At 44.0% G+C, this 144,179-nt stretch overlaps 7 protein-coding genes, 1 long non-coding RNA gene and 1 pseudogene across 12 annotated transcripts; 4 read left to right on the top strand and 5 right to left on the bottom strand.

The window, feature by feature from the left end:
• The first annotated feature begins 25,736 nt into the window (after window positions 1-25,736).
• On the top strand, window positions 25,737-31,048 carry LOC123484747 (annotated as a pseudogene).
• A 653-nt stretch (window positions 31,049-31,701) lies between these two features.
• Window positions 31,702-40,922, top strand: LOC121579002 (tyrosine 3-monooxygenase). The gene is given in 22 exon segments (XM_045215406.1): window positions 31,702-31,708; window positions 34,458-34,522; window positions 34,524-34,584; window positions 34,587-34,657; window positions 34,659-34,679; window positions 34,823-34,891; window positions 34,894-34,965; window positions 34,967-35,000; window positions 35,137-35,225; window positions 35,376-35,398; window positions 35,400-35,441; window positions 35,609-35,659; window positions 35,806-35,951; window positions 36,290-36,315; window positions 36,318-36,430; window positions 36,617-36,686; window positions 36,808-36,864; window positions 37,090-37,185; window positions 37,340-37,473; window positions 40,320-40,359; window positions 40,362-40,433; window positions 40,435-40,922. Coding segments are annotated over 22 exon segments (1,407 nt in total). The 3' UTR covers window positions 40,483-40,922.
• An 8,279-nt stretch (window positions 40,923-49,201) lies between these two features.
• On the bottom strand, window positions 49,202-60,679 carry LOC121579001 (nucleoporin Nup37). Its single transcript, XM_041893284.2, is given in 11 exon segments — window positions 49,202-49,239; window positions 49,242-49,314; window positions 49,476-49,569; window positions 49,867-49,917; window positions 50,100-50,281; window positions 50,766-50,856; window positions 54,715-54,809; window positions 55,091-55,163; window positions 57,629-57,753; window positions 57,977-58,191; window positions 60,587-60,679. Coding segments are annotated over 10 exon segments (975 nt in total). The 5' UTR covers window positions 58,130-58,191; window positions 60,587-60,679.
• Window positions 60,680-60,964: 285 nt separating this feature from the next.
• Window positions 60,965-73,663, top strand: LOC121578999 (PCNA-interacting partner). 3 transcript variants are annotated; one of them, XM_041893280.2, is made up of 11 exons: window positions 60,965-61,075; window positions 61,299-61,453; window positions 62,002-62,238; window positions 62,373-62,483; window positions 64,611-64,781; window positions 64,917-65,071; window positions 66,311-66,491; window positions 66,622-66,803; window positions 66,936-67,017; window positions 72,545-72,725; window positions 73,312-73,663. In XM_041893280.2, the coding sequence occupies exons 2-11, from the start codon at window positions 61,304-61,306 to the stop codon at window positions 73,656-73,658; spliced, it is 1,797 nt and encodes a 598-aa protein (XP_041749214.1). In that variant the 5' UTR covers window positions 60,965-61,075; window positions 61,299-61,303; the 3' UTR covers window positions 73,659-73,663. The 3 variants fall into 3 exon arrangements, with proteins under 3 accessions (XP_041749214.1, XP_045071327.1, XP_041749215.1); XM_045215392.1 differs by lacking the exon at window positions 60,965-61,075 and having other exon boundaries at window positions 61,214-61,453; XM_041893281.2 differs by lacking the exons at window positions 60,965-61,075; window positions 61,299-61,453 and adding an exon at window positions 61,560-61,633.
• Window positions 73,664-74,318: 655 nt separating this feature from the next.
• Window positions 74,319-75,974, bottom strand: pmch (pro-melanin-concentrating hormone). Its single transcript, XM_041893283.2, has 3 exons — window positions 75,652-75,974; window positions 74,749-74,890; window positions 74,319-74,410 (listed from the first exon to the last, which is right to left on the bottom strand). The coding sequence occupies exons 1-3, from the start codon at window positions 75,901-75,903 to the stop codon at window positions 74,361-74,363; spliced, it is 444 nt and encodes a 147-aa protein (XP_041749217.1). The 5' UTR covers window positions 75,904-75,974; the 3' UTR covers window positions 74,319-74,360.
• Window positions 75,975-83,382: 7,408 nt separating this feature from the next.
• On the bottom strand, window positions 83,383-105,817 carry LOC121578998 (insulin-like growth factor I). Of its 3 annotated transcripts, XM_045215393.1 has the most exons (5): window positions 105,545-105,817; window positions 103,893-104,052; window positions 86,956-87,218; window positions 86,616-86,651; window positions 83,383-84,485 (listed from the first exon to the last, which is right to left on the bottom strand). In XM_045215393.1, exons 1-5 carry the CDS (start codon window positions 105,590-105,592, stop codon window positions 84,426-84,428), a joined length of 567 nt encoding a protein of 188 aa, XP_045071328.1. In that variant the 5' UTR covers window positions 105,593-105,817; the 3' UTR covers window positions 83,383-84,425. The 3 variants fall into 3 exon arrangements, with proteins under 3 accessions (XP_045071328.1, XP_045071329.1, XP_045071330.1); XM_045215394.1 differs by lacking the exon at window positions 86,616-86,651; XM_045215395.1 differs by lacking the exon at window positions 86,616-86,651 and having other exon boundaries at window positions 87,037-87,218.
• A 4,674-nt stretch (window positions 105,818-110,491) lies between these two features.
• Window positions 110,492-114,352, top strand: LOC123484744 (WASH complex subunit 3-like). Its single transcript, XM_045215389.1, has 6 exons — window positions 110,492-110,679; window positions 110,893-111,057; window positions 111,204-111,344; window positions 113,238-113,345; window positions 113,432-113,496; window positions 113,640-114,352. Exons 1-6 carry the CDS (start codon window positions 110,629-110,631, stop codon window positions 113,734-113,736), a joined length of 627 nt encoding a protein of 208 aa, XP_045071324.1. The 5' UTR covers window positions 110,492-110,628; the 3' UTR covers window positions 113,737-114,352.
• Window positions 114,353-120,448: 6,096 nt separating this feature from the next.
• LOC121580026 (DNA damage-regulated autophagy modulator protein 1) lies at window positions 120,449-123,552 on the bottom strand. Its single transcript, XM_041895106.2, has 7 exons — window positions 123,434-123,552; window positions 121,714-121,781; window positions 121,214-121,353; window positions 120,957-121,134; window positions 120,819-120,856; window positions 120,586-120,675; window positions 120,449-120,487 (listed from the first exon to the last, which is right to left on the bottom strand). Exons 1-7 carry the CDS (start codon window positions 123,550-123,552, stop codon window positions 120,449-120,451), a joined length of 672 nt encoding a protein of 223 aa, XP_041751040.2.
• Window positions 123,553-124,510: 958 nt separating this feature from the next.
• Window positions 124,511-137,950, bottom strand: LOC123484746. Its single transcript, XR_006658673.1, has 3 exons — window positions 137,904-137,950; window positions 137,745-137,803; window positions 124,511-124,543 (listed from the first exon to the last, which is right to left on the bottom strand). It is a non-coding gene; the product is annotated as an uncharacterized LOC123484746 (long non-coding RNA).
• Between the last annotated feature and the right edge of the window lie 6,229 nt (window positions 137,951-144,179).

Raw genomic sequence — 144,179 nt, 5'->3', positions numbered from 1 at the left:
AAAGTGGGCCGAGGGAGGGATTAAGGACTAACGAAGGCCCAGGGTGGTTACCTCCACCGCTCTAACACTGAGACCTACTGTAGTTCCCTTAATGAGCAACGGTGTGGGGTCAAAAGCAACAATGCCCTATAAGATACCACAAGGTAATCTGTCTCTGAAGATAAGATAATCAAATAAATACTTTTTATTAATCACTGAGGGGGAATTCTGGGATTAATAACCTATGTCTTATCTTATCTTGTATGTTGTTGTTGTGCCAGTATATTGTATTGTCCAAGCAGCAGGAAGGCTTTTGGCTGTGGCTCACCTGCACATGAATGAGTCTTTAGTAAGCGCTCAAGGGCCTGGTCTTTGTTGTGTCTGTTCCTGGCGAGGGAGGCCGGGCCTGGGTGTTACTGGATAGGAAACGCGGGTGTCTGAGGTCTGCAGGACAGGCCTTCATGTGAACCAGGAAACGAGGACACAGAGAAGGACGTCCATCACGGACAGTGTGGTCCTGAAAGAGACATGAAAAACATTGTGTGGGGCAGGGAGAGAGGGAAAGAAAAATGTAACCTGTTTTTGATCAATCAAATAAATTCCCAGTTTCTAAATACTGTAAATAAATCAACATAAAGTCATTCTCCACATGCAACATGAAGGATTAATTAAATGGGATCTCCAACGTACAGAGAATTCAAATAATGCATCTCAGCTTCAGTGCCCTTGTTGGAAAAACAGATTCCCAGTACAATCTCAACACAGCAGGAGAAAGCTTCAACCTCTCCTGGCCTTTTTTTTATTACACACACACACACACACACACACACACACACACACACACACACACACACACACACACACACACACACACACACACACACTTCTGTGAGGATGATAAAGATTCTTTGAGCACACAGGACATGGTCCTATTGCTATTTAAACAAGGGTCGTGCTGAGATAAAAGCAGGCGGGACGGTCAATATTAAACTCTGTGGAGGGGTGGGGCTGCACACGCCACGCTACCCGCTGCCAGACGCCAGCCAGGGGAAATTACTCAGCCCACAGACTCAGTGCCAGGGACCACCTCACTCCCTCTCTGGCCTTTAGAGAACAAATACCCAAATGTAATAAAATACCCACTGACACACACACACACACACACACACGGAGAGGACATGTATTTGCCTTGGATTTAGACTACATCTGAGACACCTAAACAAAGTTCACCTCGTCTTTCACTTTCGCTAGTTCTATCCCTTAACACTAAACACATATGCACATAAACAGGCAACCACAGATGCAGGCATGACTACACACACACACACACACACACACACACACACACACACACACACACACACAAGCACACAGCATGCCAGACAGTGTGTGGAGATGAGCCCTCAGCATTGAGCCCTCAGTACCCTCAGACACAGAGAGAGAGGGCTGGACTGTCTTGTGACTGGCTGCTACTGGGAGTATCAGCCTTAAATCCCTCCACCATCTACACTGATTCCCCTCTCCTCTGATCTGAGGCTTTACAGATTTGCATTCTTGTAGAAGAAAATAAGAATAAGTGAGTTAGGAAGACAAGAGAACAAAGGTCCAGGAGCACGCTCTCCTCCTCACTCCTCTTCCCTCACTCCTTCCATCACCCCCCTACATTACCTGTCACTCGCCCACTGAAGAGTTTCAGAGGCGTAAGAAGGGTGTCATCCAGCCCACAACCCGTCAGCAGGGCAGGTCTCAACATGCCCTTTACGGCAGGACCGTCCCAATTACAACCCCCACAAACACACACATGCCTCACCTTCTAAGTCCCGCCTGAACTACCTCCCTAGTAAACATGGTATTTTTTTTTGGGGGAGACCAGGTCGTTTGTCCTGGTCTTTTATGGGTAACAGGTACACAGAACTGTCCAAACAAATTACCACTTCTCACACACCTGTACAACTAGAATGGTTTTACGCAACCATGGTTCACTCTGGGTATTGGTATTTGCCAGCCTCACTCTCTGGGACACACCCTGACGGCCCACTCCATTCTGGCTGACCGCCCTAGAGCAACAGAGTATAGCCCATGACTACAACTAGAAGTTCTCTGGGCTCCTGCAGGGTCTCCAGGAAACGGCCCGCCCTCCTGGCGGCCAGGCAGCCCACACGCTCGGCCCCACACAGCACAGCCAACCCAAAGCCAGCCCTGGCTAATGTCATTACAGGCCTGTTTGTGGTCAACAGCTCCTGGATGGGGATACAAGCACTGGAAGATGAATGTAGGAGTCTATTAGTCTGAGTCCCAGATGGCCTGCTAGAGGAGAGGCCGCCATGCGCCTCGACCTCCAAACAAACACATGCTACCACACACGCACACACACACACAGGGTCACACACACACACACACTTAATTGCACTGCCTCTGAGTGAACTCCACTGGACAGGGAGATTCGACTTGTAGGCTAAACAGAAGCGTGTTTCTGTCCTGTGTGTGTCTGTCTAGAGGAGGAACAGAGAATTCCTCACAAAGATCCTGGCTTATAAGAAAGCCAGGCTTATAGGCTCTAACAAGGTTAAACCCATGAAAAAGAGTGACTTTTTTAAATCATGGAGATTTGTGTTTCTGTGGGGTGTAATTAGCTTAGCTCTGGCAGAGGAGCAGTTTGGGGGTTGGGGGTGGTTTGTGGGGGTAGAGGGGGGATGACATGGAGCGCATTGTGGAGTCCAGCCGGATTCAGGGGAGGTAAATCTGATTATCAGCTCGCAGAAGTCAGAAGCCAGGCTCAGATGCAGCTTAGCATTCAGAGCAACTGTCTACTTTCACCGAGAGACAATGACCCTGCTTTGCTTTTCAGGCCCCTTCACCAGTCCCAGTGGCCCCGCCTAACTCATCCTCCTAACCCCACATCCACCATCCATGCCCAACACAACATGCCCACTACTCCCAACACAACATGCCCACTACCCCAACAACAACACAACATGCCCTCTACCCCAACACACAACATGCCCACCACCCCAAACACAACATGCCCACTACACCCAACACAACATGCCCACTACCCCAACACAACATGCCCACTACCCCACTACCCCAACACAACATGCCCACTACCCCAACACAACATGCCCACTACCCCACTACCCCAACACAACAGCCCACTACCCCCAACACAACATGCCGACTTACCCCAACACTACATGCCCACTACCCCAACACTACATGCCCACTCACCCCAGCCACCCCAAACACAACATGCCCACTACCCCAACACAACATGCCCTCTACCCTCCCACTACCCCAAACACAACATGCCCACTACCCCAACACAACATGCCGACCACCCCAACACTACATGCCCACTACCCCAACACTACATGCCCACTCACCCCACTCACCCCAACACAACATGCCCACTATCCCAACACAACATGCCCACTCACGCCACCACCCCAACACAACATGCCCACTACCCCCAACACAACATGCCCACTACCCCAACACAACATGCCCACTACCCCAAACACAACATGCCCACTACCCCCAACACAACATGCCCACTACCCCGAACACAACATGGCCACTACCCCAACACAACATGCCCATTACCCCAACACAACATGCCCACTACACCAACACAACATGCCCACTACCCCAACACAACATGCCCATTACCCCAACACAACATGCCCACTACCCCAACACAACATGTCCATTACCCCAACACAACATGCCCATTACCCCAACCCAACAACACAACAGTACAAAGCGGGCATGGGGGGGTACGACAGTGTTTAATAGATCTGGTAGAACAGAACAATAAAGAACAATGGCCATGCCAGCTTTGGCATTACGTCTTGGCATAATGATCAGTGTTAGTCCAACGGTGAGATTCAGCAGCACCAGGCCCTGGTATGCAGACAGGGCAATACTACCGCAACCACTGGCAGAGCCTGAGACAACAGAACACTATACAAGACAGATACTGGAACAGTTAAACTGACAGCTAACTCCTTCTGTAAACACCCATGTGTATAAATAACCTCTCCTAGAACCACTGCTCTTGTTTGAGCACCTGTTGTTGGTTTGTGTCCCTGTGCATTCTGCAGCCTACTGTCTCGGTGCTCCCCGTGTCCTGGGTGACAGTAGTGGGAGCTCGGAAGCATCGGCGGAGTGGCAGACCACTGGTTCAACAGCCTCTCATCTGCTTGGCCTATCCAATGGGCCTGTTTGGATTGGGACGGCCCATAAAGTTCAGCGTGGAGTTGAATTGTCACCGTCAGACAGGAGCTGTTTACCGTTACTCGTTACACCCTGATGATTTATCGGGCATTTCCAGTGCAAGTAGAGAATGAGAGCAGTGTGATACCGGGCTGATAAACTTGGTGAATACAGAAGTGCTGAAGGCAGTTGAAGATGTAAATGAGGCTGTAAGGACCAGCGAACGTCTTTGTCCCCATTTTCACTTGTTTGTTTAACCAGAGGCCAAGACAGGAAGCCAGCCCACACAACTCTGCTGTCCCCATGGCAACCCCACTGTTAATTGTGGCACAACTACTCACAGAGCTCTTTAGAGAGAAGGGGAGAGGTGGGGACAAGCATGTGTGTGTGTGTGTGCGTGCGTGTGTGTGTGTGTGTGTGTGTGTGTGTGTGTGTGTGTGTGCGTGTGTGTGTGTTTGTTTGCGGGTGTGTTTTATGCATGCCTGTGTGTATTTGTGAATTTTTTGCAGTCTTTTGTGTGTAATGTAACAGTGTTTGTTTACCTTATACATATTGTTGGTGTATTACTCTACATAGCTGTACATAGTTGGAGTTGTATTATGGCACTCACTGTGTAGTGGTAGAGTCCTCTGTCCCACAAGATGGCCTTACTGACAAAGGACAGATAACAAGGTGGCTGGGAAACAGACATCAGTGAACACAACACACAAACATACACAACAAGGCATACCTAATCATTTCAGGCCATTCTTAAACCTGACAAAAAGGAACATTCAACATTGTAAAGGTGTCTGGGAAACAGACAGAATAGACATCAATGAACACAAACAGACACAGCATACATGGCATGTCGAATCATTTCAGGTCATTTCTAAATTGGCACCAGTAAATTGTAAAGAGTGCAGAAAAAGTACAGAAACACTATTGTAGACCAACACAAATGTATCAACTTTAGATGAACTAATGCTGATGGAGTATTGAGATGAACTGCTTTCAAAGGAAGACTATCTCTACCACTCAGTGGGGCCTGGCCAATAACAATGACTAGAGCAAACAAAACCAATGAGAGAGAGAGAGAGAGAGAGAGAGAGAGAGAGAGAGAGAGAGAGAGAGAGAGAGAGAGAGAGAGAGAGAGAGAGAGAGAGAGAGAGAGAGAGAGAGAGAGAGAGAGAGAGAGAGAGAGAGAGAGAGAGAGAGAGAGAGAGAGAGAGAGAGAGAGAGAGAGAGAGAGAGAGAGAGAGAGAGAGAGAGAGAGAGAGAGAGAGAGAGAGAGAGAGAGAGAGAGAGAGAGAGAGAGAGAGAGAGAGAGAGAGAGAGAGAGAGAGAGAGAGAGAGAGAGAGAGAGAGCAGAGAGAGAGAGAGAGAGAGAGAGAGAGAGAGAGAGAGAGAGAGAGAGAGAGAGAGAGAGAGAGAGAGAGAGAGAGAGAGAGAGAGAGAGATCAGTTATCAGACTGCTTTTGGTTTTGACACTTTTTGGTCCATGTGTGACTTAACACCCCTTCCTTTACCAGCTCGGCTCTATGGGATGGACAGCACAGTGTCTGGGTGTGTCCATCAGTCTGACCCATGGTGCATGGGGCACTATGTTAAGCTCATCAATCATCAAGGGACGTGCACACATCCCTATCGGAAACCCAACCGCAGTCACCAGTGGAGCTCATCCATCTCTCTTTGCAGCGGGTGGCAGCTCCCAGAGCCCCTGAGTCAGCTCCAGGCCTGGGCCACTCCAGGGTGTGAGAGGAGAGATCCTCCCAGGGGCTCACCCTCATTCATGGGCCGTAACCCGCACCGGAGTGGGTGACAGGGGGCAGAAGGGCCTCCCAGAAGGAGGGAGTTGTACAATGGAGCTTACCTTGTGAGAGGACTGCTGTGACCCCCAGCCCCCCTTTGAGAGCTGTGTGGTGGACCTTCCTGACCTGTGCCAGCTTGTGCCAGTCTGCTCTCAAGATGGGAATTAAATGCTAAATTAACCAATCCATGCTTTGATGCAGCAAGTGGCTACAGGGCAGTATCGGGTCTGCCCATCTCCAAGACCTGGAGTTACAGAGCAGCATCGGGTCTGCCTATCTCCAAGACCTGGAGTTACAGAGCAGCATCGGGTCTGCACATCTCCAAGACCTGGAGTTACAGGGCAGCATCGGGTCTGCCCATCTCCAAGACCTGGAGTTACAGAGCAGCATCGGGTCTGCCCATCTCCAAGACATGGAGTTACAGAGCAGCATCGGGTCTGCCCATCTCCAAGACCTGGAGTTACAGAGCAGCATCGGGTCTACCCATCTCCAAGACCTGGAGTTACAAGTTGCCTTTGTATGTATGGGCCTCTCCTGCTCTGTGCAACTATAAACATCAGATGATTACAGACATTATGTCGGATAATATAAAGTCCACTTATTAAAAAAACACACCACAATATGTTCAGCCTTAATGGCAGCCCATCTGAATAATTGCCAGGAGATGGACAATGACCAATTTCCCCATAAATTGTGAGTGCCTTAGTTAGGACACATTGACCTTGTTGTCAGTCATTACACATTGAATGTGAAATCAAGTACATTTAGACACCAGAGGGTGGTGTGGCTGGGGGTAGCTGGGGATGAGGGAATTACGAGTTGATGTTAATTGCAAATCTCACTGGGAATAGAGAAAAGAGAGGACGAGAGGAGGAAAGGAAGAGGGGATGTATAGTGTTTTTCCTAGACTCATTTTGCACAACCACCAAATATGTCCTATTTCACCAGACTGCTAGACCAGTGCTGTGATGAATAAGGACCAGAGCTCATTCCCAGTCATGGCCTGTGCTGCTGGGAGAGGCCCTGAGCCCTGAGCCTGTTACTAAACATGAGAGTTGGGCACACAGACGGTAATTACATGTCATATTAATGGTGTAAAACTACACCCCAGTGAACATGGCAGGGAAGTGGGGTCATTCCAATCTGATCAATCTATCCTCTTCATAATTTACTTTTATATTATTTATTTATTTATTTTATTTTTGATCTTACGGCAACTGGTATTCTCAGGCGGTCTCCCGTCCCAGTACTAACCACCCTGAACAGGTGTGTTCAGGGTGGTATGGCCACAAGCCATTAGGTCCCTTGGCTCATCTCTGCAACTCCTCAATGGGCTCGGGAGAGGCGGTGCGTCCTGCGAAACATGACCCGCCTGGCCGCCTACTTCTTATCACACCGCTCGCTTGACCCGGATGTCAGCCGCACCAATGTGTCGGAGGAAACACTGTTCGACTGACGACCAGAGTCAGCGTGCAGGCGCTTGGCCCTGTCACAAGGAGTCGCTACGATGAGCCAAGAAAAGCCCCACCGGTCAAACCTTCCCATACCCCGGACGGCGCCGTCCTATGGGGCTCCCGGTCACGGCCGGTTGTGACACAGCCTTGGCTCGTACCCCAGGCTGTAGTGGCGCCTCAGCACTGTGGTGCAGTGCTTTTGACCGCTGCGCCACCCAGCACCCCCTCCTAATTTCCTTTTTGATGACCCGTCATCATTGACCCGTCATCACAATACACATTATCCCGGTGAGGGTTGCCTAAAGTGATTGGCGTTCCCATTTTCCTTGTCCAATTCAGATGATGAGATTAGGTAGATTCCTGGCAGATGGAGTTTCCACTAGCTTGTGTCTCCCACCCCACCCATCTTCTCCTCTCCACCGACCTCAGGCACTTCCTGCCAGGGGGGGCGCTGTTTACCGTTGCATGGCCGCAGTGTGGGCTGCCAGGCTCCTGTCATCAGAGGGCAGGAAATGCAGAGCTGCTGGTCCAGGGGCAGTGACAGGGGAAATATGTTGGGAGCTTATCAATAACGAGTAGGTGGAAAAAGGAAGATCAAATTACCAATTAAGGGCTAATCGCCAAAGTGGTGGCTGGTCTCGCTCCCTCTACCCTCTCTTTCTCCTCTCCCACTCTCCCTTATCCTCTCTCAGATTTTCGTGGCCATCTGCCTGTGTTTCTCAGGGGACCCCTTTCTCCTCTCCTGAGTACTAGACGGGATGTTTTATTAATTCACTTTCACCTGATTACACCCTCTCTGTGAGCCAGCGTACATTAATAGGCATTTAATCAACGTTTAATCAAGGCTGCAGCACAGCGAACAGAGAACCAGGGATCAGAGCATCCTGATCAGAGCATCCTGTTGAGGTCAGCAATAAAGGGCCAATACAGGGACATATGATTGCATGAGGGAGCACGCACACACACACACACACACACACACACAACAAGCCTCATGACAACAGATACTACAGACAGAAACGCAAAATAATATTGTAAATACACGCCGCAGAAATTCAGCAACGTCGCACACTCAATTCAGCAATGTCGCACACTCCAACAAAGGACTCCCATAGCAACACAAAGAACAAGAACAACATACTAAGCGCACACCAGAGGAACCACAGGTGTCGGAAAACAATGAGAGCATTATCCGACACAAGATGGCACCGCGGACGAGGAGATCGGGTTCAGAAGACAATCATGCACACGGCAAACCTATTACGGCCACACAAAAGAGCGGGGTTAGCTCCCCAGCATGGACCGGACCAGGTTAAAATTTGAGACAAAACCAGAGAGCAGCCAGATCCAAAGCGAAAGCCCAGGGTCAGCTATAATGAGAGCTGAATGTGAGCATCCAACCGGTCTTGTTTAATGGGGTTCATCCCTGCAAGGTCTGTGTCCTGCCCCTGGTGTGTGTACACGTTTGGTTGTGGGTCAGGGGGCTGCAAGGGCTCCGTGACCCCGAAATGACCTCTGGGAGTCAGAGGGGACCCCCACTGGCAGGACAGAGCTCTCTTTATACTTTAATCTGGTAGCACAGAGGATCAATATGGCTACCATCGGCGCTGGTGATTGTGTGAGCAGGAGTTAGCGTTCCAGCCATTTTCGGCCCCTCACCGGGTGGCTGGCGCACGGACACAAAGCCATCATCCCTCTGCCACCCCGGTCACAATGACCTCTGGGACGGTGGCACACCACCGGCTAACCTACTTAACATTCATTAGTGTCAAAGAGGTGAACAGATGCTCAGGTCTTACGGCTCTTCTCTCTCATGTTCTCACCATGGGGCTCATTGAACGGAGTTTGACGCGTTTTTCATTTGGGATATGGGAGAGGTCTGGCTTCAGTCCATTCTGCTGTGGATTAAGAGGAGGGCTGGGTGGCCGGACTCACCCTGTCCTGGTGGAGTGCTGAGCAGGAGCCATGTTGCCAGGTGGTGGTGTTGACTGGACGTCTGGTTCGGGCAAGGAGCCTGGTAGGATGGTTATTCTGGTCCTGCTGTTCTCTCTCCAGTCTGTTCCCCCAGCAAGGCTCTGGCCCTCGTCCATTCTCAATGACCCACATGTCCCCTGAACTAATCTCTCCGACCTCTCTCTCTACTAAACTGTAGCCAATATTCACTCTCTGTCACCCCACTGAGTGAGAGGACAATCTGACATCTACAGGTCAATCCATATGGCTCACAAACTCCATACTATAAAATATGCTCTTTCTCCATGATAATATAGCTATCTCCTCTTGCAGCGCAACTGAGTCAGGTGGAGAGACATGAGGAAGAGAAATGAAATTCCTTCCTTTGGGGGACTGATACTGTGTTTCTGTATGTGGATTATTGCTGTTAATAATTACCACCTTGTTAAACCAGTCTAAGTCACTGGTGCATGCTATTTCCTGGGTAAACATAGATGAATACACTATAATAATAACAAACACAGAGTTCCTTTTCATCATAACTTTGAGGCACATTTACACACATTTACACATTTCATGTTCCCTTATATGTCCCTCACATTTGGATCAGGTGGGCCCCGTGATCCTCCAAAGCCATGAATGAAGATCGTCCCCGACCAAACCACACACACAGAGGTCAGACCAGAAAACACAAACAGCTGGACAGAGGGCTTTTCAGCCCAACTACAGAGAATAGACATGGATCACGTTCTGGGCTGCAAACGCTCAGAGCATCAATCTCCTAGCCATAATTACATTACAGGGGATATAGAGACCAAGTTCTGTGGAAACAATGGACTCTATCAATTCCCCAAATCAGACCTCATTAGTGTGAATGTGTCCATGTGTGTTCTTAACCGAGACCTATCTGTAACGCCAATCAAAGCTTATTATCTAGAGTGTGTCTGTCTTCAGTTGGATGTCTTTTAACTTAGAATTTGTTTTGAAGGGACATTTTGTAAAAAACACTAGTGGCATATTAACAAACCCCAAACCAGAGAGTAACAGTAACCGTTGCCCCTAGTGACAAGAGGAGACACTTAAACACACACTGACACATACAAGCTTTCTTTTAGGTAGTTTGACATCTTTGACAGCCTGTCTGAATGTTATGTCTAGTAGCAGTTCTTTTCAAGCTCATGAAAAGCAGAAAAATGTAACACAAGTTCTTGTAAATCTGTTTTTCTTTCATGAGCACAGTCCATTAACTTTGTAAAAGTTTACATTTTAGCCAAAAGTCTTTGCCTATATGAACTCCATAAGGAAATGAGTTGTTTTGGACACACTAAAGCTTCATGGGTGTATCTGAACTCCTGACCTCTTCCTATACATGTCTCTTCCTAAAGCATACTCTCCCCTTGGCTCCCTCCGTTCTGCCAACAGGGGTCTCTGCAATGCACCTTGGGTAATCCAGATGTTACAATGCCAGTTGCTAAGACACTGCTTGGAAATGCATTGTAAAAGGGAAGCACATCCTGGGATAAGTCACTGGCAGTCTGTTTTGTGCTGTGATGTCTCAACACTTCTTTACAATAATGGGTCATTTTCTTTGATATAGCTTATATCATTATTATAGTTATATTACCCTTATATTATGCTTGTCTGAACGCCCCGAATTGAACTGGTGTTTTTTTCTTCTAAATGACACACCTCAACTGATCTGACGTCTGATCCATACCAAGATTGATACTCCATTGCAATCCACATCCACAAGTGTTAAACTAATAGGGTAACACTTTATTTGAGGGTCTGCCTGTATACTGGATAAACCATTAATAACCCTATACCAGTTGTTACACCATTATTATCACTCTGTCATGCACTTTTCTGTTCCTAAACCCCTTATTATAAGAACCTGAAAGCATATAGAAATGCTAAACAACACGCCTTATGAATTGACTTAATGTAATGTTTTTCTTTTATGAGGTAATTAAGCAATAAGGCCCGAAGGGGTGGGGTATATGGCAAATATACCACGGCTAAGGGCTGTTCTGGATACAGAACTTAGCCGTGGTATATTGGCTATATACCACAAACCCCCAAGGTGCCTTATTGCTATTATAAACTGGTTACCAACGTAATTAGAGCAGTAAAACTAAATGTTTTGTCATACCCGTGGTATACGGTCTGATATACCATGGCTTTCAGCCAATCAGAATCCAGGGCTCAAAACAGCCAGTTTATAATAATGTTTATAACCTGTTTATAATCAAACCGTGAAATAATGAGTTGCTAAGGCAATAGCCTCCCAAAACATATGCATATACACACATTAATTACATGCTCAAATAGACAAAGCTGACAAAGGCCCATAAAAATACCAATACAAGCACATTCACGCTGTTCTAAGGGAGCGAGGCCTGCCCACTCTGTGCTGCCCATTGTTGACAGCAAGGCTGTGAATCAAATGGGGGCTGTGACCTGGGCTGGCTCTGCCCAGCAGGACTGAGGGGGACCCTGCTCCCTGGGCTCACTCCAGCCCCTGGTCCCCGCTGAGCCTGGGGCACCACACTGGGCCGCCCCCCTGGTACTGACGTTTTTTCCTCATCTCATCAATCTGTCAGCTTAGCACTGTGACACACTGCACAATATGGTCCCCGTATTCCTCCATTAGTGCCCTCTCTCTCAATAGGGCCCCAGTATTTCTATATTAATCACCTCTCTCCCACTGGGCAAGGCCCCCTGTTCTGCCTAGTAACAACCATCAATACTATCCACAGCCCTGCCCATCCTCCTCACAGACTGGGTCACTATTCACTAGAGTCTATATTCATCAATACACAAAGCTGCATGCATTAACACCCATATTGTTCTGGGTCAAAATGACATATTCAAAACTATTCTGTGAGGGTCCCTACCACGGAAACAGCTGGTGCATGCACGTGCACTACTGGCACACTGGTACAAAGTAGGCCTATAAGAAAGAGTGGTATTCAAGAAACCCAAACTTCTGGTCAACAGGCCCTCACCTCTATTCAGTACAAGTTGGACACATGTGTATGGGGGTAACAATCAGGAAGAGAGGGAGATAAAAAGAAAGAAAGAAAGAAAGAGGGAGAGAGAGAGAGAGAGAGAGAGAGAGAGAAGAGAGAGAGAGAGAGAGAGAGAGAGAGAGAGAGAGAGAGAGAGAGAGAGAGAGAGAGAGAGTCTCTCTTTGGAGAACCATGCCACTCGATTGGACTCACTTTAGAAACAGACTATTCAATTCATTTCCAAGTAAGAAAAGGAGACTCCAAATTATACATGGAATCTCTTCAATGGTGATTGTCTTAAATAGCAAAAAGGAATAAAAAGAGATGGGGTCGGCTGGGGGCTGTATACATTTGACATATACAAGGTAGCAGGGCATAGTGATTGTTGCTTGCCCAAAACTTTTTTTTCTTTCAGAAAACCCTTTCCTTGCTGAATAGGCACCTATTAGTGACTCCATTTTAGGCACAGGGCTCTTCAATGGCTCCTCACTGTGCGTCTTTATCATAGTCAGGCCCTGAATGCAGGCAGCCCCCTCCTCTTCACCCCGGGCCCAGCTCCTCAGACTGTATAGATAGGTGCTGGAAGTGTGGTGATGGCTGAGGTGGGGGTGAGGTGGAGCGAGGTGGGGGTGAAGTGGGTTGTGCTGGGGTACTCGCACCCTGTTTTGAGCTCCAGGTGTGGTGGGCTAAGCACAGCGCTCTGAAGCCACTAAAGAGGGCCCCATTGTACAACCGCACACTTTCTTCGACTGTGTTCTACATGTATTAGCTGATCTCCATAATGCTACCCCCCGCCTCCCGCGCCTCAAAATAAGTCAGGCCTCCGGCGAATCGCCACACCGCCTTGAAGCCCCCCTTATTGTTGCTGGATTATTCTGGAGTTAGACGAAAGAAGAGATGGAGGGAGGGGGATGTCTGCACTATCTCCAGGGGAGACAGAGAGTAACGAAGGAGCTTCTTTAGAAAAGTGAGTTACTGCGGCGAAGGCCCCACAAACACCTGCAAGAAGACAGGCACGCGTAGTGGCCAGGGCAAGGAGGCCCCGTTGTTCATTAAACTGTGCTGCTGCCCCTCTTCCAAAATCTCAGTATACCCCAACCTCATCTCAATCCCTCAATATATTGTAGCCCCCACCCCCACAACAATACTGTAATATTCTACTGTACATCACAATCCCTATACATTCTTCAGTCCTCTAAAAATACTATCCAGGACTACTCCATCAGAATGTCCCCTGGGCCAAGATACTAACATTCTTTGAAAGGTTTGATAATTGTTACTGTTTGTGTGTGAAAAAAACATCAGGTCTGTAAAATGAATATCAGAGGGTGAAAGAGCCTTTCAAGAGGAGGGGAGTTACAGAGTTTATGCTGATGTGTGTGTGTATGAGTGTGTGTGTATGTGGTTGAGAATATAGAGAGTGAAGTTGAGAGAGAGGGGCTGTATGATGAATATGGAGGCATTGTTCAGCCATGCTTACCTCCACGGGCAACCATCTGCTCCCTGTCAATGCGTCACCTGCTCGTCTGAGCCGTCTCCACGGAAACCGGGGGAGGGGGATTAGGAGAGGTTATGCCTTTGAAGGGAGGGGCCACAGCGACAGGCGAAGAGGAGGAGGAGGTTGCCTGGGGAGACCAGAGGAAGGGTTACTCAGAGAATGGCGTCCTCTAGTGGCGAATACTGTACGTCAGCGCATCACAATGTTGAATATAGGGCGAAAAGTTTTCCTGGGCAGGTCATCTGGTCAGGAAAACTCTTGGCCCTATAAATAACTGAGCTATTCTCGTGGAATGCTAATGCCAAAATGTAAACTCGCCAAAGTTTGTTTGGAGCTCATTTTAAGGCTTTCATTGACGTCACGCAACAGCCAGGAAAGCCGACCAGGTAAAGCAATGTAGTGAACATGACTGTAGTGGGTGATTAGCTGCTGTGAAGTGATGTCCTGTCTGTGTGGGCAGCACAGCGAGACTGGTATATTGTGTGACAGAGAGCAGGAGGGTGTCGGTCCATCACAGGGATCTAATTAAGGCTCGCAGGTACAAACGCTGTGCAGTCTGCCTATGATCGCCACCATGTAAATACAGGCCTCAGCGCAGCTTGAAAGGTGTGTGTGGGAGTTCACAATGGACCTGATGAATGCATCAGCCAGCGGCTGGAGGCCGGAAGTATTGAAACCATCAATGAACACAGGAGCAAACAACACCGGGTTATGAGTTAAACGCTATCGCCACATCAGCTTCACTGGTACGTTACCACGCATTAAGTTAAGTTAATAGGTTCACATCATGAAAATGATCGGAGATGTTGAGAGTAGAAGAAGTTCAGGAGCAAAAAATATATAAAATATGTATATATATATATATATATATATATATATAATATAATTATTGTAAAATTAACTGTGTCCATAAGGTGTAGATAGTAAGTATAGACCGGAAGTAGAGGCCTGGGCATTGTTGTTCACTAATTTACTCCAAGTAGGGAAAGGATGGTGGGGTTGAAAAGTAATAAAGGGGAATATATATATATAAAAAACATGGGGGATTGGAAGTGATGCAGACAATTACATTGATAGAAGATACAATCTATCTGCAATATTAAGCTGATCCATTCCCCCCCCCCCAAAAAAATAGGTTAATAGGTTCTCTCATTAACTTAGGATGAAATAACATGCTATTTAGCAGATGAAGAACAATGAACAAACCAAAGACACTCAGTCTCCTGGCTGGGTTGTTCACCTACACAGACAGACACACCTTGAGACAAACAAACATGGGTGATCCTTATACTTTCATGTCTCTGGTGATATCATGGAGCTCAGTTTGGAGGGATATTTCTGTAAATAATACTATGTATATAAAGGCAGAGAGTGGATGGGTGGTGATACTGAGAGGGGTACAGAACAGAGGGGCTGGGGGGAGGGGAGTGAGAGAGGGGGATCTGGCTGTACAGTGCACACACTCACTGCTGAGGAGGAGCAGCCTGCCACACATGGACGCTCACCTGGAGCCGTTCTCCTCAGACCCACAGAGAGACAGGAACACAACCCTGGGGGACAAGAGAAAGTCTGAGTGACAGGTGAAAGTGACCAGGCTGTGGGGAGGAAACACCTATTGTGTTTGGTCAAGAGGGCAGAGAGCCAGAGCAGAGGGATAGGGCCTGCTCAGCCGCCCGCATCCCTCCTAAAGACGAGATCGTCAGCCAGCCTCCACACCCAGGAGCCTTTAATGGACTGAGGGGTCGGTTTAACTCACTCTCTTTACCACATCGTTAACCCCCCCCCCTCTCACACACACACACACACACACACCCGCGCACACACCCTTGGGTCACCAACTGCCAGGTTAGAGACCTAACCAAACCACTCTCCCCCAGTATCCTTTTATGTTGTGGAAACAGACCCTAAGGCTAAAACTTATCTTATCAGTTAGGTCAGTTCTATTTTAGGTCAGTTCTATTTGGACTGGTGACAGACGGAATTCCTCTTTCAGCCTAAATAAAATCTCCACTATTGACAGCTATATCTGCCTCTCTTCCTGTGACTCCAACAACGTTCAATGGTATCATGGTAGTTTCCTAATACAAACACTGCACCAAAATTCTACAGTAATTCTACAGTAAATTCTACAGTAAAGTAGACCTTGGTCTCCCACTTGTATCACATGGAGTAATTATTACTCTCTATGAACCTACCTACATTGGGCCTACCTACATTGGGCCTGTGTCCTCCCTGTGCTGGCCTGGGTGAGATGTGCTGTGATCCTGGGAGAGTTGCTGTCAGGGACACGTGTAGCAGGGAGGTGGCCGGGGGTGACTTTCCTGGGTGTAAAATTCAATTATGCAGCGGGTGAGCGTGTCTGAGCGTGTCTGTTGAGAAGCGGTGGGCGCACGGCTGCCCGTTCCCAGCGTGCGGCGAGGGGGTTAAGTGCCACAGAAAGACCTCCATTATCTGAGTGAGAACAGCCCATGTGGCTGGCCGCACGGCCTCCATTCCCCTTTCACACTCTTTACAACAGCCCTGCTGAAAGCCTCAATGTTTAATCCCCCCCCCCTCCTCTTTTGCCCTCCACCCCCTTCAATCTCTCTCTCTCTCTCCCTCTCTCACTCAGTTCAAAAAGAGTTTTGCACAATGCCAGTGGAAACCCAGAGTAGATTCTTCAGCACCCCTGTGGACACTGGACTGAGGCTGGGAGACAGTGCACATGTGGACCCGATTCACAGGACTGCCGTCAATCAGGCCATAAATCAACAACATCTCTCATTCTCTCATGAAGACACAATTAAGCCTCACAACTCTATAATGCCCCCCTCTCATCTGACTTCTCCCAACCCAGCTTTCTAGTCTAGTCTCTACAATCACACAGACTCTGCAGTCTGCAGTTATTCAGATGAACACCACAACAACATCATTAAATCATAGGTCTGTGTTGCATAATGATAGGGCAGATAATAACTCAGTAAAGGTCTAAGAAACTCACAACAGCAGGAATAAATGTGGGAAACATTCAGGGAATGGGTCCTGAGACAAGCTAAATGTTCATTCCTCACTATTATTCACATGAAGCACCCAACTGACAAATGTCCCAGCCAGACCAGAACACATTTGGCCCAAGGAGTACTTAGTGGGAACAGATGCTCTGTGTGAGACTGAGAGAGAAGAGGACTGAGGCTCTATGGAGTAGGCCGTTGTCCACACACACTCAGCCACTTCACATGAAGAACGAGCAATTGTCTCCATCACCGTTAATGACGCAATGAGTCCCCGATCTGATGTGCAGTGTGAAGAACACATTGAGGAAGCAGACAGGCAAATTAATGAGGTTTAATGACACCGTTATTACAGCATTGATGATCTGTGCAGCTACGCAATGGAATCCAACAGCAGTCATTGGCATGTAATGAGACAAGTGTGTAGTCACTGATATACAGTGAGATGACATATGTGCAGTCTGAAAAAAGGAATGCTCTTATACAGAGGTCCAGTAGAGGTCAGACCCTCTCCTTGCATACATTTATCATCATGTCACTATCCATAATGACCATGAGTGGGTTGGAGGTATTCTCATTGTTAATACCACATTGTTGAATTGTGAGGAGTTGCCCTACGCTATCAAATTATTGTTTGTGGTCCTCTTTTAACAAGGAGAGGTAGGTAACGTTACGCCTACCGTCATTGTTGTAGAGGAGAATTCTGTGGTATATTATTGATAGGCCTACATATCTAGGCCCATTGCCCTACCGTGTTCGTTGAACACCAGCAGAAAGGATGGGGCAGTATGACATTTTCTTTAAATAGCTGTTTTGACGTTTTAAATTAGAGTAATGCGAAATGTAAAATACTTACTGCTGATTCACCTGTTGACAGACACGTTGCCCTGGCACGCGACACAAAAAAATACAGTATTCCTATACTGCTTAGTCCTAAGACACTCAGGGTCAAACCGTTTTTATTTATTTAGTATCTTTTGAAAAGTAATTTAAAACTCTCCGTTTGTTTTTATAGAGGGACGTCACTTAGCATGCCTCTGAAGTGGCGCTGTATTGAACATCAGCTACAACCTTTTTTAACCGGTTGTTCGGCGCCACCTTGTGGCTTTTAGTAGCGCCATCACATCACTGGACGCTGATAACAGGAGCCAAGCAAGCAAAACCGACCCCAAAACATTCATAACACAAAATACCTAAAATACTGCAACGAACTTTTGATCGATACAAGTTGCATCACCTACTGTCATAACATAGCCTTATATGAGTAGCAGCTATACGACTTTATTGATTTTAGGGCATGCGTCACAGTATAGGCGTGCATTGACCATCCTCTTCATCAATATACCTAAGACATAGTCATCTGTTATATCACAGTGACGGCCTACTGAGTGGGTGGAGGCTTGGCAGGTAGTGATGGTTATGAAACGTTGATTCTGAACATATACCCAGCCACCTCTACCCCAGCACTAGACAATAAGAACCAGATGTGCCAATATAGCAGTTTCATAACAACTTCATAGCTCCATAGGCCTACTCGTCGCGTAACAGTGATACAGACCGTAACGGGGTGTGGTGTCACGTGGGCCAACATGAATGGCTGAAGTTTAACTTGCGTTGCTCAAACAAATTCGACCAAAGCACACACACACATTCAGCAACAATAGTTTCATACCTGTGCAACGAGAAGACTGGAGGATGGACGCAGCATACAAAAAAATTAACAGGAACTATCCCACACTGGACAATGGCAAAGAGGTAAGCCTTTTTTAAACATAACATCTATTGTACACAATAATATGAAATGTATAAGGAATAATATACATTTATGAACTTGTTTATCGCTAATAATAATATAATAGTGATGGTAACTGATGTTATCATGTTGAATGTATAAACCTGTTATTGGCTTATAGTACTAGAATGATGATAACTGATGGTTTTCTGATTATATTTATTTAATATAGCCATATCATTATTATTGTGCAGTAAATTCCATGTCAGGAGATAGGGAAGGTAACAGGTATACTTGGCAATGGACAGACCTTTTAGCACCTGTGAAACTTGCTATTGTATAAAGTCACAGTGTCATTTGGAGAAAGGGCTATTAGAATGGCAGCTATATTGTTCACTGTGGCTGGAATAGTCTAGTCAGCGGAATGGCAACACAGACTAGACTATTGTAAACGTCTCATGGTCATTGTGAATAATGTTAAAGGTCAGTGACTATGAATCCATGCAGGATGCGCGTAATAAATACCTGTACTTAAAAAAAAATTCTGATCTAGAAAAGGTGTGCACAGTTTAACATAATCTATTGCTTGAGAAGTAATGATAAAACCTTTACTGTTTGTTAATTCATCACAATAATGGACTGGAGAAATTATAAAGGGATAGTTAGGCATAGAATTCCAGTCCTATGGGTTTGAATAAACAGCGAAGTACAGTTCAAGGAATTGTGGATGTCGATGTATTTGTGCAGAGTAGAGATACATGGTAGATTTGGATGGGATGGTGTCAGAGGTCATTACTACAAAAGGTCAGACCGTAAAGGTTAAAGGTGTGAAAGCTTTGCGCTTTGAGAGGTAAGTCCTTTGGAATGCAAAATAACCTGGGTTCTATAACTACAGCCCACACACAAACACATGCACAAAACATTATTTTTTTATTGTGAGTGATACTTTCATTCATGGAATAAATTAACACAATCCTATAATGCAGATCTGTTCAACTGTTTGATTTACCTGGGTTCGTATAAGGTTTGTGGGTCAGATTGTGGAGCCTCAGTCATTAGGGAGTGGGCGACATGTGTTTGCAGTTCAGCTAATCAGAGTGAAAGAGTGAGAGGGCATAAAGCGAGAGAAATAGCGGTGTAGTTGAGGTGATGCCAAGGGTCACCACGCTACAGAAGGTTCACTTTAGGAGAGCATTGCCATGTCAATCACTCCACTCAGCTTCATAAACAATCCGTTGCTACAGCATATTAGTTCTTCCCAACACAACCCCCCAGGCCAGTGATATATCCACTGTACATAGCTATCTAGATGAGAATGTAATCCACAGCCCACCAAATTCAATGCCCCCTGGAATGTGTGCAGTGGTAAGGTCTAGCCCTGGGGGTCATAGGTCAAATTGCTGTGAATCTTGTCTTGTAGCAGAGGACAGGCTCCATGTACCTGGAGGAAGAGACCAGCACCAAGGCGGGGGTGCTGTCCTGCTTCTTCTCCCTGAAGGAGGAGGTTGGGGCGCTGGCCAAAGCCCTCAGACTGTTTGAGGTAAACCACTCAACATAACTGTGAATATGAATGTACACAGTACAAACAATCTTACATGTGCAGTAATGTACTGGAGTCACACATGCAAAGTAATGTTCAATCTTTATTCTGAAATGCTCTGATGTGTTTTTCCAATGAGCCATTGGTCAAGGACAAATAAGAAGTCAGCCTGTTAGGAGTGACAAAAACCTGTAAAGCTGAAATAGCTGGAAAGCTGAAAGCAGTAATACCTGAAATAGCTGTAAAATGTGAAATAGCTGTGAAAACTAAGAGGTGTAGTGAAAACTAAGAGGTGTAGTAGCTTTCATAGCTTTAAAAGCTGAAATAGTTTCTGTAGGTGAGAAAAAGAGAGGGTGGGTATGAGGCTATTCTACAAGCACAATAACAGGCTATAAGCAAACAAAGTAAACAATGTGTTTTTATCCATTTCATACCATGTGTACCAAATATGAATAAAACAGATGGAAAAAGACAAATCCAAATGATGTACAGTATTTTCAGAGCCAACTCCACAGCTGTGTTCTGGACCAGGAAAACTGCTTAGTCACTCCTTCAGGAGGACATTCATTTTTACATTTTAGTAATTCAGCAGACGCTGTTATCCAGAGCAATTTACAGCAGCGAGAGCATACATTTTCATATTTTTTTTCATGAACCCACAAGCCTGGCATTGCAAGCACCATGCTCTACCAACTGAGCTAAACAGGACCATTTATCACTAGCAACTTTACGGCGGTAATGATCAGAAGACGCAGAGAGGCACTAGAAGATCAGACAGAAGTTTACTAGCTGCCATTTGTCAGTCCAAGGGACCAATTTTAAAGAGACAGCCAGGGCTTCACACAGAGTTAGCCAGACTGAGTTAGCCAGACTGAGTTAGCCAGACTGAGTTAGCCACACTGAGTTAGCCACACTGAGTTAGCCACACTGAGTTAGCCACACTGAGTTAGCCAGACCTTTCCTTTCTTCCCCTCTTTTCCTCCATGGAAGAATTTACATGGTACATAACCAAACACATTTCATAAGACAGCATGTTACCAGTTAGCTCCAGATGTTCGAGGTTACTGACCATCCTCCTGCATCCTGGTACCTGCCTCAGTGAAGGACATGAGCCTGGCTGGCTACAGTCCATAAGTCCCCCCAGTAGGGGTATAACATACCCTAGGGCCTGCTGAATTGGAATGTGTACAGCTCTGTGTCTGATTTGAACAGGCTCTCTCATACATATAGAACAGTTTGTTCAATCTCTAGGCAGGCTCCTGCAACAGAGGACAAGGTAATGGGAAATAATGCTCCACCATTGGATACTACCAGTAAAGGTACTGTAGGGTAACTACTACAACCCCAAGTATGAATTATGGACATTTCCCTGGGGCTCCTAAGATACTTTTTTGAGAATTGACAGAATTGACATTAACATTTAACTAGCCAAACGTTAGTGGAGAGTTTCCAGCAGGGTGTGAAGGTGTTGGAGGCCTACCGCAGGGTTTTACATAATGTATAATTAAAGTCCTAGGCTTGAGGTTGGTACGGTATGTTCCCTCTACCTCTGGGCAAGAATGGCGTTTGTCAATATTGTTTCCATGTTATTTCAGCATCAAAGTAATCACATTGCATCATTGTGGATAGCTGTCATAACACATACATGTTGAACATTTTTGAGTCATTTTAATCCAAGACCTTTCAACCAGGGTTCAAGGTTTGGTTTATTTTAAATATTTTGAGTTTGTTGACAACTCAATCAAATATTAACCAAAATGTGGTTGTTGATCTGACGTCTTTGTCCAATGTGTTGGTTGCCCAATGTATTAGTAGCCAACGTTATTAATATAGGTTACTGAATTTAGAGTTGAGTGGATGTAAGCCCTATTCTTTCAACTGTGTAGATTTATGGCTCTATGGTAACTGTTAGAGTGTGATGACATCTTTATCTTAGATATCTACGGGAGCAGTTGTGTACACAGTCTTTCAAGGCCGCTCTTTGATCCACAATGCAGGCTAAGGTTTCTGCTTTTGAAATAGTCAAACATTGGACTGGAAGACACCCATCAGGCCCCAATATGGTCACCAGTTACGGCTACAGCATTAATTTAACCATGTTGTGTTGTGCCACCAGCAAAAGTTGACCACGTATAAAGGTACATCCTTTTTTAATTTTGTGTTGACTTAAGTGACTATGTACTTCACGGCATGCAGTCAGGGCTGTTTGGCAGCACATTCATTGTTTAACCTTCGACGATGAAGTGCTATCAAAGTTTGATGTCCTAGTAGTCAAAACAGAATTTGATTTTCTTGTGCCTCACTTGTAGGGAAGAGTGGGGTAAGTTGAGTCAAAGGGTTAGTTGAGCCACCCCTTGTTTCTAAGAAACCATACACAAAATTAATCATGTGACCAAATATTTAGGAAGAGGTCATCATTTCATGGAGTCTGTGAAGGAAGAAACCACATGGAAAAAGTGGTAAGCAAGTTAGGTCCAAAAAACAGATTTTCACAAATTAATTTAGTGTGTTATATGTTTCATGATGCTTGTATCTAAACCAAAGTAGATGGTTCTATACATCAGTTGGGGTCTCTATAAGCTTCAATATGAGGTTATAAATCTAGCATGAAAGTTCATCCTTGTAGCTGTGTTGGCTAATATAGTCAAAATGTTTGCCTTGGAGTAAGTTGAGCCAATGGGCACCATACTCCATACACATTATGATTACATTTGGTCAGTTTTATGCATAATATGCATAGTATGTCTGCAATGTGTCATGCATATTAACTCAAGATATTGCATTTTTATTGTTACAGAGCAGACATTATCATGCCCCATGTATACAAATGTAAAACAAGCAGGGGTCTAGCCCCCTTGAGTTTCTTGAGAGAGCAGCCAAGGAAGTGCGAGAGGGGAAGAAGTCCATTTGATCAGCAGCAATGGATGAAAAAATAGACAGAATGACACTGAAGAGATACATTGGCAAAAACTGTGCGAAAGAGAGGCAATGACAGAGTAGCAGAGGCACACAAGGTCTTATCTGATGACATGGAGGCATAGCTTGCTAAACATATCAATAATTTTTCAGACCAGTTTCATGGGCTTAGTAGCCTCAAAATAACTTGCCTACAAATTGGCACATCGAAACAACATCCCTGTCCCAGACAATTGGTCAAGAAATGGAAGGGTTAGTGATATTGAACAGATAGATCTAAAGTGCCTTCTGAATGTATTCGGACCCCTTGACTTTTTCCACATTTTGTTACATTACAGCCTTATTCTAAAATGGATTAAATACATGTCCTCAGCAATCTACACACAATACACTATAATGACAAAGTGAAAACAGGTTTTTAGAAATACAGGTTTAAAAAAAACAGAAATACCTTATTTACATAAGTATTCAGACCCTTTGCTATGAGACTCGATATTGAGCTCAAGTGCATCCTGTTTCCATTGATCATCCTTGAGATGTTTCTACAACTTGATTGGAGACCACCTGTGGTAAATTCAATTGATTGGACATGATTTGGAAAGGCACACACCTGTCTATATAAGGTCCCACAGTTGACAGTGCATGTCAGAGCAAAAACCAAGCCATGAGGTCGAAGAAATTGTCCGTAGCGCTCCGAGACAGGATTGTGTCGAGGCACAGATCTGGGGAAGGGTACCAAAAAATTTCTGCAGTATTGTAGGTCCCCAAGAACACAGTGGACTCAATCATTCTTAAATGGAAGACGTTTGGAACCACCAAGACTCTTCCTAGAGCAGGCTGCCCGGCAAAACTGAGCAATCGGGGGAGAAGGGCCTTGGTCAGGGAGGTGACCAAGAACCCGATGGACACTCTGACAGAGCTCTAGAGTTCCTCTGTGGAGATGGGAGAACCTTTCAGAAGGACAACCATCTCTGCAGCACTCCACCAATCAGGCCTTTATGTTAAAGTGGCCAGACGGAAGCCACTCCTCAATAAAAGGCACATGAAAGCCCGCTTGGAGTTTGCCAAAAGGCACATAAAGACTGTCAGAATATGAGAAACAAGATTCTCTGGTCTGATGAAACCAAGATTGAACTCTTTGGCCTGAATGCCAAGCGTCACGTCTGGAGGAAACCTTGCACCATCCCTACGGTGAAGCATGGTGGTGGAAGCATCATGCTGTGGGGATGTTTTTCAGCGGCAGGGACTGGGAGACTAGTCAGGATCGAGGCAAAGATGAACGGAGCAAAGTATAGCGAGATCCTTGATGAAAACCTGCTCCAGAGCGTTCAGGACCTCAGACTGGGGTGAAGGTACACCTTCTAACACACAACGACCTGGGGTAAATTTGGCCCAAGATAAGCCTGTCCAGGCTCCCTGTAAGATTAATGTTAGAATACCAATGCATACCATCTCCTGTCAACAACAAAGTTTACACTAAACTATCTGTCTAAACTAAACAGACAGAACTAACAAACAGGGCAAACAAACTCTCTGACACCACAAAGATCTAATGGCACATCATTAGATGGAGGAGTATGCAGAGCCATGGGGGGGGGGGTGTGGAGCGTTTTTTGTAACTAAGTGCTGTTGGATGCTTAAAACAGCAGCAGTCCATTGTCTCCATAGAGGCCCCAGTCTGGAGAATGGGATCCAGATGGAGAGAGGGACGGTGAGGAGAGGTGGGGGGAAGCGTCGAGGGGGAATGGACTGTGTGCTTCCGGCCCCACCTCTCTACTGGGCCTATGGCAGTAAGAGATTGTTCTACTCCCTCTCCCTCCCCACATTACAAAACCAAAACCACATTTATAATTAACATTAGATTTGCGTTTCCCGATGCCAAAATGTACAATTGATATTCAGATTATTATTTGAAAGCATAATATTATATGCACGCATCAATCCCATCCAAAATTAACAAAATCTGGAAAGTATTCTCTGGTGTTAAGTGGCTATTTTAGAAAATGCAAAAAAGTTGACAGAATGATTTCAAAGATGTGATAGCATTGAAAAAAATGCATCATGTTGTTGTTGCTGGGGCGGCAGGTAGCTTAGTGGTTAAGAGCATTGTGCCAGTAACCCAAGGTCGCTGGTTCTAATCCCCAGCCGACTAGGTGAAAAAATCTGTCGATGTCCCTGAGCAAGGCACTTAACCCTAATGTGCTCCTGTAAGTCGCTCTGGATAAGCGTCTCCTAAATACAAAAATATAATGTAAATGTTTACACCCTTTCAATGCTACCACAGCCCACGTCCTGGCTCTAGTCGGTTCTATAACATCATCCCACAGTTAATTAGCTGGGTGATTGTTTTAGTGCTGTACTGTTCTGTCCTAAGGGCATGGTTACTCCACAAAGTCTGTCAAATACCACTGTTTGACTCAGTTGGCGCCCTCTGCGTATGCTAAGTCCACATACATATTTCCAGGCTGGATTATCATGAGTTGAATCCGGTTTTTAAATAGTTTAAAAAAAAATATAACCTAACTTTCATTGTCAATTATAATAAAATAATACTTTTACAGTAAAGAAGATACAAAAACACACACCAAAGCTGAAGTACAAAGATCTAATAGCAGGATTGAACCACTCCGGTGTCACACACCTGGATTTACCAGCTACATGGCCCTCTCCTCTGTCTCTGACTCCAGCAGGAGAGGGCATCAACCTGATGCACATAAGTCTCGCGCCGTCGCGACTGAACAACCGGAGTTTGAGTTCTTCATCAGCGTGACACCACTTCTCCAAGGCCTTGGCCCCATCATCGCCCTCGCACCAATCGTGCCACGTCCTCTCGCCAACAAACAGGGCCAGGTGTGTGTTTTGGGAGTTAATTCCAATTCCAATTCTCGTCAACACTTTTTAATTAGGAAAATGTGGAATTGGAATTCAGAATTACTTTCTGAATTGACTAGAGTTTAAATGGAATTCACCCTAATCCTGGTGTGTATGTATGAGTGTGTGTATATAGAAAAATATGATCAATGGATAATCAATCTAGATATGCATATAAGAACATATTACAAACCATGACTGATTAATATTTTAAGTATACTTAACAATAATTATATGATGATATATTTGTGTCTAGGAGGGAGAAGGAGGAAGTAGAAAAACAGTGTGTGTGTCACATGATCTGAGCTCTGGGTGGCGCTTTAGGAGGCCACCAGCCAGACTGTCTAATGAGGCGATGAGCGTCGCCACGGAGACGGATGGCCTGTCCTCACATCCAGCCTCCTTTATTAGTTGTTTCCACAATGACATTTTAGTTTAGTTACTGGGCACCAACTGGCCTGGCTGCAAACAGAGGAGCCCACTGTCACAGAACAGACTGTCTCTATCACAGACCCAAAGGAGGGAAACCCTAACAGGGTCATCGCTCATCCCGGACAGACAGACAGGCAGAGATAGACAGGGCCATCACCAAGCCAGCCGCCCTTGTCCTCAGCCCCCTCTGCCTAGCTACTGGACAGGGCGACAGGTTAATGTGTCATTGGAGGATATTAGAGATATTTATGGTCTGAGATGGAGACAGGCTGTTTTGAGAGGAGCCTGGTGGGGTCCCATTGTTCCCCTAGCCTCAGGCTGGACCACACAGCATCGATTTAGATTAATGGTCGACGTCCAGTACTTCTAACTGTCATCAATGAGCCAATGGGTGACCTCCTCTGGTGCTCTGTTCACTGTCAACATAGTTACTGAGTAGTGTTCTAGCCCAAAAGCACCCTGCAGGCAAAACCCCGACAAAACCATCCCCATCAATACTCATTTGGGCTACACTTGTTTCAATCAATTTACATTTTGGAATTGGACACTGAACACAAGGCAGATGTACAGACAATTGTAAATATTACTAAATTGTAGTTTTCTACATCTCAAGACGTTATGCACCACTGTTTCGACTGGTTTTACTCTGCCCTCTACTGGTCTGTTTTGGCCATGTATATACTGTATATCTACAGTATTTGTCACATTCATCTGAACTGGGTAATGAGATCCCCCCTCCCCCCTCCCCTACAGTTCCATGGTTCCCCAATGACATCCAGGACTTGGACCGCTTTGCCAACCAGATTCTGAGCTACGGATCTGAGCTGGATTCTGATCACCCTGTAAGGATCAACCATTCATTACTGTCTGTTTACAACCTACACACTTTGTGGGGGTGTCACCCTGTGTACTAAGGTGTCTGCTTTGTGTTGTATGTGTGTCTGCATTGTTGGGAAGGGCCCGTAAGTAAACATTTCACTGTTAGTCCACAGCTGTTGTTATACGAAGCATGTGACGAATACAATTTGATTTATGTGTGTGCATACGTATGTACCTGTGTGTATGCATGTGCACCCACACATGTGTTTTATGAAAGACTCAAATCGTGATGACAGTCCCCACTCTGCTATCTATTCTAATGGAAACTCTCTAGGGCCCCAAATTAATGTCATTGCTTTAATTGAGCCCCTATAATTATAGATAATTGCTCCCTTTTGCCACCACCTTTAAAGTGAAATGTATTCCTCATGAGCAGCATACATTCTACAAAGGCCTCATTTGAATATGTGTGTCCAGCCAGGGCTCTCAGGAGAGTGGGAGAGTATAATGCTGTCAAAGGGTCCAAGTAGTCCTAGCTGAGGATTTCCCCACTATATACAGGGCCAGGCAGTGATCATAAATAAGATCTAACATTGATTACTTTGGTCATTCACTCCAGGGCTTCACAGACCCAGTGTACAGAACCAGGAGGAAGGAGTTTGCTGACATCGCCTACAACTACAGACAGTAACTATCCATCTGGACTAGAACACTTGTTTCTCTTGGGTCCCTCTCTTTTACACAACAGCAGAGGTGAAGAAAGCTTCTAGAACCTACTAGAAGTGATCTATGGCTCTCTCCTCCAGCCTAATTTCAGTCCCCGCTTTGCCTTTTATTGAAAATACCACAAACAAAAGGGACAAATTACAGAGGGGCAGTGGTGGGATTTGAAGCCTCTGGCTTTGTTCGCATAATTGAGACTTCATTATTCCCAGGAACTACAAAGGCGCCAGCCCCAATGAAAACACCCTCACAGGAAGCTCACATTTACATAGCAGTGGGACCTTGGTAGAATAATGAAGTGAATCCACTCACTGATCTCCCCCACCCATCCATCCTCCTAGTCCTCCCTCACCAAATAGGGACTGTGTGTGTCTGTGTATATACAGGACCAGTCAAATGTTTGGACACCAACTAATTCAAGGGTTTTTCTTAATTTTTACTATTTTCTACACTGTAGAATAATAGTTAAGACATCAAAACTATGAAATAACACATATGGAATCATGTAGTAACCAAAAAAGTGTTAAACCAATCTAAATATATTTTAGATTTTAGATTCTTCAAAGTAGCCACCCTTTGCCTTGATGACAGCTTTGAACACTCTTGGCATTCTCTCAACCAGCTTCATGAGGAATGCTTTTCCAACAGTATTGAAGGAGTTCCCATATATGCTGAGCATATGCTGAGCACTTGTTGGCTGCTTTTCCTTCACTCTGCGGTCCAACTCATCCCAAACCATCTCAATTGGGTTGAGGTCGGATGATTGTGGAGCCCAGGTCATCTGATGCAGCACTCCATCACTCTCCTTGGTCAAATAGCTCTTACACAGCCTGGAGGTGTGTTTTGGGTCATTGTCCTGTTGAAAAACTAATGATAGTCTCACTAAGCGCAAACCAGATGGTATGGTGTATTGCTGCAGAATGCTGTGGTAGCCATGCTGGTTAAGTATTCTTTGAATTCTAAATAAATCACAGACAGTGTCACCAGCGAAGCACACCCACACCATCACACCTCCTCCTCCTCCATGCTTCACGGTGGGAACCACACATGCAGAGATCATCCGTTCACCTACTCAGCTCTCACAAAGACACGGCGGTTGGAACCAAAAGACTGAAATGTAGTCTCATCAGACCAAAGGACAGATTGCCACCGGTCTAATGTCCATTGCTCTTGTTTCTTGGCCCAAGCAAGTCTCTTCTTCTTATTGGTGTCCTTTAGTAGTAGTTTCTTTGCAGCAATTCGACCATGAAGGCCTGATTCATGCAGTCTCCTCTGAACAGTTGATGTTGAGATGTGTCTGTTACTTGAACTCTGTGAAGCATTTATTTGGGCTGCAATTTCTGAGGCTGGTAACTCTAATGAACTTATCCTCTGCAGCAGAGGTAACTCTGGGTCTTCCTTTCCTGTGGCGGTCCTCATGAGAGCCAGTTTCATCATAGCGCTTGATGGTGTTTGCGACTGTACTTGACAAAACTTTCCAAAGTTCTTGAAATGTTCTGGATTGACTGACCTTCATGTCTTAAAGTAATGATGGACTGTCATTTCTATTTGCTTATTTGAGCTGTTCTTGCCATAATATGGACTTGGTCTTTTACCAAATAGGGCTATCTTCTGTATACCATCCCTACCTTGTCACAACACAACCGATTGGCTCAAACGCATTAAGAAGGAAAGAAATTCCACAACTTAACAAGGCACACCTGTTAATTGAAATGCATTCCAGGTGACTACCTCATGAAGCTGGTTGAGAGAATGCTAAGTGTGGGCAAAGCTGTCATCAAGGCAAATGGTATATTTGAAGAATCTCAAATATATTTTGATTTGTTTAACACTTTTTTGGTTACTACATATTTCCATATGTGTTATACCATGTGTTATGTCATTGTAGAAAATATTAAAAATAAAGAAAAACACTGGAATGAGTAGGTGTGTCCAAACTTTTGACTGGTACTGTATATAAGAACATATTATACACAAGTGTGTGTTAACAACAGTGTCTCTGTCTCAGTGGCCAGGTCATTCCCAAGGTGGAGTACACAGCGGAGGAGAAGGCCACATGGAACACAGTGTTCAATGAGCTGAAGACTCTATACCCCACGCACGCCTGCCGTGAGCACAACCGTGTGTTCCCCCTGCTGGAGCAGTACTGCGGCTACAGGCAGGACAACATCCCCCAGCTGGAGGACATCTCACGCTACCTGCAGTGTACGACAACAGATCGTGCCTAAGTGCCCCATTTCCTATGCTTCTTTAAGCGTCCCACACACATGACATGATACCCTCCTCCTCTCTGTTTTAGCATGCACAGGTTTCGGTTGCGCCCAGTGGCTGGCCTGCTCTCCTCTCGGGATTTCCTGGCTGGTCTGGCCTTCCGAGTCTTCCACTCTACACAGTACATCCGTCACCAATCCAAGCCCATGTACACACCTGAGCCGTGAGTGTCACCCTCATATAATTTTAAGGAGAAAACACACCGCGCTGAATGACAGTCTGAAATTCGTCTGACGTTTGTTCAACATTCGTTTGGCAAGGTGTGTTTTAGGGACCATCTGATTTCCGTCATTTTCGCCCGTTTCCACATGTAGAATCGGCACCCTGTTAAGTACTCTCGGCCGGCAAATGCTGCCGGTGTATCCGTGCCTTTATACAGGTGTCACATCCTACCTTGGGACCAGTTGTACATAGTTGATTATGTTCTATAGTCATTGACCTAAATCTCTCCACAGGGATATCTGCCATGAACTCCTGGGGCATGTTCCTCTGTTTGCTGACCCCACCTTTGCCCAATTCTCACAGGTAAAGAACACAAGAGGACATGAACGTTCTTTAACCACTGCTGGTATCATAACTTAAGAGAACTATCCATTGTTGGCGTGAAAAAAGGCACCATTGTAAAGATCAGCTTCAAACACAGTCATGCTAGTCATAATGTTCTTGATTGAGGAGAATGCCATGTAACTGTACTGCATGTGCCAGTCTTTCTCTAATATTGGTTTTGCTCCTGTAGAAGGATTTCAACTGTGTTACATCACAATATCCTGAAGCAGATATAGTCAATAACATGATTTATTTGACACTCTTTTGAACAGGAAATCGGTCTGGCTTCCTGGGTGCCCCCCCGATGAGTACATTGAGAGGCTTTGCTACTGTAAGTATCTCAGACGTCTCACAACATCAACTTCAGCCGACTCCTGATACCAGAAGAAGACAAAACAATATTGAATATGTGATGAGCCCTTGTGTCTGTCTGTCTGTCCACAGGTCTATTGTGTTCACAGTGGAGTTTGGCCTCTGCAAGTTGGGGCTCTGAGATCAAGGCCTATGGAGCTGGCCTTCTCTCATCATTTGGAGAGCTGCAGGTATTTACCTTACATGTACACTTTCCAGAGTGACTTACAATGAGAAATACATGCTAGAAGCAGCCACAGTGGTCACATGTTGGGCATTCTTCACAACAGAACAATTCATTTAGCCATGTGGCTATTTTTGCAAGGGTGTCTTTCATTACCTGTTTTTATGCCCACGTGTCAGGCCTCCTTCCTGCAGTTCTAGTAGACCCAAAGCCCTATGAGGTAGCCCAGTGGGCTGTCAGTCAGCAGCATCGCATTAGTGGAAACCAAGACTGTTCTCAGGGCAGACATGGTTGTAGCTAGATGTGTTCAAGTCGCATCTGGGACAATTTTAGCATTTTAGCTAACCCTTTTTCTAACCTTAACCTAACTCTCCTAACCTGCCACGTTAATTCTCCTAACTGCTGTGTAAGTTCTCCTAACCTGCTATGAAAAGTAACTTCTGCTATAGTCAAAACCGGCAGACCTGCCCTGATACCACTAATGCAATACAGCTGTCAATCAGTTTGTTAGTGGTCCACCCAGGGCTCAGGCTAAATGTATCACTAGGGGAAACTAGTGAGGAGTGGGTTAGTGGTTCACTGGAGAAGTAGGAGGCAGAGACAGAATTCATATCTTAAGTCACCAGTTACATCACAGTGTCAGCAGAGGATGTGCAGTTAACTGAGTCATATCACAGCAGGACCAACTCACGCTGAGACGCGATTCACACTGCACTTCCTGTTTACTGCTGCCGAGGCTCATGGGGCACAGAATTTCATTGAGGGTGGGACACTGCTTGTGATCTGTGACCTCAAAACACCAAATGAGGGCTTGTAACCTGGATTCTGCTCAATGTACATTGATTCACGACAGTGTTACATCTCCCATAAATGGGATTAGTTGGAGTCAAACTCTGGACTAACATTTTACTGTTTTAGAATTGTTTTACAGTACTGTTTGACAGACAAGCCCAAGACTCAACCATTTGACCCTGCGAAGACCAGCCTCCAGAAAGTACCCAATCACTGAGTACCAGCCCATTTACTTTGTGCTCCGAGAGCTTTGATGACGCCAAAGAGAGTCAGGTAGAATTTAACATCTGTACAATATTAACCATTTAGGATTTCACATATTCATTCACTGTATTCGCTTCGGAACTCTCTGGATCTTTATATCATAGAATATATATCTTCACATTTCCAATGGAATGTCCTGTGTTATGACTCTCTATACAGGAAATTTGCCGACACCATCCCCAGGCCTTTCTCAGTGCGCTACAATGCATACACCCAGAGTATTGAAGTCTTGGATAACACCCAGCAGCTGAGAAACCTGGCTGACAACATCAGTGGTGTGTGACACATTTCTATAGTGTCCTCATAAAACAAACTCCTCAATAGCCCCTTATGCAAATACCAACATCAAGTACTATTAGAAATGGATTCAAACAAGATTTTCTACCAATTGTAATTGATATACACTGTATGTAATAAATGCCATTTAGCATACTACTTTTATCCAAAGCGGCTTACAGTCACGCATGAATACATTTACATAAGACTGGTCCAGGGAATCGAACCCACAACCTTGGCATTGCAAGCACCATGCTCTACCAACTGAGCTACAGAAGACCACACTAGGATTTATTTTTGTCTTGCCTTTTAGAAATCTAAAACATAGTTTAATTGAATTAAAGACAATATCTGTATAAATTTCAACTCTTACTGGTATTTAATGTTTATTCATCTTCTACAGATGGAACTACCTAATTTAATTGTATTGCTTTTATTTTAGGGAAATTGGGATCTTGTGCAATGCCCTGCGGAAGATGGAGTAAGGAGAACACTTTGGAGACATCCTTCAAAACTGATGTGCACAATGATAGAATCTCAATGTATCTCATCAATCTTGTAGATTTCCATTATACTCTTTGTACTTATAATCTGTGTGCTTGTTCATTATAACATTTACTGCATTCTGCTTCATCTTTAAATAAATTATTCATAAATACCTACTGCAACCCATGCACTAGTCATTTTAAGTAGAACATTTTAATATTAGTAGTCATATTATTAGAGTAGCACTCTCTCAATGAATCACATAGACAGGCATACTACTAGCCAATGAAAATGGCACATCGGGAAAATTAGTCTTTCATTGTAAATATTAAGCGACATAAAACAAGTATTAACTTTCTCTAAATGAATTATTCGATAAGTGAGTGAGGTTTTCGTTAGATTTTTGTTAACTCCAACAAGGAGAAGTATTATTTTATCATACCTTTGTCAGCATGTTCTAGAAATCCAACACCCGCCATTACATTATTGATAGGTTAACCGACGTAATTTTCCGTAACCAGCTGTGACAGATTAAATTAGAAGAGTGCTATTCCAAAACTATTAGCTCAGGCTTTGAAGATGATCTAATTCGCACTTGAGTATTCTATCTACAGTGGTTAAATCGCAAATAACAAAAATGTATCCTTGCATTATGCTATAAAAGCTAAGCCTATATAACAATAACGAAATACAATGTGTATGTCCAGAATGTTATTAGAGAATGTGTTTGATTTTCCTGATTCTGATTAATCCAAATGATTGACTGTTTTTTCCATTCTATTTCTATCACCATCATATTTGTTTTGTATAATATTCATGAAAATATATTATTATTATCCAAATAAATGTATTTATATCCTGAAAAGGTTTCTTTCAAATAAATGATCTCAAAATAATTATTATGTTTTGATTATTTTTATTATTAGGCTATAATTGGTTGTGAGAACACATGTTGTATTAGAGTCTGTCAAAAATGCGTTTCAGCCCCTTGGAAAGCTCTCAAGTCGGGGAAAATAAATGTTTGCACAATAACCTGTTGCACCTTGTAGACTACAAAACGCAGTTTTTTTCAATATATTAGGCCTATAAGTGCTTTCCATAAACTATTTTATTCATTAAAAAGGAGATTGGATGTTATGACCTGCATCCTAGCAAATCAGACGTGTGCATTTTTGCGTAACTCATTTCCATAAAGAATTATGTAGCATTGGTTATACACCTGTCTCCCTGCTGATGGCAAAGATTTAGCCGCTTCCTCAGTCTCAGTATCCGAGAATAGGCCTATATAACCATGGATCCAAATCTGCGACTCTGCGTATTCTTTTTAAACAGTCTACGACAAATCGCCAGTAAGTTCAATGAAGCGGAGAGTGTGGTGCAAAACATTCCGTTCGTCGGCAGAAGCGAAATCCTGATCGAAGATGCCCGGAAAAGAGCGCGCCAGCGGTTCATCGTCCCCTGGCCCATCGCGGTGCGGTGAAAACTTTGTGTTTGAGAAAAGGAAGGAACCGTGACACTGAACATTCTTTTCGCACTCAGCCATGAGAAGAATGCAGGGTTCTTGTAAAACTGGCAAAGTCTTTGAGGTAGGCGGAAAGCATGTTTCATCCTTATATATGAGTTGCAGATGGAGAGCTTCAATAAATCAGGTCTACGGCATCGAATCAATGTGATAAAATATAAATGTGTTTGCTTAAATATGATATTTATGTCTTTACCATGCATTCAGACGTTTGAAGCAAAGCTTCTGCATATTGAGAGCCGACCAGGGAGGAAGTCTAAGAACAGTGGCTGTGATGATCTGAGTTCTTTATGAGGTGTGAAGTGCACAGCTCCGACACAAACATCTTCATCAACTCACTCAAGAGAGTCTGCCGACGATGTACGCGACCATCCCAGAGGAAAAGGTTATTAATCATAAGTGTCTAATAATAGTAATGTTTTTATTGGTTTTATTATCGTTTAGAATACAATAACACCTAATCATTTAAAATTGTGTGAAATAATTATGCTCTGCATATTTTTCCTGTTTCCTTGTTTTAGTTCCCTGGTTCCCCAGAAAGATCAGAGATCTGGATAAATGCAACCTGTTGATAACGAAATATGATCCAGATATGGACCAAGATCATCCAGTAATTGTTTATTTTTACCTTAGGCTACCATTTATATGACATTGATACAATATTTGTAAAATTCACTTGATTGTTAGAAATAATACTCAACTATCAAAAATGATAAAAAACCAAAAAAAATCATGGCTAACTAAATTACTCATTTTTCAGGGATTCAGTGATCCAGAATACAGAAAGAAAGTGCTTCATCGCTGAACTTGCAGCGAATTACAAACAAGTAAGTAAATTGATCCCATAATTTTCCCCTTTCAAAAAAGTGATTCCCATGTTGTCAGTCGCTCTTGGATGCCAGCACTGCATCATTGGACCAAAGGCATTACATTGTAGTAATGCATTAGTAAAGGAATGATTGATGCATTGATGTATTGATCTCTGTTCCACAGGGGGGAACCATTACCCAGAGTGGAGTACACACCAGAGGAGGTGGCCACATGGTGAGAATAACAGCTCATGTATAGTATACTGGAGATGGACATCGACCACTAGTCTTCTTTCATAATGATAATAGTCTACAGTCAATATACCTGTGGAGTTCGAATGACAGTGTTCTAATGACTCTGCTGCTGCTGTCATTTAACAGGAGAGAGGTATACCGGACCCTGAGGACCATCTACCCTGACCTGGCGTGCAGACAGTTTCATGGATGGGCTGCAGCAGCTGGAGAGGAGTGTGGCTACGGAGAGGACAGTGTCCCCCAGCTCCGGGAGGTCTCTGCCTTCCTCAAAGGTGAGGCGCAGCAGTCTATCTCTGCCTGAAGGACAGAGCAATGGCAGCACTATGACCAGCTTCAAGGAATAAAACAGACACCGACAGAGGCAAATCCGGCATGCCCATGACTTTTCCATTGACTGGAGTAATTCTGGTCAATGACTGTGCGCCCACCTTATAGATTGATTGTGTCTCGGTTACTTTCATGTAGATTGGTTACAACAGTAACAATAACATTAGGGAGTTGTTCTCGTATTGCAGAAACAGTCCCGTGTATGAACATCAGCATGTATGCCACTGGTGAATATGTGTATGGTCTGACAGTGGCACCTTGCTATGTGTTCTTGTTTGTCCAGAGAAGTCAGGCTTCCAGCTGCGTCCGTGGCAGGGGGCTACTCTCCGCCAGGAGACTTCCTAGCTAGCCTGGCCTTCAGACTGTTCCAGTGTACCCAGTACATCCGCCACGCCTCCGCACCCATGCACTCCCCGAGCCGTAAGTCAATTGGTGTTATTGTCATGGTAGGATCACTTGAAATAATAAATGTGCGTCATGATAATCAGTTTACTAACTGATCATAAATAATAACATCTGTATGATTAATGTGTATCATGATAATGAGTCTAATCAATGGACATATTCACGTGCATCATGTATTCACTGCTTTTGCGCTTCCTTCCCTCAGAGATTGTTGTCACGAGTTACTCGGCCATATTCCTATGCTTGCAGACAAAGAATTTGCCCAGTTTTCCCAGGTAAAACATTTAGACTTATAATATGGTTCATATAATGTTTGGGAGTAATAATACATCAATTATAATAATACATTAAATGTCATATCATGGCGCAACACTCACAATTGTTTGTCATTTGCAGGAAATCGGCCTAGCCTCACTGGGCGCATCAGACGAGGATATTGAGAGACTCTCAACCGTAAGAGCTGACCTTTGAGCTTTCATTTCAAAATAAGCACTTACCAATCAAATTTAAAACATTAGATACTGCACTGTTGGGTGTTGGACTGCAAATAATGGCCCTTTGCTGCCATCTAGTGGAAAATATAAAATACTGACCAATCTGATAATTTGACTGATGTGTTGTCAGGCGTGAAATGAAGCCTTATCATTTCCTCATCACTTGTTGTCATTCCTCCGACAGCTGTACTGGTTCACGGTGGAGTTTGGACTTTGTAAGCAGAATGGAACTGTAAAGGCATACGGTGCCGGCCTCCTGTCCTCCTATGGAGAACTCATTGTGAGTAGGATTTTACATTGGTACTCTGTAGCTTTGTACTGATAGAGGGGACTAATTTCTAATTTCTTATCTCTGTTTCATATAACATGCCGCTAAACATTTCTGAAGGAGTCTAAAACGATAACTAATCACTTTTCTTATTTCCATCTTTCAGTATGCTCTCTCTAACGAACCTGAGTACAAGCCATTCAACCCTGAGGAGACTGCAATCCAGCCTTACCAGGACCAGACTTTCCAACCTGTCTACTTTGTCTCAGAAAGCTTTGAGGATGCCAAGATTAAGATGAGGTACATCAATGCCTACAAGTGGTGTATGTCTATATGTGAGCACTTCAGTAAATGTGTAAGATGTGGTGTATACCGTTTGAGTTGATCTTGTCGCTCCTGGATGCAGTGCAGCACTGGTTTTGGAGAGGAGACAGTGGGAACCTCAGGGGATCTGAGTGAGGACACAGAAGTAAATCAGACTGAAGGCAGCTGTTTAGGAGTTAGGGGTTAGAGGTTGCAAACCTGTACTCATAATTAGCATAATATGTTTTGTAATATATTAATGTCATCTGAATGAGCTGAGTAATGGATGGACATAGAGAAGGGATGGGCAACTCCCGTCCTCTGGGGCCGGATTGGTGTCACACTTTTACCCCGTCCCTAGCACAAACAGCTGAATAAACTAATTGCATTCTAAACTGAAGATCATGGTTAGTTGATTATTGGAGTCAGGTATGTTAGCTGGGGCTGGGGCAAAAGTGTGACACCAATCAGGCCCCTGAGGACTGGAGTTGCCCATCCCTGACAGAGTAAAACACATACAATTCAAAAGGCACTATGTGTGTGTAAGTGTGTGTAACCCATCATTATGAGAGAGATGAGATGACTTGAGGAGACAGTCGGGGTCATACTTACATTTAACCCATAAGAGTCTAAGCCCTGTCTAAGCCGATTTTTAGCTCTGTCACCTTTTACCGCAAATGCGGAAGTGTTACATAGGGCGGATGCAGTGCATTGAGACACATCTAATGCAAAAACAGATATCTCTAGCTAAACTGACAGATTTTTTTTTTATGCTAATTAGGGAGTTTTAAACAGGTTCTCCGGCACAAAATGCATATTTCAGCCAATTAAAATCGTCTATTTACTTGTACTTGACAGAACACTAAATTGTAGCTGGTCCCATCCGATAACATGGCACACGTTAGCCCTATGCTAACCTCACCAGGTGGCACTGATTATATCCTGGCACAAGTTCTGCATCAGCCAATTAAAATTGTCAACGTGGTTGGACGTGTTCCAACACTTGTTCATGGAAGCTTCCTTACCATACCTCAGTCTAACAGCACGTTCTGATCATCAAAGCAACTATCATGTGTATTTGACTGACTGGTCAAATTGCTCTCTGTGTGCAGAGTCCACGTAATTGTCGCAGATTGTGGCAAGGGTTCGAATTTCACATGAGTTTCCCTCCCCCTTTGAAATGTAGATATACATGTACTGTATTAGTGTGTTGAAAAGGGACACCTACAGCCAACAGCCTAGCAGACAAACATACTGCTATGGCCTAGTAATCATATTGCATAGGCTATTTACATGGACGTGTACACTTACATTTAGGCCTACAATGTTTTATATGCATTTTTATAATCATCAACTTTGTCACATATAAGTTATTTGAGCATTACAAAGTGTACAGTAGGATTGCAGTTTGCAATCTCGTTATCATCCTAAAGATGGCAGTATTACAGTTATTTTAAAGAAGTTTATCACACTTGGCTATCATTAGGATTCTAATGTAGGCTACACATACATGCAGGCCTACAACAGTTTGTAGGCTATGCATTATTATGCATTATTATAATCATCCACTTGGTTAAATGCGTTTTGAATTGAGCATCAAGGACCGGCCGTGAACAGTTTTTCCTCAACAAAAAAGCTTGATAGGAGGGGGACTCAAACCCATGGTGAACTATCGATTTCAAGTCAACCGCTTTGGCAGTGTATGCCACCTAGAGGCTATGATGACAATGATAGTCTACATGCTATTTGACAAATCCATAAGGCTCTTCATTATTTTATACGATGTACGATAAACTTAAAATGTTGTAAGGATCTCATATAATTTTTCCATAAAGGCACATGGATGTGTGTGAAACAGATAAACAAAAATGTGTGATTTTGTTATAAATGCGAAAACGTGAAAATGTTGTCTAACGTTAGTAGTAGCTAGTAGTGTAGTCAAGGATGCATCAATGCAATATTGGCACACAACATTTTGTTACAGACCAACAGAACAGCAAAGATTATGGATATACTGACAAGATACATGTCTCTCCGCCCTAAAAACGGGAGTCGTTGTCTACAAAGCGGCACGGCGGGCTGTCTAGCTCCCGCCTATCCTTTCTTTGGATTGGTGGATACATCTCATTATTGTAATCCTTATCTGAATATTCGATGAGGGTTATTGACATCAACCGCCTGTATTCAATTGAGAGAAATACTATGCTACAAGTCTCATGTCATGAATATCCATAGCCATTTTCGAGACAACTCCAATATAAAGTGTTTTTTTCTCAAAGTTGCCAGGATGTCACGTGTCCTACTTATATTAGTACACTCATAACAACTTAAACATTACATAATTTTATTCTATCAAATAAACCTCACGTAGCAAGTAAGCCATTCATTTATTTGTTGACCAAATTCGACACTCATTGACCTCCAAACCAAAAAAAACGCACCTGCTGGAGGGAGACAGATTTTCCACAGAGTTGGGTCTCTTGCTTACTCTCTGACAAAAGTCAACCTTGAATTTGTAGGTTTAAAATATCCCTCTAGTGGCCAGGGTTGACCTATTTTAAGAAATGCCATTGGTTGGTGGATATAAAGTCTCATATATTTGATAGGCTGATGAAGAATTTGTGGCAGGATATAATCAGTGCCACCTGTTGAGGTTAGCATAGGGCTAATGTGTTCCATGTTATCTGATGGCACCAGCAACAATTTAGCTGTCGTGTGCAAGTAAATCAACGATTTTAATTGACCGATACGCATTTTGTGCCAGAGAACATGTTTAAAATTAAATGGTTGCTTATTCGCAAGTATGGACGCAATGTATTAAAACCTTATTGTTCTACCTGCAGGCGGTACTCTTCGTCCATCCAACGGCCCTTCTCTGTCCGGGGTACGACCCATTCACCTGCAGCCTGGAGGTTCTGGACCAGCCCAGTAAGATCCAGCATGCCCTGGGCCAGATGGAGAGACGACCTGAAGATACTACACAGTGCCCTGGAGAAACTGGGCTGAGGGCCTCAACACTGAGCCAGAGACTCAGGGAGTGAAACTGATACATACCCCTGGAGGGGTGGGAAGGGGAAGAGATTTTGGGTCTTTAAAGGTGCAATCTGTAATTACTCTGTGTGGCCATGGAGCCAAATGCACAAACAATCAATGCTCAAAATGCACAAAATACAGTAGTTCCATTTAAGTCAATCAGTTGAATATCCACCTCTTCAATTCTGCTGGGCCAATACTTGCATTATTATTATTATTATTGTATTTTGTTAGAGACTAAACTAGATTTCACCTTTAAATGGATGCATATGAAATACTGAATATATTTATTCATCTGAAAAATACCATTTATATATTTATGTGCAAGATTCATTAATATACAAAGAAACTCAAAAGGGGTGATGATATTAATAGTGATTTCGATCCGAATGTGCAAATTGTCCAAATAGATACGCAAGGTAGATGGATTATTTTAAATATGTTATTGGACCATAAACAGATATGGCTCATTAACCTTTACAGACCAAATAATGATGATCCAGACTTCTTTGACAATATATATAATAAATGATCAACCCTGCAAGCAATTCAAGACAATATTATTATGGTGGGAGATTATAATACTGTTTTAAATAGCTCAATGGACCGTAAAGGAAATCACACCACAATCAATCACCCTCATGCTCTTAAGGAAATCGTGAATGTCATGGATACATTAGAACTAGTAGATATATGGAGGCTTAGATATCCTGATCAAGTGAGATACATGGCGGAGACTCAGTCAAGCTAGTCGTCTTGACTTCTTTTCTTATGTCATTCCGTTGTACGAAAAGTTTAAAAAAGTGTTGATGGGGGACAGAATGCGGTCGGACCATCATATAATTGGCATATACATTACTCTTACTGAATTTCCACGTGGGCGAGGATATTGGAAATGTAATCAAAGCCTATTGGATGATAATTTATTTTTAACTAGGACAAAGGAATTTATAACTGATCAAAAATGTTATAAATTGATTTGCATTTTAATGAGGGAAATAAGTATTTGACCCCCTCTCAATCAGAAAGATTTCTGGCTCCCAGGTGTCTTTTATACAGGTAACGAGCTGAGATTAGGAGCACACTTTTAAAGGGAGTGCTCCTAATCTCATTTTGTTACCTCTATAAAAGACACCTGTCCACAGAAGCAATCAATCAATCAATCTTGGGTGAGAACCTCCTTCCCTCAGCCAGGGCATTGAAAATGGGTCGTGGATGGGTATTCCAGCATGACAATGACCCAAAACACAAGGCCAAGGCAACAAAGGAGTGGCTCAAGAAGAAGCACATTAAGGTCCTGGGTGGCCTAGCCAGTCTCCAGACCTTAATCCCATGAAAATCTGTGGAGGGAGCTGAAGGTTCGAGTTGCCAAACATCAGCCTCGAAACCTTAATGACTTGGAGAAGATCTGCAAAGAGGAGTGGGACAAAATCCCTCCTGAGATGTGTGCAAACCTGGTGGCCAACTAAAATAAACGTCTGACCTCTGTGATTGCCAACAAGGGTTTTGCCACCAAGTACTAAGTCATGTTTTGCAGAGGGGTCAAATACTTATTTCCCTCATTAAAATGCAAATAAATTTATAACATTTTTGACATGCATTTTTATGGATTTTTGTTGTTGTTATTCTGTCTCTTACTGTTCAAAGAAACCTACCATTAAAATTATAGACTGATCATGTCTGTCAGTGGGCAAACGTACAAAATCAGCAGGGGATCAAATACTTTTTTCCCTCACTGTATGTGTATGTATGTATTAATATATATATATATATATATATATATATAACATGTGGGATTGGAAGTGATGCAGACAATTACATTGATGGAAGTTACAATCTGCAATATTAAGCTGATCTACCCCCTAAAAAAAAAAATATCATATCAATACATACAGTGGGGAAAAAAGTATTTAGTCAGCCACCAATTGTGCAAGTTCTCCCACTTAAAAAGATGAGAGGCCTGTAATTTTCATCATAGGTACACGTCAACTATGACAGACAAAATGAGAAAAGAAAATCCTGAAAATCACATTGTAGGATTTTATGAATTTATTTGCAAATTATGGTGGAAAATAAGTATTTGGTCACCTACAAACAAGCAAGATTTCTGGCTCTCACAGACCTGTAACTTCTTCTTTAAGAGGCTCCTCTGTCCTCCACTCGTTACCTGTATTAATTGCACATGTTTGAACTTGTTATCAGTATAAAAGACACCCTGTCCACAACCTCAAACAGTCACACTCCAAACTCCACTATGGCCAAGACCAAGAGCTGTCAAAGGACACCAGAAACAAAATTGTAGACCTGCACCAGCCTGGGAAGACTTAATCTGCAATAGGTAAGCAGCTTGGTTTGAAGAAATCAACTGTGGGAGCAATTATTAGGAAATGGAAGACATACAAGACCACTGATAATCTCCCCCTCGATCTGGGGCTCCACGCAAGATCTCACCCTGTGGGGTCAAAATGATCACAAGAACGGTGAGCAAGAATCCCAGAACCACAGGGGGGACCTAGTGAATGACCGCCTGCAGAGAGCTGGGACCAAAGTAACAAAGCCTACCATCAGTAACACACTACGGCGCCAGGGACTCAAATCCTGCAGTGCCAGACGTGTCCCCCTGCTTCAAGCCAGTACATGTCCAGGCCCGTCTGAAGTTTGCTAGAGTGCATTTGGATGATCCAGAAGAGGATTGGGAGAATGTCATATGGTCAGATGAAACCTAAAATATAACTTTTTGGTAAAAACTAAACTCCGTGTTTGGAGGACAAAAGAATGCTGAGTTGCATCCAAAGAACACCATACCTACTGTGAAGCATGGGGGTGGAAACATCATTGGAAACATTGTTGGCAATGACAGGTCAAACGTTTTCTGTAAGTCTTCACAAGGTTTTACACACACTGTTGCCGGTATTTTGGCCCATTCTCCATGCAGATCTCTCTAGAGCAGTGATGTTTTGGGGGCTACCGCTAGGCAACACGGACTTTCAACTCCCTCCAAAGATTTTCTATGGGGCTGAGATCTGAGACTGGCTAGGCCACTCCAGGGGACCTTGAAATGCTTCTTGCGAAGCCACTCCTTCGTTGCCCGGGCGGTGTGTTTGGGATCATTGTCATGCTGAAAGACCCAGCCACGTTTCATCTTCAATGCCCTTGCTGATTGAAGGAGGTTTTCACTCAAAATCTCCCGATACATGGCCCCATTCATTCTTTCCTTTTACACGGATCAGTCGTCCTGGTCCCTTTGCAGAAAAACAGCCCCAAAGCAATGATGTTTCCACCCCCCATGCTTCACAGTAGGTATGGTGTTCTTTGGATGCAACTCAGCATTCTTTGTCCTCCAAAACACGACGATTTTAGTTTTTACCAAAAAGTTCTATTTTGGTTTCATCTGACCATATGACATTGCTCCCAATCCTCTTCTGGATCATCCAAATGCACTCTAGCAAACTTCAGACGGGCCTGGACATGTACTGGCTTGAAGCAGGGACGTCTGGCACCCGGGATTTGAGCCCTGGCTAGCGTGTTACTGATGGTAGGCTTTGTTACTTGGTCCCAGCTCTCTGCAGGTCATTCACTGGGTCCCCGTGTGGTTCTGGGATTTTTGCTCACCGTTCTTGTGATCATTTTGACCCCACGGGGTGAGATCTTGCGTGGAGCCCCAGATCGAGGGAGATTATCAGTGGTCTTGTATGTCTTCCATTTCCTAATAATTGCTCCCACAGTTGATTTCTTCAAACCAAGCTGCTTACCTATTGCAGATTCAGTCTTCCCAGCCTGGTGCAGGTCTCACAATTTTGTTTCTGTGTCCTTTGACAGTTCTTTTGGTCTTGGCCATAGTGGAGTTTGGGAGGCTGACTGTTTGAGGTTGTGGACAGGTGTCTTTATACTGATAAGTTCAAACAGGTGCCATTAATACAGGTAACAAGTGGAGGACAGAGGGAGCCTCTTAAAGAAGAAGTTACAGGTCTGTGAGAGCCAGAAATCTAGCTTGTTTTAGGTGACCAAATACTTATTTTCCACCATAATTTGCAAATAAATTCATAAAAATCCTACAATGTGATTTTCTGGATTTTTTTTCCTCAATTTGTCTGTCATAGTTGATTAATCCTATGATGAAAATACAGGCCTCTCTCATCTTTTTAAGTGGGAGAACTGCACAATTGGTGGCTGACTAAATACTCTTTTTTCCCCCCACTGTATGTATTGATATGATATGTATTGATATGTACAGTGATGTTATACATGTATTGTGAGGAGAATGTACAAAGTAATACATATTTTAATTTTTTCGGTCCAATCAAAGGGCATAGAAGAGAGAGGTGGGCGTAGGAAATGTAGACGGTAAATATCTCCAAGAATGTTTATCTAAGTAGAGAGATTACAGAGAAAAACTTTAAAATGCATGTGTAAAATAGTGAAAAGAAAGAATGTGAAAAAAAGCCCAATATGGAGGGAGCTCAAGGAGGGAGACAAGAAAGGATCCGATGTCTGTGTATTTGTGCTTTGAGGAGGCGAGAAAGAGACAGAGAGCAAAAGAGAGCGAGAAGGAACATGAGCGAGAACGTCAAAGAGGGTGGAAGTACTACAATATAAGCCCATGTGCCTCTGCCTCCCATTCCAAACCAACTGTTTCCATTTAGAAAATTCTTGAACCCATTTGTCTTCACGTGTTATTAAGTAAAGGGAAGGAGCTAATTATGAATGATTTAACTATCATGTTTCCTCAGCTGGCTACTGTCAGAGCCAGCATTGAGGCCCAGTGGATCTAGAGCTGGACCCGGTCACAGAGACCTCACAGTAGAGCACTACACGTCAGTAGGGCTTCACAACTGGCATGATAAACTCTCTCCATCTCTCTCTACCTGTGACATGATTCTGCCTTTAGGGCTCAAGGGTGATATATGCCTTCTTTCTGTATCAGTGACAATGTGTCTGCACCAGAGTTCACCCATATTCATTTTCAAAGCCAGAATGCAAATCAGTCCGTAGATCTACTCAGACTGTAAAACATCATGATGTACACAGTGGCTGTGAAAGCCTCCGACCACCTTGAGTGGGAGGTCTTCCTGTTCAATTATTCCAGTGTAAATCAAACATGGTTCACCCTACTCACAGAGAAACTTAACCTCTCCAGTGCAGAATATTGATCTACTATACCTCTTGACTTGAGTGCAGCAGTGCACACATCCACTTCCTTAACCCAAATTCGAACACTTAATAATTTCTCGTATCTCAGCTTACATCCAGCACAGCTCGAATCCAAAAATCCCCCCCGAAAACCGACCACTGGTATCCAAATCTGCTGAGGCCCCCAAACACAAAATGGGTTGCCATGACGATAAGATAACCACTACTGGTTCCAAACAAAATTATTGTGCCTCACATACTAACCACAAATCCCCAATGATGCACAGTATCATCCTGCCTTCAGAACTTAAGTGTTTCCTAATGTCATGAACCATCGTTACCTTGGCACGCGCTAGCCTTCCCCAGACTCAAAAGGATGGGTCATTGGGTTCACAGTCCTCACTGAAGACCTATATGAAGCACAGATCATGGACTGTCTTTTTGCCGCATTCATAAACAAAAAATGCTAAATCCAATGATTAGTGCAGAGACACTTAAAATTAAACGATTACCATAATTATCCAATTTACATTTTGTGTACTGAGTGTTCTAATGTATTATCGTAGTCACATTTAGTCTGTATTGTAATGTTTTGTAGACTTTTCTCTCAACTGCCCTCATCCAGATCAACATATTTCCACTTCAGGCTGGTTTTACATCATGTAGGCCTAAGAAAATCCCCAGATGAAAGGAAAGTATTTTTTACCTCAAAGAAAACCTCTAATCTCTTCCTTTGTTTTCTCTCATCTAATACTGCTCATTATTAGCATTTGTTCTCTTTTTCTTGAGCCCCTGGCTTCGCATGTGTGGGTTGGGGTGGAATTAGCTGAAGGCCTCATCTTGTCTGAAGTGGTGGAGGGGATTACAGAGAGAGAGGTGGAGAGTTCACACCTGTCTGATCTCTCTTTGATTCCTCTCTGCGTTTGTTATTACATTACAACTGGAGATTAAGATGGAAGCCAAGTCGGCCTACTAACCAGGAAAGCCTTCCTGGCCTATGAGAAATAGCTCTGTCATGGTTATCTTACTGTTCAACTTCAAACCAAGGATCTCCTTGTTCAAACAAAAACAAAAAAAGATTAAGGGTCATTAGAATGACCTAATATGGATACTTTAATACTGCAAAGTTGTTGAAGGGTTCAAGCTCAGTTTACACTTGATTTAACTTGCCAAAAATTACATGGTATGTCAAAGAAGGTAACAAAGCAGTCTCGGAAATCCAAGACCTAGGGCAGCAACAGTACTAGGTCTGGGATGAATGACAGATTCTCTTGGTTGTTCCGGGAGGGTGCTCTTCAGACAGACAACTCTCCCAACAAATCACGAGGCAGACACGTCGCGATTCGAAACCAACGTTTGCAGGCAAAACCTTTGCTGTGGTTTTAGTGAAGGAAGTTGATGCAAACTAGCCACTAGCAAAAATGCACTCATTAAAAATAACCTCTGATCTCCATCTTGCCAGCTACTATTTTGTGTCCAGGGGATGTTTACGATAGGGCAAGAAGCGTATAAGGCAGTGATTTAAAAAAGCTGGATGTACCAACGCCACCCTTTCCTCTATGCCAATCTGACGTTGTATACGTACAGGTATGTTAAGATGGATCATTGGTACATTGTGGGAGGCAAGCCGTCTGTCTAGAGTAGGTATGGGTAACTCCAGTCCTCGGGGGCCTGATTGGTCTCACCTTTGCCCCAGCCCCAGCTAACACACCTGACTCCAATAAATCAACTAATCGTGATTTTCAGTTTAGAATGCAATTAGTTTAATCACCTGTGTTTTCTTGGGATGGGGAAAAAGTGTGACACCACTCCGGCCCCGAGGACTGGAGTTGCCCATCCCTGGACTAGAAACTAGTAACAGACCACCAGGTGGGGTCTTGAGTCACTTTGATTCTGGGAGACACTATTGATCGAGAGATTCATGACTCACATTTCTCACCAAAAATCTCCTTGCACTTTGCAATTCTAATTCACCCTAAGAGGATATTATAGCCTTTGGAAAATGTTCAGTGGTGTGTGCATAGAGAGAGGTGGCGGTGTCTTGCTCGCCGACATTGATTTCTCTGTGTTTCACGCAGCTCTTCCAGCACCACTTGCGTCCAACACTGCAAACGTACGGCACCAACCACATTGGACTTGTTCAAACAAAGAGAGTGGACCAGGAGAGCGGTAGCATGTTATGATTGCGGATGGTGGTCAGTGCGTACGCTCCAAGAAACATACGGGCCTGTCTAGCGGGATTGAAAGAGTGGTCTCTCCTCCCCTATACCTGCCTCACTCTGTCGTGCAGAAACACCGCTGTACAATAAAACCCACTGTTTCAGCCCTTACACATACATTCATGGAGTAAAATAAACTGTTCTGTGTTATTCCCTGTAGACACACACACACACACACACACAACTCCATCCAAAGGGCTGCACCCTCAGACAAACAAAACGTCCATCTGTGGAAACAAGTGATTAGCTGTCACGAAAAATTATTCATTATCAAATTTAATGCGTGCCCTCTTGTAGTTATAATGCAGTAAGTAAGTGCTATTCTCACACATGGACCATCCAATAGGATACAATGAGCCCTTGTTTCTAATAGAGAACTCTGCTTCTGTTGGCATATGGTCCAATGTCTCCCATGCTCCATCTCAGCATCACTGATCGTCCCCACCCACTACGACTATGAGATGTGTGGCTCTTGTGTTTTCTCCCTTTTCTCTGGAGAGACAAATCACTCATCCCCTCTGCCAGCTAGTAGTATCTGACCTGAAAAGACCGCTACTCCCAGTTTCCTGCGCATCTCTTCCAAAACAACTTTTCAAAACCTTTTTCCTCTCTCTTTAGTTTCCTCCCCTTGTCTTAATCTCAGGGTTTACCCAATAGCAGGAGCAGGGCCTGGCTGCCTGCGTTAGGCCTTCCCAGGCCTCACTCTGCAGGTGGAATAGGACCTATGAGGGTGGGGACGGATGTGTGTGTGTGCGTGAGACAGAGAGAATGTGTATGGGTGAGTGTGTATGTCTGTTTTACAGAGAGAGAGTGAGCACCTGTAGAGGGATTGTGGTGTTGATCGGTAGAGTAGAGTGCTGGCAGCACTGAGCTCACACATTCCTGTGACCTGCAGCTCACCCTGAGGCGCTTGGCAGAACATCATAACAGACTAGGCACTGATACGCTTCTGAGAAAGACAAAACCAGCACCGCTTTTCACAGAAGCCAGTTCGACCCTTCTGTTTGTCTGGGTATGACCTGAAGGGGCGGTCAGTTGTCGGACTCTAAAATAAAGATCAAAAGTCCAGGATGTGTCTAAACTTTCAATTCAGAACTCAAAGCAAACAAAAACATGGAAAATGAAATACTTTATTGAAAAATTATGAAAATAGAGAATATCCGACCACACCTCCCGGTCAAACAGTTTCAATTTACAGTTGCATTGCCTCCCATACATTCATTTACATTTTACATTTTAGTATTGCGCTTTTATACTGTCCGCCTTCTCTTGCCGCATTCCCTCCCCTACCCTGCTGGGTCGCCATTGGATCTCCGTCCCAATGTGTCCATAGGGAGCACTCATTACATTTCTGTCATCCAAAAAGAGAGCTTTCGGTCACGCCAATGACACAGAGTGGGAGGGACCTGTGCCAGCTTAGACCCGCCCCCACCGTGGCTGATCCAATCATCACGGGCTGCAACAACACCACCATATAAACATAAGAAACCCGGTCCAGGAAGCATGTCACATTATCCCCATTCCCAACACTCTTACTGAACATTATTCCCACACTTTTATTACTCAGAAACTGACACACTGTGCCAATGCAAACAGCCAAACACACAGCTCACTGACCTGCGGGTGACCCAAGTGATGCACTAGTAACTGACTGCTGATCTTGCCTGGACATCCTGTTGTGGAGAAGAGATTCTCATTGGCCCGAGACCACCTGGAAGACCATGAGACCCGTGGTTACAGTAATTGCTATCACCATTATCATCATCACCACAGCCATTATCATTGACGTCGTCGGCAGCAGTGGTATCAGCAGGACTACCGCAAAATGCATCACAATACTCTGAAGGACAGAGGAATTGGAAGCATTCGGGATCCTTGGGACGTCCCTACCCTAAACCCTAACCTCTACCCTAACCTTAACCATTTCAAAATGTTAACTTCAATGGGGTAGGGACATCCCAAGGATACCAGATAGCAAGGACCTTGGAAGCAAGGACAAAGCAGTTACCTGAAGTTTCCTGCTCGTTCTACATGGGCAGGCCTCTTCTCTTGTGGGTAACTACACACAGACAAATAACCATTAACAAATCCCATTGTTATACAGCATGTAACTGAGGTGATGGGTAACCTTGTCTGTGACATAAAGACTTGTGTTAGCTCTTGGGGCTAACAAAGTCTTGTGGCGTGCTAGAGACCCGGGTTCGAACCCAGTTGGTCACAAGCATCTGTCCTGCCACTCACCTGGAGCGGGTGATATCCCAGATGACCCAGTCGCTGCCCGTCACCGCACCCACCTTGATGGTGTTGGTGAGGCACCAGTCGGCCGACATGAGCGGCGACTGGCCACAATCCAGAGAAAGAATGGCCTGCTGGGTAACAAGGTCATAGAAGCGGATCGTCCCCTTCTTCTCGGCCACCATCAGCTGGACGGAGGACAGAGGTTTAGTATCACTACATCTTTTAACTCTCACACTACATCTTTTTTAACTCTCACACTACATCTTTTTTAACTCTCACACTACATCTTTTAACTCTCACACTACATCTTTTAACTCTCAAACTAGATATTTTTTAACTCTCACACTAGATCTTTTTTAACTCTCACACTAGATCTTTTTTAACTCTCACACTAGATCTTTTTTAACTCTCACACTAGATCTTTTTTAACTCTCACACTAGATCTTTTTTAACTCTCACACTAGATCTTTTTTTAACTCTCACACTAGATCTTTTTTAACTCTCACACTAGATCTTTTTTAACTCTCACACTAGATATTTTTTAACTCTCACACTAGATCTTTTTTTAAACTCTCACACTAGATCTTTTCACTCTCACTAGGTCGTATAACTCTCACAAATTATTTAAACTCTCATTATGAAACTGGAGAGCACTGTTACTGTACGCACTTTGAAGACATCTTCAGGATGCCAGCACACAGTGACGCCAGGGGAGCGTAGTCTGAATGTAGTGGTTTCATTGCCCTCCAGGTCCCACACCCTGTGGGGACAAGAGAGGCCATCAGGCATGAATGGGAAAGGGCACTAGCTGGACACTACAGGATGGTCGGAGAGGGGGTGTGCTCAGGGGAAATAAACATTTTAAGGATTGTAAGAAAATTCCCATTTAGAAAACAACCTCAGACAGGATGTCTGGGATTCAAAGAAACAACCGGGTCTGAAGCTTCAGATAAAACAGGTCCTGTCAAAAATGACAAATTATCAAGTCCAAAAAACAAGATTAATAAGCACTCAATTAGCTGTACTGGAGCGGGACGCGCAGCAGTGCTAAAAACAGCTTCTCGAGTCCAGCTACCCGTGTGTGGAGAGAAATGACGCGCAGCACAGTGCAGGCCTTGGTGCTGACAGCACACAAAACAAAGGGATTACACGCACGTTAATGGCAGCTAAAAATACCAAACAGAACAAAAGACATCATGGCTGGCTGGCTGTTTTTGTCAAAAAGCTAGGGTTACAAGCTTCCATCCAATGCACCTTTCCCCAGGCGTTTGTGTGACTCTCTTCAGAATATACTCTAATGAGTGAACAGCACACAACAGGTCTGTAATGGTGACAGTGTTTTTGTGAAAGCACGTAATGCCTGCGTGTAATTTTATCTAACTTCTGCCAGTTGTCCAAGAGATGTGCACACAGAGCCTCACTAGTACCGCCCTTCTTTCATGGAAAAAGGGATCTTGGTTGATAATCTGCCCCGAGCTGTGAAGACAGACGGCTGGGGCCCTGCGCTGACGGCGAAAGACCGAGGATACAAGGCAAACATGCGTGCAGATGTAATAAATCACTTGGAGAGGACAGGCTGCTCCCGAGACCACGATCTACTCTTTAACCACATCTGAAAGCCCTCCTCAGCGAACACAAGGCCTCATATCTAACAGAACATTCCCTGAACCAGGAGGGAATAAACTTGCAAAGCGGTTTTTAAAAAACAAGGACCGTGAGATTGGGAGGCGATGTGAAGGCGCTGACTGATGAGGTCATGCAGAAGACATCATCTAATAAAGCCCCAAAGTCCTTCTAAATGTCAATCATGTTGGAGAGATGTCTTCAGTGGAGAGGATATGATTATGCCCCATCCCAGATGAACACCTCAGTAAACAAACATTCAACTTTTCCTGTGTCTTCCTGCAGGGGATAAAACACCCTCATATTTCTCCATGAGAGCTTTTGCTTCTTTACTCGACACAGAAGTCAGAATGGCCCTGTGTAGAGCGCAGTGCAGACCCTCCTCCTTAGAGCATGAGTGAGGTTGGAAGCCTCAGACCACAGCAGACAAACAAGCATAAACCCTCTCTTCTCAGACCACTTTTCGCCAAGCAGAGTTTAATCGCACGCCTACGCCGCATCCGGCCAAGTTGTGGTCAACCACCTTGCCCTTCAAATGGGGAAAGATTATTATTTTTTTAAACATAACCCTTGCTGAACAAGGTGAAAGGCATGAAAGGGGGCAAGAAACAAGACTGAAACCGCCACTGACAAAGCACTGTGTAATTGCATAACACTACAACTGACATGACATCAAGCAATAACACTGGGCTTCATGTACAATAGAGTTGAAAGGCAAGACAGCATTTGAAGTCTGTGTGTAGATGTGAGTGAGAAAACAGCAGCTGCAGGTGTTTCATTTTGGTCAATGTTTTCCAAATGAGCGTAGGGAAATGGGAAAGCGTAGTGTGCAGTGTGAACTAAATGATTGGAGAGTGCAGGGTAAATAACCTTGGCGACTCTCAGGGGAACGAGGGTTGAGAAAGACTAACAGTAATCCCACCTCAGAGCCTCACAAGGGAGTCCAGGCGGAGGTGCACAGCACACCATCTCCACCTCCCCAAAACCACATCAGCATCCATCTTGATCGGATCTGCTCAAGTGTCTTGAACAATAACATGATCTTTAACAGACATTTGGACTGTTGAAATAATTATCTCAGCCATTAGTCATTTTTATTGGATCAGTTTGCTCCTCTCGCTAGAGTTGATGATGGGATCTCCTAGCACGGAGCAAAAAAAAAAAGCGTGAGAACAGGAGAAGAAAAGGTTAAAGGAAAAGAGGAGATGAAAGATTGGGATTTTGTCGAGTGGACAGCCTAACTGACAGAAAGCTTGACTGGCGGGTTCGAGTGGGGAGAAAGTCTCAAACTATTGTGATAACGCCTCAGAAATACTTTCCAAAAGGATGACACAGAGAGATCATACACAAAATAATTTCTTAAGACATAAAATAAATATTTGAGATCCCACACATCAAATAGTTGCAGCAGGTGTCTCTGTTCAAGCCCCTTAAGTAAGCTGTATTCTGCTGACCCATCTGAACACGAAACCAGAGCGGGCTGAACTGAGGAATCCATCCAGAAACATACCTACTGCAAATACAATTGTAAGCTAACAGACACAATGGGACCCCAGCCCAGAGAGGTTGGGACCTCTGGCAGACACTCTGACCTCAGTGGGAGGCTGTGACCTTCTTCTAGCTGCTACAGGTGGCTACTCCGGCTGGAGTAGAGTTCCCACGCAGGAAAGGACAGTGTTGACAAAGAGCACAGCAGAGTTATGGTAGGACAACCTGCCAAGTGTACGAACACACACACTCAGTAGAGAAGCAGGTCCACTGTTCTTTTCTCTCACCCTATCAGGGGTCTCAGTTTGTGTGGGCTGCCTGGAAGGCCCCTCTCCTGTTAACTTGATCTTTCCCTTGTTCCACCTCACTCTTCCTCCTGCGTCCCATATTTTCTCAACGTGACAGAATTTAAATCTTTCTGCAGATGGAGCCGAGCAAGCGTACCCCTGTTTTCTCTGGCCAGGCCATTATAGAGGAGGCTGAGGGAGAACTGAGCACTGATGTTTCTCCAGTAGCAGAGCTCCAGCCCCAGCTCCCTCTCTCTCTCCCCACATCCCTCATCCTAACCAACACTTTAGAGCATTTAGGCAGGGCGGAAGGAGATTGAGGAGATAATTCAACCATGGCCTGTATTTGATGACTGGAAGTGTAACCGCGAGCTCCAGGCTCCTGAAATGATGAGTTTATGAATAGAAAGCAGATGTTTCAGGTGTGTTTCTCATCCAGGGAGCGTTGGGTTTAAAGATGGCGATGAGAGACATGCTCTTTCAGGCTCTAGCGGAGAGAAAAGTAGGGGCCAGTCATTCATTTCTAAGCTGCTAACTTTATTAAATGTACTCACCCATCAATCACAGATAAAACAATACGAGCTCACATTGAGGGGGAAGGGGTAAGAGGGAGTAGGATTGGTGCCAGGCTTTCACCCTAGCAACAACCCTAATTACTAATGTAACAGGAGGTCCCTCAGGTTCAGTGGAGGCTGCTCAGGGGAGAACGGCTCATAATAATGGCCGAAACGGAGCAAATGAAATAGCAAACACGTGGAAACCATGTGTTTGATACCATTCCACTGATTCCTCTCCAGCCATTACCACGAGCCCGTTCTCCCCAATTAATGTGCCACCAACCTCCTGTGCTCAGGTTACACCATGGTTACCCCATGGTTACCCCATGGTTACTCCTGGCTACCGACATACTCTTTCCTTCTACTTCTACTGATTGATAGGCCACATTGGGGGACCTTGTTAAGTGTCAACCCTAAGGAGAGGAAAAACCTTCAGCAGTACTGAAGCTAATTGGATTTCCATATTTAACCAATTACTTCGAAAAGCTGGAGAAGCGGGGTGGTGTGCTTACGCACGGCAACACCGGGGTGTGTTGTGATAAGCATTGGGTTTCATTGTGGAAACACAGTCAGGACTTTCTGCACCATTAACAGAGAACAGAACACAGAACCAAGAGCTGGGGGAAGACACTCATATTCTTCTTGCTGAATGAGAAGACTGACCTGCATGTATGGTCGTCGCTGACCGAAGCGATTTGTTTCCCCTCTGTGGGTTCGAACACTAAGTGGTTGATGTAGCTGGTGTGACCCTCCATCACCTAGACAACCACACAGACATCACCACAGAAACACAGAATATACAATTAACAAACGCTGCATTTGGTGCGAGTGTACCATAGACTGTAGGACAGTGCCCTGGCTCCTTGTGTGTGCTAGGTTCTTGAATAGGCTAATATAAAAGCCATTCACTAAGTACCTACTGCCAGTGTGCTACATACAAATGGCTTGATTTAAAGAAACCAGATGCCAACTAAACTGACAGGTGCAGTGGTAGTTCCAGTGTGATCTAGTCGTGAGGGCGGGAGTTCCAGTACTCTACCTTGACTTCATGTTTATTCTGAAGATCAGAAGTCAACAGCCTCACTTTTCTGTCTGCTGCTGCAGTGCAAAATCTGGAGAGAGAGAGAGACAGAGACAGACAGAGAGAGAGAGACAGACATAAACAAAGAAAGAGAACATCAAAACAGCCCATCCTCCTCAAAGACACGCGTACGTACACACACCCAGGCACACGTACATGTCTATGCGTGTCTGACTGCACTGCAGCGCGGGTTGACACCTTTGGATGTTTGCGTCCGTGTGGTAAAGACTTGGACATGGTTCAATGGAAACACTGCCAGGGAGATTCTAACTGCGAAGATAAACATGGAGAAAAACAAGATTCCTCACCGACCTCATGCCATTTCAGCATTTCTGTTTCAGAGACTAACTAACGCCTGGAAGAGGACTTTGCCTCTAATCAGTCGTAGTATATACCAGCGCCTGCAATTACTTACACAATTACACTAACTCACTTATGACAAGAAAAACACACATATCGCAAGAAAAACAGACGCATTTTCACGCATTTGCAGTCGCAGGAACAGACGGATTTGGCATGATGTCGCGATACACAGCCAGAATATTCTCCCAAGCAACTGGTACAGGTGATTATACCAACAACTGATACATAGCCTAGTAGTCAGCGAATTGTGGAGGGCATTTCACCCTTCTTTCAACTCAATTGCTGGGCATTGCCAAAGATCTATCATCAAACCTCTAATTCAATACATAACTCAGTCTTGCGATACAAATGTTTCTAACTAGATTTAGCCTATGCTGCAGGAATATTGTCAATGAAAGAACAGGTGCCAAGTGGGAGAACATTTCTTCATGAGGCAATCTTCAAAGAGTTGTCAATGTCACAGGGTTGACTAATGATTGGGTCTGTTTTGGCCCTGAGCTGATGCTGGGGAAGTGTTCCTGACAGTTCACCAGAATCTACCAGGAGGTTGCTGACTGGACCTCACATGGCTGGCCTGGTAGAATCTGGAAGCCTCCCAGCATAAGCCCCCTGCCCCTCCTCCTCCTCCTCCTCCTCCTCCTAGCCGGCCCCTGCCTCAGGCACGCCCGTGAGAACACTGTACTTTTCCTGGAAGGCATAACTACGTGCAAAACTAGGGGAGGGACGGAACTTGAGCGGAGGAGCCATCAGCGCAATAACATGTGCGCACGTCACACGCCGGCCCCCAGGGCCCTGCAGACTTAACCACAGAAGGCCAGGAAGTATCGCTGCCTTTCCCTTTCAATTAAAGCAACTTGGAAACATCTCCCGCAGGATTACAGCATTCCCATCCACAATTCCAATTAAGAGGAAACCCTTGCTTTCTATGTAATAACGTTCAACTTCCTTTTTTATCAAACCACACCTGAAATAACTGGGTTGGTATTCTTGCAGTGGGCCACTGAGAATAGTAGGATGACTGGGCTTCATACGGTAGGTGAATGTGGAATGCAGCTGGGCCAAGACTACTGAGGGTTTTATACCACTGACTGTCACAGAGGTGGTGTAGATGGATGATCCAGAGATATATTTAGATAAATATATGGCTCTGGGATAAGCAGGTGACAGGTGGTCCTGCCGTACATACCTACACGTACTCTACGGTCACAAGACACAAGCCTCATTGTTCCAAGAATTTCTTAGCAAACAGCTGGAGGCAGGGCTTTCTCCTATAGAGCTCCACTTTTATGAAATGGTTTGCCGATTCATATGAGAGATGCAGAATCGGCCTCAACTAAATCTTTACTGAAGACTCATCTCTTCAGTAGGTCCTATGATTGAGTGTAGTCTGGAACCAGGGGAGCTTTTCACTATACTCATCTTGAGTGGGTTGAGTCACTGATGTTATTTTCCTGTCTGGTCTTGCGCCCCCTCGGGCTCGTGCGGTGGGGAAGATCTTTGTGGGCTATACTCTACCTTGTCTCAGGGTAGTAAGTTGCTGGTCTGTTGATATCCCTCTAGTGGTGTGGGGTCTGTGCTTTGGCAAAGTGGGTAGGGTTATATCCTGCCTGGTTGGCCCTGTATCGTCAGACAGGGCCACAGTGTCCCCCGTCTCAGTCCCCAATATCTATGCTGCAATAGTCTATCTGCCGGGGAGCTAGGGTCAGTCTGTCCTATCTGATGTTTTTCTCCTGTCTTATTTGGAGTCCTGTGTGATCTTAAGTATATCATCTCCCTCTCCTGTATTGCTCGCATGCTCGCTCTTTGAGGTTTTAGGCTGGGTTTCTGTATAAGCACTTTGTCTCATCTGCTGGTGTAAAAAGGGCTTTATACATTTGATTGATTGACTGAGGTAGGAGCTGATGATGAAGAGAGAGAAAAAAACAGTAGTGCAGGTTCAACCCACAGTGGTGGCTGGTCCAAATAACCAACTAACCACGTCTTCAGTCTGCACCATGTTGAGCTGAATCAGTTGTTACTTATTGCAGGGCTGGAATGAAAGCCTGCACACCAAGCAGCACTCCAGGACCAGAGTTGAAGACACCCTGATGTAAAGACAGAAGACAGCTGCAAGAACTAAAAGGAGTGAGGTACCTGATGAGTTGGGGCAGCTTGTCCAGCCGAGACTCAGGGCTCCATGCAAGGCAATCCACACGTAACGCATGATGGAAAACACGCAGTGTGGTGAATTCAACCCCCTCTACCTCCATGTCCTCCTCCTGCACAAACAGTGGTTCACATCACACATGGCACCAAAACACTGACGGTTTCTCAATTCCTCATGTCCCCTATCCATGCCTCCTCAGAGGGGAGGAACCTTGGGAGGATCTTCCTTTCGATGCATTTTGAGAATGGAGGCGAAAGAGAGGACATGAGGAAGAGGAAAAATGAAGAAAGAACCAGTGGCTACTGAGAATGTGGATCTGGCAGGCTACCACTCACCTGGAAGCGGCAGGTGCCTACCACCACATACTGGTTTCCTCCATAGGCCAGGAGGGACGCAGCTGAGCCACTGTCAAAGGGGCTGAACTCCACCACATGGACGTAGTCGTCACAGGGTACTGTGTAGCTGGCTCCCCGACCTGAGTCCTCCATGCTAAATGTATTTTGGTGATGCTTATGTCCGGTGTATTTACTGTTTGGTTTGACTTTACCACCTGCATCAGGGTTGAAGAGGGGTTAATCTTTCAAAAGAGAGGATATTAGATTATTAGAACTTCCTTATACAGAAACAGCACATCTGTATTGAAAGCCAAAAATAATACTTCCGTATGCACACTCAAGCGAGCCAAAGCTTATATACTCCAGTAGTGGGCTAACTTGTTTGGGGGGATTCATATAGCTTAAAGCCTGAGCATTAATGTGCCTGTTTAATTTCTGTGGTAGTCACTGAGAAAATTATTGTAGGGAGTGACAATAAGATAATCAAGAGATCATCAGAACAGCCCTAAATGCAAAACCCATCAGTCATATAGATCCCTTGCTACAGTTTCACTAGGAGAGACATACCAGACAAACACAGACTTGTCTGGTTTTTCCAGGAAGGGTGGGGTGAAACACCCTTCTCCTGGGCAATGTGGGTCGGGGGGTTGTTTAGATGGAAGCTTTTTAAATGTGTGAAAGGTCATAGGTGACAGCTGTCACAGTGATCACATAATGGGACACCATTCTTGCTGTTTTACTGACATCATGTAAGCTGTAGGTTCCCAAACCTTTTCACTCAGGCCCCGCTTCCAGCATTGGGGAACATCCCGCGCCCCACGTCTATTTCTATGGGCACAAACACTGTTCATGACACAAACTGTTCACACCCATCTTGTTGGCAGAGAGAAAATGTTGCAGGTTTTAAAGCTTATTTCCTGCAATCTTACACATTTTGTCATGGGGTGCAGAGAAAATGTTGCCATTTTAAAGGTAATTTTCTTGCAGCTCTATACACTTTGCCATTTCTAATGTGTATACATGTGATATGAGTGACCAAAACATTACAACAAAATATATGTGCTAAAAAACCTTAGCTGACATGGGCTAGTTGATCTGGACATTTCTGACAAGTTATAAATAGGTATTCAATGACTGACATGACGAGGAAACTGATGACGCACTACCCAATTTCGAAATTGCATTCTACTATTCCAACTTTCAAGACTACGTTTAAAGCCGGACTGAGTTCCTAAAATAAATTATGATAATAATTGTATGTTTTTATTTTGGGGGTGGGGGGCTCAGGGGGTGCACCCCACAGTTTGGGGACCATTGGGCTATTGGACTCCAAAGGTTAACATCAAGAGGGGGATCCACTAAGTGAGGGCAACAGAACACCATTTCACTACACTGGATCATTCAGTCTCAAGTGTTATTGTTTGCTGATTGCAGTCTTAAAGGGGCAATGTGCAGCACAAACAATTACAAAGCGGGCCACCCCACCACTGATTTGGTAAACAGCTGCAGGATGGGGCTTGAGAAATGTAACCACTCAAATTCATGGACAGAGCTATGGATACAAGTACTGACCATCTATGACAGGGGTAGGCAACCCTGGTCCTGGAGTGCCATAGGCACTTCATGTTTTTGATTTAACTGACCTGGAAGACCAGGTGTGTTGAATTTAGGCAATCACTGAACTGATCAATTAACTCAGTGTGGTGCCTAGTTGTGACAAAATCCTGCAGTACCTGTGGCACTCCAGGAACAGGGTTACCTACCCCTGATCTATAACAAAATTATAGCATTCATCATGTTTTGAAGCTATACAGTGTTTTTCAAAAAAATTAATAAAAACAAGCTTATATTTTGGGTTCTGATGAGGGTACGACAGTTGAACTAAGCTCATGAGGCATCTATGAGTTATATTATTCAATAATCAATGAGTATGCTATTTATATATAATTAATTTAAAATGTCTAAAATGATTGTAGCAACTTCAGATTGCTCCTTTAAGTAGGCTAGCTAATTACTCTAGTTAGCGTACTGGCGACTTAGTTTGCTCCGAAATACTTTAGATAGACCCTAATCTCAGGAGTTACATTAGGTTTGGCTAGGCATGAACAATTTAAGGGTATGTTAAACATAGAAGCCATCTAGTTAGTAGGTTAGTTGTCAAGGAGGCATGTGCTGGCTATTGGTAGCTTAACAGTGCACAAACGGTCAGTACTGTAACTAGCTAGAATACTTAGCTAGCGGCTAGCAGTTAGTTAGACTATTTATCTTCCTTGTAACCATCAGAAAAGGTGGTAGCCTTGGCTTCAGGACATGCTCTGGTAATGTTACATTGTGAAATGCTAAGTAACTAGCAGTCCCCCACCCCACCCACTGTTGTACAAGTTAGCTTGCAATATAGCAGAGCTTGCTAACTACTAACGTGTAAACATGAAACCAGTTGGCTAACTAGCTGTTAATAACAGACAGCTAATGTCTAGCAAACGCTAGCAGCCTACAACACAATACAGCGATTAAAAGTGATGACAGCCTTTGGCAATATAATACAAAATATTTCAACAAATAACGCGGCTTTTTAACTAGCATAGATAGCTAGCTAATTCATAACCATACCTATGCGCGCCTTTCAGCATGTTCGCTACAACTTCTGCCCCCCCCCCCAAAAAACTGCATTGGTGTCCGTGTTGGAACGTACCATGCCGTTTTATTCTTAAATTCTAGGGGGACCGCGCTGAGATTAAAACGCAATTGTGCACCACTTTGACACATTACACACTATTGCTATATTAAAAACACTTTATAAAAAATAATAAACGTTCTCACACGAAACATAGTCAGGTATGCTAAAAACAATATTTGGTTCTGTGATAAAGAACCACAGATAGCCATCGTAGCAACCTAGGCGTGGTTAGATGATGAAGCAGAATCTGATTGGTCAGAGTAGTTATTTAGCAGTTATTTAGCAGGAGTTTTAAAAAAGCGTCAGCTGGTTGTGCATTGGTTACGTGGGTGGTGAATGTATTTTGGCGATACTTTGACTATATCCCTAAAATATTCGAGATATCGAAATAGGTGGTGTTTGAGGCTGTAACATTTGTTTAGGTAAGTATGTGTTTAATGGTGTTTTATTTTTTCACTAGCTACCAGCAATCTACATCGGTATTGTTGTAACTAAGTTTTGTATCCACTTTAATTAACATTAACCATTTTAACTAATACATTGTTACATGCCGTCATACACTACTTTGTTTGCATTAGTTACATTGCAGTTTTGAAGGTTTCAGTACATATAACTAAACATTGTCTTTGTTTGTCACCTTCACAGGGACAATGGCGACTTTAGAGGACAGTCTGAAGACAATAGTGAGAACCTTCAGGCGAGAATGCCACCGGGTTCTTGAGTCAGAGAGGACTACCATCCATGGGGCAGATGGAATGTTGATGGTTCTACAGCTGGCCATTGCAGAGGTCAATAAACAGGTAAAACTGGTAACATTTATAAGCTATGAATCCCTCACTGTGGGCAGTGGCCTACAGCAGATTTGCGAGGCCCCTACAAGACTGAGACACCATCACAGCACTGGCAATCCATGGTGGACCAACTCCCTGGCCAAAATGGCTGATCTTTATCCCATCAGAAGAAGCTTCATGTCCATTCTGGTATTTTAATTCCTAATTCTTTTGGGTTGGGGCCTCCCAAGCCTGTGTGGTACGCCAGTGACTGTGGTCCTAACAGACATTGATACTGCAATCAAAGCCATAACATTTAATGTCATAACTCCAAACGTGTTGTCACTAAGGCAATGAGTTTATCTACACCCCTATTATAGCCATTTGGGCCTGGTTTCTCCTGATCACATGGTCAGAAAAGACTCCTGACCCTATAAAGTAATAATCACACCATTTGTCCCACCCTTTGTCCCACCAGACTGTTTGGGAGGATAATTCTCCATGATCTATGCATTATGATTCCCATCACAGGCAGCAGTCATGGCTATAAGCCATCTGCTTTTGCTCTCTTCTGACAGGAGAGTGGAGAGTTCAGTGTTGCCCTGAGCGACGTCCTGATGGCCTGGAAACACTTACTGTTAGACAAACTTCACCTGCCCCTTCACGTTGACTCTCCCCGACCAGAGAACTATGACATCATCAGGAAAGAATACGACTCCTTTCTGAAGCGCACCAACACTATGGACCTGATTGATATCCACTCTATGTACAAACAGCTGAGGGTTGATCCGGACCCTGAGGAGCCTCTGAACTCAGTGAGTATTAGGCCTGATTGAAACTAGGATGATGGACCATGATTGGACATTTTAGTCAACTGTTTGATATAGTCTCAAAGGCCAGCTCAGCCAGTTAGGCTAACTGCCAAATCTGTGTTCATGTTGTTGCCAAGGTCCAGCTGTTTCAGTTTCTGTCCAGTAACATGGAGACCTATGAGGTGAGGGATTCCCTGTCCCAGGTCCCCTCGAGCCCATCAAGCAAGTCAAAGCCATGCAGCACACAGGTAAACATACAGTACCAGTCAAAAGTTTGGACACACCTACTCATTCAAAGCTTTTTCTTTATTTTTACTGTTTTTTACATTGTAGAATAATAGTGAAGATATCAAAACTATGTAATAACAAATATGGAATCATGTAGTAACCAAAAAAGTGTTAAACAACTCAAAATATATTTGAGATTTTTCAAATAGCCACCCTTTGCCTTGATGACAGCTTTGAACACTCTTGGCATTCTCTCAACCAGCTTCACCTGGAATGCTTTTCCAACAGTCTTGAAGGAGTTCCCACATATGCTGAGCACTTGTTGGCTGCTTTTCCTTCACTGCTGTCCGACTCATCCCAAACCATCTCAATTGGGTTGAGGTCGGGTGATTGTGGAGGCCAGGTCATCTGATGCAGCACTCCATCACTCTCATTCTTGGTAAAATAGCCCTTACACAGCCTGGAGGTGTGTTGGGTCATTGTCCTGTTGAAAAATAGTCCCACTAAGCCCAAACCAGATGGGATGGCGTATCGCTGCAGAATGCTGTGGTAGCCATACTGGTTAAGTGTGCTTTGAATTCTAAATAAATCACAGACCGTGTTACCAGCTAAGCACCCCCACACCATGACACCACTTCCTCCATGCTTTACGGTGGGAAAAACACATGAGGAGATAATCCGTTCACAAAGACACAGCGGTTTGAACCATAAATCTCCAATTTGGACTCCAGACCAAAGGACACATTTCCACCAGTCTATTGTCCATTGCTCGTGTTTCTTGGCCCAAGCAGGTCTCTTCTTCTTATTGGTGTCCTTTAGTAGTGTTTTTTTTGCAGCAATTTGACAATGAAGTCCTGATTCACAGTCCCCTCTGAACAGTTGATGTTGAGATGTGTCTGTTACTTGAACTCTGAAGCATTTAATTGGGCTGCAATTTCTGAGGCTGGTAACTCTAATGACTTATCCCGAGTATCTCTGGGTCTTCCATTCCTGTGGCGGTCCTCACGAGAGCCAGTTTCATCATAGCGCTTCATGGTTTTGCGACTGTACTTTAAGAAACTTTCAAAGTTCTTGACATTTATCGTATTGACTGACCTTCATGTCTTAAAGTAATGGACTGTCGTTACTCTTTACTAATTTTGGTTGTTCTTGCCATAATATGGACTTGGTCTTTTACCAAATAGGGCTATCTTCTGTAACCCCCCCCCTACCTTGTCACGACACAACTGATTGGCTCAAACGCATTAAGAAGGAAAGAAATTCCACAAATTAACTTATAAGAATGCCCACCTGTTAATGGAAATGCATTCCAGGGGACTACCCATGAAGCTGGTTGAGAGAATGCCAACAGTGTGCAAAGCTGTCATCAAGGCAAAGGGTGGCTATTTGACAAATCTCAAATATATTTTGATTTTTTTAACACTTTTTTGGGTTACTACATGATTCCATGTGTTATTTCATATATTTGATGTCTTCACTATTATTCTACAATGTAAAAAAATTTAAAAATAAAGAAAAACCCTTGAATGAGTAGGTGTGTCCAAACTCTTGACTGGTATTGTATGTTCATACATGCTTATGACATATCAGCATTATACTGGTCAGCATAATGTAAGCAAACTGACTCTCCATTCTCTCCACTCACATAAGAGAAGGTGGTTTAGCCAGAATATTAAATGTTACATTGGCTCATATCATTGTGCAACCGAGGTACTTTCTTTCACTGTTCGCTCTCGTGTTCCCAGTCAGTCTGGCAAGCCTTTCATTCTCGTTGAGCTTTTCCAGTCTTTCTCAGGCACTGGAATCTGTCTCGCTCTTATTAACAGGAACTTTAAATCATATCACTCAGATTTAAGAGCGAAATGTGAATTAAATTACCAGGCAGATGTTTTAAAACACAACAGACATTGTGGGCTAGGACATGCGCTGCTGCAGCCCAATCTCTCTCCTCCAGGCTGCTGCCCTGTCAACTGTCTGATTTATGAGTGGGTAGAATACAGGTTGCTACTGTAGTACTGCTTGGGGTTGACAAGGTTTATGAAATGTTGGTTTGGGTTGAAGATGGTGTTCTGACTTTTAAATGGGGCCGTGTGTGTTGTTTGTGGCATCGGCTGGTGTTTTAAAGGCTGTTGGTAAATCTCCAATAGGTAGAAAAGGTGGTGAGGAGGGTCTTCTGCTCCTATCTGGATCAGCTGGTCAACTCTAAGAACGACATGGCCCTAGCGCACACCCTTGACACCCCCAATAGGTCGCTCGGACGTAAAGCTTTTACTGACCTGAAGCGTGAAGCACGAAGCAAGAACATGTCACTCTTCTTGGTAAGAATGACAAATTGGCCTCTACTCTTTCCATGTCTGTTTCTTATCATTACACTGACCTATGGGTTTAGCCAATGAATGTTGATGACATGACAATCATATGGTCTCATAATGTTAATCATCTATATATTGCAGGCTGTGACATCCTTTGTTAGAGCAGTCCAGCTGGGAGGAAAGGGCTATGCCCCTGCTGAGTCTGACCCCCTGAGGAAACATGTCAAAGGCCTGTCAGACTTTGTCCATTTCACAGACAATCTGGAGGAGATACTGGGAGACAACCCTAACCCAAGGTACACAAGAAGCCGAGTACACAACAAGCTGGGTTGTATTCATTAGTGCACATCGTAGCAAAATGTTTTGCATTGGAAGGTAAAAATCAACCTTTCTTGTTGGATATGTTCATGTACTGTAGTCCCTCCTGGTTTCAGTCTGTTTTCTTCTGTTTGGTGCCTAATGAATACCACACTGACCTGGCAGACTCCCACTCCGCTTACCCTTGTCATCAAATCCCACCTGCCCATTGCTGTGTACAGAACTGATTTCCCCCCTAATGACTTCTGCCCCAGGTTCTCATGATAGCATGTGAATTATTAAAATGTTTTTAAAAATCGGCTACATCAAAGTACAATTGACTAAAAGTCAAAAGATAATTAGTTCCTTCCTTGGTTTGATTACTTAGTTAAATTATCATAAAACTTTAAGATTTCCTTGATCATTCATGGCCTGTGTATAATTGCAGATTTTCTTCATCAAGCGTTTGGCAGTGCCACAAACGTGGAGATTGTTTGGTCATTCGATGAAAATGTGTGGACTGAACTTTGAGGTAAAGCAATGGGAGAAGTCATGTTGTGTCACAACAAGGCCTTATTTCCCCTGAATTCCAGTAGAAACTACAGAGCTACATGATTGACACCTCTTGGCACTCCGATATATAGCTATAGAGTCCATGATATTGGATGGATTGTCCCAGTTCCCCCATAGCAGGGGCCTTCTGGGTGTTTATGACTGAGGGTTTTCTCCCTGCTTTGCTGTGGTGCCTCTGATGGGACACTGGACTGATCTGATGCCAGAATGGCTCTTTCAACAGCCTGCACCCCTACCTCCCCTTTCACACCCTCAGTTGAGTACTGTATTACCACACACACAAACACCTTCTCTGAAAGGTTCAGGGCCTCTTGTTCAGCCAACATCTGTTTTCCCAGATTATTCTGTTCCGGAGGCTCACTCCCCTCTCATAATATCTGGGTCAGGGATCCTAGCCTGCTCCTTCTCCACCCCACCTTGCTTCAGTGTTTACACTTGCTGATCTTTTCAAACACCCCAATAATGTTGCAGTCACTTCATGGTCAGTGATAAGAGTGACCCCTAGAAAAAGGGAGTGTCATTATCCATTTGGTAATTACCAAATTCCAATCTCTGTAGTGCATCTTTCTACTCGAGGCCTATAAGTAGAGGGCTGCTTGACTTTTCTTCCTAGTGGATTAGATAATTACAAGCATTTTATATTTTATTTACACTGTTTTTCTCAGTATTGCTGGCGTTCGTCTGGTGACCAGTATCAGGGCGGCTCTGTTGAAGGGGCGGGCCAGTGGCGACGTTGTGTACGCTGCAGCTGACGAGACCGCCAAGGACCTCAAAGAGAGGATCTCTCAGATCCACCTGTCCCACAGACTGCAGTCGGCTAGTCGGACAGGGATCAGCCCAGCCAGGGTATGATACCTTTCTGGGCCAACAGATCCAACCTCTCTCAGCCTACATGTTCATGTCAAGGCCCTTTTCGTTTGATCCCCATCAACGCCATCATCTTAACACTATAGTGTTTTGTGTATATCCCCTTCAGCCCAGATACCATGCTATTAACCACGCCACTGCATATGGAGGTCGGGAGACTGTGAAGGTCCTGATAATGTTGCTGGATGAAGATGCTTTGGCACCGCCCTGCAGGAACAAGGCAGACCTACTCTCTGCGGATCAGGCTGTCCTCAGTGGGGAGGAGGTGACCTGCATGCTCACGCTGTTCCGGTGAGCCTCATCTCGCGCACACACATGCTAATCAAAACTTAATATGCTAATAATGGATATGTTTTCACAGCCTCTCTAACCCCTAAATCATAAACATCTGCTTTCAATCTCTGATTGCTTATGTGTCCTCAGATCCCCAGAGGTTCCCACTGGCTCCTCTCCAAAACCCCTGCAGCACCGCGTCCAGGAGCGACAAGATCAACTCAAACCCAAGGTACACACACACAGCTCGCCTACCTCCCACCCTCCAAGTAGGACCAGGAGACCAGAATACGAAACATCAAATAAACCAAATCAAATGTCCAAACATTGAAAAATAATGTCTTTACGTCCTGTAATATCTCCCCGGTATTATTTATTTGCTCAGTTGACGCCCCTCATCTTATAACTGGCTTCTACACGTTCACATTTGTACAGCTGTGTTTTTGCTCCCAGCCTTTGTCCAGTGTATTGCTCTGAGTGACTCTGGGGTATAAAACTACTCCTCAACAATCGGGGGATTCAAACCGGCAACCTCCCAGTGACACGTTTTGTTATGCTTCTCAACAGGGCTCCACCCTCTTGGTTTGACAAGTAGTCAGTCAAAAGATGCTCTGCTCTTCCGTTTTGTCAATCCCTCTGAGGGTTTGCATGTTTACTGTGGTCTTTGTATAGGTCCCTAGATGTTTTCTCTTTTCATTCATTATCAGTAGGGCTGGGATGATACCAGTATCGCAATATTTTTTCCCATGGCAAAAATGAAAACACGAAGCAGACAACTCTTTGGGCCTTTAAAAATACAGGTTGCCTGCTATAGCTTGGAAAATAAATAAATGTGACTGGATGACATAATGTTTGTTTCCAACATTAGGGCCGTTTTCCTAAAATGAAATCCGCTTCATGTTTTGTTTCCTTGCCGCGATACTAACGAGTACCGCGATACTGGTATCATCCCGGCCCTAATTATCAGGATGTGTAAACCGATTGATATAACCAACGGATGTGGAGGGATTCTCAGTCAGTCGTGTGGTGTTTGCAGCCTGGAAGGCTCTGGGCTTATAGACAACTATAGAATGGAGTCCTGGTGCTAACTCACTGTGCTCGTCATTAACAAGTATACCATTCCTCAAAAGCACCCAGTGCAAAAGCAAATACAACCTAGATGTAGAAACTGCTTCCACTTTGTGGAAATGGGCTCCTTTATTTGATTGCGCTAGCAGATGTCACTTTAGCTCCCCACATTCTGGCTGTCTTCCTGTGAGTGCGCTGTAATGGTCCCTGGGCAGCTCACCGCTTCCTGAACTCGGCAGGCGGAAGCTTTCTGCATCCACTTCACTTTAAAGATGCCATATCAGTCGCCTAACTCGACTAGTAAGGAAACTTGAAAGGTTATTGTTTCCTGTTGTCTGCTGAATGTCTTTATCCACCTGGACCCCTCTCCAATAGTTTCATCATACGCTGACGTCAGTCAACTGGTACACGTGCAGATAGTCACATTTAGTTTCTGCATTGTGGGTATTTTTTCCATGCTTTTGTGTCGGTTTCAGACAGATTAAACACGGCAATTTATCACTCAGCAAATTAAGTGATCTTAATGATGTATTGAATTGCATCATTTGGATGAATAATATGATACCTTATTGATTGATGTCTCTGTGATAATTTGATCTCGGTAACAAGATGCCTTTCAATGCTTTAAAGTATTTCCTCTTCCCCATGAAATCAAAGCTGGCTCATAAGAAGAGCTACCATAAGAACACAATGTGTCTGCCAACTTCTCACCTAATATCCTGATCTTGCAGGTGGGCTACTGAGCTTGTGTGCACATTCAAAAACAAACCCGAGAACAGAGCAATTGCTTTTACCTGCTGTTCCTTGAGTTGTCCTCAGGATGGGCTTACCTTCGCCTGGCCAGGCCAACCAGGTTACCTTAGCCAGGCCAGGCCAACCAGTCTATAGGGGTTGTCTAAGGACAGCCTCTGAAGCGGTGCCCCCCAATCATGTCGTCCTCTACCTGTAATAGAACTAGATACTGCTATAATTGCATTAAGCGTGGACTGCATGTCTTTTACCTCCCTGCCTGTGTTATGTTCTTCCCTGTCTGTCATTATTTCTGGCGTTAGCGAGGCATTTTATTAGCATGCAACGAGGGTAGGTGTACATTTCATGCCTGGTGATCCGAGGGTTCATTGTTGTTTTAGGTGCTCTTTTGAGAAGTTCTTTGAATAGCCTTCGCTCAGGGCTTTGATTCTCCCCCCCGCTCAGGGCTTTGATTCTCCCCCCCACGCCGTTCTTTTTTTCTCCACTGGATTCCTCCTTCCCTACTGCGGCTCTGCTGATGGCCAGGAGGGAGAAATCCTTGAGTCGTGATAATCCCCAGCAGGCCTAGATCAAACGGAGGATAAAGGAGTAGATCAGCCAGGACCCGGTTTCCCGATAGCGATGGAATTTAGGCTTACGAGTGTTTTTTTTTAAACGATGAATCTTTCCTACAACGGCTGAATATGTAACATGCGTTTCCCAAAACACCACACAGAGAGAAGGGTTGCTAAGTGCATCGTTGGCGCGTGTGTCGATACTGATGGGATTGAAAGGGAGCGCTGCTCTCGGATCCGCTGTCTCGATTCCAAATCTTTCCTTAACTTTTTAAATAATTATTTCACAATACTTACAACAGATCAGCTCCGAGATATTACCACCTATGGCTGCAAATATTGACGTGGCTTATTGTAATGCGTACCCAATAAAAATGTATTTAAACAACTGATTTGGCACATTGCGCACATAAGCTACAACATGAAATGTATTGCGAAATGAAGTAGCAACATATTCAATTGCTTGAACATAATATTAATATTTTAATTCGGTTTTCATTTGAAGCATCTTTTTATACGTGGCTTGTTTGTCAATTGCAAAGACATAAACTATTCAACTTTGGTCTGAAGTTATTGGTGGCTATGTTTAGCGGAGATCTGTGTATAAAGTGATGCGGGAGGCAAAAAAGCATCTGATGCACTTAGCTGTGCGAGCATTTTCAAGTGCAACATTAACGAGGGTTCAGGTAACAGCTCTGAGATTTAACACTGCTTCTAGGAAGGTTCTAATGATGAATTTAGCCTTACGATGCTTTTGGGAAACCGGGCCCTGAGCCCCATACTACATACGTGGTTTGAGGAGTTAACGGAGTAACTTTGTTCAACTCGGGATAGCCTATTCCAGTGGGGGGTTGTAGCATGTACATCTTGGTGGGACAAACTCCCCAAAAATGTTTTAGATGCATGCCAGCAAAGCCACTACACAACACTAAACAATACATTAATTCCGAGTTGGATGACCGTTCAAAACGTCTTTTCCCAGTCGGAGCTAGTTTTTTTTTCACCAGAGTTCCCAGTTGTCTTGAACTCACTGAAGTCTGAGATTTCCGAGTTTCCAGTTTTTAACACCTCAGAAGTCATGCTGGATTGACAGCATGGCCAATGTATTCAACCTTTTCTGGCCCATGATGTTGCATGTGAATGTTTATCCTTTTAAGCTTGGAAAAGAGACCCTTAAACCCAGACTTGGACCACACACCCTCTCCACTGATTTGCAGGCTAGTGATTGCTTTGCAACGCTTGCAGTTAGCCATTGATTCCTTCCAAACCACTTATTGTTGAATTTGCGATTTCCAACTTGTGTAATATTTATGTACAATGGCCGATGAGCACCGATACATTTTATCTATATAATTTATCTTCATATGACAAGAATTTAAAAGGATTTGCCAGTAGATTGTCGACTTGATTCATGATAATGACTGCTTGTCTAGCTTGCTAGCAAAGGTTTTGAAAGTATGACGTTGACATTTTAATTTTTTATTTAACTAGGCAAGTCAGTGAAGAACAAATTCTTATTTACTATGACGGCCTACACTGGCCAAACCCGGACGACGCTGGGCCAATTGTGCGCTGCCCTATGGGACTCCCAATCAAGGCCAGTTGTGATACAGCCTGGAATCGAACCAGGGGGTCTGTAGTGACGCCGCAAGCACTGAGTGTTTGTGTGCCTTAGACCGCTGCGCCACTCGGGAGCCCATGATCAGTCCAATCAAAGCTACGGTAGTGTTAATGTGATTTGAAGTCATTTTATCTGTGGCCAATGACATTGAGCCTTCTTGGATGGGCACTTCTAATGTAAATCTATGGCAGCACCCAAGGGGCTTCAATTTTCGAGCTCTCCCTGTAGGTTATGCGGTGACGTAGTGTCCCCATGAGTGACAGAACACTGAGCCTATCATGGCGCAACTAGAGAACATTACCAACCCGATGCGCTGTATTTTCCACTGGCTACCCCACCACCACAGAGAGCACTGAGCTAGCCTGAAACACCTGCATTTTGGAGCTGCCTTACTCAAGAAAGCAAAAAATAGACAATGTTTGTATGCGGCTTTATAAACTCAATTATGTTTTTTTTTTTTTTGTTGCTAAACAGGTCACCTGCCCTGAATGACAGGTCGCCACTGGCCAGTTCCACAAAAGTGCTCGCTCACCTTTTAGCGAGGTACATTTCTATAGCAACGAATCCTTCAGAACTAACCTGCTCCCGGGCAGACAAACTCAATTTATCCTGAATGAAGTGTCTGAGCCACAAGTTGAGGACCGATGAAATCAGATTCCCTCCCTCTCACAAAGATTGCATCATCATCCCCTTAATTTGAGGAAGACTGGATTTTAAAATATTTGATCAAATGTTTGTAATAATAAAAAAAAGTTAAAAATACCTCACATTACAGGTATCCTAGTGGTTAAGAGCATTGGGCCAGTAACCGAAAGGTCGCTGGTTCGACTCCACGAGCTGACTAGGTGAAAAAGCTGAGCCTTTGAGCAAGGCACTTAACCCTAATTGGTCTGGATAAGAGAGTCTTCTAAATAACTAAAATGTAAAATTACACTTCAGTAATGACAATGCATTTGAAACTTCACGCAGAGTAGAACTTGTATGACGTAATGCAATTATTTTATCAATAGGAGTGGGGGGGAAGGGTGCTTGTGCATTAATACGCACACCAAAGACAGCAAAACTATATTTAATAAAAATAAAGACTGCACTTCATCAAGCCTATTTCACACCATAGCCTGCGGAATTTGCAATTACTTTTCTTTCATTTTGATTTCGGCAAACATAAAAATGTGGCACTGACTCGCCCATGGATTGAGGTTTCGGCATTGTCTCAATGAAGAGTTCGGCATTTGACTAGCCACATGCGACATGCACATGCTGTTCCAAACATGCTAGCTTCATCCATATTGTCGTAGTATGGATGAAGCCTGAGAGAGAATGTGAAGATAACTGATGCTGGCTAGCTTTAGAAAACCCTGAGTAGATCTAGCTTCAATCATAGTATACCCCTGGGGCTGCTGGGATTGTGGGCCCTGGAGATCAGACTCACTACTTTTCTTGGCTGACCTCAGATCAGTAGTGACATCATAAAAAAAATAAAGGGCTACTAGGTTAAGGTTCATTGTCTAATGGAAGCTTGGCTGATAATTGTTTTTCCTCCAGAACTTGCAGCAAAAGTGTTTTGATAAACACAAGTCTGTTCCTAGAGAGCTATCATCCTGTAGGTTCACTCCAAACCTAATCTAGTGCACTTGACCCTAATAATTAGCTGGTTGATAAGCTGAATCCAGTTCGTTACAACTGGGGTTGGCGCAAAAACCTAGAGGAGGGTAGCTCTCCAGGAACAGGGTTGGAGAGCCTTGATAGTTTCTCTCTGTTTTTAGGCCAGAGAGCAAACCATCCGATCTCAGTTTGCCTGCACGTACCAGGACGACTCGGCGCTGCCCCTCAACCGCGTGCTGGACTTCCCCAGCACCAACCAGGTTCCCACCTGTGTGCACCCGGCTCTCAAGCGGACCCTCACTACTGTGGAATCCACCTCTGCTGTCGAGGAGCTGGGCAGAGGTAAAAATGTCTAGTTGTTACATCATTCTCCCTTTCTCACCAGAGACCTGGAACTGCATGTCCTAGTCTGCATGCGTGCTGATGAACTGCTCCAGGTTTCATCACATATAGTGCAGCGTAGCTACATACACACAAAACAACCCCCCCCCCCTCTTCAGGGATTGGCTTCTATTCCCTCTGACGGCACAGATTCGGATCGATGCCCAGACCCACCTTCCCAGCCCAGTCCCAGAACCCTGCCCAGTCCCAGCCTTGGGACTGGTACTTACGATCAACCTTTAAATGATTCCCCATTTTATAAAACCTGGCCGCCCCACATCTGTAGTAAAAACCTAAAGAACGCACACTTCTCCCTCCCTCCCCTTGCTTTACTCTTTCTTTCTGTGGGAATCCAGGCTCCGCTCCATCGGGTTACATGACAAATGTTAACTTTCAGCTCGCTAGAATAAACACTCTGGCTGTTAAACTGCAGGCTAACGTCAGCAATTTCATCAGAGTTTTTTTTTCTCCCCCTTTCCTTCCTCTCTTGTTATATCATTTTTTTCGACCCCGATTGTTAAGCTCTATTACTGTTTCCTCTCTCCAGTGGAGGTTGACCCAGAGGCTGGGAGGAAAGAGGCCCAGCGAGGAGGCCCGACCCGGGGGGTTGCCGCAACACTGGGGCCCAGGAGTGGAAATGATGCCCCAAGCAGGAGAGCTGGCGGGGGCAGTCGGAAGACCAACATCCAGACAGAAGGAAGCAGCAAAGCCTGTAAACGGAAGCTGGTGGATTGTAGCGAACACTGTGGGTCAGAGAACCAGCCCCCTCTGAAGAAAACACCCAGCAGTGTAACATCAACCAAATTGGCAGGGAAGAAGGGTGAGGCTAAAGCCCCCAGTAAGAAGAAACTAATTGCCGGACAGTGCAAGCTCACCAGCTTCTTCAGATTGTAAACTACCCATTGTTGTGTAGAAGGCAGTACTAGTAATGTCACTTTATTTCATCAATGGTCTGTCTTCTTTGAAGCTGAATGTTCTGTAATCAATTGTACTTGTTTTTCCCCCAGTGGAGCTTGGCCTGATTTCAGAGGCTTTTATTGTACTATTTTTTTTTTGTTTTTTTTTTTGCCTCTGTGCTTTCCAGCGATTGACAGACATCATCATTTTGAAAGAAAGATCACCAGCTGTAGTGTGTCTGTGGGAGAGTGTAATGCAATGATGAAAAAGAGCTTTTGCCCATGAGGCAATGTGGAAAGTCTGAGAGTGGTTGAAACCCAAGCAGATCTGTTTGATAGCAGATCAATGGCGGCTTGGCCTGCAATTTATCTCCCTCTAAGACAAAGGGCCCACTGCCAGACACTTCTCCTCTCTGACATGTATCTTTACTACTACTATCATACATTTTTATACTGTATATCTTATTTACTTCACCTGGACAACGTTGATTTTCCAAATGGAGCTATATTATGTGACCCAGAATTGAAGCTTACAATTGTTTACAGGTTTTTCTAAACATTTTAATAGTTATTTGATTTTATACATGTTTATTTTTTAAAACTATGCCATAGAGATTTAAGGAACAAATAAGGAAAGCATATAGTTATGCAGGAGATTGACAGACGGCAGGGCAGCAGTGTATGATCCACCACACTCTTCTTATCTTTGCCAACAGGGTCTGTACACTCGACCTATCATGCATCGGAGCACTGGAGGGAATAAAATTGGTAGAATTGCAGTGATTTAAAACAATAACTGTTTTTAATAGTGATATCATAACCTTCAACAGCCTTCAGTTTGTCACTTTTTATAGTCTGAAATTTCACAAGTCCAGCTGATAAAACTCTTGTTCCAAGTAATAAATAGAACATGGTGGAAAGTATCAACACCCTCATTTATGGTTTTAATGTCAGTATCGTGTAATCAACAGTCACCCATTTGACATGCTGAATGACAGTGAGCTGGATCTTTCTAATGAGAACTATTGAACAGATACAGGAACCATAGAAGGAAAAAGAACAAAAGGAAGTCATTGGTCGATACTTACTATCAAGGTCGTCCTCCCTGCGCTCTACTTTCAGGCTATTTTCAGTAGGAGCGTGATCTCTTCCTCTGTCTGGGAGGACAGGAAGGGCTCGGGAGAAAGCTGTGTTCATGCCACGTCTGGTGTGCCCTTTCAGTCTGATGTCCTGTGGGACAGAAGGCTAGGTCACTGTCTGGCTGGCTTCCATCAGAGTGGCTCAGCCAGCCTCTACATTAGTATTTTTTTATTTTATTTTTTAGTATACTCTGTCCACTGAAGATTCTATTGCACAATCAGGTCTGGTGAACCAAAGCCGAAGGTTATCTAGCTTGCATGATACAACAAAGATACAACAATACACATGAAAGGGCTATAGAATCCAATGTCCAAATTAATGGGACTTTGGGATGGTGTTTTTCTTTTCCATTCATTTGGGAATGATGCATGCCATTTGCCAGATGGACATTTAAGAAGCGGCACAGATCTTCTGGGTCTCAAACCCCGGCCTACTGGACCTGATCCAGGCCATATGAAACCAGTATCAGAGGGTCCCCAGTTATCCAGACATGTAATCTGCCCAAGTGGCTTTATAGCTCCTCTCCTCATCCCTCTCTCCTGTTCCATTACATCAGAGATAACCATGTCCATGACGTGCATGCCATACAGCTGCTAGACAAACTGATTCACTCCACATGCCTGCCAAACCTTTGATGGAGCACAGACACTATCGTACATTTTGCCACTTTGTGAATCTAATAAAGATAAACGCCTGTCCTTTTTTTCTTTGTTTGATAATGGCTGACGTTTGAGCGAATGTAAAATATTGGCATATGGAACACACTGTATTGATGCTGCTACTGATGAAAATGAGAGTTAAGAGGAAGATTGGTATGATGATGATGGACATGGATGAAGGAAGATACTTACTGAGAGGATGAAGATCTTTGTGTTCCCCTCTTCGTCCAGCCCGAGTCCGTTGTCCAGGATGGGCTCCCGTCTGAACCTCGGGGCAGCCAGAGCGTTGTCGCTCATCGTGTCTTCGCCTAGTATGGAACGCAGGCTCTCCTGCTCTGTCCTACCCTCCTCCAGCTTGCCTGTTGGTACAGCTAAGACGGCCAAGCGGGTGCTAAACTCAGAGAACAGCACCAGTGTGAATACAACAGAGTATAGGGAGATCATGATTCCTACTACACTATCTTGGTCCTAACGGCCTTGCGAGGGTCATTGAGAGTGGACTTCAGTTGCGCTCACCTGTGATGACTGTTCACTTTCAGTGGCCCATCAGCTCTTTTTATACCACGAAAAGCCAAAACTGGATTTTTTAATCATCATAACAAAGCCGTCAAATATGTGCATAGAGGAGATTTGAAGTCTCCCACTGAGCTTGGCCCATGTCATCATTGAAAAGGCACAGGTCAAAGGTCATAGCAAATTTGTAAAGCAGCTTTGGATGCTCCTTTATGAAGACTAATAAGAAGGGAGGATAGGTAAATAATAGCTGGATTACTGTCAGGTGTAAGGACATGCTGTATTTGAAAGAGAGGAGCAACATCTTTTCAACAGTCATCTCTTCCCTCCTGTAGAGGGGTCTCCTCAGGCCTCTCAAAGATCATAGGTCTCAAATTGGTCTCACAAAGGTCTCACTTCTCAATACTGTCCACTTTCAAAGGTGGAAAGTAAAAGGTGGAACACATGCCTACTGTGCAATCTGAAAGAAACCAACAGATTGCCCACAGTGACTTATCACCGAACTACGTCAATGGCTACAGGCATCAATGCTCTTTGTGGGGAGAGAATATCATCCAGGGTGGACAGTCCTGGTATGAATAGAGGCTGGGTCACTAGGGTCATGTCATCAGACTTCAACAAGACCAATAGAGAATGAAAACAGAGATCCAGGTAGCATCAACCTGAAATGACCAATTGGTGATTGGGTATACAGCCTTACCGGTTGGGTATTAGGTGGGAGGAAGTCCCTGACTTTTCTGACAATATAACCTGAAAGGATACTCCAGGCGCTAGTTATAGGCTATGTAACTATAGTTTATTCTGTTCTGATCACCTCATGTTCACAAGGGTAATGGCCGTGAGTTTAGGGAAATGAGCTCGGAGGAGTTTTACAAACGAAAACAAAAGGCCTTGTTGACATAGCTCTCCCAAGCTCCTCTTCTGTTCTTAGGAAAACAGACGATGGCTTACCTTCTTAACATCACAGTAGCTACAGCAGAGGGATGGAGAAATGGGACATGAATAATAGTTATTGAACTCAGCTGAAGTGATTTTACTTGGAGTGCACAGCCTTTATTTTGTGAGTATTTTTGTTGGAGGCTGAGGGGCTCCAGTGAAGGACTGAACTGGTCTGCAGGGGCCTGACTGTTCCAGGAGCAGCACAACTCAACTTGTGAGCTTCGAGCTCTGTTGTTCTAACCTCTCTCTCTCTCAGTCTGTCACTCTCTCGCTCTCACCGTCACTCATTTCTCTCTCTCTATCTCTCTCTCTCTCTCTCAATTCTCTCTCTCGCTCTCAATTCTCTCTCTCTCGCTCTCTCTCAATTCTCTCTCTATCTCAATTCTCTCTCTCTCTCAATTCTCTCTCTCACTCTCACTCTCTCTTGCTCTCTCTCTCTCTCTCTCTCTCTCTCAATTCTCTCTCTCTCAATTCTCTCTCTCTCAATTCTCACTCTCACTCTCTCTTGCTCTCACTCTCTCTTGCTCTCTCTCTCTCTCTCTCTCTCTCTCTCTCTCTCTCTCTCTCTCTCTCTCTCTCTCTCTCTCTCTCTCTCTCTCTCTCTCTCTCTCTCTCTCCACTACACTCTCTCTGATTGTTATGCTCTCCATCTCTCAGCATGTGTATCCACTTCACTGGTGTTTATATTGTTGAAGATATTGCATGCCACTTCCCTCATCAAAATGTGAACAGCTCAGTCCTGTGGTATATTTTGTATTTCAGCACGTTAAAACACAATTGATATCAAATTGTCTTATATCAGCCCCGCTCTCTTATCTTGGAAGACCCTGCAGCTAAAGCATATGTTGATGATGGTTCTTGATTCCATCCACCTCCTTGCTTCGATGACCTTTGAGATGGTGAGGCTCAGGCTCTTTATCTGGGGGTTCTGCTGTTTTCCCCTGAGTTAAATTTCTAGGAAAACATTACCATAAACTAAAGTACATTAACATAAAAGAGAAGATTAAAGTAATCTTAAAAGAGCAAGATGTGATTTCCATTGTGTTCTCAGGTCATATTTGTTTGATCTCCTTTGAAGTCAAAGGGAGATTTGAACATGAGCGTTTACAATCTTCAGCTGTTGGATCTGAGAATCTGTGCACCTTGTTCTGCTGTTTTTATTGGCTCAACCAATACATCATGAAACATTTCAATTGGGTAATAAACAACTCAAACATAGGGATCAGGAGAGGTAAATAAGTGTGTATTTTATGTGGAACAAAAACAGGACACCGGTGATATCTTTATTTTCGGAATAATTACTTTTAATAATAATAAACACACTTATGTCAAAATATATCAGATCAGATGAAACTGTTGATTGACTTGTCACAGTATGTCGCTACTGCCTTTATATTCGTTATCTTGGTTCAAAGTTTCCCTCTGTGGTTTTGACAGCTTAATTGCCCTTCAAAACTTGGAGAGATGGCTGGCTGTGGGACATTTTTCCTATCATCTCTCCCTGCTGCTTGCGTCACCTGTCAGGGGGCGGTGTTGTAATTCGGTCAAATACATCTTTCAGTCAGAACCGAAACCCTCTGAAGTCCCCGCCAGATGACATCAGCAGCATCATGTTATGGTTCTCTGTGGAACAACATATTATTTCCTTGTCCTGTTTTAACACGCCGTTTTTCATCAGCGACTCTCAACTCCTATTGTAAAAACAGTACAAGTGTAAGAGCTGGGAGGACGGTCCAGGAGTGGAGTACGTAATGCTGGGAGATCCAGGATACTCACTATGTACAGATTTTTGTTGTTGTTGTGAAGATAAAGGTGGGGGCCTTGAAGTCTGTCTGGTGTGGGGGTGGATGCTTGGAGGTGGGGGCCTTGAGGACTGTCTTGCAGCAGGCAGAGTTGTGGGTGTAAGGGGCTGCAATTGGGCAGGCCTCTTTGTTGCCCAGAGAACAGACCATGGTTTCCTGGAACAATGCAGCTGATGAGAGGCTCTCCAAGGAAAATATGGGTCTGACATCATGGGTTCTTAAAGCACACAGCTGAGCCAACACTCTCCTGCCATAATCAGTGCTCAGTGAATTTCCACTGCTGAGGAAAAATAAGACAGAGAAGCCCCTATGGGCATGGGTCCCTTCCCTAACACCCAGGTATGGCTAGAAGTTCAAATTGAGAGTTTCAGTTTGAAATGCATAATCCAATGATATACAAAGTTAATGTGACATTGGCTGGTGTCCTAAGGAGAGAGGAAAGCCAGGAAACAGTAGTGATGGGGAAAGATGCTTAGTTGAAGGACTAATATACAGTGAGAACAATAAATGCAATTGCCAGTCCTTCATACTACTGTAAAAGTAATTGATACACAGTATTTATTATTAAAAGAAAACGACATAGAATTTTGCCAGATTAACACAAATCATCCCTCCCCCTAAAACAACCAAGAGGAAAAATAGTGAAATTGGAGTGTATTAAAATAAACCACAAGGTCATTTAAAAGACAATAGCGTACGTAGTTGTAGTAGGGTTTTGGAGCTTCCACTTCAGGGCTGGTCCAAAGTCAGCGTCCTGAGGTGCACCCAGCCCAGAGTGCATAGAGTCCATCTGATACATTTGGGAAATAGATACTTGAGACTGCTCCTTCCAGAATCCTTCTGCTGGTGTAGCAGAGGTGAAATTGAGAAATTCACGATTAGTTAAAATGATATTACCAAATTACAAATCAGGAATTAGACCTCAGATGTTAAAGAGATTCTACTTTTTTTAACAGAATACAGCATTGAGGAAGATGTAATTTTATAAGGAATCAGTAGTTTACTATGAAGTATAAAAGTTAATTATGATGATAAACTGATTTGTTATGGTGTGGTCATTGTGGTCCAAACTACTCCATGCAGTTACCCCAATACCCAGCCTCTAATGGTTTGGGTCATTATGGTCCAAACTACTCCATGCAGTTACCCCAATACCAAGCCTCTAATGGTTTGGGTCATTATGGTCCAAACTACTCCATGCAGTTACCCCAATACCAAGCCTCTAATGGTTTGGGTCATTGTGGTCCAAACTACTCCATGCAGTTACCCCAATACCAAGCCTCTAATGGTTTGGGTCATTGTGGTCCAAACTACTCCATGCAGTTACTCCAATACCCAGCCTCTTGTATCCAGCAGAGGTTTCTTGGAGATTTATTTTAACTCTAAATCCTGCAAGCTTGCAAACTGCAATTTGTCTATTCGGGCCTAATAATTGATCTTATATTAGTCATTGAGAGGCTTGGATGAAATACCATCCAGAATCGCCTGGCCAGACGCTTGCCAACTCCCTGCTCCACACTTGAAACTGTTATGTCTGCTGAACGGAAGCCAGAAGGCTAATTTATCTGTGAAAATGACTTGTTTCGCTATATATTCATAAAAAAGTGCTGACAGCGAATGAAAGCTTTGTCCTGTCACTGCAGAGATGTCCGTCCTCTAAAAAGCTGAACACGCAGGCTCAGCTCTCCCCTCAGTGAATCCACACTGACTCTGTTTGCCTTGGCGGAACATGCCATCTTTTAGGAAGTATCATTTTGTGTTCAGTTTCAGACTGATTGTGAAATGATCTCCAATCTGAATCATGGGTTGACACACAGCCGACGGACATAATAGATTTGTATAGTTTCTGCACATGCTCAGAGAGACAAGTGAGCTTTGTTAGAATGCAACACTAATGTCTATGTCAGTGACACCATGGTTTATGTTACAGGTCTGGCCTTGCTGTGTATAGCTTACTGTGCTGTAATTACGTCATAGGGAGGATTGTGTGTTAATAAGATGCATTGCTGTAGAAAGTCTCCTGGACCTCTCAGTTTCATTACATCCATTGGATATTCATACTTCATTGGTTGGTTTTCCTTTGCATCAAGCGAGAGGGACATGGTGATCAATTACACTCCAAATACTGATACAAGAAAGAAAACTGTTCACCTGGTTGTTTATGTTTTTCTTCTTACGTTTGGTTGCCAAGCAACAGTGGTAAAAACATCTTCATGTTCTTTTATTAACGGATGATATTCAAAGATTTCTCAAACGTGCCTGCAGAACATTCTAACATGAGCATGACAAATGGTATGAAATAAATGCCCAGACATTGTCATAATGTTGACAAGTGGTTTATTCAGCAGGAATGGTGAACAATCTGTCAGTATTTAAACATTTTCTACAGAAGGCAATCGAGCACCAGAAATAACAGCGCTGTAATTAAACAGTTTCTTAGATGATGGTGAGCTTCGGAATCCCATGGCAATCAATTCAAATGTTTTCCTATTCTAGAGCGCTTGATAGAGTCAAGTTCCTATATGTAATTCAAAATACCGTTTTCATTCCTGTTTGTGACATTGTATCGGCTAATTGTAAGATAAATGGTGACAAAGAATCAGTCAAAATAGTGTTTTGGGAGTCAGATAACTGGATTAAAAATCTAGATTCTATCATCCTCATAGCTTTACTCTGTTGCTGCCTCTCAAGAGGCCACCATTATTATCCTTTATGCCTGCATATTGACAGTCCCACAAAGTCCCACATGGTAAACTTCCATCTTCAGCTTTGTTTCAGGGAGAAGTACACTCTTAGAAAAAAAAGGTACTATCTAGAACCTAAAAGGGTTCTTCAGCTGTCCTCATAGGATAACCCGATGAAGAACCCTTTTTAGTTCGGGGTAGAACCCTTTTGGTTCCAGGTAGAACCCTTTTGCATTCCACAAAAAACTATTTCCACAGAGGGTTCTACATGGAACCCAAAAGGGTTCTCCTATGGGGACAGCTGAAGCCTAAAAGTATAGAACTGAACTGGGGTCAGTCTGACAAGCGAATGCCTCAGAGGATGAATGAAACCTACAGTTGTACCACTCAAGCAGCATTAGCATAGCTGGACAGCTGATCAGAATGATGGAGACATCGATCAAATGTGATAGTTTATGATTGACAGTCAGTTTACCTAATCTGTCTTTCATTAAATACAAAGCTGATAATGCAAGTTGAATAAGATTGTGTCTTAATTTAGCTGAGATCTTTGGTATCAGTCTGGTGATATAATACTGAAGGACAATCGTACTGATAAAATGAACAACTCAACAACCTTGTTTAAAACCACATACATGCATCTCACAAAGGGTAAAATGGGATGCGGCCATAGAGGTCATCCTGGCTTTCAATTCACCTGCCAATATCGTCCATACCTATATGTGAATGCACAAGATGGAGTCCTAATCTTAACCACTACACAACAACTACATTGTACTGTATGTGGTGATGATTACAGCTGTGGTTTGCTGATAGATGTAAGGATATAAGTACCACATTAATACTTTAGGTCAGACCGTCATTTGAATACTTTTTTTGATAATTTCTATCCCATTTTATTGATGTCCAAATGCATTAGCAACCCAAAATTGTAATAGGTTGTATTAAATAAAGTATCTCTTACTTTGTGGGGAGCTGTTAAGAACCAGATCTGATTCACTGCGCCACTTAAGCTCTTTAACACATGGGCATGGTTTTACAAAACAAATCATTCAACCTTAATCATACATATTCGCAAGAGTTAATGCCTTGGCTTTCTGATCATCAATGTGGTGCGTTTACATACATTTTGTTCAGGACAAACAAAAGTACACTATGACTTTTAACACCTTAATATTATTGAAGGATCACAGTTCACAGTGCTTTTTGTCAAGTTATTTGGCATAGGGATCTATATTGAGTAACAATAATTTAAAAACAGTAGAAAAAATAGCGTTTTGCCTTCTTGGGACCACAACATGATACTTTTTTCCATGCATTCACAGATTTCACACAAATACATTTGCTCGCTTATACTACTACCTTATTGAAATCGCTTACAAATAAAAACACTATTAATAAAATGGTGGCCACAAGGCTGTGCAAAAGGGACGACCTCCAACGATAAGCTTTGCCATCTCTCTTTCTCTTCCTGTTTTAGCCCACCGTTGCAAGTAACAAACTACAAAATAGCACCATTATACAGTGGATAGGATTTTCTTAATACGGTTTTGCTATATGATACCATCATGTACAATGATAGTAGAAGAATGCATAGGATAGCATAAATGGGAGTATTGGTTGATTATACACTGACAGAGGAGGAAGAGATGTGATGGGTTGTCAGGTTGCTGAAATGGTACTGTAAGACCATCAGACATCCAGATTGTGCAAACAGCCATTACTCTCTGTAATCCTGACGCAAACACAGGAATTCTCGGAACATAGTCTGATGGAACCAGTGTGAACCTTGCTCACAGTAGCAGATATCTGAGTGGCTTAGCTACAACACGGACTGTGTGTGTGTTTGGGTATGTGCACAGCATTTTTCAACTGCAGTCCTGTTTATTTGTAGGTGTGTGTTTCTGTGTGTCTAACAGTATTTGAGTTGCATATCATTCACTTGAGTGAACTATATGTGTTGCTGTTCATAAAAATAAAAATAAAAAAGATAAATCCATGCAGTCCATGTTCATACAGAAGAAGCAAAGATCCCTCCCTAAGCTAACAAAATAAAAGAATGCAGGCCAAGTGAAATCAATCATTAATCGTCTTCCTGTAGCTGGCTATTTTTAGCGCCCCTCTGTCCTGTCCTCTGCATTAGGATCCATTTTTAATCAGACCACATATTAGACCCAGGGAATCTCCTGTAAGTCTTTATAAATTAAATATAAATTGAATCTCCTCAGAACTTTCTGTTTACAGCACAGAATATAATATTACTGTCAGTTTCACTAGAATGGCTTAGCAGTACAAGAAGATTGTATCATCGGGATAGGTCTCTGGTCATATTGTTGCCTCAAAGCCAGGTTCTTCTGGTATGGTTGCATGTAATACGCTTATTGTCTGTTGAAGCAGACAATAGTAAATAAATAGCCTTAATGAAACACGTGACAACTGTGAAATCATATTTTGGCCAGAACTGACTGAAGTTGAAATAACGTTCTCTTGAAGTTCTAATATATTATCAAAGCCGTGGTTGTTAGATGAGAATGGGGGGATTACTTATCCAAAAGCCCGACTACTTTGCATGGCCCAACCTCTCAGTGTAAAGCTTAAACTCTTTCAGAGTTCAGGTAAAGAGGATCGACCATTGGCTCCCATAGACAGACAGGTAAATTGGTTGTATGTAGCACAGAGCCTATCAGAGGCCACCAGGGGCACTATAGCTCAGCTCACACATGGAGGTATAAGAAGAAGAAGCTCTTTGATGTGTAAGCAGCTAAACTAGTAGGTTACATTGGTTTGACATGGAATACAATTCCTTCCAATATGAAATGGTGCAGTTTATAAAATAATCAAAATACCTCTCATATAACCCCAGCACTTTAACTCTCAGCTAGAGACATTACACACAAAGCTTATTCCCATTAGCTTAGTACCATTATCCACCTTTTGATGTTTTACAGTGACCATTCCACAGGGGCACCAGGTAAGGCCACACCCTTCTCTCATCCCTGTCCGCCTGTCCGTTAGCGTCTGTCTTCTTCTACATTCGGTAGTTCCTTCCCCCTGTATTTCCTCGACTTGAGTTCTTCTGATGTACCTCCTGAAAAGGGTGGATGTGGAACAGATTTTTAGGAGGAGAAACACTAGATAAGTGGATTAGGAGAGTGGGAAGAAACAGCTTTGGGTCATAACCCAGTGCCTGTGCCTAGAACAACACAGCTGTACAATTAATGGGTGATGATTTCATAACCTTTTGCTATAGTGAGAGAGCCACAAACAGTACAGTATCAAGTATCCTCCTTACCAGAGCTGATAGGTCATACCACAAGCCACCAGAGCGGCACTGATATTCAACCCACTGTCCCTCTGCACATTAATAAATCAATGTGATTATATGCATGCCGTTACCCTCTGCCACAAATCTGTTGCAACCTGAGGACCAGGGTTTCAGCAGAAAATGTACAGTATGAAAGTAGAATCTGTCTGGGGAGAGAGAGTGCCCATGGGTCTACCACAAAAACCACTTAGTCCTCTGCCCCTTCGCTAATGGCTTTCTTTTTTGAGAGGAGAGTTGTAAAATGCAGCAAGTCCAAGCTTAAAAGGATGACACGGACACACAGGTGGGATTGGGAAACTAAGGGAGAGGAAATAAACATTTATTCTGGTTGGGTTGACTACTTTGGTTGGACTGGACTTGATTACTAATTAAGTTCTGTGCTTGTATTTCCTTCCCTCTCACAAAGAAGTAAATATATGACTCTGAATATGCTGACTGTATTCTGTTTTAACCTGGCCAAGGAGTCATGGATTTTGTATCTACTAAATGAAGGTATAAATAGCTACCTATAACAATGATGAGTATGCATCACATATGATGGTAGTCATGGGACCAATCATAGCATGCTATATTCTACACTGAACAAAAATATAAATGCAACATGTTAAGTGTTGGTCCCGTGTTTCATGAGCTGAAATAAAAGATCCCAGAAATGTTCCGTAGGCACAAAAAGCTTATTTCTCAAAAATTTTGTGCACAAATGTGTTTACATCCCTGTCAGTGATAATTTCTCCTTTGCAAAGATAATCCATCCACCTGACAGGTGTGGCATATCAAGAAGCTGATTAAACAGTATGATCGTTACACAGGTGCACCTTGTGCTGGTGACAATAAAAGGCCACTCTAAAATGTGGAGTTTTGTCACACAACACAATGCTACAGATGTCTCATGTTTTGAGGGAGCATGCAATTGGCATGCTGACTGCAGGAATGTCCACCAGAGCAGTTGCCAGAGAGTTGAATGTTCATTTCTCAAATTCTTTCTCTTTAGAGAATTTGGCAGTACGTCCAACCGGCCTCACAACCACAGACCACATGTAACCACGCCAGGCCAGGACATCCACATCTGGCTTTTTCACCTGCAGCCACCCGAACAGCTGATGAAACTGTGGGTTTGCACAACCGAAGGATTTCTGCACAAACTGTCAGAAACTGTCTCAGGGAAGCTCATTTGGCAGATGGCAGACAGCGTGTATGGCGACGTGTGGACGAGTGGTTTGCTGATGTCAACGTTGTGAACAGACTGCCCCATGGTGGCAATTTGAAAGCACAGAGATACTGTGACGAGATCCTGAGGCCCATAGTCGTGCCATTCATCCGCCGCCATGACCTCATGTTTCAGAATTATAATCTATGGCCCCATGACACAAGGATCTGTACACAATTCCTGGAAGCTGAAAATGTCCCAGTTCTCCCATGGCCTGCATACTCACCAGACATGTCATCCATTGAGCATGTTTGGGATGCTCTGGGTCGACGTGTACGACAGCGTGTTCCAGTTCACGCCAATATCCAGCAACTTCGCACAGCCATTGAAGAGGAGTGGGACAACATTCCACAGGCCACAATCAACAGCTTGAACAACTCTATGTGAAGGAGATGTGTCGCGCTGCATGAGGCAAATGTTGGTCACACCAGATACTGACTGATTTTCTGATCCACACCCCTACCTTTTTTAAAAGATATCTGTGACCAACAGATGGATATCTGTATTCCCAGTCATGTGATATCCATAGATTAGGGCCTAATTTATTTATTTCAATTGACTTATTTCCTTATATGAACTGTAACTCAATTAAATCTTTGAAATTGTTGCATGTTGCGTTTATATTTTTGTTCTGTGTAGTTATAGTAGGAAAGTACCACTGCAGTAGTGAAGGACAAACAGCCTACCTTGCAAGATGTGTGACTATGCCCAGATAAAGGTTTCTGTCAGGAAAAATAATAAAACCGTTGAGATTTGACACATTTGCTTTCCACTGTGGTAATTTATTGTCCACAATGGAATAGTAAGCCACTATCTAAGGGGTGTTTTTGCTCATAATTTAGCCTTAGCCTTAACGTCTTAACTTGGAGTGCATGCTCTGGAAAAAGCATTCCATATGATCAAACACCAATGCAATCAAATATACTGAAAGACCCACTACAATGTTCTATATCTATGTCCATTCTGTTTCGCTGATGTCAACTGTGTATGCTCTTATGATGTATATCTGTTTGGTGCTGTGCTCACCTTCTTGGTTTTTGTCTTGTCTGGGTGCTGTGCTGTCCTACGCTCTGTGCCTCTGTCGACGCTTTGCACTGCAGTACTAACCTTAGGTGTTCTTGGCATGTCTGTGTGGCGCTGTGCACGCACAGAGCGAGCTGCCTTGCCAGACTTGACAGGGGCACAGTACATTTCGAGCCGCCGCAGCTCGCAACTCTGGAAGCAGCACTCGTCCACAATACCACGGTTATGTGACCGTCGTGAACTGGGGCCATAGCCCGTTGGTTTACCTGGAGAGACAGAATGGAAGAATAATTTGTGTTACTACATGTGAAGATGTAAAGAGCATGTAGAGAGCATGTAGAGAGCATGTAGAGAGCATGGAGAGAGCATGTAGAGAGCATGTAGAGAGCATGCAGAGAGCATGTAAAGAGCATGTAGAGAGCATGTAGAGAGCATGCAGAGAGCATGCAAAGAGCATGTAGAGAGCATGTAGAGAGCATGTAGAGGGCATGTAGAGAGCATGCAGAGAGTATGTAGAGAGCATTTAAAGAGCATGTAAAGAGCATGTAGAGAGCATGCAGAGAGCATGCAAAGAGCATGTAAAGAGCATGTAAAGAGCATGTAGAGAGCATGTAAAGAGCATGTAGAGAGCATGTAAAGAGCATGTAGAGAGCATGTAGAGAGCATGTAAAGAGCATGTAAAGAGCATGTAGAGAGCATGTAGAGAGCATGTAAAGAGCATGTAGAGAGCATGTAGAGAGCATGTAGAGAGTATGCAGAGAGCATGTAAAGAGCATGTAGAGAGCATGTAGAGAGCATGCAGAGAGCATGCAAAGAGCATGTAGAGAGCATGTAGAGAGCATGTAGAGGGCATGTAGAGAGCATGCAGAGAGTATGTAGAGAGCATTTAAAGAGCATGTAAAGAGCATGTAGAGAGCATGCAGAGAGCATGCAAAGAGCATGTAAAGAGCATGTAAAGAGAATGCAGAGAACATGTAAAGAGCATGTAGAGAGCATGCAGAGAGCATGTAGAGAGCATGGAAAGAGCATGTAGAGAGCATGCAGATAGCATGCAAAGAGCATGTAAAGAGCATGTAAAGAGAATGCAGAGAACATGTAAAGAGCATGTAAAGAGCATGTAGAGAGAATGTAAAGAGCATGTAGAGAGCATGTAAAGAGCATGTACAGAGCATGTAAAGAGCATGTACAGAGCATGTAAAGAGCATTTTATAGAGCAAGGATAGTTGTCGTTCCAGTTTGATCTGTAAGTGAATAAAGAAGATAACTGAAGACAGCTTGTTGTTTAGGATTATAATTGTTGGACCTCTGTGTATGTTTGTCTTCATGTTATAGGTTGAAGTTAAATGTTGAGGTAAAAGTAGAGGTCATGGGCATGTTATGTGTTGTGTCACGGGTATGTTAAGTCAACGACAGGTGCTTTAAAAGAGCCAATGGGATCATATACAACATAACCCATTTCAGTCTTGGATATGGACCAAGTTCTTTAGTGCAAATGTCCTGGAAGGTCTTATATCTGTGAGCTGAATTAATCCAAAGAGCTGTAATAATTTGTGGCCGTGTGCCAGGCCCTGGGCCCTGTAATAGCTGAGTGCTAACGGCCAGGTCGTGGACCTGATTATTCTGCTACATGGACAGCGTTAATGACATTGATTTCTTCACTGTAAAATGTACAGGGTATCGCATTGCACTGTGCGGACCCTTTTTGGCAGCTATGCGCCAGTAAAAAGAGGTTACAGTCACCCTAATGTTGAGAATATCACGTTCTGACGTTTTAGACCCATTATCTTTTAACCCGAGGTATTGCCAGCAAGGCCAAACCTCAACCCCTCAGGGCCCAATCAGCCTGCAAAGAAAGCAGGCCCAGGCCACACCCTCTGGCGGCCGGGTTGGTCGTTTCATTCACATTTTCACCTGGCAAACCAGCAGCCCTTTACTGCTGACAATCTCAGAGCCAGTTGAACTCTGGATACTGTGGATGCTGGGACAACGCAGCCTTGCTGCAAATGATGGCTTTGCTTTGCACTTGTGGCTTGGTTATGGTGCTTTTAGATATTTATCACAAATAATAAGGATATATAAGAAATATTGGTAGATCCTTTGATATGCAGTAAAAAAAAATCTACTAACAACTATATGGCTTTCCTCAGCCACAACTAGACCCATAGTTCCCATACGTGCAAAGCACAGGCAGCTGGTGGCACCTTAATTGGAGGGGACAGGGTCATAGTAATTGGAGGGGACAGGGTCATAGTAATTGGAGGGGACAGGGTCATAGTAATTGGAGGGGACAGGGTCATAGTAATGGCAGGAGGAGAAGGCATGACATGGTGTCAAACACATCACACACATGGTTTCCATGTGTTCCATACCAGTCCATTCACTCCATTCCAGACATTATTATGAGCCATCCTCCCCTCACCAGCCTCCTGTGGTGCAAAGCCAGAGAGGCTCACTTGGAGGTCTGGTCCGCCTCAGTATGAATCTGAATTTGAGCACTTCTCTGAGAACCCAAGTCACCTTCTAAAGTGATGTGAGTGGAAGGATGGAGGAAGTTAGGAGGAGTTGTTTGACACCTGAATGCCAACAGTTTTTGACTCCCTCTCTCAAACCCACTTTCTTTCAGTGGCCTTTATAAAATATACCACTCTCCATTTACAATTCCCCGCTCACCTCGGGCAATATAGCCCTGATAGGCTTTTCCCTGTTACCAAATGAAATAATAATAATGTAATATGGCATTTACAAGGAGGAAATGCCTTTCCCTTTCAGAGTTAATAGCTCTTGGCTCGGGAGCCTGCCAGTGCTGACAAAGTGCATTAACTTCTGCTCTCTGCCTTCCTTATCTTGACAACGTTGTTTTGGACGGAGAGGTGCTCCAATTCGGAAACAGATGCATCTCTCCACGGTCCTCAGCCAGGACCCTGGGTACAGTGTGAAGAAAGATTATGGAGGGAGTTGTACTGTGTGTGAGAGAAAACACTGATCTCAAGTCAGATGATGAGATATAGTGTGTGTTCATAGATAGTTGAAGGTAGGAGGGTTCTACACTGGCTTAAAGGTTGAAGGTGCTGCAGTGGACAGCAAGAATAGTTGATTCAGCAGGCAAGGTGCTCCAAGTCTTAGAGTACAAAGAGCTAGTTCTCACCCAAGGTCTACAGTTATAGACCCCAGACATCCCCTGTATGATGAGCTTGAACTATGTCCAGGTCAATCAGTGTTTTAAGGATTTGACCACCACAATGTAGGCTATGAGTAATCAGGCCATGTTATAGCCTCCTCACAATGAGAACTGCACGTGCAATACACCAGTTTTCACCTTGAGAATGAAAGGTAGCAGGACTCATTGTTTGAAAACTATTCTGGGACTTTCATAACTTAAATGGGTCTGCGTATTTTGTGTACTACGTCATCCAATTGTGTAGGGCGGCAGGTAGCCTAGCGGTTAGAGTGCTTTGACCAGTAACCGAAAGGTCGCGTTTGAATACTTGAGCCGACAAGGTAAGAAATCTGTCGATGTGCCCTTGAGCAAGGCACTTAACCCTAATTTGACAATACATACAAAAAATGTTTTACTATGTCATCCATTTTGTTTGATATGTTACGAATTTTGCAATTCATATGATATCATACGAATTTCGCAATTCGTTTGATATGTTACAAATCCAATTCAGGCAATTTTTTGTGCTTAAGATCGCGGAGTGCATCTTTAACCCCTACTTACTGAATGGCATCAGTAAACCACAATAAGATCTCATCTGAAGCATGTTGTAATTAAGCCAGAATAAACCATGATAAATTGTCACTTAACCATTGTTGCTGACATGTAACAAGGAATTTTCATGACGAGGGAAACCTTCTTGCGATGCCGAGCTTGTGATTATTCAATCAGACAGGTTGTATTATGAGCCAGGAGTCGACTGTGCTGTGCGTAGCTTTCTGGCCCTGTTTTCCAATCCCTCCCAATAAAGCCCTCCAAATGAACATCCGCTATTATTCTCAAAATAACCTGTAACCTTCTGAACAAACAGCTGTAGAGGAGAGAATAATCAGCTGGATGCAAGTTTTAACATTTAGAATAATCAGCTGAAGCTGGTTTTAAAAAGCAGAAAGCATCAGTAATCAGGTGGAATAGGTTTTGGAAGGTTTTAAGTGCCATGTTTCAAGGGATCACTGCCTGTAATCCCCCATGAACAAAGAGTTGTTGTCCTTTGTTCTGTTGTCATAAACAAATTCAGACAAACCACCTTCTCCTGCCTGCCGTGTGGTGTGGCCATCCGGCCCGGTGCATAATAATAATAATATAATAATATGCCATTTAGCAGACGCTTTTATCCAAAGCGACTTACAGTCATGCGTGCATACATTTATTTTTTATTTTTTTTGTGTATGGGTGGTCCCGGGGATCGAACCCACTACCTTGGCGTTACAAGCGCCGTGCTCTACCAGCTGAGCTACAGAGGACCACCTGCATGGTGTGAGAGGGGCAGTTTGAGAATGGGGATCCGTGGTAATTGGTAAAGGCTATTGTTTTGGAGTTTGGTCGTAGCCATTCAGGGCACGGCAGATTAGTGGTTGGCTACACGTCTTTTGTTTGTGTCACTGTGTCGTAGACAGACACCCACTACTACAGATTAGGGTGCAGTTTTGTTTTGGTGTTGTTTATGTGTTGTTGCATGCATCTATTGGATGGAAGGGGGGCCCATTTGCCCCCTTTTTCCCTTTTTGTAGGGTGAATGAGGGTGAATAGATTAGATTGAGATCTAAGTGCCGCATAACAATTATTTGGCTGCATAGAGAGAAGCTCCATCATGCCTTGAAAGAAGGAATGTCTGCAACACTGTAATGCTCCCCAGTGGTTTATTAAGATGCACACAAGACAACGTTTTGATCCCACTGGGATCTTTGTCAGTTCAGTCGACCATGCCTTAGCTGAAGAGCAAGGCAGCCTGTTTAGTTCAACCTGACTGATCTGCACACAAGCTAGAGGGACCTTTTGGTCAAGCAGCATTGTGTCACAAGCTGGGCTAGAACTCCGGTCTCAGATGTGGAGAGCTGGGGGTAATACCCCTTAGCCACAGAGGAGGTGTAGTAGGACCCAAATGAAACACCCAAGGCAATACTCCAGGCAAGTAGATTTAATGTAAAAACAAAGGTTCTTCGCACTTCACAAATAGTCCAACAAAAGTTCTTCTCAGAAAGAGCTATATTAACAAAACAGGAGGCAAAACAAAATAACTCCACGAGGGGAGAAAAACAAACTAAAGATAACTTAGAAAACCTTACTTGGAAAAACACGGTGGAGCAAAGCAGGAGACACATAGCCAGGACTCAATAACCAAGTGAGAAACAAGGGGAAAACACACAGCTAAAATACACAAGGGGAAACAAGGCACAGGTGACCTGGATCAAGCTAATTAGGACACATGAGGAAGAACTAAGGCAGAGGGGAACACAGATGACCTCTAGAGGCCCGGGAGACAAACAGGAGGCAGGAAGCTGACACACACGAGGAAGAACTAAGGCAGAGGGGGAACACAGATGACCTCTAGAGGCCCGGAGACAAACAGGAGGCAGGAAGCTGACAGGACCCCCTCCTCTAGGAACGACTCCTGACGTTCCTTCCAGAACACCCTGGCCTCAGGGTGCGAAAATCTCGGATCAAACCTGGGTCCAGGATGTCCCTGGCTGGAACCCAGGAGCGCTCCTCCGGCCCGTAGCCCTCCCAGTCCACCAGATACTGCAGAGAGTTCTGGACCCTCCGGGAGTCCAGTATCCGGCGGACTGTGTAGGCTGGCTGGCCGTCAATGATCCTGGGAGGTGGCGGGGGTCTGCGTGGGGGGCAAAAGGAGAAGACAAGACAGGTTTAAGGAGTGAAACATGGAAAGTGGGGTTAACTCTAAGGGAGCGAGGCAGAACCAAACGATACGAAACAGGGTTAACCTTTCTAGCAATGCGGAAAGGGCCGATGTATCTCTGGGAAAGCTTCTTGGATTCGACCCGGAGGGGCAGGTTCTTAGTGGCCAACCAAACTCTCTGACCAGCTCGGAAACTAGGGGCCGTCCGGCGGTGTCGATTAGCCTGACTTTGGTATCTCTGGGAGGTCCGAAGGAGGATACACCTGGCCTTCTTCCAGGTCCGCCTACAGCGTTGGACAAAGCGCTGAGCCGAGGGAACACCAACTTGCGCCTCTTCCTCTGGAAATAATGGAGGGTTGTAACCGAACTGGCATTCGAAGGGGGACAATCCGGTAGCTGAAGACTGGAGGGTGTTGTGGGCATATTCAGCCCAAATGATATAGGTGGCCCAAGACGTGGGATTACTGGCCGCCATACACCGCAGGGTGGTCTCCAGATCCTGATTAATCCGTTCCGTTTGGCCATTAGACTCTGGATGGAACCCTGACGATAGGCTGGCTGTGGCCCCAATAAGCCTGCAGAAGGCCCCCCAAAACCGGGACGAGATTGGGGACCTCGGTCAGAGACCACGTCCAGGGGAATGCCAAATATCCGGAAGACATGGTTCATGAGGAGCTCAGCAGTCTCCTTAGCCGAGGGCAGCTTGGGCAGGGGAATAAACCGGGCAGCCTTAGAGAACCGGTCAACGATCACTAGGATGACGGTGTTGCCCTGGGATGGAGGAAGTCCCGTAACAAAGTCCAGAGAAAGGTGTGACCATGGCCTTCGAGGAATAGGTAAGGGATGGAGCAGTCCCTGGGGTCGCTGGCGCGTCGACTTTCCCTGGTTGCACACCGGGCAGGCCTCAACATAGACCTGCACGTCCTTCTTGATGGACGGCCACCAAAACCGCCGTCGGAGGAATTCCAGTGTGCGAGCACTGCCTGGATGGCATGTCAAGGGCGACTCATGACCCCACTGCAAGACGCGGGCCCGAACAGAGAGGAACGTACAGGCGACCGGCAGGACCACCGCCTGGATCGGGCTCATGGACAAGGGCTTCTCGTACCCCTCTTTCTAGTTCCCACTGCAGAGGTGCGACGATCCTAGACCTCGGAATAATCGATGCCAAGGGCTTCTCTTGTACCTCGGGAGAATAGGCTCGAGACAGGGCATCCGGCTTGACGTTCTTGGTGCCAGGTCGGTAAGACAGGAGGAACTGGAATCGATTAAAGAAAAGGGACCATCGTGCTTGCCGAGGGTTCATCCGCTTAGCCTGTTGGAGATATTCCAGGTTCTTGTGGTCTGTGAGAACCTGGAACGGGTGCTGAGCCCCCTCAAGCCAATGGCGCCACTCCTCCAAGGCCAGTTTCACTGCAAGCAACTCTAGATCCCCCACGTGGTAGTTGCGCTCGGCCTCAGACAGGCGGCGAGACATGAAGGCACAAGGGTGTAATCTCCCATCCTCACCCCTCTGTGACAGGACGGCTCCCACCCCCACCTCTGAGGCGTCCACCTCCACCACGAAAGGTCTTTCTGGGTCAGGAGTCACCAGAATCGGAGCAGACGTGAAGCGGCGCTTGAGATCCTCGAAGGCCCCTGCTGCTTCCGGACCCCAGTGAATCTTGGTCCCTCCTCCCTTGGTAAGCGTCGTCAAGGGGGCTACCACGGAGCTGAAATTCTTGATGAACTTCCGATAGAAGTTAGAAAAGCCAATGAACCGTTGAACCTCCTTGACCGTGGCAGGTGTGGGCCAGCTGCGGACCGCTTCGACCTTCTTGGGATCCATCTCTAGGTGCCCGGGAGTGACAATAAACCCGAGAAACTGAGTCTGAGAAACATGAAATTCACACTTCTCAGGTTTAACATAGAGGTGATTGTCAAGGAGCCTCTGGAGAACCCGGCTAACATGCCCCTCATGCTCCTTCAGTGACCTCGAGAAGATGAGGATATCGTCCAGGTACACGAAGACGAACAGATTAAGCATATCCCGGAGAACATCATTAATCAGGGCTTGGAATACTGCGGGGGCATTGGTGAGCCCGAACGGCATCACCCGATATTCATAGTGCCCCGTGGGCGTGTTGAACGCCGTCTTCCATTCGTCACCTTGCCGGATCCGCACGAGATGGTAAGCATTGCGGAGATCCAGTTTAGTAAAAATGGAAGCCCCTTGAAGCAGCTCAAAAGCAGTGGCCATGAGAGGAAGAGGATATCGATTCCGAACCGTGATCTTGTTGAGTCCCCGGTAATCAATACAAGGCCTAAGACCCCCGTCCTTCTTTTCAACAAAAAAGAAGCCCGCCCCAGCCGGGGAAGTAGAGGCATGGATGAGGCCGGCTGCCAAGGACTCCTTAATGTAGGTGTCCATAGCTGCGTGCTCGGGGAGGACAAGGAAAAGATCCGACCTCTAGGAGGGCAGCACCCAGGGAGTAGATCAATGGCACAGTCATACGTGCGATGAGGCGGTAAGGAAGTAGCCCGGGCCTTGCTGAACACAGCCTTGAACCGATGGTAAACACTGGGGACTAGGGAGACGTCAACAGACTCTTGAAACTGGGTACTAGGGGCTGAGGGACTCTGAAGCATGCAGGTGAGTTGGCAAGTGGGACCCCAGCTTAGAATGGTGCCAGTAGGCCAGTCGATCTGGGGATTATGTCTGCATAGCCAAGGGTGACCCAGGATGATAGGATACTCGGGAGAGTCAATGAGATAGAAGGTTTCCTCCTGCTGGTGTTGAGAGATGGTAAGTCGCAGGGACTGAGTCGCCTCTGTAACCTTTCCTGGTTCCAGAGGTCTGCCATCTAAGGCTGTAACTGCCTGGGGATGAGGAAGTAGTTGGGTAGGGATCTTAAGTTCCTTAGCCAAGGTTACATCCAGGAAATCACCTGCGGCACCGGAATCGATCATAGCCTGGACCCGATGCTGGTGGCCCTCCCAGGACAGAGTGGCTGGAATAGCCAGGACAGCGTTAGTAGGAGGAGCTCTAATTCTCCCCATCACAGCCCTCCTGTAGCTGGGCGGGACTGGCGTTTCCCAAAGCTCGGGGCAAGTGGAGCGGAAGTGGCCGGCAACCCCGCAGTAGAGGCACCGACGCTCCCTCATGCGACGTTCCCTTTCATTGGGAGAAAGCCTGGAACGGCCTAACTGCATGCTCTCCGGGGAATCCTGGAGCAGTTCAAGAGCCGGGGAAGCTCTGAATGACGGAGTCCAAACAGGAGAAACAGAGCTGCTCCGAGGAACTTGGGACTGAGACACCTGGCGGCGAGCCGTTCTCCGCTCTCTTAGACGATTGTCCAGGCGGATGGCCAAGGCTATGAGGGACTCGAGATCTCCAGCTGGTTCTCGGGTGGCTAACTCATCTTGAAGGGGCTCAGATAACCCTCCCTGAAAGCAGACCCTCAGCGCTTCATCATTCCATCCGCTCCTTGCTGCTATGGTCCGAAAATCAATGGCGAAATCTGCCGTGCTTCGGGAGCCCTGACGGAGAGACAGTAGGCGCTTGGAAGCCTCCCGCCCACTGACAGGATGATCGAACACCCGCTTGAACTCTTCTACAAATGCAGCGTGGGAGTCACAACAGGCCTCCTGGGACTGCCACACCGCAGAGGCCCAGGCGAGCGCCTTGTCTGAAAGAAGGGTAATGATGTAGGCAATCTTGGAACGGTCTGTGGGAAAACTTGAGGGTTGGAGCTCGAAGGTGAGGGAGCATTGGGTGAGGAAACCCTGGCAAGAGCTTGGATCCCCAGAAAAGGGCTTGGGAGGTGGTAGTCGGGGCTCCGCCAACCGAGAAGGCCTGTCGTCACTGGAAGGTGACCTGGGGGAAGGGAGAGGACCAAGGAGGCGTTCAAAGAGCTGGTGAAGGGAACTCATCATTTCGGCCAGGAGTTGAGAATGTCTAGCCATCAGCTCCTCTTGTCGGCTGAGAACGGCTTCATGGCGCTGGAAAGAAGCCTCATGTCGAGTGATCACCGCCAACAGGTCCTGGGAACTGAGTGTTTCTGGGTCCATGATTGACTTGGTTATTCTGTCACAAGCTGGGCTAGAACTCCGGTCTCAGATGTGGAGAGCTGGGGGTAATACCCCTTAGCCACAGAGGAGGTGTAGTAGGACCCAAATGAAACACCCAAGGCAATACTCCAGGCAAGTAGATTTAATGTAAAAACAAAGGTTCTTCGCACTTCACAAATAGTCCAACAAAAGTTATTCTCAGAAAGAGGTATATTAACAAAACAGGAGGCAAAACAAAATAACTCCACGAGGGGAGAAAAACAAACTAAAGATAACTTAGAAAACCTTACTTGGAAAAACACGGTGGAGCAAAGCAGGAGACACATAGCCAGGACTCAATAACCAAGTGAGAAACAAGGGGAAAACACACAGCTAAAATACACAAGGGGAAACAAGGCACAGGTGACCTGGATCAAGCTAATTAGGACACATGAGGAAGAACTAAGGCAGAGGGGAACACAGATGACCTCTAGAGGCCCGGAGACAAACAGGAGGCAGGAAGCTGACACACACGAGGAAGAACTAAGGCAGAGGGGAACACAGATGACCTCTAGAGGCCCGGAGACAAACAGGAGGCAGGAAGCTGACACATTGACATTTTGGCAGTAGGGCCAGAACAGCAGAGAGGCATGGGTTCAAGTATAAACCATACCAAAAACTGGTGGGAGATTTTTTGTGCAGTTTTAACGACCATTATTGTGCTCCCGAGTGGCGCAGTGGTCTAAGGCACTGCATCTCAGTGCTAGAGGCGTCACTACAGACCCTGGTTCGATTCCAGGCTGTATCACAATCCGGCCGTGACTGGGAGTCCCATAGGGCGGCGCACAATTGGCCCAGCGTCGTCCGGGTTTGGCCGGGGTAGGCCGTCATTGTAAATAAGAATTTGTTCTTAACTTACTTGCCTAGTTAAATAAAGGTTAAATAAAAAATATATATTATGATCATGTTGAAGTTACTATGAGATTTTATTTGTCATGTATACTGAACAAAAATATGAACGCAACATGCAACAATTTCAATGATTTTACTGAGTTACAGTTCATATGAGGAAATCAGTCAATTTAAATGAATTAATTAGACCCCCTAATCTATGGATTTCACATGACTGGGTAGGGGTGCAGCCATGGGTGGGCCTGGGAGGGCATAAGCCCACCCACTTTATTAGAGACAGAAATACTCCTCAGTTTCATCAGCTGTCCGGGTGGCTGGTCTCAGACGATCCCGCAGGTGAAGAAGGTCCTGGGCTGGCGTGGTTTCACGAATTTGAGAGAAATAAGCTTTTTGTGCATATAGACCATTTCTGGGATCTTTTATTTCAGCTCATGAAACATGGGACCAACACTTTACATGTTGTGTTTATATTTTTGTTCAATATATTTTAATGACTTCTGAGACAAAAGTGAAAGAGGCAGTCCACTCACTGCTCCATCCTGCTACTTGGATAGAGCTATGCTGGAGACACTGCAGCACATAGCTCACATTCCTCAAACGAGTAAGGCTGGAAAGAGAAGGCTCTCCTCCAGAGTAGGCACAGCAAGGATCTGAGTTTTACAGCCTCGCCGTGGTTAATAAAAAACAGTGGATTCTTGGAGCCGGTACAGCGCACTGCCTGTGGAGTGTCAGGGAGTTTATGGTTTGTCGGGGACTACGAAAGCTGCTATAGACCTGGAAACTACCTCTTTATCACTGGTACCACAAAGAGTTTATAGCCTAGCTAAATTTCCCTCACATTTTCAAGTGAGGTTTCGTCTGCTTTTGTTAGTCAATTAAAAGCCAGTATGTAAGGGCATTGAGGATCCTAACTCAGTGAGTTAGGGTCTCGTGGGTAGGGATAGACTGGATGGGCCAGGCATTTCAAAATGATGGGACATAGCAAGCTTGGCTAGCTCTGACTAGGTACAGTCTAGGAACCATTTACCAGGGTTGACGTTTCAGTTTTAGCCCTAAGTAGAGGCCTCAAATGTAACGGTAGGCTATAATAATGTGGGCACAATGTGTAGAACATCTGTACCAGTTCTTTATTGGCAAGCCTGGTCAACAGTTGCAATAGAACAGGTTTATTTCAACTCAAGCCTTTGTGTCTTGACTCCAAACTGACAGAACTCAAATCTAACATCCCCATCCTGTCATTTTCATGAGATGGCTCTTTGTTCTGCAGAGTAGTTCTTCAGTGAAGAGGGTCAACGTTCTCATTTCAGCCTTCCGTGGAAAAACAACACCTTTTCACAGTGACAAAGTGCACACAAAGTGCAAACTGGAGGCCTTTCTTTCTTTAGTGCTGAGTGCCTTCCGCTGAGTGTGTGTGTGTGTTCAGGTCCAGTGTGTAAAACTAGAGAGGTGGGGTGGTGGAGGGGGGTCGTCCTGTAATCCCCCATAATCCCCTGCTGCTCCGGGACAAGGCCTAGCTGTGTGTGTAGTGAGGCTGATGTGCTGTTTACACGTTCTCCACTCTCCTACTCCAGCTGCTTCAAATAGAACAGACACAGAGAGACAAACAAGGTTGAGACAGGATGGCTCATCAATGGCTGCTTAAAAGCAATTTACTCCCCTCCTCTGTTCCTCCTGTTTAAAGTACATGCTGTTGGGAGGGCGATGGCACAGTGCCAATCTGAATTCGTTTTCATCTCGACTATAAATGTATTTCATGTATAACTCTCTCTGAGCTAGTGGCTTATGACATGGTATTATGAGACAAAAAGGACAAGACTGGTTTGTCTATTGCCCTGTGTGGCTGAATCTCTATGCCTTTTGCTGAATAGGTTTATCTCTGGACCTGACATGGTTCCTTCTGACAAAAACGTATATGACTAATACATTTACGAATACTCCCAGCATCATCCACATTAGAGATTTGGTATATGCCATCACGTTTTATTTATGGAGTTAATAAGAGAAGAGTGGTGTGCTATAGAATACCTTTTTCCTTTTTACTCAGTTGTAATTTTCCACATCCTAGCGCTCTGGAGTGTAGGTGCATCATAGGGTTCACTTTTAGACCGTGAGAGGAAATTCTTCAGAATAGAATAACCAGCTTCATCCAGAGTACATTACAGGAAGTGGTGTGATCTAGAATAAAAGCTCAGGAAGAGTTGATTCATATCTTCCAGAGAATCTACAGTACCCCACTGATCAGAGAATGTTCCTACCGATTTTCATCCCAATTTTCCTGTCGTCCAGTGTTCCTATTTGCAAACTAGGGTTACCCAGATACTGTCCAAAAGACCCCCATGAAGACCAGATTCATGGTATGTCTGCATATCCACTCTACTCCACTCAACCCGAGAGGAGTTTGCCTGCTAAAGCATTACAAAGACAACTGAGGATTTCTAGGTCAGGCTAATAATTGGAAAAACTGACTACGGTTGTGGATTTAGTTTTTCTTCTTTAGACCACATTTTGTTTCAATAAAATATTTTTCCACTGAGTAGTATTTCACATTTCTGTCAAGGTAATGAAATCTGAAGTCTTGAAATGCAAGTGCAGCTACAGTGACATGGTGGGTAAGGTGGATTGGCCATGCGTCTCAGCCCACAGAAAGCCCAGTGTCACTGCAACACTCTGGGGACACATCATCACTACGGTGGCTGCCAAGTTCAACATGGTGCAGCAGACTGGAGGGGAAGAGTTCAGACCAGACCTGAGGGCCGCACGGAGCTGTCACACTCCCCAGTGCAAGAGACAACAGAGACGAAAATGGATTCTCAAGATATCTCACCTAAAGACTCATTGTTATACATGTGGTTCCATCTGACAGCAGGAGAGAGAGACATACTGTTCACACAGTGAGCCCCCTGCTGTACATACCTCACTGTTCCTTTCCAGAAAGGATGGAGTGTGCCTGAAATGTCCTCGACTCAATGTACCTTTCTTAACACGAGAACAAGGCATTGATGGATGGGCACTTTGCAGCTCAATGATTGCACAGTACAGTACAGTGAGGGAAAAAAGTATTTGATCCCCTGCTGATTTTGTACGTTTGCCCACTGACAAAGACATGGTCAGTCTATCATTTTAATGGTAGGTTTATTTGAACAGTGAGAGACAGAATAACAACAACAAAATCCAGAAAAACGCATGTCAAAAATGTTATAAATTGATTTGCATTTTAATGAGGGAAATAAGTATTTGACCCCTCTGCAAAACATGACTTAGTACTTGGTGGCAAAACCCTTGTTGGCAATCACAGAGGTCAGACGTTTCTTGTAGTTGGCCACCAGGTTTGCACACATCTCAGGAGGGATTTTGTCCCACTATTCTTTGCAGATCTTCTCCAAGTCATTAAGGTTTCGAGGCTGACATTTGGCAACTCAAACCTTCAGCTCCCTCCACAGATTTTCTATGGGATTAAGGTCTGGAGACTGGTTAGGCCACTCCAGGACCTTAATGTGCTTCTTCTTGAGCCACTCCTTTGTTGCCTTGGCCGTGTGTTTTGGGTCATTGTCATGCTGGAATACCCATCCACGACCCATTTTCAATGCCCTGGCTGAGGGAAGGAGGTTCTCACCCAAGATTTGACGGTACATGGCCCCGGCCATCGTCCCTTTGATGCGTTGAAGTTGTCCTGTCCCCTTAGCAGAAAAACACCCCCAAAGCATAATGTTTCCACCTCCATGTTTGACGGTGGGGATGGTGTTCTTGGGGTCATAGGCAGCATTCCTCCTCCTCCAAACACGGCAAGTTGAGTTGATGCCAAAGAGCTCGATTTTGGTATCATCTGACTACAACACTTTCACCCAGTTCTCCTCTGAATCATTCAGATGTTCATTGGCAAACTTCAGACGGCCCTGTATATGTGCTTTCTTGAGCAGGGGGACCTTGCGGGCGCTGCAGGATTTCAGTCCTTCACGGCGTAGTGTGTTACCAATTGTTTTCTTGGTGACTATGGTCCCAGCTGCCTTGAGATCATTGACAAGATCCTCCTGTGTAGTTCTGGGCTGATTTCTCACCGTTCTCATGATCATTGCAACTCCACGAGGTGAGATCTTGCATGGAGCCCCAGGCCGAGGGAGATTGACAGTTATTTTGTGTTTCTTCCATTTGCGAATAATCACACCAACTGTTGTCACCTTCTCACCAAGCTGCTTGGCGATGGTCTTATAGCCCATTCCAGCCTTGTGTAGGTCTACAATCTTGTCCCTGACATCCTTGGAGAGCTCTTTGGTCTTGATCATGGTGGAGAGTTTGGAATCTGATTGATTGATTGCTTCTGTGGACAGGTGTCTTTTATACAGGTAACAAGCTGAGATTAGGAGCACTCCCTTTAAGAGTGTGCTCCTAATCTCAGCTCGTTACCTGTATAAAAGAAACGTAGGAGCCAGAAATCCTTCTGATTGAGATTGGATAAAATACTTATTTCCCTCATTAAAATGCTAATCAATTTATAAAATTTTTGACATGCGTTTTTTTCTGGATTTTTTTGTTGTTATTCTGTCTCTCACTGTTGAAATAAACCTACCATTAAAATTATAGACTGATAATTTCTTTGTCAGTGGGCAAACATACAAAATCAGCAGGGGATCAAATACTTTTTTCCCCTCACTTTATATAGTCACATGGAGCTATGAAGTCTAGTTCCAAACCTTGACAGATTGAATTCCCAGAGCCAGATAAGGTCTATCTGAGGTCTGTGGGTTCATGATTGGAATGATTTGCTGTTTATGTCCATTGTTCGGTTCATCAATTAATCATCATATAATAATCTTGTTGAAGATACAGTTATATTCCACATACAAGACTTGGCAATGTGGCAACTTCTGGCAACTCAAGATTCTATTCCATAGGCCATGTGAAGTAGCCTGATTCATAAAAAGGTTCAGAAATCCCTTAAACACTCAGAGAATACATAAACCCCTTTCATAGTCTCACATCATCAAATCTCCCAGACAGTCTCACACCTCATTAAAAGTCTTTATACATATTCACAGAAAAATTGTTCACAGAAAAATTGTTATCACGCAATCAAACATTCTCAACTCTGTCACAACTAGTCAAAAACCTCCCACCCCCTCAATATAACTTTCAAAGTGGCATTCCACATTACATGGTTGTGTGTTAGCTGAGAAACTAACATGATTATTTACAAGTCTGAATTAAATTCGGATTAAATTGGAGCATAGAGCCTCTTTGAAGATGATTGACATCTCTGAGCTGTATTGATATGTCAATGTCAGTGAAAAGAAAAGATAGTGCACAATAATTGTTTAGCCTTGGAGAGGTGGTAAAGAGAGACTTGACACTTGCATGTGCAGTGATTTCATTCAATGCCAGCTAGGGACCCTCAAGGCAACACATTCAGTATATGGCACTAATGAGCCAAACCACAACCTTTCTGAGTCCATGGTTCTAATGGGAAGAAATAGTCCACTGAGGGAAGGATCAGGGTCCATGTCATAGGAACACTGGCTACTGCTGAGTGGGAGAACGCAACACCTTGACACAGCTCAGCACTGCCATATATTGCATGCTGTTCTGGCCTTTGTGCCTCCAACGGAAAATAGGAGATTTAAATCCTGGATTCTTAGTGGATGGTTTTCTTTGGGTAGCTTTCCCCATTTCTGGTGGAAAAAGAGTTCACTGCAACATTTATTTTTTCCCCTCCTCATTCTTACAGATAGTCAGCCTCAATTCCACTTAAATCCCCATAGACCCAGCAGCTGTTTGCATGAGCATAATATACATATAGCTGTTTAACATCATTCTACACTTTTACCTCGCAGAAACCCCCAGAACCTTACTCCTGCTTCAAGGGCATTGCATCATGTGATTCTATATATTCCATTAGTCTAAGTCAGAAGTTCATCACAATCAGGGATAGAGACAAAATATACATTGGCTTCTATATGCGTCAACTCTTTCAAATCTGATAAGTCTACAGCTGACATATTTAATAGGAGTGATAAAAAAAGAGGGAATGCTTATTAGAAAGTGAAGGCCAGATGAGAGAGATCTGATACTGTTTAATTTATGAGGTTGCGCATTAGCGCTTTGGGAGAATGGAGCAGCAATCCTTTATGAATAAATAAAAGGTGCACTTACTGAAATAAAAGCCTCTGTCTCCACACACAAACTGCAGCGTGTCCACCAGCTCCGCCCCACACAGGGTCTCGGGCCCCGCCCCTGTTGCCGCGGGAGTCAGGGTTAGGACGCACAGCAGCAGTGAGAGGGTGTGGGTACAGGAGATACAGCACATCGCACACTGTGTTCAATGGGGAGAAGAGAATGTCGTCAGTCTCACCGCCCATATCCTATTTCACCAGTGTCAGTATAACTTGATGGCAGTGATTTCATACGTCTTCACCAGCCTGTTTCAACATCATCGTCATTATCAGTTTTGATTACTATAAAATAGCGAAATATATAGCTAGGTTTTCCAATAGGTTCACAATAAGTGAAGGAACAGGTGTCTATGGAACCGTGACGTTCAAAACAATCACGCAATTATAATACAAATAGCCTACAATAATACCAGTCTATGAGTTTTGGTCACGATTTACGCACGATTTACGCACGTATGGCCCTTGAAGTTTATTAACCCTTACAAGCATATTAGGATGTATGGAGCGGTGACTGCACGAGCCGCTTCCTGAGGAGAGGGTGCTTTCCCGGTTCGATGCTCATACACATCATTATCTTGTCTGTAGGCTACGAGTATGCTAGATGCTATGTCACTGATAATATCCCTACCTCCAGCAGCCATCAGACAGTTATGTTTCACAACCCGATAATCACACTTTTGGGGTGTCATAATAAAGAACAATTGCATAGGAATTAGTCACAGAGAGAGAAAGGCGTATTTGTAAAACTAATGCATAAATCAATCAATGCGATAAGATATCTTTAAAATCTTTTGTTCCCAAACAGTGGTTTATCTTCTTTAAGTAGCCATAGTTTTAAGATAATGCAATGATGCCCTTGCTTTCCCTCATTCTCAGCTCCAAAAACGATCGTTCAGGAGCCACAGAGCCAAGGATCTTGCCTATCCAAATATGAGATGGAAAACTGTTCACGCGCCAAACCCAGCAGATGAAGCATAACGGGACAAATTTACATAATAAAGAGATTCATATACATCACAACCCCTAGCACATAGTTATCCTGCCCAAAGTGCGCCTTCTTAGACGCCTTAAGCCCTTCCTTATTGTTTTGTTTTCCTACAATCCAATGTGGTATCCAAATGCGGAGTCAGCAGAAATTACTTTGAAAGTTCAGTAACGTATGCAGCAGCATTAGTGGTTTATATTCATGGCAACGGCACCGGTCAGCGCGCACTGCGCAAATGTGTCGAAACTCATGCTGGAAACCCATTGAAACATCCACACGAGTGTGTTAACTCATGCACGCAGACATGCCAACATAACCTTATTTTCGTAAAGTAAATTAAAGTCAATGTTATAGCTAGGCTACATATAATGTCTATGTGAAAACAGTCAAACGTGCACTCAAAGAAAATGCATGTAAATCTACCTGCTGACATGTTCTGATAGACATTTGAAATAGTCTATAATAAAACCGATTTTTACCTTAAATCCCTGAAATAAAATAATCTGCTATAATCAAACATGGGTCTTTATTGATTTGTGCTTTGATACTGCAAATAAATCAGGTTGGTTCTTGCAACAACATCAAAAACAACAAAAAATAGTAAGTAAGGTGACAATCTGGTGACAAAGGAAAGTAGTTAAAGTTACCTTGAAGACATCACATAAATGCCAGTGAAAGAAATGACCGCTAGACATCCCCACGGGTCTCAGCACGACAAAGCCCAGCAAAAATGAACTTGTTTGAAGTCATTAAAAACAGTGAGAAAGAGGATAAGATGCAGGCAATGTCACATCACAATATTCCGACTTTGTTCCATTGCGCAGGCTCCTTTTGGAGAAGTGAGATTTAGCGAACAGGAGACGGATTTAGAGAGAAAATCCCTCACATGTATCTACATTACAGAGACATTTTCAACAGGAAACAGCTGGGGCAGCATTTGCCTTCTCCTCATCCTAAGTTATTCATTAAGGATTTTGGGCACATATTCAAATAACGTCATAATTTATACTTTTCTTAGAATGGGATTGAATTTTGATCTCTTTGAGGCTTGGTGAGTAGTTCAAGATAGAACAAGACCCATGCCACCCACACTTCTCAAAGCTTGTTACGTGTAGAAATCTCATGGATGAGTAGTTATAGGCGTTGGAAAATATAATTATTGTCCACGAAGCGCTCGTGCGTAATTCATGTGCCAAATATAGGCTATGCTTCTTCATATTCATCATCTATTGCATACATATCTATCTCCAACTTTTGATTTAGTGGGCTTATTCGTCATCATGATTTAAAGATGTTCACAAACTATAATATTTGAGTGTTTATGTACAGTGTCCACGGGTTTAATGGATAGCCTGCACATTGGTCTCTTGTTTCATACAATTCATATACGTTTATATTCATATGTGAATATCATCCCTGTCCTCAGGTCATCAGGATTAAAATCCCACATCGAACCACCTGATTATTCATGTAGTTTTATACATGTAGTTTTAAATGTCCTCATGTCAGGTCTATCTGCTCACACCATGGCTATAAATCATATTTTACAATGCAAATATTATAACCACTCAATGCATTGCCACTTGACAGCCCAAATGTGGGCTTTTTCCCAATCTGTGAATCTGCACCTTGCTCTCCCCTTGAATTGACATGTGTCTCACTATCTGTAGACAACAGCACTCTTTCCATGCCAAATATGTATGCCATTGAATAGGACAATCCTATTTTTTCCAATAAAGGGCAGTGTTTTGAAAGACCACTGCCTAATTGTCCCAGGGCTTAAAGAGGGTTGATTTCACCAGCAGAGATAAGAGATCAGCACTGATCCAATCACTAAACAGGAGATCAGTGCTGACCCAATCATAAAGCAGGACATCAGCAGCACAGATCCAGTTAGCTCAGACAGTGTCAACGCATCACATAAACAAGGACGAATCCAGAGAGGGCAGTGCGTGGATACAGACAGGCAAAGATGACACCTTATAACGCCACCAAAGTGGATCACAACATGCAAGCATATTTACAGACGGTCACAGGGTGTATGAGGACATTCTATTCACCTATTTAAATCTAATATGGGCAGATAGTGACTACATTCATATACAGTTGTCACTCAATGCAATATGTTATGCATAACAATATTACCAGTGTTAAGTGGATGAGCACAGCAGGGAATATAAAAGGTTTCAAGATGCCTCAATAACTATGATCAAGCCCAACATCCCTTCCAACCCAAAGCCTACTGCCTCCAAAGGTCCTCCCTGCCCCTAGCCTATAGCTACAACTCCAGCAGATTGGGTGTATTGTCATAAACTTTAATTCAGTGTCTCTCTCTTCAGTTCAGAACATTGGGGCATTATCATCCAATATGCTGAATGGCACAAAACAGGAGCACAATGTACCATATACATTTTCACTCCTTGCTGTGTATTGCGTCATGGTAATGAGTAACCATATAATAGTGAACAATGATGCACCCCCTGATTAAAGACAAAGCTGCTTGAGCTGACCTTGTCAGATCAGGGCATGCAAATTAAAACTCCTCTGGTTCCAATAAACTTACATAAACCTCGCTATCAATCAGTGTTTTCTAATGAAAAGCTCATCTAATTTGGCAACCATCTTCTCAGGTGATTATAAGTCTCACTTCCATGAATTATGACAAATATGACTGTTATCATTAATGCTGGGGTATGGCTAAAATGATGTCTTGTTCTTGTCTGATTATCCCCCAATGCAGTAGACTGACCTTCCTATTCTTCTCCTGCCCACTCTAATATGCAGCACTCAGGGTTGTACCCCTGCCAGCTCTCTCTCTCTCTCTCTCTCTCTCTCTCTCTCTCTCTCTCTCTCTCTCTCTCTCTCTCTCTCTCTCTCTCTCTCTCTCTCTCTCTCTCTCTCTCTCTCTCTCTCTCTCTCTCTCTCTTTCTCTGTCTGTCTCTCTCTGTCTCTGTCTCTTCCACCCTCTTGAACTCATTGACCAGGAAAAGGCTTGTTTTCACTCACAGGGATTATGGACAGGGAAGAGGTGTTGACAGCGTCCTCTGTCTGGACTGACCTGCCAAACATGCTCACAGCCAGGCCAGAGGTAAAGACAATGGTCCAGCATACAGATGAGCATATGAGAAAGATAAGCATTTTAAGTTCACATGAGGACACACACAGGGCTGAGAGAGACTCTGTGCTCTCAACCCTGATTCATTCTTCTCCTTCATAGCATTGATCTTAATTAGGGTGAACTATTCCCTCTTGATTAGTTTGAGATGGCTCTGTGAGTTAGGCTGTACTTTTTTGATCAGTGATTTAAATGCCAAAATCTTCATATAAACTAGGCAAACTAGGCTATACATTGTGTGAGAGAGGGGGTACTTGAGTTTTTTTTTCTCAGTATTTAATCTACTCAGTGATGTGGAGTGGGTTTAAATGAAAAGAGGGTTGTGGTGCTGATGTGTGTGCATGTGTTATCAAAAACATATTTCGGTGCCATACCATGTCTGTTCATATGGAAGAAATAAAGGTGCGTCATGGAGCAGCAGAGCGAGAGGGGTGCTTGTTTTAATATTCGCCGTTGCCAAAGCAACATGTAGGGGTCACAAATGTTTCGGTGAAGTGGGCAGGAAATTCCATGGCGCCTGTTGATGATCAAATCCCAATTTAAATACTGTTCTATGATGGTTTAACTGTCCGCGTCTGATTGATGAACATGCTGGATTAATGTAAGAGAAAGTTAGCAGAAATAGCCCAGTGTGCTCAGAAGTAGGGTTGCAAAATTCCAAGAACTTACAATAAATTCCCTGGTTTTCCCAAAATTCTGGTTGGAGGATTCTCAGAATCAGAAGGGAATAAACATGAAGTCCGGAATCCTCCAACCAGGATTTCTGGAAAACCAAGGAATTTATTTAAAGTTCCTGGAATTTTGCAACCCTACTCAGAAGACATTCAGAAATCATGTTAACAAAGTTTAGAAAATAGCTAATATTACCCAGCTACCAGAGTATCAGGTCAATATCTCTGGAAATTGTGATACAGGAGAAAGCTATTCCTCAACTTGCAGGATCACAGTTCTATTATTAAGAGCCATGTATTTATTATCAATGTTTAATAATGCTGTCATGTTTTACTCTTGTCAAAATGCCAAAACTCTCTCTTTTTTACGACACATAGGAAAGTCCCTCTGAGACTATTCATCCTATCAATGTCAATGTGCCTACAAGCAGACACTGGATTCTGTCAAAACAGTGAACACTATGCAAATCCTGGGTGATACAATCATACCAATACAATTCAAGTATGCACAAGATGCCAGTAGTTCAACGAGTGCACTTGATGTAGGAAAAACCCTGAGAAACATAGCTTTTTAATTACTGTAAGCTGTCTATGCCCCACCACACTACACTCTCAGAGGACCCCCTCTAAGTAAAGAAACCTGTTCATTCTGTAAGTATCCCTATAGAGAAGTACTCCCTCCTGCAGAAAGCCCTGTCAGCAGAGTGAACGTGTTTGTGTGAAACATGTATGGGAAGCTCTGACAGAGCAGTTCACTCCTCACGGTATGATAGAGTGGCTTGGAGGTAAGGGGGTAACCATCCACTGCTCACTCCCTGGCAGAGGGTAGGGGAGGGGAGGGGAGGGGAGTGGGTGCGGTACTCCTCTGCCCGGTGCCTGGCTCAGAGTATGTCCAGGGAAGAGGTTCTGCCAGGCCTCAATTATGGGGGAGTCATCCAGGACACACTGAAGCAATTACAGTCCCATATAAATCAATATGCTGCTGGTTTAAAAAGTGATCTGCTCCCAACACTCTCTGGATAGGGTCTGGCTCAAGAGGTCAGCTTAGATTTTTTTGTTGAGTTCTTCATAACAATTTTGTTTGAAACTGGGCAGAGACTCTTCCTGCCTGTTGAACTAGGTTGAATTGGCATGGACTGGGCTTTCAGACTTGTTTACAATCAGGTGGGCAATGCTGGGCATGGACTATGGCTTGAGTTTACTCTTAGGTCAGGTTAGAGGGTTTCATTTCTGGTTTACATCCAGTTTAAAGGGCTCTTGTTTCAGCGCAAGTCCAATTCAAATAAAACGGTTGGAATCGTTTTTGAGTTCAGATTGAGGTCAAGTTGGACAGCATTTTTGGTTTCCTGTGTTTTGTTTTTCATTGGTTCTGCTGCTCTCCTATGTAGTAATAGTTCACAGCTAATCAGGCATGATCCAGTGCAACACACGTGCACTCGCATTGTGGGTTGTCTCCGAAAGACTATAGCATCTGAGGCATCATCAAAATTAAGTTGTCAAATAATTTGTGTTGAAGGCTTTATCCATTAACTCATCATCTCTGCAAACCCTATTACAGTAACTAAGTCCTCCTTGCCTGGATCAACAGAATTGGGGCTTGTTTCGAGACACTGCACATTTATTAACCATTATACTGTACTCCATCCTTGTGGTGCATTGAACACACTACATTTGTGGCAATGAGCTGTTAACCCTCCAATTCAGGAGATGGAGGTATGCACCTTCAGCATTAGGTTCATTTTTATTTCCAAAAAGAAGAAGAAAACTAAGCCCCTCATTGGCTGATACCCGGAAGAGCAGAAGAAGAATGACGTCAGATGTGGGTCACGGTGAAGTCACATGAAGCATTTCTAGCATAATAACATTTCCATCTCGTTTTTGCAGATTCTTTGTCAAACATTACTATTAAACAAAGTAATAGCTAGTTAACCAAAACGATAAAAGCATGGACGAGGACGGTTTACCGATTGTGGGATCTGGAATAGATCTGACCAAGGTGAGTGTTTTCCGTAGCCGAAGTTATCTTGGTGGCTACTGTAGCTAAATTAGTCATGATAGCTTCAGCTTGTTTTGTAAACAAGCTGAATGACTCTCAGACAAAGAATGCAATCAAGTAAATGTTGTATCTAATGAGTATGTGTAGTAAATGTTTTTGAACTCCCCATCTCTGTAAGTAAATAAACATAGCATTTTCTTCATGATAATGAAGGTCCCAGCCATACAACAGAGGAGAGTCGTTGCCTATCTCAACCAGTTCATAGTCCACACTGTCCGGTTCCTCAATCGTTTTTCGACAGTTTGCGAAGAGAAACTTGCTTCCATATCTCTTCGGATACAGCAGATTGAAACTACCCTCAGCATTTTGGAAGCAAAGGTAGGTAACCCAGCTCCTGTATGTGTTTTGTATACAATATTATAGGACTTTACTCTGTCTTTGATGTTGTTGTACTGTTATGTGCATTGCTGCTCTGGGCATACCAATATGATAAGGTCAGTGCATCCTGATTTTGTTCTATGTAGCTATCCTCTATTCCTGGTTTGGAGGACGTCAGGGTGGAGGGTGTTGGTCAGCGGCCAGCTACAGAGGTCAACGGTCCAGTCGCAGTCGTGGTCCCAAGTCAACCACAGACCCCTATAGCTGTGCCATTGCCACCTCCTGAGGTAGCCCCCCCCCCCACACACACTCACACTCACACACATACAGAGCCTTCAGAAAGTATTCATACCCCTTGACTTATTCCACATTTTGTTGTGTTACAGCTTGAATTCAAAATGGATTAAAAAAATATATATATATTCTCACCCATCTACAAACAATACCCCATAATGACAAAGTGAAAACATGTTTTTAGAAATGTTTGCTAATTTATTGAAAATGAAATACAGAAATATCTTATTTACATAAGTATTCTCACCCTTTTGCTATGACACTCCAAATTGCGCTCACGTGCATCCAATTTCCTTTGATCATCCTTGATGTCACTACAACTTGATTGGAGATAGAATTGTGATGAGGCATATATCTGGGGAAGGGTATAAAATCATTTCTAGAGTATTGAAAGTTTTCAAGAGTACAGTGGTCTCCATAATTGGGAAATTGAAAAAATATGGAACTACTCAGACTCTGCCTAGAGCTGGTCGTCCGACCAAATGGTCAAGAAGGACCTTGGCCAGGGAGGTCACAAGAACCGAATGACCACTGACAGAACTACAGAGTTCCTTGGTTGAGATGGGAGAACCTGTCAGAAGGACAACAGTCTCTACAGCACTTCACCAATCTGGGCTTTATGGGAGAATGGCCAAACGGAAGCCACTCCTGAGAAAAAAGCACATGACAGCATGCCTGGAGTTTGCAAAAAGGCATGTGAAAGACTCTGAGATTAGAAGGCAAAAGATTCTGTGGTCTGAGACAAAAAATCATCACCCATCTAACACCATCCCTACCGTGAAGCATGGTGGTGGCAGCATCATAATATGTGGATGCTTTTCAGCATCAGGGAGACAGGTAAGGATAGAGGGAACAATGAATGGAGCTAAATACAGGCAAATCCTTGATGAGAACCTGCCTCAGAGTGTAAATGACCTTAGAATGGGACAATGATTTACGTTGCAACAGGACAATGACCCTAAGCATACAGCCAAAGCAATGCTGTAATGGCTTCAGAACAAGAATGTGAAAGTACTTGAGTGACCGAGCCAAAGCCCAGACTTGAATACCATTCAATCTGTGGAAAGACTTGAAGATGGCTGTTCACCGCCACTCCCCATCTAACTTAACAGAGCTTGAGAAAATCTGCAAGGGAGAATGGGAGAAAATCCTCAAATCCAGAAGTGCAAAGCTGATACAGACACCCAAGACAACTCACAGCTGTAATTGCTGCCAAATGTGCTTCTACAAAGTGTTGACTCGGGTGTGAATACTTATGTAAATTAGATATTTCTGTATTTAATTTTCTATACATTTGCACAAATGTCTAAACATGTTTTCATTTTTATTTTTTTTATTTGACATTTTAGTCATTTAGCAGACGCTCTTATCCAGAGCGACTTACAGTTAGTGAGTGCATATATTTTTCATACTGGCCCCCCGTGGGAAACGAACCCACAACCCTGGCGTTGCAAGCGCCATGCTCTACCAACTGAGCTACAGGGGACCTTTTCACTTTTGAGCTACAGGGGACCTTTTCACTTTGTCATTATGGAGTATTGTGTGTAGACGCATGAGAAAAAAATCTATTAAATCCATTTTGAATTCAGGCTGTAACACAACAACATTTGGAATAAGTCAAGTGGCATGAATACTTTCTGAAGGCACTACACACACAGTAATTCTGGAAACCATGTGTTTGATGTATTTGATACCATTCCACTGATTCCGCTCCAGCCATTACCACCAGCCCGTCCTCCCAAATTAAGGTGCCACCAACCTCCTGTGATTTCAACATATTCGTGTTTAAATAAATTGTTGATGGAACAATAAGTTAAAGACATGGTATATTTGTTTATATTTGTGCATGATGGAAATACTGAATTGCAGTATTGACTCTATTGTAGGCCTCTCCAAGCATACCAGAACCAAGATCAGCCGAGGCAGCAGGAGAGTGTTGGATGACTGTGGCCAAGGATCCACGCTATGCCAGATATCTCAAGATGGTGCAAGTGGTAGGTCTCTAGACATTTTCATATTCTGTAGAAATGTGAAATCTGTTCAATGAAATCAGTCATGTAGAAAACATTTCAAACTACAGGGTGTTCCAGTTATGGCGATAAAGAATAAAATGGTCCAGGAAGGTTTGGATCCCAACCTGCTTGAGTGAGTGTGCTTACATTACATCTTTGTAATATCTGTATTCTCGTTCCTCATAATCCACATCTGAATCTTTCTGATGGCATAAAATGGTGGTCCTACATGTATTTGAAGTAACAATGGTGATTCCTAAATGCTTCTGTTTGCAGCACACCAGATGCACCTGTGCCTGATGCAGGCAAAAAGAACACAGTGGATCAAGATGATGACAGCGATGATGGCTGTGAGTCATCTTTCAGCGATTGATCTGCTGTCTTAGCCACGAAGCTGCCTATAGGGAACTTCCTTCCCTGTCATCTGTACTCCAGGCCTTTTGTATTGTGCTGCAGCAGGTGCACAGAAGGACTAGATGCCAGTGTGTGCTTGACAGGCAGAACTACAGTGCTACCAGACAGAAAGTCCCACTTCTGTGGATGATCTGCAGGGATGCATGGGACTTACAAAAACAGGCACATTGTTAAGTAGCTGAAATGCATTGTAGATTGAGTGAATGTCAACGAGAAAGAGCTGAGAATGTCTATATCCAGGTCAGCCACTGACCTTATTGTGAATGTTATATTTTTGTTGCCATTTCTTTTCCTGACACATTTGATTGGTCATGGACATTATGTTTCTTTATTTACATAGTTTAGCAGTAAAACACATGGAATCACAACCATGGAAAGTACTAACCAAATAATCGATTAGTAATTTATCATTATTTTCTTTAGTCTGCACTGGGCAAACATGCCTCTGCCCCATGCCAGTATCATGTGAACATTCCAATGCCTTTGAAAGAGATTGTGGGGCGGCAGGCAGCCTAGCCGTTAAGAGCGTTGGGCCAGTAACCGGAATGTTGCTGGTTGGAATCCCAGAGCCGACTAGGTGAAAAATATGTCTGTGCCCTTGAGCAAGGCACTTATTGCTCCTGTAAGTCGCTCTGGATAAGAGTGTCTGCTAAAAGACAATGTAATTGTGCTTTAGTCACATTTTGTTTTATTATTTTGATGATGTCTGCATGTGACTCTTGTGTGTATCTCAACATTTGATGGGTACTTTTTACACTACAACTGCTATATGAAGAATGTCATGGTCATGCAGAAATGTTGAGGACTGTTCTCTGGACTATTTGTCATTTTTAATTGAGACATTGAGCTGTTGACATGTAACTGTTCCTGGAGTGAACAATGTGAAGGACAAATTAACAAAATTGCACTTTTGGATATATACATAATGGAAAAAACACCACTAGTTGTGAGCAATGTTTTAATTGCAATGGTACTGTGTAGGCTAAATTAACAGTAGTACCTAATGTGAATTCATCTCAAAATCTTATAAAAGGATATATCTTAACTCAAGATCTAACCATGTTAGCAAGCCTTTCAGTCCCTTGGATCCCACTGTTGTGAAGGCATTATGCCTTGGCCTTAAAGTCGACAGTTTTATACAACATCCCGTATCCAAACAAATGCTCAGAGATCCAATTAATCTTCACATTGTTTTTAGTTGTCTCTGGACAGAACATGGCAGTGATGGATTCTTTCAATTGATTGTGAAAGAGGGTAAATGGAGAGGTTTTAGAAGACTGGAAAGCACTTTGTTCACAAGCGCAAGGCAAGCAGCATTGAGATCTAAGTGTTTATGCAGTTTAGCCTGAAAAATAAAGAACACATTTTGCCTAAAGATATGTGGGTGTCATTTTATTCAAACACTGTTTGGGTTTTGTGTTTGGAACCTAGAAATACGTCACACATAGCCCTGTATGTATTTTGAGTTATTTTATTACAATGGAATACAATAGATATGCCTCCTCAATACGCTGAGAAACAAGAGTTTTTCTTGAGCAAAATACCTAACTAGAAAAATATTTACATTCTAATATAAAACGATTAACCTTGGAGTAGGTAAGTGTAGATTATCTCAAGGCTGAAGGAGTGAGTAGTCATGCTGTACTTCGCTCCGCAGCCATTTGCTGCAGCCTGTCAACTATGCCTCTGCCTATCCCTGTTCTCTCCTCTCCGCACAGGCTACACAAACGCCTCACACCGCGTGGCTGCTGCCTCTCTAACCTAGTGGTCCCTGCACGCACCACCCACCTGGAGTTCCAGGTCTCAGGCAGCCTCTGGAACTGCCGTTCTGCTGCCAACAAGGCAGAGTTCATCCCAGCCTATGCTACCCTCCAGTCCCTCGACTTCTTGGCGCTGACGGAAACATGGATTACCACTGAAAACACTGAACTCCTACTGCTCTCTCCTCGTCTGACCATGTGTTCTCGCATACCCCGAGAGCATCTGGTCAGCGGGGTGGTGGCACAGGAATCCTCATCTCTCCCAAGTGGACATTCTCAATTTTTCCACTAACCCATCTGTCTATCTCCTCATTTGAATTCCATGCTGTCACAGTCACTAGCCCATTTAAGCTTAATATCCTTGTCATCTATCGCCCTCCAGGTTCCCTTGGAGAGTTCATCAATGAGCTTGACGCCTTGATAAGTTCCTTTCCTGAGGATGGCTCACCCCTCACAGTTCTGGGGGATTTCAACCTCCCTACGTCTACATTTGACTCATTTCTCTCTGCCTCCTTCTTTCCACTCCTCTCCTCTTTTGACCTCACCCTCTCACCGTCCCCCCCTACTCACAAGGCAGGCAATACGCTTGAGCTCATCTTTACTAGATGCTGTTCTTCTACTAATCTCACTGCAACTCCCCTCCATGTCTCCGACCACTACTTTGTATCCTTTTCTCTCTCGCTCTCCTCCAACACTACTCACTCTGCCCCTACACAGATGGTAATGCGCCGCTGCAACCTTCGCTCTCTCTCTCCCGTTCTCTCTCCTCTTCCATCCTATCATCTCTTCCCTCTGCTCAATCCTTCTCCCTCCAATCTCCTGATTCTGCCTCCTCAACCCTCCTCTCCTCCCTTTCTGCATCCTTTGACTCTCTATGTCCCCTATCCTCCCCGGCCGGCTCAGTCCTCCCCTCCAGCTCCGTGGCTTGATGACTCATTGCGAGCTCACAGAACAGAGCTCCGGGCAGCTGAGCGGAAATGGAAGAAAACTAGACTCCCTGCGGACCTGGCATCTTTTCACTCCCTCCTCTCTACATTTTCTTCATCTGTTTCTGCTGCTAAGGCCACTTTCTACCACTCTAAATTCCAAGCATCTGCCTCTAACCCTAGGAAGCTCTTTGCCACATTCTCCTCCCTGCTGAATCCTCCCCCCCCTCCTCCCCTCTCTGTGGATGACTTCGTCAACCACTTTGAAAAAGAAGGTTGACGACATCCGATCCTCGTTTGTTAAGTCAAATGACACTGCTGGTCCTGCTCACACTGCCCTACCCTATGCTTTGACTTCTTTCTCCCCTCTCTCTCCAGATAAAATCTTGCGACTTGTGACTGCAGGCCGCCCAACAACCTGCCCGCTTGACCCTATCCCCTCCTCTCTTCTCCAGACCATCTCCGGTGACCTTCTCCCCTACCTCACCTCGCTGATCAACTCATCCTTGACCGCTGGCTATGTCCCTTCCGTCTTCAAGAGAGCGAGAGTTGCACCCCTTCTTAAAAAACCAACACTCGATCCCTCTGATGTCAACAACTACAGACCAGTATCCCTTCTTTCTTTTCTTTCCAAAACTATTGAGCGTGCCGTCTTTAGCCAACTCTCTTGCTATCTCTCTCAGAATGACCTTCTTGATCCAAACCAGTCAGGTTTCAAGACTGGTCATTCAACTGAGACTGCTCTTCTCTGTGTCACGGAGGCTCTCCGCACTGCTAAAGCTAACTCTCTCTCCTCTGCTCTTGTCCTTCTAGACCTGTCTGCTGCCTTTGATACCGTGAACCATCAGATCCTCCTCTCCACCCTCTCCGAGCTGGGCATCTCCGGCGCGGCTCACTCTTGGATTGCGTCCCTACCTGACCGGTCGCTCCTACCAAGTGGCGTGGCGAGAAGCTGTCTCCGCACCACGTGCTCTCACCACTGGTGTCCCCCAGGGCTCAGTTCTAGGCCCTCTCCTATTCTCGCTATACACCAAGTCACTTGGCTCTGTCATATCCTCACATGGCCTCTCCTATCATTGCTACGCTGACGATACACAACTAATCTTCTCCTTTCCCCCTTCTGATAACCAGGTGGCGAATCGCATCTCTGCATGTCTGGCAGACATATCAGTATGGATGATGGATCACCACCTCAAGCTGAACCTTGGCAAGACGGAGCTGCTCTTCCTCCCGGGGAAGGACTGCCCGTTCCATGATCTCGCCATCACGGTTGACAACTCCGTTGTGTCCTCCTCCCAGAGTGCGAAGAGCCTTGGCGTGACCCTGGACAACACCCTGTCGTTCTCCGCTAACATCAAGGCGGTGACCCGATCCTGTAGGTTCATGCTCTACAACATTCGAGAGTACGACCCTGCCTTACACAGGAAGCGGCACAGGTCCTAATCCAGGCACTTGTCATCTCCCGTCTGGATTACTGCAACTCGCTGTTGGCTGAGCTCCCTGCCTGTGCCATTAAACCCCTACAACTCATCCAGAATGCCGCAGCCCGTCTGGTGTTCAACCTTCCCAAGTTCTCTCACGTCACCCCGCTCCTCCGCACACTCCACTGGCTTCCAGTTGAAGCTCGCATCTGTTATAAGACCATGGTGCTTACCTATGGAGCTGTGAGGGGAACGGCACCTCCGTACCTTCAGGCTCTGATCAGTCCCTACACCCAAACGAGGGCATTGCGTTCATCCACCTCTGGCCTGCTGGCTCCCCTTCCTCTGCGGAAGCATAGTTCCCGCTCAGCTCAGTCAAAACTGTTCGCTGCTCTGGCACCCCAATGGTGGAACAAGCTCCCTCACGACGCCAGGACAGCGGAGTCACTCACCACCTTCCGGAGACATTTGAAACCCCACCTCTTTAAGGAATACCTGGGATAGGATAAAGTATCCTTCTACCCCCCCCTTTACTCCAACCCACCCCCAAAAAAAAAAAAAAACATTGTAAAGTGGTTATCCCACTGGCTATAAGGTGAATGCACCAATTTGTAAGTCGCTCTGGATAAGAGCGTCTGCTAAATAACGTAAATGTAAATGTAAATGTAGATACAGCCTCTATCCATAAACTGGTGATGCGTGAAATTCATTTTCTATATTAACTTTTCTTGCGCAATAGTGACCTTTGTACCACCTGGATTATGAACAATGGGTTAAGTCTTTACTTAACCCAACACATTCTCTAATTGCTGGTCACAGGATGTGTTTTGTTTTGTGGTTAACTGTTAAGACTGAGGTTATGTTGCAGTGGATACAGTATAAATAAATAAATCATACCGTTCAGATAATCTCATACACGGTGCATTTGGAAAGTATTCAGACCCCTTTTTCCACATTTTGTTACGTTACAGCCTTATTCTAAACTTGATTAAATAATCATTTTTCCTCATCAATCTACACACAAAACCCCATAATGACAAAGCAAAAACAAGTTTTTAGAAATACCTTATTTACATAAGTATTCAGACCCTTTGCTATGAGACTCGAAATTGAGCTCAGGTGGATCCTGTTTCCATTGATCATCCTTGAGATGTTTCTACAACTTGATTGGAGTCCACCTGTGGTAAATTCAATTGATTGGACATGATGTGGAAAGTTACACACCTGTCTATATAAGGTCCCACAGTTGACAGTGCATGTCAGAGCAAAAACCAAGCCATGAGGTCGAAGGAATTGTCCGTAGAGATCCGAGACAGGCTTGTGTCGAGGCACAGATCTGGGGAAGGGTACCAAAACATTTCTGCAGCATTGAAGGTCCCCAAGAACACAGTGGCCTCCATCATTCTTAAATGGAAGACGTTTGGAACCACCAAGACTCTTCCTAGAGCTGGCCGCCCGGCCAAACTGAGCAATTGGGGGAGAATGGCCTTGGTCAGGGAGGTGACCAAGAACCTGATGGATACTCTGAACCATCTCTGCAGCACTCCACTAATCAGGCCTTAATGGTAGAGTGGCCAGACGGAAGCCACTCCTCAGTAAAAGGCACATGACAGCCCGCTTGGAGTTTGCCTAAAGGTACCTAAAGGACTCTCAGACAATGAGAAACAAGATTCTCTGGTCTGATGAAACCAAGATTGAACTCTTTGGCCTGAATGCCAAGCGTCACGTCTGGAGGAAACCAGGCACCGCTCATCACCTGGCCAATACCATCCCTACGAAGAAGCATGGTGGTGGCAGCATCATCCTGTGGGGATGTTTTTCAGCTGCAGGGACTGGGAGACTAGCCAGGATCGAGGGAAAGATGAATGGAGCAAAGTACAGAGAGATCCTTGATGAAAACCTCCTCCAGAGCGCTCAGGATCACAGACTGGGGCGAAGGTTCACCTTCCAACAGGACAACGACCCTAAGCACACAGCCAAGACAACGCAGGAGTGGCTTCAGGACAAGCCTCTGAATGTCCTTGAGACAAGCCTCTGAATGTCCTTGAGTGGCCCAGCCAGAGCCCGGACTTGAACACGATCGAACATCTTTGGAGAGACCTGAAAATAGCTGTGCAGCGACGCTCCCCATCCAACCTGACAGAGCTTGAGAGGATCTGCAGAGAAGAATGGGAGAAACTCCCCAAATACAGGTGTGCCAAGCTTGTAGTGTCATACCCAAGAAGAATTGAGGCTGTACTCGCTGCCAAAGGTGCTTCAACAAAGGACTGAGTAAAGGGTCTGAATACTTATGTAAATGTGATATTTCAGTTTTTTATTTGTAATACATTTGTAAAAATGTCTAAAAACCTGTCTTTGCTTTGTCATTATGGTGTATTTTGTGTAGATTGAGGGGGAAAAAACAATTTAATCCATTTTAGAATAAGTCTGTAACGTAACAAAATGTGGAAAAAGTGAAAGGGTCTGAATACTTTCCGAATGCATGGTACTTTTGCTTTATAAAAGTAGAAAAATACATTTGATTTTGTAAATATTCTGATTAAAAGGTTAAAATCGATGCTTCGTCAGGAAACAAACTCTGTTCTCAGCTTCAGAGTAAACCTCTGTAAGAAACAAGACAAAGAGAAATAAAAACACTTTAAAGGAGAAGAAAAGGAGAATCATTCCCACCACAATGACAGAGCGGTGACTGAAAACTCACTTTAAAGTCGTGGATATAGGTGAAGAAGAAGATGAAGCTGAAGGCCACGATCCACTCACTCACAGCACTCACCAGATGGAACACATAGTCCTGTAATGACGGAGAGTCGGAGAGAGACTGATATTGGCACGTATAGCTTCTCTAGCCTATAAAGCCTATATGGATTTAGAATGTCATCCATCTTTGTTGTTTATGTGAGTTGTGTTCTTGGTAAAGATGTGCTCATACTGTACCTTGTCTTCTGTTCTATGCAGTAAGACACAGATAATAGCTGGATGGAAAATTAAGGAGACCTTTTCTTTGATAAAACAATGGTCATTCATGATTCAAATCATTTAGACACCATTGGTTACTATTGTTTTCAAGGATACTGGGGGAAACTGCCAGGAAGGCGATGGTTGCCATTCCGGTGCGCGTATGACACAAGGCCAAGGAACATCCATAGGGGTAGGCCTTATAGGATATGATGGACTGGAGGGTGGTGTACAGCACACCAGAAACGAAGAAGAGTATTGCACCTGCATCATGCATTTGTATAATCGTTGTCTCCTGGGGAAAAAGAACACACCAGAGAGATCATGTATGGAATATCCCACTCCATCTTCTCACTAAAGAGGCGACAACCTACCTGGAAAGTAGCAACAAAACATATCCCCAAACAAGAAAGCATTCCAATCCAGAAAGCAGCCTGGTTCAGTGCTGGGGGCACACCTGCCTTCTCATTGAGCTTTTCCACAAACTTGTATCTGGCATATATGGTGGCCATACCTGTAGAGTATTTGGCATGGCACATGGAGTGAACGTTTTTATTTTAAAATGTCCCATTTAGACAGTATTTGCTCACAGGCTACTGTAGGCCAATGTGAAACCTGCTACAATAGTTATTTATTTGTTTATTTAATTTGCACTTTAAAACATAGGGAAGTGATATGTAATACTCAGTAAAATGGTCTTATACCATTTATCCCTGCCCTGTCTTACCATGCATTTCTGTTTTCATTTTCAAAAAAATGGGATGTGTGACTAAAGCTTTTGGCACAGTCTCTGACCTGGGAAAACACATGGGGTTGCTTAAGCTCAGACAAAAACAAAAGATCATTCATGGTTTTAGTGTCTTTCTGTGCTCACCTGCAAATGCAGTGATGATCGTCATCAAGCCAAAGATACAACTCTCTGGGGGTTTAGCCCCAATTTCACTAAAGAAAAGAAGAGTTCAGGTTTAATGTGTATGTCATGTCTGGAGGTCATTTTAAATATTTTGATCTGTTTAAGGCCCAGTGCACTCAAAAACGTGATTTTCCTGTGTTTTATATTTCCACACCATGAGGTTGGAATAATACTGTGAAATTGCGAAACAGTTAATAATGCCCTTTTAGTGTAAGAGCGCTTTCCCTTTAAAAGTAAAGTGAGGACACACTGGCTAGTAAGTAGTTCACAGGCCCCTATGCAGTAGGCTACACAGCTGGGACCTGAGTAGCCCAACCGGCGCAAGATGGTGTTATTATTCATTTTATGCTGTTTGTCATACAACATCATGAAGAACTAGGCCGTGTGGAGAGGTCTAGGCGTTAGGACCTGGGTAGCAGCCAATGACTGTGGGTTGCAGCCAAGTAGAGTGCTCAACTGGGGAAAACTAAACCGATTGATTTTTGTCGCTAAAATCAGTGGCGTAGTGGAGGCCATACGCCGTATACCCACTTTGTTGACTTTATTTTTGCATATACTCACTTCTTAATCCCCAATGATACTTAACAAATAAGTATATAAATACTTCGCTAGGCACCACTACACCGCTGGCTACAATGTGATACTTTTTTCACTTATACAGTAAGCATTTCACTGTTAGTCTACAACTGTTGTTTACGAAGCATGTGACAAATAACATTTGATTTGACTTCTTTATTATTTAAATCAGTGTGGGTAATGGAAATATGCTTTATATTTGCACTCATCAAAAGCTGTGATTATTAAGGGAAATTGTATCACATTAGTGTCTGGAAAAGTGGGTATACTCTAATGTTGCCCCAAATTACCCAAACGGCCCTCCCAGCAAATGAAAGGTGCCCTGTGTGAAAAATAATGTTTTCTGTAGTTTTCCTACATATTTTTCTGGTTTTCACTCTCAAAAGGACATTATTTAACAGAAAATCAACACAAATGTGATGTTCTAAGTCAACAACAATGTTAAATCACATCAGGAGACCATTTTTTAGGTCTGGGGAAAATCGAAAAATATAGTTCCCCTTTAATTCAATTGCGCACTTAGCAAGATAACGTTTATAAACTAGCAGTGTTTCTGTAGGCTACTGTACAATGTCCTACATGTGATGGCAGAGTTTGCTTAACAAATGCTCTCCCGATTGATACAAATCAGTATGATATCATTCTGCCAGGTAGGCCTCGCAGTCAACATTTAATTGGGAAGGTGTTTTGGGAAAGCCATGTTTATTCCAACAGAGCACGATTACTGAATTGCGCATCGTCAATACTCAACCAATACTTTTTCACTACCTGGGTTGCATACCCATTGTTGCATTGATTAGCATTTACTGGTACCCAGTTGAGAGCTGAACGCTCTTGCTACCTGACAGATGATATTCCGTTGAAACTATGCTGTGTGCAGCGCGCATGTGAATATATTTCACTTGCTTTGCGTTTGTATAGGCTACTTTGTGCATGATTTCTATATTGTACTACATAATTGATAAGGCGTAGGCCTATCCCTCCACTACATGTGTATAATTATTAACGCTTTGATCAAGAAAGGCAGTTCGTGGAAAATAAAAACTATTAGGCAACTGAAAAATAATAATAGCTTATAATCTTCTTGTTCTAAATTCTTACTTACCTTATATAGGGGAAGATAACATCCACATCATGCTCGAACAATGCAATTAGGTAGGAAACAATAAACGTGCTGGATGACCAAATGACCAAGAAAGTTGGTAAAAAGCATATTCCCTCCATGAACTTTACGTTCGTTTGTATTTTGTTGTTTTGTCTGTGTTCATTTAATAAATTAATATGTTCGCCTACCACGCAGCACCTTGGTCCGATCCTTCAATCAACGAGCGTGACAATTAGGCTTTCTGTAAACCGTTATCTTGCAGTCACTAGGCAGTATTGAACTTCAGTCGTGTTGAGTGTGTGTGTGTAGGCTGGGGTTGGGTTCCTCTTCCGATAATTTCCGCATGTGACAGAAAATAAGAAACACACAGCCGTACATACGATGGCCATACATTTTGTTGGGTTACAAAGTGGGCAAAAAAAAATATATATATATATATATATTTTTTTTTTCTCATTTAATTTTTTATTTATTTATGAAAATAATATACCTCAATTAGATAAGTATTCACCCTCCTGAGTCAATATATGTTAGAAATACCTTTGGCAGCGATTACAGCTGTGAGTTCTTGGGTAAGTCTCTAAGGAGCTTTGCACACCTGCATTGTGACATTTTTTCCCATTGTTCTTTTCAAAATTCTTCAAGCTCTGTCAAGGTGTTGGGGATCATGGCTAGACAGCAATTTAAGTATTGTCATAGATTTTCAAGCAGATTAAAGTCCAAAACGTAATTTGGCCAATCGGGAACATTCACTGTCTTCTTGGTAAGCAACTCCAGTGTAGATTTGGCCTTGTGTTGTAGCTTATTGTCCTGCTGAAAGGTGAATTCCTCTCCCAGTGTCTGGTGTAAAGCAGACTGAAGCAGGTTTTTCCTCTAGGATTTTGCCTGTGTTATGCCATGTTCACCTCCTAGTCGGAAGGAAACAAGACAAAGAGAAATAAAAACACTAAAATAAAGGAGAAGAAAAGGAGAATCATTCCCACCACAATGACAGAGCGGTGACTGAAAACTCACTTTAAAGTCGTGGATATAGGTGAAGATGAAGAAGAAGATGAAGCTGAAGGCCACGATCCACTCACTCACAGCACTCACCAGATGGAACACATAGTCCTGTAATGACGGAGAGTCGGAGAGAGACTGATATTGGCACGTATAGCTTCTCTAGCCTATAAAGCCTATATGGATTGTCGTATCGGGTGAATGGTGGCAATTATTGCTGATAAACAAAGGAGTCCGCTCATACTGAACTTTGATCATAAGGTTTATTCATATCAAAAGCTTCAGCATAAGTGACAGATGACATGACATCCGGAGAGCGACGCCTCAGAATGGCCGCTCTGCCTTCTCCTTCGTTTAACCCCTACTTATAAACAATGCAAAAAGATGGGCTCCCTCTTCTGGCCAATCACCAGTCTCCCCTGTCTACAACACACTTCCTGTCTGTTGTATGTGGCGTTACACTAAAACATTCCCTCTTGATACTAAAATCAACATTCTTTCAGTTCCACTTAAAAACATTTAACAAAGGCATAATCCCAATACACGACATATCCCCCCTTCGAGACGAACTAAAAGTCTCGAAAACAAACAGAATAGGATTATGACTAGTAACAATTTATCTTATTGAGTATCTTTAACATTAAACCAAAAACATTCTCCTCTAGAGTGTAAATACCTTTCTATGAAATATGAACAAATCTTTATGGAGTGTAAGAGCGAAAAACTGTCCGGCAGCCATCTTTTCAGATATCCATCCATCAATCAAGACAGTAAAATTCTCTCACGGTCCCTCTGCCCCAGGCAACCACCTCGATACTCCAAATAAACTCATAAACCATGTAAATGCATTTGAAACTATGATGCAATCAAACACACATGTAAGCCCCTGCAAACAAAATCCTATCCAAAAAATATCCACTCTAAGGCTGGTCAACCCATTGGACCCTACAGTGGACCTCTCCCTGCCTAGACTCCCTGTCCCTAAGCATTCACGAAATAAACAAAAACATCTAAGTTCCTCACATGTATTCAATAACATCAAACATCATTCTACAAAAATTAATACCTAAGAATATGACACAATTATGTATTACACATGTCTATATTTCATTGCAGACACTGGAATGTAGTCCACTACACTTCATCTCCCCGTAGTCTCCTCTTCCAATGGATTGTTGATGATGGAATCGGCCACACCCTCCTTGTTTCATCTCCTCCAGTCATATTGTCCCTTCATATTGTCCCTTCATATTGTCCCCCAAATGCTTCTGGAAGAAAAGAAAAAACCAAACAGTATCTTTTGCAAAACAACACTTTCAAATTGAACATCAATATCAACTAAGAATATAGAAATGATATATAAATGATGTATGAATCACATTAACCCTTTCCCCCCTTTGATTCATAAAATCATACCAAAATCACCCTAATATTGGAGAAAAAATAAAATAAAATTGAAAAATGATCAAATTATCAAAAATGATATTTATCCATTCAGTTCTACTTGTCCATCTTCATCCAGATCAGGAACAGTCAACAACGGCATCTGAGTGTTGTCTCCAGGCATCACTCTCCAACCTATCTCAATATCATAGCTTTCTCAAAGGTCAGTAACAAATTACAAACATCACACACAGTGCTATCAAAGCTGCAATTAAAATGTAACCCATCACTGCCCCTACTGGCCTACCTGATCTTGCAACCAAGACTTCGCTGACCATCCAGCTTTCTCAGATCTCCCAAATGCATCCCTTATATTCTTCAACGCATCTATAACACTCGTGATATTATCGGAACTATCTGGGATCAAAGTATAACAATCATCCCCCGTCAGATTCATAGCCAAACATAAGCCACCTTGTTTTGCCAAAATATAATCAAGAGCCATGTCATGTTTCAACAGCGTCAGTCTGTGACTTCTTTGAGTATTTGACAGAAGGTGAAACCCTCTGTCACGGTTTCGGCCGAGGCTGCCTCTCTCCCTTGTTCGGGCAGGCTTCGGCGTTCGTTGTCTCCGGAATACTAGCTGCCACCGTTGTATGTTTCATGTTCGTTTGCTTTTGTCTGTTTGTTGTCACACCTGTTCTCGTTTAGCCTATTAGTGTTCTATAAGTTTCTCGTTGTGTTTGTCTCGTGTTGTGTGGTATTGATTTTGTCAGTCGTGTATTTCGCTCGGTTGAGCTTCCCTCCACTGCGCTGGAGTAATTACGCACCTGTTTTGTGCGCTGTTGTTTTGTTTCGCCTTCGTGCGTATTTCGCCTCGGGCAAGAGTTGTCCGATTGCCGTGTTTGGCATTACTAAAGTCTGTTGGACTATCCGTCTGTGTCCTGCGTTTGATTCCACCACTGCACCCACCTACAGCACGCGTTGACAGAATACCACACCTACAATGGAATCAGCAGGAGCCGCAGCAGCCCAGGCGACGCTGGAGGACAGGGTCCGGGAACAAGGGGACCAGATCCTGCAGATGGGGACCGCACTGCAGGAGGTGATCACCACCATCCGAGGCTGGGGAACGCCTCCACCGCCACCCTCCCTGCCAGCACCATCGGCCAGTCAGCCTATTCCCGCACCAGAACCCCGAGGAGTCCGACTCTCGCTCCCGAGGGCTTACGATGGGACCGCGGCCGGGTGCCAGGGTTTCCTTCTCCAGGTGGAGCTGTAGCTGGCCACCGTGCACCCGGCGCCCTCGGGACATGAGAGCGTGTCCGCCCTGATCTCCTGCCTGTCCGGGAAGGCGTTGGAATGGGCCAACGCGGAGTGGAGGAGGATCGACGCGGACACCATAACTTACGACGAGTTCTCCCGCCGCTTCAAGGCGGTGTTTGACCATCCCCCGGAGGGGCAGGCGGGGAGCGTCTGGTCTTCCTCCGGCAGGGGAGGAGGAGTGCTCAGGAGTTCGCCCTCGAATTCCGTGACTCTAGCGGCAGATGCAGGGTGGAATGATCGGGCCCTCGTCGATCACTACAGGTGTAGTCTACGAGAGGACGTCCGTCGGGAGCTGGCCTGTAGGGACACCAGCCTCACGTTCGACCAGTTGGTCGACATGTCCATCAGGCTGGATAACCTGCTAGCTACCCGCGGACGTTCCGAGGGGGGTCCGTCCATTTCACCCTCCAGCGCCTCCGAGCCGTGCCCCATGGAGCTCGGGGCGCTGGCGCTAGAGAGAGGAGGGGTCGGCTTACTGGGGGTCCATCCCCTGCACCAACTGTGGTCGGGGAGGACACACCGCGGCTAGGTGCTGGGGATGGCCTCCTAGGGGAGAGGACGACAGGTCCCGCACTGGGGATTCCCTCCAGGTGAGTAGGCGCCCCACTCACCCAGAGCTCTCTGTTGCACATTTTTGTATACCTGTGCGTTTTCCACAGGTAGCACCTCATTCCCAGCATAAGGCGCTGGTAGATTCAGGCGCGGCTGGGAATTTTATTGATAAGAAGTTTTGTTTAGCTTTAGGGATTCCCCTTCTTCCTGTTGATGTCCCTTTCCCCGTTCATGCCCTAGATAGCCGTCCATTGGGTGCGGGCTTGATCAGGGAGGTCACTGCGCCACTTAGGATGTGTGCGCAGGGGGGTCATCAGGAGATGATTCAGCTATTTCTGATTGACTCTCCTGCGTATCCGGTGGTGCTGGGCATGCCCTGGTTGAGTACCCATAACCCATCCATTTCGTGGCAGGAGAGGGCTCTGATGGAGTGGTCTGCCCGGTGTGTGGGTAGATGTTTAGGCGTTTCCGTAGGGGCTACCTCGGTGGAGAGTCCAAACCAGGTGCCCGCATTGCACGTTCCCCCTGAGTATGGGGATTTGGCTATTGCGTTTAGTAAGTCGAGGGCGACGCAGTTGCCGCCCCATAGGCAGGGAGATTGTGCGATAGACCTCCAGGCAGGAGCTGCGCTCCCACGGAGCCATGTGTATCCTCTGTCTCAAGAGGAGAAGAAAGCTATGGAGACTTACATAGACAAATCTCTGAGACAAGGATACATACGGCCTTCCACTTCCCCTGCGTCCTCGAGTTTCTTTTTTGTGAAGAAAAAGGATGGTGGTTTGCGCCCGTGCATCGATTACCGTGGTCTCAATCAGATTACGGTGAAGTACAGTTATCCACTCCCGCTGATTGCGACCATGACTGAGTCATTGCATGGGGCGCGTTTCTTCACTAAATTAGATCTCAGGAGCGCGTACAACTTGGTGCGCATCAGGGAGGGCGATGAATGGAAGACAGCCTTTAGTACCACCTCGGGCCATTACGAGTATCTGGTCATGCCATACGGGTTGATGAACGCTCCGTCAGTTTTCCAATCATTCGTGGATGAGATCTTCAGGGACATGCAGGGGCAGGGGGTGGTTGTGTACATAGATGACATTCTCGTGTACTCGCCTACCCGTGTCGAGCATGTGGCCCTGGTGCGCAGAGTGTTGCGGAGGCTGGTGGAGCACGACCTGTATGTTAAGGCAGAGAAGTGTCTGTTTTTCCAGGAGTCGGTCTCCTTTTTGGGGTATCAGTTGTCTGCGTCAGGGGTGAAGATGGAGGTAGACCGGGTGTCGGCCGTGCGTAATTGGCAAACACCAACCACTGTGAAGGAGGTGCAGCAGTTTTTGGGGTTTGCGAATTACTACCGGAGGTTTATCCGGGGTTTTGGACAGGTGGCAGCTCCCATCACGTCTCTTTTGAAGGGGGGTCCGGTGCGTCTGCAGTGGTCGGCCGAGGCGGACAGGGCGTTTGGGAGGCTGAAGGACCTGTTTACCTCGGCCCCGGTGCTGGCGCATCCGGATCCCTCTTTGCCGTTCCAGGTAGAGGTGGACGCGTCAGAGGCCGGTCTAGGAGCGCCACCTAAACTCCGCCCCTGTGCCTTTTATTCTAAGAAGCTCAGTCCGGCGGAGCGGAACTATGACGTAGGGGACAGGGAGCTGTTAGCCGTGGTACAGGCCCTAAAGGTGTGGAGGCACTGGCTTGAGGGGGCTCAACACCCTTTCCTCATTTTGACGGACCACCGTAACCTGGAGTACATCCGGGCAGCGAGGAGGCTGAACCCTCGCCAGGCAAGATGGAATATGTTCTTGACCAGGTTTACTTTTAAGATCACGTACATCCCTGGGTCGCAGAACGGTAAGGCAGATGCGCTGTCTCGGCGGTATGACACGGAGGAGAGGTCCGTGGAGCCCACTCCCCATACTGCCGGAGTCGTGTCTGGTGGCACCGGTAGTGTGGGAGGTCGATGCTGAACTCGAGCGGGCGTTACGCACCGACCCTAGTCCACCGCAATGCCCTGAGGGTCGGAAGTACGTTCCGCTCGAGGTTCGGGATCGATTGATCTATTGGGCTCACACGTCACCCTCCTCTGGACATCCTGGTATTGGCCGGACAGTGCACTGTCTTAGTGCCAAGTACTGGTGGCCCACGTTGGCGAAGGATGTGAGGGTTTATGTTTCCTCCTGCTCGGTGTGCGCCCAGTGTAAGGCGCCTAGACATCTGCCTAGGGGTAAGTTACTACCCCTGCCTGTTCCACAACGACCATGGTCTCACCTTTCGGTGGATTTCCTAACTGACCTTCCTCCGTCACAGGGGAACACCACTATACTGGTCGTTGTGGACCGGTTTTCTAAGGCCTGTCGTTTGCTCCCCATGCCGGGCCTTCCTACTGCCCTGCAAACCGCCGAAGCACTATTCACCCATGTGTTCCGGCACTACGGGTACCCGAGGATATTGTGTCTGATCGGGGTCCCCAATTTACCTCCAGGGTCTGGAGAGCCTTTATGGAGCGGTTGGGGGTCTCGGTGAGCCTCACCTCGGGTTACCACCCGGAGAGTAATGGGCAGGTGGAACGTGTGAACCAGGATGTGGGTAGGTTTCTTAGAACATACTGCCAGGACCGGCCGGAGGAGTGGGCAAGGTACGTTCCCTGGGCCGAAATGGCCCAGAATTCCCTACGCCATTCCTCCACTAACCTGACCCCTTTCCAATGTGTGTTAGGGTACCAGCCGGTTCTGGCACCTTGGCAGCAGAGCCAGATCGAGGCTCCTGCGGTGGATGAGTGGGCGCGGCGCTCGGAGGAGACATGGAACGCTGCACACGTCCACCTGCAGCGGGCCCTCCGACGTCATAAGGCGAGCGCCGATCTCCACCGCAGTGAGGGACCGGTGTACGCACCTGGTGATCGAGTCTGGCTCTCTACCAGAAACCTGCCCCTCCGCCTGCCCTGTCGGAAACTGGGTCGGCGGTTTGTAGGGCCCTTTAAAGTGCTGGGAAGGTTGAACGAGGTGTGTTACAAATTACAACTGCCTGTTGAATATAAAGGTATTAACCCCTCGTTCCATGTGTCCCTTCTCAGGCCGGTGGTAGCTGGCCCACTCCAAGAAAGTGAGATCAGGGAGACTCCTCCGCCCCCATTGGACATCGAGGGGGCACCGGCGTACACTGTGAGGTCCATCTTGGATTCGAGACGTCGGATGGGGGTCTCCAGTATCTAGTGGAGTGGGAGGGGTACGGTCCGGAGGAGCGGTGCTGGGTGCCGAGGAGAGACATTTTGGACCCGTCTCTCCTGACGGAATTCCATCGTGGGCACCCGACGCACCCTGCTCCGCGTCCTCCGGGTCGTCCCCGAGGCCGAGTCGGCGCACGTCTGGAGCCGCGCGTCAAGGGGGGTACTGTCACGGTTTCGGCCGAGGCTGCCTCTCTCCCTTGTTCGGGCAGGCTTCGGCGTTCGTTGTCTCCGGAATACTAGCTGCCACCGTTGTATGTTTCATGTTCGTTTGCTTTTGTCTGTTTGTTGTCACACCTGTTCTCGTTTAGCCTATTAGTGTTCTATAAGTTTCTCGTTGTGTTTGTCTCGTGTTGTGTGGTATTGATTTTGTCAGTCGTGTATTTCGCTCGGTTGAGCTTCCCTCCACTGCGCTGGAGTAATTACGCACCTGTTTTGTGCGCTGTTGTTTTGTTTCGCCTTCGTGCGTATTTCGCCTTCGGGCAAGAGTTGTCCGATTGCCGTGTTTGGCATTACTAAAGTCTGTTGGACTATCCGTCTGTGTCCTGCGTTTGATTCCACCACTGCACCCACCTACAGCACGCGTTGACACCCTCTTATTGTTTAATTCGCAAACCCCTGCAACGTATATGTAATATTATCAATATGATCTGCTAAAAATGTTACACCATACCATGGAAAAAGACCAAGTCCCCACTTCTCTCCCAGACTTATTCTCCAATGGTAGGCTTCAAGATTATTAAATGTAGCCATGTCTCTTTTCACCCTATTTTCAACAGTAGTTTCAGATTGATCTGTGTTCGGTGCTACCCCTCTCCTAATGGTAAAAACCTCATATGGAAGCTTCAACGTCGACATGTAACAACATCCTGTCCATCCATAGGGTAAGAATATATATGCTTTATCACCACAAACCCTCAAAATATCTCTAAAATTCCCCATAGTCACATTGTCAGGCAAAAGCTAATCTTTTAACCCTCAAAGTCCTGCTCTTCTTACTACCTGGAACATAAAAATTACATTATATTTGTCATCTCTAACCTTATGTTCATGCTTATCCAAAGTCATCATATAATCATCACAATCTGATATTCCCATAAACATACCCTTTCCATCATATGTTTTATTAGAACAAAAACAACTTTTAGCCCTCACTGGTTTCACCTCAAATGCTTCAGTTACGCTGTTACCTGAGTTTCCTTCCCATCTAACAAATGCACACAAGTTAATTCACTTAACCCAATAACACCTAAACCTAGGCTTAAACAAATGTTTTGACAACGACATTATTTTATCTGTTACTGACTGTTGCTGATACCACAGTCATGACAACGCATAAGATTGACACATACTTGATAGAGGTCGAACGACCGTCTCTAAAATGTTTGACTGGAATTCTCAACAGACATGGACCCTCAAGATTCCTCACTGATCTTACAGAATGAGCTGCTGGAACCTGCCCATCTATCTCTAATTTTCACAACAGAAGAATCAAACCACTCCCTTTAGTTTCTCTCTTCCCTAACGAGCAGTACTGATCAGATACCTCTCCTTGTCTGTCATTAAAATCAAAGACCTCATCCTGTACCTCCATGATGAATCTATATTCTCTCTACTACTATCTGTTCTCCTATTTTAACCCTATTCGTACTATCATTGACAGCACTCTCCATCCATAACATAAACCCTGAGTCCTTCTTGCGACCCCCTTTAATTTCAGAAAAGTTGTTGTCGGTGTCATACTTCCTACATTTGCTATTGCCATCGTATCATTAATCCCTTCTAAAGTTACCATTAAAGTAGTTGATCTAGTTGATGTATTAACCTTAATTATTTCTAGTGGCAAAGTTACCAATATCCTCTGTGTATTATCTACTGTTGGAGTGACTACTGTAATCTACTCCTCCTGAAATCCCTCAATGACTGTGGAGGCTACAACAGACCTCAACTCTTCCATTATAAGCGTTACTTTATGAATTACATAGCCTTTTAACCAATAATTCTTAACCGGAACAAATTTTAATGCTTGCACTAGATAAGTACACATATTCTCCCTAATCTTCTCTTATCATTACGCAACATAAGTGAACAGTCACTCATAACCCTCTTCCAAACTATACCTCCTTTGATTAGGTGCAACAGCTTCTACTCTTGGTCCTGATAACAATACTTCTTCTCCATAATTATCTCTCCATGTGGGAGGAACGTCCCCATCCTAACCCCAATAAGTATTTTTCCTCTAAAATTGGTGCTGGAGCTATTGGTTCCCTTATAATCAAATGCGATATATTTATGGCTTTAATAACTATCAATGTTGAAAGAGTTAAATTGCTTCTCACTGTTGTTTTAATAGACTGAAGTGTTAATGTCCTTATTGTTACTTCATCCATTTTCCCCAAAGAAAAGTTGTCTTTGCTTGTACTTCCATCTATCACCACTAGTGTCACTTTTTCCCAACTCTCAGTCCTACCTGTAATCCCTGACTTTCAAACTTTTGATTATAAAAAATACACCTATAATTACCTTGATCTCCCTACTCTAAAGTGTCCTTCACCACTGTTCTCTCTCTCTTACTACTAACTTTGAAACTTAGCTTACTGTCTTAGAGTTCCTTCAACCTAGTTCTCCTAACTTTTTTAATCTAATCTTTTCTCCTAACCTTTAAAAACCTTTTCCCACTGATTTATTCACAAAATCCCTTTACCACCAAATTTTTTGAATATGTGATTGGGAAAGTCCCCACGTGCTTCTGACTTCTTTACACACAGACTTGGCAAACGACTAAACACCTTTTAGCCTAGCCTGAAATCCCTTGGTGTAAGAATGTAACCCAGAATAACAGTCACCCCTTTTAACTTTATTTTCCAGACAGATTGTCTAATAGGCAGTCTAATAGATTATCATCCTTCCTATGATATTATCTTTTTAAGCAAATATGATTCCCAAAAACCCTACTTTTTAAAATCTTCTACCAGACAGCCGTTTAGTGTACATCTTATTGTACAATTCAATTTAAACAATGCATCTCTTCCCAACAATGCAATAGGTATATGCTCTAATATTAGTATGTCTATTTTAATTTCTCCTTGATTTTTTATAGCATAGCTCAATTGGTTCCCTAAGAGTAATTAACTGTTTTATTACCTCAAATCCCTATCCTAATTAGTTAATTTTTACATAGTGAGATGTTTAACCTCTTTTAGGCTCAACACAGATAAAAGCTTTTACACTATTCACTATCACTTCTCATAGTCCTCTGGTTTTACTTCAATTGTTAGATATTTTCTCTTCTTCTCTAATCGGTGCTATCAGCTGACCCCCCCCTTCGTATCTTCTAGGCACTCTAGAATCTTTAGGGTTCACCTGGAGAACAGGTGATCTTGACTGGCCCCTGTATCTTCCTTAAAAATGTTCTCTGTTGTTTCCTCCTGACTTGTTGCACTCACAGGTAAAGTGACCAATCTGTCCATAATTATAACAGTCTTCTGAAAGTTGCTGGAAGTGTAGCTGAAATCTTCCTCCTCCTTCTAAGCCTTCTCGTCCTCTTCCTCTCCAATTCTGTGTCTGTCCAGAAACTGGCTGTGGATATGAAACACCTGGTACCCCCCTTGGCTGGTACAATTGCATTTGATATTGTTCAGTTGAAGCTGTAACAGTGATTGTTGATTTGGTTCACTCTGATTCTTCATAACCAAAGCTTCTCTTCTCCACCAGTTGTATGATTGAGTTTTCTGAGAGTTTCTTCGTCCTGTTCTTTGTTGCTGACATATCAGAATTCTTCAACAGCTTATATTCTAAGTTCTGTCCTCAAAATATCATCTTCCATCATCTTCTTACTTTTTCTTCTGTGCCAGTCCTTGTAGGATAAACTCCTTTTGAATACACAGCACCTTTAGTCTCCTCTTTATCGCTGTCTTCATCTGAACTCGAATCTCTTGTATCCTTCTTCCTTCAACTTCCATCAGAGATCAAATCTCTTGTATCCTTCTTCTTTCCTCTCTTGCCAACTTCCTTCTGATCACAGAGTCATATCCACCCATGACCTCTTCTCAATCACTCTCATCTTCATCATCCTCATCTTCTTTAACCTCACTCTTCTCTTTCAGACATCTCATTTTCTTCCTTCTGGAGTTCTGGATTCATCTTCATTGTCATTTCTGCTTGTCCTCTATCTATTATTCATCTTCATCTCTGATGCAACAATCACCCTCCTGGATGATCCCTGGAAGCTGAGGATAAACATCCCTAAGCTCTACTTCCTTCTCGTAAGGTGGGTGTCTTTTCGCTGAATCCGTATGTGAGAAAGGTGTACTAACTTCTGCCATTAGTTTTTCTGTCGCCTTTTCTATATCTTTGTTTATCTTATCGCTGGAATCTTTTATCAGTTTTTGTTTGAGAATGAAGGGCAACTTTTGTTTCACTTGCCGGATAACCTAGCAATACTTTGGTTAAAGGATTACCATTTTGTATTATATCAACCGGTGTAATGACTTTTTATAGCCTTGATGTCGTTTTTCCCCATTGTAACAACCCTTTTATATTCCTTTATCATGAATTATCTTATTTTAGACTATATAGCCTATGGCTTCCCCCCTTCAATTATTAATATAACCCAAACAACCCCAAAAAAAAAAAAAAAAAAATCATGAATAATTAAAACCAATTTTTATTCCTATATCCTATGTCACCAATTTATCAATTAGTGGTGGCTATCTTACCACAACCCATCAAATGCAAATGTAAGTTAGTCAACTTCAAAGCAATCCCAAAAACAAAGCCTCTAACCCTTCAACACTACACTTCCCATAAACCCTTATCTTAATTTTACAGAATAATGTCAGTCCTTGATTCCCAACACATCTGTAATTAACCCAAGTGATGCACATAGCCTCCAAAATGCAATTTTTAATGAATCAGTTTGCCAAGCCTATGTGAAATTGTCATAACATCAAATATTTTGTAACCAGACCAGTCTCAAAACCTTTTTGACTTGATCCTCTGCCGCGTCACGTGATGTCACGTCAGCACTTCCTGTATCTCCTCTCTCCTCTCGCTTAGCGTTCCTCTCATATGACAGAAGAACAAAGACACAGAATAACATTTTAGTAGTTAATGCAATCACTGAGTTATCTCAACCATATTCAACATTCCTTCGTTCACCCATTATTCACTCTAAGACTAAACTCAGAACTAAATAGATCGCTCAAAAACATTTTATTTAATTTTAATCGTCTTCTAATTCAATTTATTATAATCCGTCAACATATCTCTCTCATTTATCAATTCAATAGGTCACAAAACAAGTTTCCTCTTTAACCAACCGCCGCTTTACAACTAGAAGACTCGTGTCCAAATATCTCTTTGTCTGTGTGTTTCTCTGTCTTCCTGCAGCCCCCAACAGAAATATGACCCATTAGCAAAAACGTGTTGTAGTTTAGTACCGTAAACCAAAACGTGTCCTAATCTCGTGCCATAAACTACAACTCCCACGTTTTGTAGTGTAGTGTCATAAAATTAAACGCATGCGCAAATGCATTCAATGCTACGATTCCCAGACAATAGAACGATAGCATTACGCTACAGCTTCACTATTTTATACCTTATACTCACACAATTACACATAACAGAGCTCACATTTGCGTAGAACTTTGAATTCTACACACACATACATATTTTAAGAGGCTTAGTCCATCGCAATGGGACCTCTAAGGATACGTTAGCATGTAGCACGCAACACAATTAGCATTTAGCATTAGCCGCTATGTACCATGTAGCATGAAACCCAATCCAGCATTTAGAATTAGCCTTAGCCTTTAGCTAACTGCGGCCTACCACGCCCTAAGTAACCTTGCATTGTGCCCAAATCATTGTCCATTTATCACCTGCTAACTTTATGCTGCCGTAAGTTCTGGATAATCATATGAGCGGTTACCCCAAACGAATAATCCGTTGACTATAAGATGAGCATAACATACACATAATCGTCCACCTTATGTTTCCCAGAACCAACCTGACACCACCCTAGCGCGTTGCCAGGATTTTATGGCCCACTCCTAAAGTGTCGCCTCGTTTCGAGGTCTTTCCAGATTCACAATGCTCTAATTGCATATACGTATCTACCTTACTTTATTCTGCCAATATCTGCCGTTAATATCTGCCTTCAATTGCTGTACAATTTTAGAATAATTATTACCAGACTCCTAGTCAACAGCAATAACGCCACACGAGGCACGGTCGTAATGGTACATTCCTCCAGTGTACAATCACATAGCATCCAACCTAACAAGCTCCAAAGCGGTAAGAAAAACTCACCCTTGTCTGGCCATGGCTTCAAAGCGAGTTAGCCTGGCGGCTGAATGAAACAAAGGAGATTTGCAGACCAGCCCCACGTTGGGCGCCATTTGTCGTATCGGGTGAATGGTGGCAATTATTGCTGATAAACAAAGGAGTCCGCTCATACTGAACTTTGATCATAAGGTTTATTCATATCAAAAGCTTCAGCATAAGTGACAGATGACATGACATCCGGAGAGCGACGCCTCAGAATGGCCGCTCTGCCTTCTCCTTCGTTTAACCCCTACTTATAAACAATGCAAAAAGATGGGCTCCCTCTTCTGGCCAATCACCAGTCTCCCCTGTCTACAACACACTTCCTGTCTGTTGTATGTGGCGTTACACTAAAACATTCCCTCTTGATACTAAAATCAACATTCTTTCAGTTCCACTTAAAAACATTTAACAAAGGCATAATCCCAATACACGACAGGATTCAGAATGTCATCCATCTTTGTTGTTTATGTGAGTTGTGTTCTTGGTAAAGATGTGCTCATACTGTACCTCGTCTTCTGTTTTTCTATGCAGTGTGGTTTGTGTCACAAAGACAGCACAGATAACAGCTGGATGAAAAATGAAGGAGATATTTTCTTTGATAAAACAATGATCATTCATGATTAAAATCATTTAGACACCATGGGTTACTATTGTTTTCAAGGATACTGGGGGAAACTGCCAGGAAGGCGATGGTTGCAATTCCGGTGCGCATACGACACAGAGGGAACAAAGAAAGACAAACATAGTGAAGTGAAACGTAATACTCAGTAAAATGCAATATTATACCATTTATCCCAGTCCTGTCTAACCATGCATTTCTGCTTTCATTTTCTCAAACATGGGAGGTGTGACTAAAGCTTTTGGCACAGTCTCGGACCTTGTAAAACCCATGGGGGCCATACTTGTGAACTTTTGCTTAGAGGTTTTTAAACCATTGGTCTAACAAGACTAGCTGCTAGCTTTTCTCATAGGCCAACTGTCCTTTTAACCACGTGTTGTGTTCGAATCCTCCATGGGGTCATCATTTTCCTTTGACATGTGGACTTACATTCATTGTGGTATGGTGTTGAGAAGTAAAGTGCAGTCATCACCTTAACAATTAAGATTAAGAATGAATTTCATAAGGAGCTAGGGCTACGACTTTCTTCAGCCTTCTTCACAAACACACTGTTGGCCCTAATACTATATGAGGCTACATGGATGTGTACAATCATTAAAACGTTTTATATGCGTTTTTATAATCATTATCTAGCCTAGTGGTTCCCAACCTTTTTTCCTTGGAGCCCCCCCTACTTGTATGTGTCACGCCCTGGCTCTGGGGACTCTTAAATGTTGAGCCAGGGTGTGTAGTGTCTATGTTTTGTTTTCTTTGTGTTTCTTTCTAGATCGTTTATTTCTATGTTGGCCAGGGTGGTTCCCAATTAGAGACAGCTGTGGCTCGTTGTCTCTGATTGGGAACCATACTTAGGCAGCCTGTTTTGCACTTGTCATTTGTGGGATCTTGTTCCGGAGAGGTTTGTGTTTTGTTAACCTTAGGACTTCACGTATCGTTTTGTTGTTTTGTCATTAAGTACTCATTAAAAGATGTACGCATATCACGCTGCGCCTTGGTCCGTTACTTATACTTAGTACTCCTGGGTGGCGCAGTGCTAACTGTGCAACTAGAGATCCTGGTTCGAATCCAGGCTCTGTCGCAGCCGGCCGCGACCGGGAGACTCATGGGCGGCGCACAATTGGCCCAGCGTCGTCCAGGGTAGGGGAGGGATTGGCCGGCAGGGATGTAGCTCAGTTGATAGAGCATGGCGTTTGCAACGCCAGGGTTGTGGGTTCGATTCCCACAGGGGGCCAGTATAAAAAAAAAAATTGTATTCACTAACTGTAAGTCGCTCTGGATAAGAGCGTCTGCTAAATGACTAAAATGTAAATGTTATAACGATCGTGACAGTATGTAAAAAAAAGCTGAAAAAAAAAGAATAGCCACCTTGGGCCTGCATTCCTCTGACCAGGTATTGTATTCACTAACTGAAAAAAATTGTATTCACTAACTGTAAGTCGCTCTGGATAAGAGCGTCTGCTAAATGACTAAAATGTAAATGTTATAACGATCGTGACAGTATGTAAAAAAAAAGCTGGAAAAAAAAGAATAGCCACCTTGGGCCTGCATTCCTCTGACCAGGTATGGGATGTCAGGTGTGACGCTAGTGACAGCCAGCCTAAAGTCCTGGTGGACATCGAGCCTGTTACGGGCTTTTGTTTTTATTGTTCCAAGCGCGCTGAAGGTAGTCTCAGACAGGTACGTAGTGCTGAATGGTAGAATAACCCCTGTAGCTGCGTGTTTGGCCAGTCTGGGTGCAACAGCGTGTCCTTTGACAATCCAAAACTTGTTGTATCCTTTCTCGTGGAAATATTTATTTGACATAGAATCGGCTTGAAGGTCAGCAAGCTCATCTTCACAGCCAAGGTATTCCACATCCTCGAGACTGCAAATATAAGGGTCCATCACCCACGATTCCTTTGATAAGTATTCGTCAACATCGGCAAAACGGGATTTAATTTCCTCCCGAAGCATGTTCATGTGCCTGGTAAACTCAGTGCGTAAATACGCAGGCAGTGCCACCAGACTGTTTCATCAGCAGTGGAAATTGTTGTAGCTCCCCTTTTGACATTTTTCCAACTCTGTACTCCAGTTTCCGCACAAAAGCGTCGAGAGATTCGTCTGACGCTATTCATCCAACTGAATGGCAAAGGGAACATTCCTAAGGTTCTCGTGCAGCTGATTTTGACCATCTCCAGCCATTTTATCAATTCTGTCTTTGACAGTGTTGTCAGAGAGTCGGACAGTTCTCACTTTATCCACCACCTGTGGGTCATACAGCCTCTCTACAATTTTCAGGCAGGCGGGTTTGATTAGCTGCTCTCCAATATTGTGCAGCTTTTTAGCCTTGGCAATTAATAGCGAACACTCAAATGACGCCTCCGTGGCTCTGTGTACATTTCTGATGTCTGTGGATCTTTTTGATAGTGCCAACTGCTTCTTCCTCTCAAAAAAATCCTGACCTTGGCTTCATGCTGTCATTAGCTAGCTTCTCGCCACAAATGACACATTCTGGCCGAGTCCTATCCTGTCCTTCAATAAAACCGAAGTTAAGATAACTCTTGAGATATAGCCTTACTTTCTTTTTTGATGATGAGTCATCGGCACTTTTACGTTTCTTAGACATGTTGTTTTATTCATAAAATAGTGATGCTCTGACTGCAGGAAAAACGAGCTGCTAGCTGAAACTGATTGAGCGCGGGCCATTGCCGTGCACACTTTTTTCCGGGGAATTACCGCTTTTACATTTCTCTGCCATTATTATTATTTTTTAGATTGGCTTTGGCATTGCAAGCATATGATCTTTAATATCATTTTTAAATGTATTAATTTTACAATTAAATTATAGTGGAACATTTTATGCATGTTTGATCTCAAAGCAAATGAGATGCTTTGAGGTCAACTCAAAGCATCTAATTTGAACTCTGGCGCCCCCCTAAGGGGCGCAGCTACTCCAGGAATCCACTGAGATGAAGCCTAGCCTCCTCCTGGCTTCACAATTTATGAAGCTGATGCAATAAAGGACACTAATGCCCCGTTTACATCGTGATGTATTTCATTGCGCCGTACGTCATCTCCACGGAGTCTTGCTCCGCTACTAAACGGTCATGGCTAAAAGGGATCCAGCTTTTGTCAAATGAACATCAGCTTTGCCGTTTCGTAGCAGACTCTGTGAAGATGACCTATGGCATAATGAAATATGTCACGATGTAAAGGGGCATTAAAAGTTCAGAGCAAGAAAGTGTAGGCTATAAAGAAATAATTAGGCTCAAATTGAAAAATCATTCAACTAAATACTGAGGATTTCCATTATCTTAATCGAGGTGTAGATTACATCTCACGTTCCAGTGTTCGAATTTGTAGCCTAAACAAGGCATGGGATTACTGTTAATGTGACTCTGTGCAACCAATGGCACTTGTAGATTTGACAGCTCTAATGCAGTTCTACCTCAGACACCACCAAAACAGCCTCTATGGGGATGTCGGCTAAAGCGGATCTGATTGAATAGAGCCCTTAATCTGATCTTCCTTTCCTGTCAATTCTGCAACACATGCTATTGACTGACAGCCTTAGCCTATATAGACATTCAGGTCAACAATAGAGCTATTTTCATTGTCATGGACGTGTTATTAGCTGGGCTAGTTTACATCAACACCATTTTCAACCTGGTCTCAGAGCATTTCGTATTATTCTGTACGTAACTCTGAAAGTTCCATTTAGTATGACATTATATGTTTTGTATGGTTACATAGGACAGATGGTTACTTAACCCCTAACCCTAGCTAATGTTAGCCAACTAGCTAACGTTAGCCACCTAGCTAGAATTCATAACATATCATATGTTTTGCAAATTCATAACATATAGTACATTTCACAATTCATAACATATTGTATGTTTTGCAAACTTGTAACATATAATACGAATTGTAATTCGTAACATATGATAAGAAATGGGTGATGGACAACCACAAATTAATACATACCATATGAAACATAACATATCATACTAAATGGAGTGTCTCGGATTTACCTACAGAATAATGCGAAATGCTCTGAGACCAGGTTGCCATTTTTGGACACAATAGCTATTATAGGTAGAATGTTGCAGGCATTCACACCAGATAGTGTCCTCCTTGCTATAACCTATTACATATGGGACTTTAGTGTAGCATACACTTCAAATATTTATTAGGCCTACTCTTATAATGCTTGTACTGTGAATCGAAGAGCAGGCAACATGTAGTAAATGAATAATATGAAAGGAGTCAGTCAGACCTAAACACAGGCTATTAGGAAAGGCTTAATAGAGAGCAATAGTAATGGCGTCTTTTTGTAGGCACTAACTCTGCCATGGTTCGTTAGACAAAGCCTATTGGAAAATGAATGGCGTTTTTCTAGGGTTTTTGGATAAACACCGGAAATAAGGTCTGTGGTAAAAGGAGATCTTATACGTTTTGTTCTATGAGATAATCTTCTTCAGCTAACGCCACTTTTGTGAATTGTTAAGCATTTATGTAATAAAAAAAGCACATAAAAGGCTTCATAATTCTAAAGGTCATGTTAACTGTCGTATCGAGTAAGTGCTGGCAATTATTGCTGATAAACAAAGGAGTCCGCTCATACTGAACCTTGATCATACGTTTATTCATATCACAAGCTTTCAGCATGAGTTACAGGTGACATGCCCACCCGGAGAGCGACGCCTCAGATTGCAATGGTCGCTCTGCCCTCTCCTTCGTTTTTCCCCCAGTATATATAATCTCCCCAAGATGTGGGTGGCTCCCTCTACTGTCCAATCCCCTGTCTACAACACACTTCCTGTCTGTTGTATGTGGCGTTACACTAAAACATTCCCTCTTGATACTAAAATCAACATTCTTTCAGTTCCACTTAAAAACCATTAACAAAGACATAATCCTAATACACTACATTTCCCCCTTCGAGACGAAACTAAAAGTCTCGAAAACAAACAGAATAGGATTATGACAAGTAACAATTTATCTTATTGAGTATCTTTAACATTAAACCAAAAACATTTCCCTCTGGAGTGTAAATACCTTTCTATGAAATATGAATAAATGTTTATGAAGTGTGAATACATTACAATGAAATATGAACAAATCTTTATGGAGTGTGAGAGCGAAAAACTGTCTGGCAACCTTCGTTCCAAATCCATCCATCAATCAAGACAGTAAAATTCTCTCACGGTCCCTCTGCCCCAGGCAACCACCTAGGTACTCCCAATGAATTCATGACTCTTTATAAATGCATTTGAAACTATGATGCAATTAAATACACATGAAAGCCCCAGCAAACAAAATACTATCCAAAAAATGTCCACACCAAGGCTGGTCAACCCATCGGACCCTATAGTGGACCTCTCCCTGCCTAGACTCCCTGTCCCTAAGCATTCACGAAATAAACAAAAACATCTAAGTTCCCCACATGTATTCAATAACATCAAATATCATTCTACAAAAATCAATACCTAAGAATATGACACAAATTATGTATTACACATGCAAATATGTCTATATTTCATTGCAGACACTGGAATGTAGTCCACTACACTTCATCTCCTCCGTAGTCTCCTCTTCCAATGTATTGTTGATGATGGAATCGGAATCTTTCCACACCTTCTTTGTTCCATCTCCTCCAGTCATTGTCCTTTCATATTGTCCCTTCATATTGTCCTTGTTTGAGTATTTCAATCTCCACATATTCCCCCAAATGCTTCTGGAAGAAAAGAAAAGACCAAACAGTATCTTTTGCAAAACAACCCTTTCAACTTAAACATCAATATCAACTAAGAATATAAAAATTATATATAAATGATGTATGAATCAATATAAATGATAGAATAATGAAATAGGATAATTATTCATTCATACACTTCCCCCCTTTGATTCATAAAATCATACTAAAATCACACTAATATTGATTTTTTTTATTTTTTTTATGATCAAATCATAAAAAATGATATTTATCCATCCAGTTCCACTTGTCCATCTTCATCCAGATCAGGAACAGTCAACAACGGCATCTGAGTGTTGTCTCCAGGCATCACTACTCCAACCTATCTCAATATCATAGCTTTCGCAAAGGTCAGTAACAAAGTACAAAAGCAAAACATCACACACAACGCTATCAGAGCTGCAACTAAAATCTGAACCATCACTGCTCCTATTGGGCCTAACTGATCTTGCAACCAAGACTTCGCTGACCATCCAGCTCCTTCAGATCTACCAAATGCATCCCTTATATTCTTCAACGCATCTATAACACTCGTGATATTATCGGAACTATCTGGGATCAAAGTATAACAATCATCCCCCGTCAGATTCAT

This window comes from Coregonus clupeaformis, unplaced genomic scaffold (genome assembly GCF_020615455.1).
Source record: "Coregonus clupeaformis isolate EN_2021a unplaced genomic scaffold, ASM2061545v1 scaf0435, whole genome shotgun sequence".
Lineage (NCBI taxonomy): Eukaryota > Metazoa > Chordata > Actinopteri > Salmoniformes > Salmonidae > Coregonus > Coregonus clupeaformis.
This window is presented reverse-complemented; position numbering and strand designations above follow the sequence as displayed.

Coding starts and splice junctions, on each gene's coding strand:
- LOC121578999 (XM_041893280.2), top strand. CDS start 61,304: ATGGCGACTTTAGAGGACAGTCTGAAGACAATAGTGAGAACCTTCAGG. Junction 61,454..62,001: donor TTGCAGAGGTCAATAAACAG/GTAAAACTGGTA, acceptor CTCTTCTGACAG/GAGAGTGGAGAGTTCAGTGT. Junction 67,018..72,544: donor AAGATCAACTCAAACCCAAG/GTACACACACAC, acceptor CTCTGTTTTTAG/GCCAGAGAGCAAACCATCCG.
- pmch (XM_041893283.2), bottom strand. CDS start 75,903: ATGATCTCCCTATACTCTGTTGTATTCACACTGGTGCTGTTCTCTGAG. Junction 74,891..75,651: donor CAAAGATCTTCATCCTCTCA/GTAAGTATCTTC, acceptor TCTGTCCCACAG/GACATCAGACTGAAAGGGCA. Junction 74,411..74,748: donor CAGGGAGGACGACCTTGATA/GTAAGTATCGAC, acceptor TATTCCCTCCAG/TGCTCCGATGCATGATAGGT.
- LOC121578998 (XM_045215393.1), bottom strand. CDS start 105,592: ATGTCTAGCGGTCATTTCTTTCACTGGCATTTATGTGATGTCTTCAAG. Junction 104,053..105,544: donor ATTTATGTGATGTCTTCAAG/GTAACTTTAACT, acceptor CATTGAACACAG/TGTGCGATGTGCTGTATCTC. Junction 87,219..103,892: donor AGACAGAGGCTTTTATTTCA/GTAAGTGCACCT, acceptor CTGTCTCTCCAG/GTAAACCAACGGGCTATGGC.
- LOC123484744 (XM_045215389.1), top strand. CDS start 110,629: ATGGACGAGGACGGTTTACCGATTGTGGGATCTGGAATAGATCTGACC. Junction 110,680..110,892: donor CTGGAATAGATCTGACCAAG/GTGAGTGTTTTC, acceptor ATGATAATGAAG/GTCCCAGCCATACAACAGAG. Junction 113,346..113,431: donor ATCTCAAGATGGTGCAAGTG/GTAGGTCTCTAG, acceptor TTCAAACTACAG/GGTGTTCCAGTTATGGCGAT.
- LOC121580026 (XM_041895106.2), bottom strand. CDS start 123,552: ATGGAGGGAATATGCTTTTTACCAACTTTCTTGGTCATTTGGTCATCC. Junction 121,782..123,433: donor GTTATCTTCCCCTATATAAG/GTAAGTAAGAAT, acceptor TCTTTTCTTTAG/TGAAATTGGGGCTAAACCCC. Junction 120,857..120,956: donor CTTCCTGGCAGTTTCCCCCA/GTATCCTTGAAA, acceptor TTTTCCATCCAG/CTATTATCTGTGTCTTACTG.